The sequence below is a fragment of the Pygocentrus nattereri genome, chromosome 10 (assembly GCF_015220715.1).
Source record: "Pygocentrus nattereri isolate fPygNat1 chromosome 10, fPygNat1.pri, whole genome shotgun sequence".
NCBI classification, from domain to species: Eukaryota; Metazoa; Chordata; class Actinopteri; order Characiformes; family Serrasalmidae; genus Pygocentrus; species Pygocentrus nattereri.
Window position 1 is genome coordinate 31,351,981 of NC_051220.1, and position 144,179 is coordinate 31,496,159.

The 144,179-nt window shown below is 39.3% G+C and overlaps 1 protein-coding gene across 4 annotated transcripts; it reads right to left on the reverse strand.

Annotated features, from left to right (window-relative positions):
- Nucleotides 1-1,927: 1,927 nt before the first annotated feature.
- dph6 (diphthamine biosynthesis 6) lies at nt 1,928-70,074 on the reverse strand. 4 transcript variants are annotated; one of them, XM_017690909.2, is made up of 15 exons: nt 69,939-70,074; nt 69,254-69,345; nt 68,965-69,149; nt 51,257-51,330; nt 48,938-49,056; nt 40,798-40,859; nt 39,669-39,763; nt 39,405-39,498; nt 36,773-36,896; nt 34,815-34,940; nt 33,524-33,653; nt 33,192-33,366; nt 14,766-15,011; nt 7,233-7,629; nt 1,928-2,312 (listed from the first exon to the last, which is right to left on the reverse strand). In XM_017690909.2, the coding sequence occupies exons 1-15, from the start codon at nt 69,959-69,961 to the stop codon at nt 2,194-2,196; spliced, it is 2,061 nt and encodes a 686-aa protein (XP_017546398.1). In that variant the 5' UTR covers nt 69,962-70,074; the 3' UTR covers nt 1,928-2,193. The 4 variants fall into 4 exon arrangements, 1 of the variants encoding a protein (XP_017546398.1); XR_005130819.1 differs by lacking the exons at nt 1,928-2,312; nt 7,233-7,629; nt 14,766-15,011 and having other exon boundaries at nt 33,348-33,366; nt 33,524-34,346; XR_005130821.1 differs by lacking the exons at nt 1,928-2,312; nt 7,233-7,629; nt 14,766-15,011 and having other exon boundaries at nt 33,348-33,366; nt 33,524-34,699.
- Nucleotides 70,075-144,179: the final 74,105 nt, after the last annotated feature.

Here is a 144,179-nt window from a genome sequence, read left to right on the forward strand (position 1 = left end):
CAGGTGTACTAAATTCAGGAGCATGTGACAAAATCACTGCTTGTGGTAATAAACTGACTTGTTCACAGTGGTGGTAATAGGAACCAGACATCTGAAGCGTTAAATGTCTCTTAAAGCTACTTGACGGTTATTACATAGAATAGTTATGAAGAGGTTGGCTGATGCCTGAGACAAAATACTGTCCTAAAACATTATTCTGTATTCATGGTGGAGACGTACATGCAGTGTGTTCAAACCAGGCCCCAAAGATTTACTCACTATTCGCTATTCACCATTCTCAGCATTACATCTATGAACTCAAAAAACATGCATAGGATCACTGCATTGTAAATAAAATGGCATTGCGCACATTGCAACCTCTGGTTCCCATCACCTCCACTGTAAAGAAATCAATAAGAGTCAATAAGTATTTATACTGTGCTTCTTTTTCACCTCAAATAACTGTGAATGATTTGTTTACATCACTGTCAAACATGATAAAATGGGAACCTAAAAATGACTAAATCACCCAGTTTTATTCAACTCAGATAAATACTTTAAATAATATGTTGGTCCACTCAAATATTTGAGTTGAAGACAAGTTAATAAAAGTTAGTTTCAGTAGTTCATTTTTTACAGCGCAGAAAAAAAAATGATGGAATTCCCCTTTTATGTTTAATGGTAGGTTGTACCAATAATGGTAAGATGAATACATACGTGTGCATAGTAAGCACAGGCGATTTGGTCTCTGATGCACACTGCAATGAAGTCTACAGCCTGTGTTGTTAACACAGTAATTCTGCATCAGATTCCACCTGAGCTGTAAATAACAGTACAGCTCTAAATATCAGTGAAGGACTCTGTTAGTGCTCATGGACAATAGCTTGTTTTTCCTGCCCGATAAATCCACCTGTTCAGCTGTGATCTCCATTTTTATTTTTCACAACCAATAGATAAAAAACTGCAAACAGATCAATAGACACTAACACTCATTCATCTAGAACAAAATGCGAGTAGCGAGAGTAAAGATGAATGCCAGTCCAATTGAGGACATCAATATAGTTCATGATCTTTGAGAAAGAAATGTTCCAGGAGAAATGGATAATAGTTCTGTTTTCGCGGGCTCTCGACTGAAAAACACACGCACTCAGAGTTTACCCTGCAGCCCTCTCCTATTAATCGCTCCCTAAGAATCAATAGAGGGCAAAAAGAGATTTAATCTCTTCAGGCATTTGTCTCTGATTGCCTATTACGCAATAATAACAAATTTCTCACTTGTGAGGCTTAAGAAACAAACAAGCCTCTTATTCACAAACAGGCCAAATGGTATGATGTTGGTATTCTGTCTAGAGACAGAGGTGAGAGCGAGAAAGACAGATAGACATGGAAAGAGAGAGCGAGGGAGTGAAAGAGAGATGCAGTAGGACCTGTTCAGAACACACTGCACCGTGGTTTTCAGAGCCTTCTGCAGGCATGTAAACTGCAGCCTTCACAATGGACCCTCTCATGGCATTGACAGCTGCTGCTCCTGGGCCTCAGCACAGGACACAGAGGATTACAGCAATACACACACCACATACTGAACACACTCTGCTGTTACATATATATATATATATATATATTTGATATAGATATATGTATGAGAGAGAGAGAGAGAGAGAGAGAGCGAGCTTTGTTTTAAGTACTGGTGGTCTCTCAGGTCTTGTATGGTTGTTGCATGGAGTCCAAATTTGTCTGTATTTTTTTTTAAATAATCTTTTAACTTAAGCTTTAGAAACAGTTTTCCCCCTCAGTGGATTGATTATCTATGTGTTTCTAATCTCTTCAAAAATATCTGCTGAAAATGAGTAACTTGTGCTTAATGGCTGTTTTGACTGGAATAAATAAAAGGTGGTCTCTGAATTTTGTACCATACTGTATGCAAGCATGCAAACAAATGAGCAGAATATGTTTTTCTGGAAATAGAATATTTATTATTATACATACAATTAGAAAGACAGATACAAAGCAAATCGCTCTGTAACTTACATAGAATACATTGCTGTCTCTCATGCTCCAAGACAGTTATTTTGTTTGGCTTTCCAAGGATAAATGGGGTCTAGTGAAGTTCTCTGTGTACATATTCTTACATAGCCTTCGTCATCTCCTGTCACTGTGTGTGTGTCGGTTAGCGCAGCACAGCCTGAGGTCGGTGTGCATGGTCTTCTTTGTTCATTATGTGCTGAGCCAGCAGGAGAGGTGGAGGACAGCGTAGTCTGGCAACTCCAGCACGGGCACCAGAACCAGTGCTGGCCTGCTCTGACCCAGCACGCTCTCTAAGCAGCCCTCCAGCCCTGAAACACACAGACACCCCGATCACAGCACATGAATCCAAAGCACTCTTACTCAAAGTCAATTCTCTGCTCTCTGGAGCTGCTCGCACCTCCGAGGCAGGCAGGGCTAAAGGATGACCGTCCCGAAGGAGCTGCCCTGGAGAGAGAGGCTGCACTTAACCCTTCGACCAGAAAACGCATAACCATTCCAGAATTATTGATGTCCTAACATCCTGGCACAATGTAGCTAAGCTCCATGCAGGCATACATGTGGTCAGTCAGGGGCTTGGACACTAAGCTACAGAACAATTACACTTATAATTCCTTTTACAGACAAAACCAAACAGAATAGTTGACAATTATACCAATTACTGAAAAGACTGATGCATGAATATGGCTTTTTCTTAGATGCACTCTATAAATACTGTGTGATAATACGCAGTTGTGATAGACTGCATACTACAGGAAGTGTTGGGTGCAATATAGCTTTGACTGTTTCATTGCACCATTTAAAAAATCAACTGCAAGATGAACTGATAAAACTTTGAATGATGCTGGCACTGTAACTGTGGCAATGAGAGGTCTGATCGTTTGAATATTCCTTTATTCAAATAATAGGGACGAGTAAGAATGTTAAAATATTGGAATAGTCATAAACATTTAAAACTATTAAATAGCAAATAGAAAAATATTAAAAATAGTAAATTAAGATAGATTTCAAAATGCAAATAAGCTTGTCTCTAATGTTATACAGAATCATTAGATGCTAATCACTGATGATCCACCAGAGGGCAGTGAAGAGCCTGCCTATTAAATTTTGGTTAAAGCTCATCATCTGTTTAGTCTTTGGTGCTGGGTAACAGACAGTATAATGTGTAGCTATAGCACATAGTAATGCTCAAGTCTAGTCTTGGTTTCAAAAGCATAATTAACAGTCTTGGTCTTAACATCTTTTTGACTCTTGTCCCAGTCCCGGGTAAGATGGACTCCAGATACGGTAAAAGAGTCCTTTCCCTTTATGTTTAAATAAAATCTGTTTACTGCCAGTTGAGGATCTTTTGGGTATTTCCATGATGGCTTAACTAAGTATTATTTGTTTACTCATGGTCATGGTTCCAAATTCAAATATACCATGAAGGCAGATAAGAATGGGCCTCATTCATGAACCATTCTTAAGAAGAAATTTCTTCTTAAAACCCACTTACGCATTTTCACAGAGATTCTGACATTCACCAATGCCTTCTTATTTTGGATTTGTTCTTAGGTAAGAACAGAATTGACACACACTCAGGGGTTTAAAAAGTGTGAACAGTTCTGTGCATCAATAACATGTCATGAATCTGACAGACATTTTCTTGGGACTTTTCTCAAGAACAAACTTGAAAAAACTTGATTCTGAATAAGTATTTAATGCCTTAAAATCATCGGCTTTGACTGATGTCCATTCTTTTCACATACTGAATTCCATAAATAATCAGCTGTTGCAGCCCTATGCACAGGCAATATTGAGGGGGCTGCTGTGGCTTGTACAAGAACAGTAAATGAACAGTGGACATTGGAGATCTCATTGACCATGTCTGCTTGCCCCCACGACAGACGTCTGCTGGCTTTCTTAGGGGCCTACAACAAACTCCTGCAGCTACTATGCACCCACTAATTGGTGACTAGTGCTCTCATTGGTTGGTTGGATGTCACTGGTTGTTAGGCTTGTTTAGGAGTGTGGTGTCAGTGCGCTGTTCTGTCGGTGAGATCCTTCCCTTAAGATGCGATGCACCACATGCCCAGAGCCATACACTAAGACATGCAGTCACATCCACTGGATATTTTTAACTCCTAGTTGATTACATAAACTTCAGTGACCTCATAGTATGAAGGGATAAAAACTGTAAAGCATACTTATGAAGTAAGCTTGTGATAAAAAGCTGCTGGATGTGGGGTTATAATGACAAATGGGCACTAGTGAAAGGAAATTGGGACAAAAAGGTGAAAGCTCTTTTCAACAGCACTTGATAAGCATTGTGCTCTTTCATTAAGAACAGAAGCAATGTGTCAACTAAAGAGTCAAAAAGCCCATGCTGGGTAATTAGCTCACTGATTTAAAACACCACTGAGGAACAGAGGATTTTATTTTCCATTAATAAGCCGCTAAGCGCTTTCTTATCTAAGCATGAGGTACACCCCGGGAAGTCAAACGCTCCGGAGATCAACAGTGGATAGCACCCTGAACCACGAACTTCACACACAAATCTGATGTCCCAAACAGAGCTGTTTCATATTAGGGCTTTTTGTACTCATTGTCTTTGACTTTAAAAACACATATACAATTCAATAGAGCAGTGAAGGTGATATGCAAAGACTCAGAAAGAGAGTTTGCTGAATTTATCAGTTGGCATGCAAACATCAATGTTCATACTGTTCGATGCACTAGAATCACATAGCCTTCTACTTTCCTACCCTCTCCAAACACATTATACCAGAGTTATTCAACTCCAGACCAAAGTTGACACCCGTGCATTACACTGCATTGCAAAAGCCATCACATTAGCAGAAAAATAGAAATGAAACAGCAACCAAAGGCTGCATTAGGACTAAAATCATTCCACAGTTTTCACACCAGTGAGAGCGAATGCAATAACAATGTTATGCTCTTTGCATATTCTCAATTCTTCAGTAAAATTCTTAAAAAGCAAAACCCCCCAGAAAGGTGTAAGAATGAGAATGTGAGACTGCTGGCTCTAGTGGGCCTATAGGGCTTTCAGCAAGAGGAGACAGAGCTCTGGGCCAGTGGGTTTTTAGCCGTGCTACAGTGCACCTCAAACTGGTTCACATTAACTGGTAAACGGCTGTGTAATTAGCAGGCATCGGCTCATGAAAATTGTTTATTTATGCTGAGGTGAGTGAGCATTGTGGCTGGAAGGCCAAATGAGCAACAGAGACACTGTTAAGTGGAGCACAACACTGGCTTTACAGAGGACACACCAACAGATTACGTATGTTTGTGCTGTACCAGTAGTATTTCTGCACACTGCTGTAGAACTGCTGTATTAATCCTTTTAATAAAACAGATGTGAGAGTGTAATAGTGTTGTATTCAATACCATTTGAGGCAGGACCAAGTCAAGACTGAAGCCTGGGCACAGGTCTGAGTCAAGACCCAGACTGCAGTAGTTGAGTTCAAGTCAAAAAGAAGAGGGCACAACCAAGTCGAGATTATGACCAGATTAAGATTAAATTAGACTAAAATAGGATTCATTATAGCCAATCTGCATGCAGATTTACCGATATAAGGGCTGCTGCAGTAGCAAATGTTCAACACAGTGAAAAAAAAAGACATTTTTATACATTAGGCTAACAAACTTATTTTAAATATTTAACTGAATATTAAATGTTACCAGCACATTAGACTGTTGCAAGCTTGGTTTTCATTAGCATTAGCATGTTCCTGTTATCGTAGTGTGTGTCGCAAATAGGGCTGGTATTAATGGCCAGCCTTACTGAATACCACAAAAGTGCACTGTATATGCCATGGTAGCATAATTTGGTTTTAAATGCACTTCACTTATTCACTTCACTTATCTTTAATATTCCCTTCATTTATTTGTGGTCTCAGGATCAAGAATAAGCTTGAAAACTACCACACTATTGTGCAAAGTTTAAAGAATTTACACATAATGTAAAGGTTTTATACCAATTAAAGTTCTTTCTAAGATGTTTTTCCCCTTTATGTCCAAGCCTAGAACCACTTAGGAACCTTTATTTTCTTTCTAGTGCAGTTATTGCTCTAACACACTTGAAAAAAATCAAAATGCAGGCCAAGGCTATTCTAGGATCAGGACTGGTAACCACTAAACAAAACCAGAGGAAATCTGAATGAAGTTCCAGAACAACATGCAGAAGTGTGGACTATAGAAGTGGTGAATAAGTTCCTCACTATAGCTAAAGCACAGATGTGTTAGGTAGAACATGTGCTGCATTTTTCCAGCAGACAGTGTCTCATAGTTCCTGTCGTACAGTGATGGCTGAAAGCTAAATTTATTAACCCTGCTTTTTTTTTGGTGGCATCAGACACTGAGTGAGAGCTCTGACCCGCGAAGCTGGCCTGTGGCATCCTTGTAGGGCATGAGTGTCTACCACAGCAAGACATTGAATTCCACTTCAATAGCAAGTAGATTAAACAGATGGATATAAATATAGGCTGCAGAACAATATCATACTGCCCACAATGGATGCTTTTTGAATTGTGGCTTAAAATGATGTAATGTCAGTAGCAGTGGTGCTGGTGATGATGGTGGTGGTAGTGTGAAAACACAGCTCTCTTGCTATAATACTAGTTCAAGCAGTGTTTACATGCCATTTTTATACCTCGCCTGAAACTGACAAGTGTTCAGTTCTGTCCTTGTAGAACGTGACATGTCTTCCAACTGTATGCAGCGTGTTATATACTATCACCACCATCACATACTTCTGAAAAACAAATAATAATTGTGTGGTCTAGACACCAAGACAAGTCTGTCCTCATTTCTATTCATCATCTGTGACCATAATTTCATTTCCCACAATAACAAGTTACAGCGAGGCCTAAAAATGACAGTGAAATCTCAGCTCTGGCTTACATTCAAAACACTAATTGATTGTTTCAAAGAGGAGACAACAACTGTGTCAAGTTGATGAATGCCTCATCCTTTTCTAGGGACACAAGGGCTCTCTTGGGATGTGATAAAAGTTTTATTCTACGGAAACATCCTTGGTTTCTCTTGAAGTGGAGCATGAAAGGCTTGAATAAAGCATGGGCTCATTTAACAAGAAATCTTCGGTTTTTTTATGCCCATTCAAACAGATCATCACAGATAACGAGTTTAAGTCATTTGTACTCTAGTATATTATTATTATATTATATTATTATATTATTGTGGTCTTGCCGAAAACACTAAATAATGTTTACCTGTAGAGAACTCTCTGGCCAACTTGCTGCTGTTCTTGTAGAAGACCCTGGCACATAAAGAAGAGAGAGCCTTCTTCATTTGCGCTAGAGCTTGCTGGAAGGAGGTGCCCAGTGCCTGCAGAATGTCCTTGGAGTCCATGGACTCTGGACTTGTGTACGATCTAGTGAGGGACACAGTGAGAGACAGTGTGGCAAACTGCCCGCTGCTGGACTGTAGCAAGGCCCACTTGATTTCTCCTCCTTGGACCTCTGAAGTTTGGTGACAGAACGTCCTTTCCAAAGGATCGTCCTGCACAGCAATGACATGCAGTTCCACTGCTGCTCCTCTGGGTAAAGAGGGTACCACTGCAACCACCAGAGGAGTGTCCTCAGTCTCCTCTGCACCATAACAGGCCACCTGCAGGACAAGATTTCTGGGTAAAGGACGGTTCACACATAAACTAGTCACTGAACAACAGCTGTATAAATTAGGTACATGAAATAAATGAAAGCTGTTTTGTCTAAAGATCTTCATAATATAATTCTTCCAATCATATTTGTTTCAAATATGCATCACGTTTTTGGATTTAAGGTATAAGATATTGCACTTGTTTAGGAAGGGAAAAGTTATAGAAAAATTAGTGAAAAAACATGATTGACAGAGAATAAAGGATTAATAACCATGCAAGTCCCCCATACCTATAGACCACCAAACCTGTCACCATCAAATACTTTGTACTTTTATAGTATAAATAGCATTAAACAGCTTTCATCTTTGAGATAGAAGAGAAGATCAGGCTCCACTCTTGCTACACATCTGACAAAATCCAAAGGCGTTTCCATACATCCTACCACTGTAAGAACGCAACTCAACACTATGAGTCTAATAGCATATGTAACTATGAAAAAGCTGTTACTGAGAACAGAAAATCGACAAATAAGCTGCTGGTTTCCTTAAAACAATATACTGGCCACCCCAGTGTCCAGACCTCAACATCATTGAATGTGTTTGGGATTACATGGACTGTGAGAGACAGAAGATGAAACCAACTAGTAAGACAGAACACTGAATACTTGCAATTTATTTAAAGATGTTTAAACTGCTGTAAAAAATGCAAGAATTTCTTTAAAAACATCTTTTAAAAAGAATGGAAGCTGTAATAAAGCATGGACAACTAAATACTGAAAAACTGATATTTAATTGTTGATGCTTCTGTATAATTTTCTGTTCAGTGTGTTTTCTGTTCTTTTCCTGATGCAGAAAAATTAATACATAATAGCCTATTTAAATAAATGAATGGTGGTCTGTGACTTTCATACTGTACTGTATGTAGTGCATCACATCACAGAAAATAATTTTTCCAGAGAGGCCATCAACAGAACATTCTAGATGTGTAGGGCCATTTTACACCATTTCACCACACACCTCTATTAGAAACCTGCCATGATGGCTTTAAATGATGTAATCTGCAGAGTTAAAATCTCCTTTCTCTTGTCTGGGCGCGAGCCATTATCACCTCTGAAATGTCTTCTGCCTGCACACCGTACAATGTAGCCCCTCAAATAACACTGTGGAGGCCTCATCTACTAATGGGGGAGAAATGAGCATTTTATAAAACAGTCATTTTGTGTGAAGTCGATAGGGCAAAAACACTTAACCCCCTTTTCAATTTGCTGGATCAATTTTCATCCACTTACACCCCACTTCGTGAGTGCAGAATAATGACAGGTTACATACACTTTATTTTGAAATTCACTCAAAAACCTGCGAGAAAAAGTCATTGACAGGAAAAGGAGTGGCATTTTGAGCTCGTTTCTGGCGCACCCCAATATGACCCAATCCACCGTCTACATGAATACAGCACTTACCTTGAGATTAAACTTTAGCAAAGGCCTAATTGTGCATCGGTGGCAAATCAACAGCAAATATCTCTGAGTGCATGGCAACAAATAAACAATAGAAGTGTCTGGATGCGAGCAAGGGTGTGCATATGAGTGAGAGAGCCATGTTTGGGTTAATTCAGAAGATAGGTATACTTTTAGTGCTATGACGTGTACGTGTATTCTTTCTGCTTTGATAAATGTTAAGTTAGCACTTTATGTGACTTAAGTATTGTGCCAGAGGGGCCGAGCCAAGTCGCTTGTCAATAGTCATTGAGTGCTGAGAGCGGAGTGGGGTGGGTTGCGGGTGGACTGAGGCGGACTGCAGGGCTTTGTTCACCCAGGCTTAAAGGCCAGCCCTCAGGCCCTGACTGGTCAACCTCCTAGCGTGCAGCTGTGGAGCACCAGCTACACCCTCACAGGTCACTACCTTCAAAACACTCCAAACTTTTAGACTCTTTTCTCCTGATTTGTCTGAGGTTGTTAAATCAGCAGCCCCGTCCCTTTGCCTTCATTATTTTATTACTTTCCAGGATTATAAAAGCAACAGTGGCCCAAGTGCACACCTATCTCCCCTTTCTCTGTAGGACTGCAACATTAACTTCATTAGACTCCCCCTGCCAGATGTGAAAGCTCTTGGCCGACCAACACTGCACTTGACAAGAAATCATTTATTAGATTAATCTAATAAAATAAAAAGGTGACAAATGTTGATATATGGGTCGTGTGAGAGCTCAGGGACGGCGTGAGTCTGATGGCACTGGGGCCCCTTTAATGCAATCCATCTATTAGTTCATTACAGCCTGCCCTCTCACACTCATTTGCTGCACTCTCTCTCATGCTCTCTCTTTTCTAAAACTCCAACTGGTAGTTTTCCATCCTTCACCATCAGCTTGTTTCTTTGTGTTTGTTTTTCTAATCTCATTCTTTCCTTCTCTTCTGAACTCTGCCGACTGTAAGAAGCCTGTTCGGGGTGGGGGTGGGTGAGGCGTGAGAGTCGAACAGTAAACACCATAATAAGGAATTGGTGTAAAGCTGGTGAGCAGCAGGGAGCTGATGGGCCTGGATGCTTAGGCAGTTCCCCAACATTTCCTGCCCAGCGGGAGGCCCTTATCGAGTGGGCTCGATGGCCGCATGGTGGGCTTCCACTTCAACAACCCCTCCCCCCACACACTTCTAGCTCACATTCAGGGCTGGCCACTTTAACCTAGCATTGCTGCCTACAGAGAGCCTGTATTCACATTCAGAAGCTGGGTAGAAGATCCACCGAAAAAGTTTGGGATGTAGACAAACCAAACAGCTTTCATGTACAATAAGACAATAGTGTGGGTCTGGAGTATAAACTGCAGTACAGGAAAGGTCAAATCAGATCTGCAGATCTTAATCCTCTCATGTCTAGAGTTATTACTTTTCCTTTTCAATGCATTCAATTTACATCCTGATTATCTTTAAGTAATTACATATCTAATTAATGGAATACATTAATGTTTGATTTACTTTGTGCATTGACCGGTCCATACTTCTGACTTTTAAGACTGTTCATTTCCACATAAAAAAGACAAAAAAACAAATAAAAGGCTAAATGTTTTTTCCACAAAACAAGGCTGTGCACACAACACTTTTCAACAAATTCGACTTTTCATAGAATTTCTCTTCTTGTTTCTTGATCTAAACAATTACACAACATGTAAAAAGTGTCAAAACTTCAGTTACACTTTTCTAGACCTCTAGATCAATCAATAAGCTAGACTGCTTGTACTCCATGTCATTGAGCTGCAATAAACCCATGTTAAAGGTTAACTAAGAAATCTATATGATTAAATACATAACAAATATTGAGTACAACAAAGATGAAATATACTGATCTTCTATACAAATTTATATCACCTAAAAAAGATTAACTTCTATGTTACATTCACACATACACAAGCGCAGACATCCACACACAAATCTCTCTGCACTGCACTCCATAAATACTGTTTCTCACCCATAGCAATTGCACTTTGCTCCCAATTAACCCTGTGAGCTTTCTCATCCACCTGATTAGAGAAATTATGAACGCATAGCAGCTACATGCTAGGCTGTGGCGTATAGAGGAGACCCTCTAAAGACTCTTCCACTCGAATTGCTTGGTGCATGGTCAACAGCACTGGAGGTAAACGTGATAAATGTTTTGTCATTAATCCTTTAAAAAAAAAAAACAGAAAAGAAATAGACATGATGGTGTCACTTGAGTGCACCGAATTTTGTAGCAGAGAAAACAGCTCCTTTATGCTTACCCACCCAAACAAATACAACAGGACACATGGTATGTAAACAATCATTAGTGATCAAACCAAAACAGCTAGAGCAAAGTAATGAAATTGGCTGTCTGTTGTGCCTGAATGACGTTACTTAAGAAACCATTCAGCACGAGAGCTGCTTTAGTTTGATTTTAGTATTTTAAAATGCTATGACTGAAACACACCTTAAAAAAAAAGAGATGCATACAAAGCAAATAACCTTATTTTAAGGCTTGTATGATATATACACATATTTTGCCTCAGAATATGATGTGTGTTTTATTGGATGAAATATAAATTACTGATCATTACAAATATATATATGTAACTTGATTTTCTTTTCTGTGTAGTTATGACTGCTGAGATGATCTTGGTCAAGAGAACAGTGACAGCATAGTCAGAGAACAAGATTATGGGTGAAGTCTATGTCCATGCTTAACCTGTATATATTCACTCTTTCTGAACTAGAGCTTTGTGTAACCACTTAGTGTAAAGAGTTTCAGATGGACCTGAAATTTTGATTAGAATCTGAATAAAGCCAGATAATATTCTAGCCAAGTCAAACTCAACCCAACCCACAATACCAAGATTTAATTTGAACCCAACTGTTGTCTGATAAAATTCTGTCTGGTCCCAACTCTAAATTGATTTAAACCTGACCACCACAACCAGAGACAGAATAAAACTCCACATTCCACATAGATAAACAAAAAACAAAGAAAAAAATGAACTATCCATTCATATTTGAATTTATTAATCAATTAACGATTTCAAACAACATCCTAATGCAGTACAGAGACCAACCGATATAGGATTTGTAAGAGCGATAATGATTTCAATATTTGAGGATTAAAAAATCAGATGTAGCCGACATATCCAAAATATTCAATATAGCGGACGATTTTTTTTTTCTTCAGAAATACATGACACAAAGAAGCTTTTCCCTAAGGTTGTTATGTGCAGTTATTTATGAATCATCACCAAGATAACATGAAAATGGCATGTTACTTGTAACGTCACCAGATCTCCTTTTTGGGACGTGAATAACATCTCACAGCATATCAACGCACTTTGTGCTCTACATAATTGTGCCATCGCAACACACACACACTACACGTTTGAAAGAGAAACTAGATAAGATTGGCTATCAAGCCATGGCACATGCTTTTATTTATGCTTATTTACGTGTTCCCTCTGGTTTAATAATTTTCAATGCACTGACTGTAACTACAGTCATGTAAGTCACAGACACATTTGCCATTGCTTTATTTCGGCACAAGGCAAAACTTGTCTTCCTGTGCACCAGGACTGTTCAAATTTGCCTATTCCACCTTATACAGAACAGCAGTTACATTCTAGTGCCTGTGGCTAAGGTGCCAGAATGCAACTGCTGCACCGAAAATTCGAACAAAAACCTGGTGATTAAGAAAATTATTTCAGCTTCAGTATTTAGGCAAAATAAGTTAAACACTGTTTTCCACTGATAAACGTAGCATTAGCTAGCTTCGTGGATAACCTAATTTAGCAATGAACAACATTATAAGCTGATGTAAATTATGTTCCCAGAGAATTTTTAGAAGTGACAAGCTGGGGAGAAAAGCTAGGACCATTGTTTGTTTACTCACTAGAACTGCCACACTATTGTATAAATCAATCTTCAATCAAGTTTGTCAACAGCTTAGCCAATACCACTCAGCTACCGTAACATTAAACGTAGGGTAATCGTGAAGTTTGCTGTACAGTAAGCATCGGCTTTCACCTTACTGCAGCAAAGCAGACATGGCTGACACGAATGTTGCCAGGCTTATTTAGGCAAAGAGGAAATGTGAGGGAGATATTTCTATTATTATTTAAGTAATTACTTTAATGTGACAATTATCAACTTACGATTTGTGGCGTTCCAAACACACGTGTGTTGCCAATAGGGAAGGTACAGTGCCCTCTGACGGACAAACTACAAATCAACAACCCGATTGACAGTTGAAGGACCTGTTTTCCATCTCTCTGTTTCTTTTTCAATTTCATTAATCTGCCATTATAAACCCCAATATCGATTAATATGCAACTTGCTCATATCAGCTGATACTATCGGCGCACTGATTTGTCTGTCAGGCTGTAATGAGGTGCTTTCTTCTGAGCCTTGGGGAACTTAGTAGATGTCACTGCCAACACTACTTTAATCTGGCATTAACTCCACTCAACCAGTTCAATGTAATAAATGTAAGGAGGAAGGTAGCAGGAAGAGCAGGGACAAGGTAATGTATATAGAAAAACTAAAGCAGGGGTTTAAAGGTTTTAGACGTGTAAAAGTCCAAGGCCAACAAATATTAGAAAAATGATGCCTGAATCTAACCAAGCCCAACATAGTCAATATTCAATACCCAAGATAAAGAAGAGGTACTGTCACATTACCCCAACATACTCCACACACAACCTTTAACTGCTGGCAATGAGACAAACCTTCATTCTTTATAATTCAAAAGAAAGGCTCTGCAAACTGTCATATGGTAGAGTGTTTGTTTTATTATTTATTTATTTACTTATCTGGATAATTAAAGATAATTTCCAGCCCAAGAGGGTGTAACATAGAATTGCTAAACAGTGAACAGGTGGCTGATTCAACTCCTTGGATAGCTCAGTCCCTTCAACTCTAATTCAAGCTTGAACTGTTTACATTTGTCGCTAATTGACAAATATAAATGATGGTTGCTAAAGCAGAAGGCCACCTGTAGGGACAAGGCTTTTTTTCTCTCAGTCCTCAAACCTGTCATCATTTCAAACCTGTTTGTGGAGGCCAGAGTTGAGGCAAAAAGAGGCATCAGTAGATCCCTATTTAAAGCCCCCTATGCTTGAGGGGAGGGCACTGTCCCTGCTCCCTCAGCTCCACAGATTACTGGAGGAGGAGCAGCCGGGGTAGGGAACCCGCTGTCCTTATTAGCCATGTGGAGTTGGGGACCGCAGAGGGAGTAAGGGGGAGATAAGCTTCTCTGAGGTTTCAGCGAAGTTCCATAAGGGAGGGGGGTAGGGATTAAGGAGGCTTTAAGGAAGACATCTGCCTCTGTGCCAGGCTCCATATTATCAAAGACACCAGTGTTTCCCAGAACATCAACTTTTCATGAGCACTCATTCCAGTAAATATGAATGACTTCTGCCTTCATTTTCAGGGGGTGTCTGATAAGACAGTGAATTCCATCACTTAGATACTTTATATTGAAAAGAAAATCTGACTTGAATATGGAATACAGTATACCAAACAATATTGAATTTCTCCCAAGAATTTCAAGCAGCTTAGTGTGTTATACTCAAAATATAATCTGTGCTAATTCTTACTATAACCTATGAAAACCAAAGATCACATTTAGTACGTGAACACATCATACATAATGCTCACCTGTTCATACTTATCCTGTAGCTTGCTGCTCCAGACCTTTCTGACTGCTGGTATGTGTTTGTGGTGGGTAACATAGCAGTGGGCCTGCAGCACATGGCCTAGAGTAAGGTTTGGGCCCATGGCACCCAGCACTTTCTCCATGTGGCTGTAGCACAGCTGGGCCTGGGAGGTTGGACCCTGACACAGTATCTGCATGGTGCAGGGGACCAGAGCTATCTGCCCTGCACAGAACACAGCTTCATCCACCTGTAAGAAACAGAAGCATAACATTAGCAAAATGATTCATTATTTATCTATACAATCTGTGTGTCTTTCTAAAGCTATTGTAAAGTGTGAATTAGACCTACACAGCTTAGTAAACCACTACTTGAGCAAGGTTTAATTTGTTTACTTTAAGACGAAGAAGATGTCTGCATGGGAAAATCATATCTTTCAAAAGTAGTTTGGGGAACATGTGAGAGTAGACCAAAACAGGCCAGTATTTAAATGGGGGAATGGCAAGGGGCTTTGCTCTTAATAGTAAAGGTGTTAGAACAGGGCTAAGTGTTAAAAGTGTGGCTGAGATCATTTGATCTGGCCCACTAGAAAATTAATTAACCCCATCCCCTCATCCAGTCAGACAAGCTTATATTTCTGTTTCTATAATGGGGTCCAAACATCTGTGACCAACAGCGAAAATGTTTCTGTTTGGCATATCTTTTTAATGAATATTTATTATGAGTTTTTTCATTACAAATGATATTACAAGCTTATCAATTTGAGTGAAAAGTGTAATCTTTTAAATATATACATTAATTTCAGAATTGCTTAGTGTTTAACACATCCTTTTTTAATTTAATGACAACATGCACTGAAGCTGGCATGGATTGAACAGGTTTGCACAAAGGCCTCTAATAAGTACAACAAATCCACTTGATAGTCATCTGAACACAACAATGGAAGAAACAAGACTGCAGAAAACACTTCTTCATTTTTCTTTTCATTTTTTTCTAAAATTCTAAAAGTCTTTTGTTTGTTTTCAGGTTTGAATGAAACTAATCCTAAATTTTCAGTGAGGCCCTAGACTTTTCGACCATTCTGTAACTTATTATTGTTTTCATTTCAAACTTTCTTCTTTAAAGTATTTTAATAACAAAATGTGTGTTCATTTTTAAAAACTCAATTTGAAACATTTTTCTTATGGTGAATACGGCTTTGTGTTTTTGACACTCTGCCTTCCGCAAACATAGAACTTTGGCACCCCTGTGCTAGAAGCATCACTTTTGTTTCTCTAAACAATCTTCCAGCAGAAGTATTTTTGTAAATGAGATGTGTAGAATTTCTTTGATGTTGAAAAAACCTCCACATAATGTAAATTACATTTTTGTTCATAGAAATGTCTCCAAACCAATAACTATTTAAAACCTTAACTTTTTATAAGCATACACAGATATAATGCATGTTATAAAATTATTACCTTGTGGATGATAAAAAGGTACTGGTGTATCTCAAAGCATTAGAAAAAGATCTGTTTAAATAGCATACTAATTAACAAGTTACACCTTATATGTTAATTTATCACCAATGTTTCACACCATCTACGAAAATATGTGCTTAAATGTGTATGTACTTCGAAAACACAATTAGCAACATGATAATTAGCTGAGAAGCCACGAAAAACTTCTTCTGAGAAAGTTCCTTGGTCCACTAATCCTCAGCCTAAAAATCCATTCAATCAATGGTATCAGATATGCAAGAGCACAGGAGAGGTCAGGCCCTGAGAGATGTATAGGGTGACTGGTGCACTGAACACATGATAACTTAGGGCTGAGCACAGTGGCCAGGGTAAATAGCTGTAGGTGACATGGTGTTAATTGGAGCTCTGGGAAAGTATTTAGCAGACTGGGGGAGTATGGGGAGCATGGTGACCTCTGCGGGGATCATAGCAGACCAAATCAATTGATACATCTCGTGAAACAAGGTCTTTAGCCGATTAGCATACATACATGGGTATCACGTTTCCAAACCAGATTACCAGCTCCAGTGTTAGTGGAGGCTTAGCCACCACCCCCACCTCTGTCTACTGGCACTTTGTGTTAACAAATGACGTAAAAAGTCCTCTGCTACGGAACAGTTTAAGGAAAAGCACACAGTACAGTTCTGAAGCGAGTAAACTGAAACTAGGTTGTAAACTCCTCCATGTAATAAAATCAGAGGTTGAAATTTATTTGAAAACAACAGATCAACAAAAAAGTCCTATGCCGGAGGGGGGGAATAGTCACATCAATTTCCATAGTCATATGGGTTTCCTATGATTCCTAGCTCCTGGGTTCACTTGTCAACTTTGATGAATCTTCAGCATCTGCCTCTGCTGCTCCAAATTACCAAGGCTGTGCTGGAGATGGGGGGAGCGCTACCGCTTTCAAGCAGCCGGATCAATCATTGGATCATTTACCTGCAAGCATTATTTGGCAAAGCGCGAGAGCAATATATCCACGTCGGCATAACCTACATGCATGTCACACAGACGTCAACAACAAATTGTCATTGGCATTCCATTTATGAGCCATCAAGTAGAATCAGATCTTCACCACAGAATCTCAGAGATCAGGTCAGACATGCAGCGAGGATCTCTTGGTGAACTAACATTTAAAAGAATTCACCACTCCAGATTTTTAAAAGGGCCATTATTTGTTGATTTGAATATCAAAAGAGGCCACCGCAAGGCTCTTCCACTGTTGTCATAAAAAAACTCCCAAAGCTTCAGCAAGCAGGTGTGTAATGATCAATTATTAAGGACCTAGCTCAGGTTACTCCTGGCTGATGTGGCAGGGCATGGCTTTTCATGGTGAACCTGTGAGTAAGAGAGTGGGAGAACAAGGGGGAATACTATTTACATAAAATTAACAGTTCAAAAGAATGAGTTCACACACCAATCAAACTTGTTAATTGACTGTCAATGGTGTGTCCCTGAATATACAACACAACTACATTATTCATCTTCCCCGTTGACAAGAAAGACAGTCCAATTTGCATTGGCGTCCAAAACTTGATCAGCAGCCACAATGCACCATGCATTTTTAATAGAGCGCAGGGAGGCTATTAATATGCATAGGGGTCAAACATTTAACTTCCTATAACCACCAGTGGTTTTCAAAAGATCAACTTTTGACCACATCATACAGACAGAATGAAGAGGGTTTGATCTAAGCAGTTAGTTGCTACTGTTTAAGCACTAAACACTAAGGTATTACCCCTGACAATTCTGCATTATGATGTATAATTATTCCACTTCTGAAAGTTTGTACATCTCATTGACAGAGTCTATATTTGTGGTTAACAGTATGACACTCTGTTATCCAACTTTCTATTTTTAAATACAGGTTACTATCAAACAGTATGCTCCAGACTAATGCCCTATCCCGGCACGTGCTGCCTTCTTAGCATTAATCAGATGCGTGTTTTGGCTTCATGCTATATCGACCTTTATTTCATGGCTTAAACAGCATCACTTTTCATAACGCCAATTTCATGTCAAAAGGACAGCAGGCCCCAAGGTCTCTGTCGGGATGCAGGCAGCAACCCATATGTAAATGCTCCCTCCACAGCAGCACCCAGGCCTCACATGACATCTCACAACACTCCAACACATGGGGAGCATTTTAATTGTAGGCTACTGAAATCTCCAAGGCGCAAGCATCTTTACATATTTGTGTTTGCACTGTGTGTGAAGGTGCTGGAGGTGACCTTAAAGATTTTGCTGAGGGTGTTATTTTTGGCAGTGGAAGAGGTAGCTACCACAGTCTGGGCCATACTGGCTTAAGTGACCCGCTATTGATGAACAGTCAACTCGCTCTCTCTCTCAGGCCAAGGACATGGTGAGGAAAAACACATCAAGGCACCATAAGATATGCTAATGGTCTCATTTCCCCATTGAATCCTCATGCATAATTGAACCCAGGGAACAGAGGGACATATTCTGTGTGTACACTAACTGACCACACTAAGCTACAATATGATGCTACAGGGCAAGCACAGGCAAAGCTGTGGAAAAGAGGTTTTGAAAGCCTTTATACACGAACCAATTTACTGAATTAGTTTAAACTGCTGACCCACAGAAGAAAAAAATAAAACAAATTTAAACAAAATGCATCAACAGGGATAACCTTAATATATACAAAATCATTTATAGGGTACTTTCTATTGGGAATTTTCAACTTGTGAAAATAATACATTTCTTGCATTTTTAGATTTCTTTCAGAGTTGAAGATTTAGAGTTTATGAGTTTGGTTTTCAAATGAAAAACAAAAATAGCATCCCATGTTTTCATGTTACTACCGAAATACAAAGAGTTTTGGTCTATAGGTGGGGCCTTATTGTAACCACACCCCTGCATTTTAGAGCAGCAAGTGAGACTGCATCCCTGTCCCTTTTGGCCACATGGTGAGCAATTAGATTCCATTATTTTGAGGTAAATCTGTCTCAAATTCTGAAAATCAGTGTGTAAGATTAAGTATGGTCAGTCCTGAATACAATTAAAGTTTTTGTGTTTTAATGTGCATGTTATGATTTTCCATGTGTACAACTGTTCAAAGCTGTGTTTGCTAGTCATATACCGGCTAGTGTTTCTTAGTAATACTCAAAATTAGCTCAAATGTTTGCTACCAACACAGCCACTACTAAAACATTTGGTAAGCTTCAGAGGTGGTATGGCTGTTTTGGTAGTAACAAAATTTAATGTTCACCTTATCAATTCATTTGTTTTAATAAATTAAGCATAATTAAGGCATAAAGTCACCCAAAGTAAAGTCAGTTGAAAGTCTGAAATGAGTGTTGAACTCAGACTTTGAACCAGTTTGGTAGAATGATCCATATATAAATAAAGGAAACGTAAAACTGAGACTAAAATGGTAGACTCAATTGGGATACTACATCTACTGAAACAATCTTTTCTTCTGTATCTCCTATAAGTCACTTATTCACATCTCAGTCATCACAGAATTTGTGCATTATTTCAGTACAGAAATAAATAAGACGTGAGAATATAAATAAGGTATGACTGGTGATTTCATTTAATCCTTTTTTTGAAATGGAAGACAGTTTGTCAGTTTGTGTCTGATTCCATCTCGAACAGGCTTCAAGTCTTTGGGATCTTTCAGCATTAGTGCATTCAAAGCGAATCACGTCTGGTAGCGGGCGATGATGAGAGATGGGCTCACAGTGAGCTACGCCCTAAGGAAATACTCATCTCCAACACCTAATTTCAACAAATACAGAACGTTCAGGAGAGCCTCAAACTCTTCTTTTTCAAACGCTTCTCCATAGAACAGAACATTTTTAAAAAACGTCTTCCTTTCTTATTTCTCTTTATCTTTTTCTTTTTTTGTTGTTGTTGTTGTCTGTGCTCTCCTTCAAGCCTAACCCGTATATGCTCAACTGTCACACGACATCAGTGTTACTTAAACGGCGACATAAATAGCTGTATGAACTGCACAAAGGATGGCCAGCATCATTCTGCATTTCCTGCGTCTGTTACAGCCTACTGGGACGAAAGAATTACAGACACAGTGCACGGATAAAAATATCCTAAGTGAAATTTGGGAAGATGATATGAGGTATGATTGTAGTGGGGCTGGTAGCCAGATAGAGCAGGGTCATTTGTGATGACACTGGCCTCTTTTCTCTGCTCTCTTCATGCAGCTGTAAATACCCAGCTTCCCCGGCTGTCTGACCTCGACATACCCACTTCCAGAGACGCCTGCGTGGATAAGTAACACTGTCATGTCAGCTTTTGTCAACTTTATGCTGATTACTCTCCTCTTTCTATCGGCTGTTTGGAGCAGAAGCAAGGTCAGTCAAGAAGGCTTAAAAGACATATTTCACAAAGCCACAAAATAAAGTATACCTTGGCATATTTTGATTAAACCATCATCTTATTTTTTTTTTCAAATGTGAGATTTTTATAAGTTAGAAATATTAAATGCTGAATGAAGAAATAATTATATTTATGACATCATATTTTTCCAGTTAATAAATAAAAAAGTGGTGGAATTTGACAATAAAACATGATTAAACAGTAAGCTCTGCAGCACTGTGTCGAAGTGAGAATGGGGGCATGTTTCCTCTTTGTGTTAAGGCAAAATGCCCTGCTGCCATCAAACTGTCTCAACCTCTGCTTTTTTGACAAATTGGTTGTGAGGCTTTTACGACTGATGCACATATCGCAAAAATCATTTCTGCCAAGATTCCTCTATGACCTGCCCGTGGGACATGACAAGCTCCTCGATGCATCGCTCTATCAAACCGGATCTTTCCAGGACAATGCAAATTATGACAAATTCCATCATCCTGCATTATGCGTTTTGCCACTAATCTCCCTAATTCGAGAGAATGGGGAGGGTTCTGCAGTTTCAGCTGAGGGGCATGTTGTCTGACTGAATGATGCTGAAGCAGCAGCGCTCAGCCCCTGTTCAGCCTCCACTCCCAGCTGTGCCCACCTCGCTAGCTCGTCTCCACTGCTTCCTTTTTTTGAGAAAAAAAAAAAAAGTAAAAAAGAAATATATATGTAAACATACATCCACACACACATACACACACACACACACACAAACATGTATATATATATATATATATATATATATATATATATATATATATATATATATATATATAAAAATAAACATTGTGGTTACTGTAATATAATTTTTCCCACTGCCAATAAAAATGTGGTTACCCTCTGGTGTCCATGTGGATCTCTGATCTAAGGAGAAACTCCAAAGGACAGAAGCAAATAAAATAATGACAATAAAAAAGAGCAGGCTTTGTCAGGCTCTTTGCACAGACAGTGTTTCAAAGAGGCACGTCTGTGCAGGACATTTGCAGCGTGAGTGATGTCCACTTTGTCTTTCCCCTGCCTTCCAACGGCACATCGGCCTGACACACTGGGGAAGTGGCAGGGCCAGACAGGACAGTGGGCCTGGACAGCACTATGAAGAAATCACTTAGCACAGAGGACTCAGCCTCCTGGACACATCAAGGTTAGTCAGACCGCACTGTTCACAGCACGGGGACGACCTGCACAATACATCTATAAACGCAAGGCAAGAAAACTATCAAAACAGAGAGACGTCCTCTTGAAGTGCCTTGCAGTTCAAAATCATTTCAAAAGATGGCAGTATGACTGCATGAAAGAGAGCCAGCAGCAGCCATTCGACCATCTTGGCAGATTTCATATCTCTGGGACTTTTACAAAATGTTTTCGTCTACAGAAAATCATTACTGCCTGAATTAGTATTTATTTTAAATAAAAGCCATCTGGTCACTTGGGTGATGATCTAACTGCTATTGGTTTCAGATCAGGCAGCATCATTCTATTCATTTTTCGTTACTGCTGACTAGTGCAATGTTTTGTAAATCAGCAACTTTTTTTATGTTCAGTAATTCTGAATAGCATAACAACACTGTATTTGAAATTCGTGGACATGCATACAATTGTGGCTTGCTTATAGACTGTTTTCAGAAAAAAAAAAAAAACCTTCGCCTCATACATATATATTCATACGTAAATTCTCCCAAATTTTATTTCCATATGTAAGTATTAAACTAATATTTTTAGCAATTGGTATTAAAATAATAATTTCTACCTATTTTTATGGTTAAACAACCTATTAATTATTTTGTAAATACTGTATATGGCTCAAGTACATTTTAACTTTATTAACAAGACTGTCAACATTGATATGCATATGGCCAGGCACACTTATATAAATAATAAATCTGTGTAGAGCTGAACATGGTGCTCTGGCCAAGGCACAAGGCTGCTTAAAACAGGACATTGTCTATTATTCATCCACAACACTTTTATATCTGTAGAATGGGCTAAAATGACAATGGCTAATGAAAAATGAATGACCAAGGTTAAAAGTTACAACTCAAACGAAGCCCTCAATGAGAAATTAATGACAACACGAGTGGCCAAAAGTAAATGGAACATAAATGTTAATATCATTGAGCCATCAGTTTTAGCTACTGCCATTAAAAACTAACATCTCCTTAATAAATTAAGACAAAACTGCAATGCTCGGCCACTGTTGCATGAAGACCCAATAATCATGTTTCACAGAAGGCACTTACTGTCATCCACCACATAAAGGAATCGTGAGATTACAGTGTTTAAGAGAGCAGAAAAAAGGGGCTAAAAATAGACTACAAAAAAAGCAAGCTTTGAAAGATACATTTTCTAATGCAAAATACACTATTTAAGCCAACTACCTGTGTTCTGACCATTCACTGGAGTAACCTTTTAAGTCTAACCCTATTTGTCTAACACTGAACTCAAGCCTCGTTCTCTCTTCCTCTTTCTTTGCACTGTGTGGCGAGTCTTTCCCTGCCCGTGTGTGCGGTGCCCCCGCCTGCCTGTCCTGTCAGTTCTGGCCTCTCATCATTGAGCACACAAACAGTGGCATACAGGAATAGAAGCCCTCGTTACCATAGTAATAGGATGGTCATACAGCTCCTCGTTCAGACGGTGATCAAACCGGACAGTGCTTGCCGTTTTTCTTTTCATGTATGTATTTGATATTCGGTTACACATTTTGTTGCTAGAACATACTCACCTCACTTGAACATGGCTTTCCTGTGGTAAATAGATGACTTAAGAAAATACGCTAGCTGCTTCATACAAAATGCACGATTTCTCTGCCAAAACCTTGAAGACGAGTATTTGTCACTAGCCCATGATGGGTGGAACCTGTTTTGCAGACATATTGAGCAGTGGCATTGCTACACAGCTCTTTTCAGATGCGCATTGACAGTCCTCAGAGACGTTGTCGGCAAAGAGGAAGTGTAAACACACTCATCCACATTAAAGCATCCATTTACTGCTGTGGAATTTTAAATGCACAAATCAATCTGTCCTTTTATATTCAGACAATGCCTAATACATTCTCTGCCAAAAAATTCAATGCTTTCTACTGATGAAAACACTATTTAAAAACATACAACACAGGAGTGGGAGCTGGCTTTCTGGAAAGTGGGGGTTAGGTCGGTGAAAATGGAGCTGAGGCAAAAAAAAAAAAAAAAGTCCTCTTCGTAAGGTTCACTGGCTAGGTGGGTGATGGTCACTGTCCAGACACACTCCTGTGTGTGTGTGTATAGGGCAGGAAGAATGGGGCCGATCCTGTCCTCCTGCCTGTGGCTTGCTGACTCGAACCAAGGCAGTCAGGCACCAATAATACATGAAGAGCTGTTCAGAGGCAATTAGGATCAGTTGTCAAGGCAGGGCCATTAATGGAGGAGTGTGTCGCGGTAGCCGGGGAGCGCGGCGGCACTGGGGCCACAGGAAGGCGATCCGCTCTGACACATCCAGTCCTTCCTGTGTCCTCGCCTGGTACAAGCTAATACCAGCCCTAACGATGCTGCGTGGCAGCAGATAATGCGACTAACATGGGCTATGATTCCACAAAATGACTGCTGCCACAGTGGCTCAGCCTCCACTGGGTCACAGCAGGGGAGGGGGCAAAAATAATTATTCCTCTCTCACCCTGCAGCCCACCACCTCTCGCAAAAGTGCCCCCTCAACCCCCAAAAGCTTCACACCCTGTACTGCCTGCAACACCTGGAAGTCCATCAGAGACACACCAACCAGGGTGTCAACCATCAGTAAGCAAAGTCAATTAGTAGCCGACGATGCCAACTATGTAAAAAAACAAACACACTGTTTTGACTGAATTGATATTCTTTAGAGTTATTGTTAGACGAAAATAACATAAAAAAATAAGTAAATGATTCAGTAAATACTAGTATTTGGTAGAAAACTTGAGAAAAGCAATCCAAGACTGACTACAAATTACATCATTAAAAATTAATTTTTTAGATTAATTTAGGAGTAATCTAATTAATTTTTTAACTATACACTCTTCAAAAAAGGTGGTTCTTTGGTAAAGACAATGGTTCTATACAGAGCCAATGTGTTGTACATGCTTCCATACAGAAACTTCTTGAAGAAGGATCCATTCAGCACCAAAAAAGGCTCTATTAATGTTATGATGTCAAGCTTGTAACAAGAGAAGAATCTCTTCTGGTGCAAAAAAAAAAAAAAAAAAACCCTCAACAAATAAATAGCAAGTATTGAGTATTTTGCGTGTCCACACTTTGCCTTTATAAAAACTTCTTTTCAGGAGACTTGCTTTCAGTTTTTCAAAGAAATCTGCAGGGATATTTTTCCACACCTCCACTTAGAAGTTGGCTGCATTTACTGCTTTTCACCATCCCTCACACATTCAGTGATGTTGAGGTCTGGATTATTGGCTGGTTAGTCCATGACAGAACACCAGTCTTGAGAACACTTGCAGCTTCTCTGTTTGATTTGCAAAGTTTCTTCTTTTTACCCATTTCTTTTTTTTTGTAAAATCATCTTGACAGCTACACATAATTTCAAAACCAATAGCACTGGGCAGAAATGCCTGTCAAACTTTTTTAGGTCTAAAGTAAAAGTGCAGTCAAAGATTTTTTCATAATTTTTTGAACTCCAATTTTGGAAACTCCTCTTTTTTAACTTATTTTCCTTTGGCTTTCGCCTTTCTTATGCAGCTGGAATATCTTATATCTAATATCAGAAACATTTTTGGAAAAATGAAAAAATGAAAACTTGTAATAAACTTGGTAGTTCTCAAAGTGATGAATTTGCCTATGGGTCTTCATTCAGGACCTCAGGGTGAAATGATCTAAAAGCAAAATTCCCTATAAAGTTAATATGAAATGCTGTCTATCTGACAGACTGCAATACACAGCAGGAAATGCATAAAAGAAGAAATCACTGGCCACGCCAATGAGGGTGGTGATGTGGCAGAGGCAGAGGGAACTACAGAAAGCGTACCAGTGCAGTTAGTCAATTAACGCAAACATTAACAGACAGATAAACCTATTACAGATAATAGGAGTGGGCAATATGGCAAAAATATTATATCACAATACTATGACATTCTCCTGATACACGATACATATCACAATATTCTGACACAGAGACATTCCACTAGTAGTGCTATATTTAAACTGTGTGTGTTGATTTTCATATTTAAAAAAAATAATGTACTGTGCTGCAGTAAATCAAGTTAAACAGAATTACTTTTGCTCACTTGTAATGAAACACATGAGTGTTCTTTAAGTACTGACAATATCCATAAAACACTCACAAAAGCATTCTATCACGATAATGATAGAACATTGTTATTTTTATAGAGATCATTCTTAGGTGCAGTGTTATCACCAGCTGTGGCTGTGAGTCATCTGCATTGATCAGGCCTGTGTCTCTCAACAGCAGCACCTACTATAACACACATGCACTTTCTGTAAGGAGTCAGGAGTGCATCAGAGTCCCAGTCTGGTGCAGGTGAGTCAGTAAGTTCGACCCTGGTGGTCCAGGTAATAGAGCTGGGGACCAGGCACGGGGGCAGCGAGCAGGGGGAGAAAACAGGTGTGTGTTTCTACACCCTGAGGGAGCTCTCCCTCCGCATTCCACTCAGCCACAACTGGATCAGCTCTGAAAGCTGGGTGGCGTGTTTGTCAGATTCAAGTGAAGAGCTGACCCCAAACTTTGAGGGGGAAGCAGAGACAGGTATGAGTAAGGCCTGTGGATGTGATGCTTTCAGAAAAGACACTTTGAAACATTGCCTGCACAGGCTATGAGTAAGGGGATGTTTCTGAGTGAAGCCTTTTCTCGACTGTCAAAACACAGAGCTCTCCCTCAGTCTTAACAAAAGCAGAGGAGTTTAGGAGTAGCCGCATAATTGTAGGAAAACTCAAGAGAGGCAATCAGTCTTCACATCACTGTAGCTTATCAATGCAGCAGAGAGATGAAACCAAGTCCAGAAGCTGCAGCTTTTGTAGACACTGTAGTGAGGCCAAAAAAACAAACCACTCATTTTGCTTTAACCCAGTTGCACCGCAACACTCTTTTTCTCTCCCTCCTCCTCCTCCTCTTCGAGTGACGGTTTGTTCTTTTATTAGAGCTGATAGCATCCTTGCATTGTTTCGGCTCGATCGCTGAAGAGCCATCCCACTGTTCTTGCCTCCAGCAGTTCATATTATTGGTGTATTATTTCACGCATGCCTGCCTCTTTTATCAACTGCTTTTGAAGTAATGTTAATAGACTAGAAAATTGAGACATTTATGAAGTATAGGCAGTGTTTATGAAAAAATCCATAAAATATGACAGAGGCGAGGTGAGATAAAAGCACTGTTTTAATAGATTATGGCGAAGGGAGATCATCAGGGGCTGACGAGTACCTCCTCCGAGATTACTCACTTTTATGGGATTAATTTTGTTGTATTAAAAATGAAGTTTAACATCCTAATTAATCTGTACACACCACGTATCCTTCCCGCTTTTCCATGGTAGAACCCCCTGGCCCCAGTGAAGCTTTAGATGCCTTGTTGTTTGGCTAATTAGCTTCCTCTGATATTTGAGGTGGATGCAGACACATGCATGTGCAGAGACTGTTTGCTACAGCATTCACATTAGACCACTCATTTAATCAAGGAAGAAAACATGCTCTCCTAGCCCAAACCATGTTTTAAAGTTTTGGACATTGACATTAATCCAAAGCGATTCCCAAAAAAGTGATTAGCAATAGTGATGCAGCAAAATGAAGATTTTTGTCAAACACTGAAACCTAAATTCAGGACACACTTGACCAAAAACTGAAACAAACAAAACAAAACAAAAAAAAGCTATATATATATATAAAAACATAAATAAAAACAGTTCACATAGAGTATATACACACACACACATTTTCTAAGCCACTTATTCTTCTGGGTCATGGGGGAGCCAGAGCCCATCCCAGCAGCCATTAGGCAGAAGGCAGGACATACTCTGGACAAGTTTTACATAGAATAAATTCACTAAAATTATTACAATATGAAGTTTACAGTACTTGCCGCAAAATCCACCAATAAATTTAATTATTCTTAGTTATACTTTGCCACTGTCAATTATGAATTTCTTTGGTCATTTCAAAAACTGTGATAGCAGATGTTGTTGTGCTAGCAGAGACTTCCCTTTTTGCTTCTGTTGTTTTGTTGTATTCTGTATATTGAGTGGGATGTCATGTTTTCAGAATTAAAAACCTGTAGTGGAGACTTTCGTGGCCATTGTACACTTAAAATGAACAGTGATTACAATTCACTTGTCTAATGTCCAGGTTGGACGGCTGTCAAGGAACAAAATGCATTTTTAACCACTACTTCCATCCTGGAGGAGATACAAGAGCATCCGGGCCAGAACCAGTCGGCTCAGGTCCAGCTTCTTTCCCTCCACAATCACTCTGCTGAACTCCACACCTCACTGATAACACTACCACTCTACTGCCATGTAAATAACACATCGCAACAGTTATTCAATACAGTGTACATCTCCAACATGTTCATGTATATATCTACTATCTATTTTTGCATATCTATAATAGTAAATTATTCTATATACTGTAATTTGTTGCACTATGTCTATTTATTGCACACTTGTCTCTTTTTGCACTATTGCTACTATTTGCACTTCTGGTAGATGCTAACTGCATTTCGTTGCCATGTACTTGTACTGAGTAATGACAATAAAGTTGAATCAATCAATCAATCAATCAATCAATCAATCAATCAATCAATCTATCTATCTATCTATCTATCTATCTATCTATCTATCTATCTATCTATCTATCTATCTATCTATCTATCTATCTATCTATCTATCTATCTATCTACTTCATTATCATTCAAATGATTTAGAAAGTCCTCAATTTTGATGCTTTGTAGGCCTATTGCAGTAGTTTAGTTTTATTTTACTCCACTTTTCTTTACAGGCACACACAATACAGAATATGACATAACACAACGCTAAACACATTACAGAGCAGTACATTTTCACACTTCGTAGGCCTATTTCAGAAGTTTATTTTTATTTTACTCCACTTTTCTTTATACAAACTCTCTAACCTATGGTACTTTGCTTGGTAACTGAACTTGACCCCTGAACCTACTAACAAGAGTGTCAGCCAGTCTAGCTCATTGTTTTAATATGTTTAACCCCCGTAAGAAGATAATTAAAATTAAACCACTGCAGAGGCCAGCTCCTCCCTTTGACACTAATTGTGGGCGTCAGAACCACTTTTCCCAACTGTGCAGTGGTCCACTTTGACAATTTCCAAAATCCAATGCAAATCCAATTGCTGGCCCACATGAGGTTTCTGTAGAATAAGCTGTCACTCCCAATGGAGAAGGAGGACGAGTGTATTCCCCAAACTGGGACTACCACCGCTACATCTCCTTCTAGCCTTTAAATTGGATTAGTAAATAGAATTTCAAGGGTCCAGTCCCTTGGTAGGGCGTTCATCATGATTTCACTGGGGTATGTTTTTAGCAGCTGCACCTCCAACACAATTCTTCTTTGGTTTGTTTTTAAATTGACGGGATGAAACCAGAGTTCATAGCTGTTCTACTGATGGGATTTTGGTGAACAAGAACCAATACATTTCGAAGGTGTGCGACGATGGGCAATTTGGGACTCATGCTGTTAAGTAAGACTTTGGTTAATGAAGGGTCAACTCTAACCATCTGCCGACATGTAAGCCTAATCGTCTGTTATGAGAGAAAATTGATTTTTTTTCTTTCTACACAGAAATTGCTGCCCCCTTCAATATAACTACTGCACTGTTGAATCTATTTGTATTGCAGCTGAGTTCATTAATTTGACACCTTGAAAAATAAAAGTGGTTCTGATTAAACAACTAACATATAAATTAATTTAAATATTTATTACTATGTCTTAACAGCAGAGCTGCCTAACTCCGGTACTGGAAAGCTGGAGGTCCACATAGCTCAGCTGAACAGTTGATCAGATTCCTGAGTTAATTAACAGGTTCTGTAGGTGTGTTTTAACAGGGAAGACCAACACAGTTGGACATCCCTGCTTTTTTATGTCTTAAGTCACTCAAGGACCTGGGATCATTCTGTAAGATCAACAAATTATGTAGAGTATATTGCCTCAGCAATAAATGCCAAAAAAAAAAAAAAAAAAAGCGAACAAATTGGCTGGAAGAACAGACCCCTAACTCATATCTCAAGGCAGAGCAATGACCACAATAAAGTATGTCACGGACCCAAAATTTCTCATTAACAATATCAGATTATTATTATGCTAAACATGACCTAAAACAAGAACCTAATCAAGGGTATAACTGATAGAAAAAAGGCATAAACAAACAGCAAATTAAATTTTGCTTTTTTTTCCCCGCCTCCCGGGTGATGTCACCTAAATGATCACAAAACATATTGAGAGCCTAGAGCAACACAAAACAAAAATATAAAGGTTAACTAATTCTGTAAATCAAAGCTGATAAGAATCTGCCACATAGCCAAACATCATCATCACACTCCTGGCAATTAGACTAAAGGGTGAGCAGATGACACAGCTAGCTCATGGCATGTCGCATATCAAACTCTTCTCTCCCAGCCCAGAGATGACCACACACATCTCATGAAAGATGTCTGCTGTCCCAATTGGAACACAAGGCCTATCACTCAACTAAAAGCTCAAGCTAAACAATATCCACATAACAGAGGACAGTGTCTGCATGTATGTTCATATTACAGCCATTAAGTGGAAGCTCTTTTTCTAACCGCTTTCCCATTAAATTATGCAATTAAATACAAAGCAATTTCTCTCTTAGTTTTACAAAAGATCTTGAAATGCCAGAACAATGTAGGAAATATGACAGTTTCAGGGAAATAATTAAGATGCCGAAAAAGCACTCAAGCTAAGCTAAGCTATTCTCCTCTCCTTTAAATGGGATTTAACAATTAATCACTAATTATTTCTGGGAAAGAAGGGAGGGCTGGGAGTGCAATTCCCTCAGCGGCTCCATGGCATAAAGGCTGTCCGTAAAAATGTGCCTGCACCATCAGCACCAAAACACTCTTTCTCATTAAGACTTAGACGTGGGGGGCAACGCATCTGCATGGGCACAGCAAGGGGGTAATTGTATCAATATGAGAAGCTGTCTACTGCATTAGGCCATTGTTAATATACTTTTTCCAATTTAGCAAATGTAACACAGAGCATTGGGTGTTATGCACAATGGGGTGCAGAACACGCATTTATCCATGATTGAGCTGTTGAATTCATAAAATTATCCTAGCTGTCTGCAATTTTAACAGAAATTAATAGATAAGAGAGCCAGCCATTGTGTTTTACTCTGCAGTGCTCAGTTCCTTCTTATTTTTTATTTTTATTTTTTGGATGCAATGCAATAGTAAAATATAGTTGTGCTAGCTTTAAATCAAAAGCTTATGTGTGTTCTGGATAATAATGCATACTCATATGCAAACATATGAATATCTCTGTTTTAATTACTTGTTTTGTTAATTTTCTATGTAAAAAAACAAGTTAACAGGGAACAATGTAAATACGGCATTTTTTAAAATTTTGAATTCACAATTTCCATTTGCACAGAAAAAAATTGCATCCTAACTTTTGCACTGGCCACGTTTTAGTTTTTTTTCCCGGTATGTAAGCATTAGAAAAATTGCAGTAAAATGTGTAGAACTGAGTTCTCTGTACAGGATGTGTACTTTTTTCACTTATAAAAGCAACAAAACATTGTCATTTATCAACAATCTTGCATACAACTGTATGATAAGGCTTTACTATACTAACTTTATTGTAATATATGCTTGTATGATTTTCTACTGCACTAATACTGACCATGTAATCAGTGTGTGAGAAAACAGATCTGGCTAAGTGGAAGCAAGTACAGCACACATGTTCTCACTCATGGGGGGACGTGAAGGAAAGATGGAGGCTGCAGGGATGAGATGGACACTTGTGTTGTTGACAGTAACTTGACAAGTATAATCTCCTTCCTTGGCTGGGTAAACAGTAGTGCCAGCCATGCGTGGAACCACACTTGCACGTTCTGAGTCTGTCTTTGGAGTTCCATTAACTATTTGGGTTTCACAGCAGGGGCAAGGTCACATAAAACCTAGCAGGCTTTACGACAAAGCCCAGCATGTGCCCACAAAGCTAGCATATGTGCGTAAGACCTTCACAGACAGTGTCGATGGATGGCTATTTCTTGTATTCTCAGTGAGCACTGTGTCAACACCCAAGGCACAGTGTGCACACTCTGAGCATGCAAGTATGGAAACTGAGAAATGGCCCATCCATACTGCTCTACTGTGCAGTCTACTCACTTTACTATCTTTAGTAGTGTTAATGTTTTTCAGATTCTTTCATGAACACTTTTGTGATTCTGTCCCTTATTCATCAAAACTGTGTAGAAACAAGAGCAGACTAGATCGTCCAGACTGACATACAGTGTACTCAATGCGTGAATTTTGAAACTGACATATGACATCAAACTGAGCAGTGACTGAGTGCAAGAGCTGATTCAGCTTCTGTCATGTGGAAACAACCACCCACCCACGAGTCTATTGCATACATATAATTTGCAAATGACAACTCTTTTTACCCTTTTACACATTTAACTTACACTAATGATGCAGGCAGTGCAAGAATGAGCCGCTAAGGTAACCTGTACATCCTACACTATACATATAATTTATATGAAGCATGCCTTAATTCATATGTGTGAAGTAATAAAAGGAAAGGATTCAGCAGACTCAGATCCACTGTTTGTCATCCATGAAAAAATCCACCCAGCCATGGAATACTCTTACAGATGCAAGGGTATCATTTAGGTCTTGTAGGGCTGCTAAATGTGTCATGATTGAGCATCTGAGTTATTAAGTATCTATCTCATGCTATCTCAATGTCAAATTGTGGATTATGTCACTTTCCACTTAAATATTTTGCTTATGAGATTTTACACAGCTCAAGTAAGGTAAAGGGAATACTTAAGGTTAAAATTTCTTAAGGTGTTTCATACAAGCGCTTGCCGATTTTCAAGCATTTGTGTTTTTATATTTGCTGCTCAGCTGAAGGAGTGTTGGGCTAAAGTTCCAATTCTGCAAATTCCAGTTTACATCTACAAATTACATGCTGACAAAATTCTAACTGACTTGTATAGTTTAATTACAAGGATTCACATGTACACAATTTTTATTATCAGTGATATCTTCAGCTTTTAGTTACTGATGTTACTGATGGAACTTGTAGTGATTTTGATAATTTAATAAATAAAACATTTTCAGTTTGTTAAACGATTTCTCTGTTATTTAAACACACTCCGACCAAACCAGAGTGATTTAAATTTGTGTACAATTATTTTATGAACAGATATGACCATACGCAACTTTGATGAATAAGAGCCAATAAGTCCATTGCAAGCCATTGCCAACACAGTCAAACATTCCTCTCGGATTTCTGTCTCTGGAGTGAGGGATCATTATGAGTGTAATGCACTGAGACTGAGAATGAGCAGTCAGCAGGGACTCACCCTCACAGCCTGGCTGTAGGGTCCGATGTTGGCTGGAGCCCAGTGAGACATGCTCTGGACATGTAGGGTGTCCCTCTGGTGGAAGTAGCCATCTTCAGGAGGCAGAGTCCAGTCATGGAGCAAAACGTCCATCTGCAAGAGCTGACCCGCAGGCAGACAAGTCTGGACACATACCCTGAAGAAATGCATATACCAGCAATGTGCAGACATTAGCATAGCAACCAGCAGAACAGTTCAGGACAACAATTCAGCCAGAAGCGTATCTCCACTGGAAGATGTTTAGGTGTTCTGTGTTGCTGTAAACTGGATGGATCAGACACAGTAAGCTTTACCTGGCTGGTGGATTGAGGCTGAAGAAGGAGCGGTACACTGAGTTGACTTTAGCGAAGTCCTCCATGTTCCTCACATACAAGTGAACTAGCACAATGTGCTTTAACTGATAACCTCTTTCCTGCAATTCACCTACAAACAAATACATCTTCACAAATTCATATAGAACATTTTAGTCTTGGCTTTTGAAAAATAACCATTTCAAACATCACTGGAATCCAATTTGGTGTATATGAAAATAAAATGAGAGAAAAAAATATATATATTGAGATGTGAAATATTGATTTTTGTCATGCACACAATAGAACAGCAAGGAAGGCTGAAACTGGGTCTTGAGGCAAGGCCTAGGTCCCTATAATAATTTCATACATCATCCAGTTTGTTTTCCCTTTGCAGACACTGGCATTTCAGTGTACTTCACAGACTTAGCTCATACAAAGAAGTTGTTCATTAAATATTAACTTGTTTAATATTGTCTCAGTACTGTGAAGGCTGTTCGGCAATGTAAGACGATAAACATTAAATATGCTTTTCATCTTATGCCTCTCTTTCTTAGGAAAAAAAATGTTCTTTTTTCCCCCCTTTTTTCTTTCTTTTCTTTTTTTTCCAAGAAAGCCTGCACTTTAAAAGTTCTGCAGGCGAAAAAAAAAAGCCAAGTGCACGCATTTGTGCGTGTGTGTGTGCATGTGTGTATTTTGAAGTGGTGGTTTCATTCTCCCAGTTTAATTTGAAGTGTCTGTCCTCGTTTGGCGCGGCTCACGATCCCTGCACGGTGATGGACGGGGTCCCTGACACATGGCGCGCTCACACCCCCACTTAAAAGGCCTGAGTGAATAAAGAGCAGCCACTTACGGCCTTCCATACCTCTTAAAAGTGCATTTTGCCAGCACAAATGAAAAAAATGAAAGTGATTTTGGAACAAAGGACTATTTGCTCTCTGCACAAACAGAATGGGATGCTAGTGGAGCTAAGCTTTAAAAACGGACTACAACTCCACCAACTTGCCCAGCAGCGGAAACGGGCCTGTATCTTTTTGCCTCCGTACAACCTTCCTTCCACTTTGGGTAAGACAAGTCCCAAACCCTCTCCTCCAGATGTTTAAGAAATACTTAAAGCTACCATGATTCGTGCCAGTACGGATTTATTGTAGACAGAGCGCACGTGGCTGCGCCGAGCTTCTGCTGCGGCACATGAAAAAAACAGAGAGCGATCCAAAGTTACGTTTTTGCTTCCCAGCACAGAGCAATCTTTCATGTTTTTAGCCCTGTGATCCGCTGCTTTGTAGCCACTTACCTTGCAGCTGAGTGAAAGCATGCTGGGTTTGGCCCTGGACGTCTGTGTGTTCAGAAGGAAGGCCGCTGATGCCAGTGATCCACTGATAGCCCACAGAGCTTCTGGCTGAGCACCAGGGCCGGCATGCTTTAATGAAAAAACATGAAGATCAGTATCAGAAGGTTAACAAAACCTCACAGCAATATGTGTACGTCTTTGTATATGTGTGTGTGTGTGTGTCGTTGCTGCATCTCTGTGGTGATGCTATGTATAAACAAGAAACAATGCTGCAGTCAACACACTGAATGTGCTTATTTTATCTTATGTATAATGACAGTTCTGCACAAAGGAAGAAAAGAAAAGAAATAAGAATGCTAACAAAGGTTATATGATGCTCATAAACAGAAAACCCAGTGTTTGTAAACTGCATGCCCTCGGTTTCCCAACAGCCTTGTCATGTAAAGAATTTTGTAAGATCAATTGTAGGAGACACTGAAGTGACAGATTCAATGAGAATGTTGTAAGAACTACAATACATGCAAAGCATCCAATGTCAGCATACTCATCTAAAAAATCAACTGAAAAAGTCTTGCAGGAAAAATGGAGATCAAAATCTTCTGGATAAAAACTCATACTGTATTCTGTTGAGAACAAATTCTTTTGCTGTCATTATGTGGGAGAAATGTCACACATACACAAAAAGCTCAAAAAAGGTGGACGATACAGCAAGAATGTATCTTAATATATAAGGACATTTCTGTACCAGGATATCAGTCATTACTATATGATACAATCAGTCACATGTATGCAGTTACTATATGCTGGTTGATGTCCATATAACTGGTCTAAGTGTTTTTGGTATTGGTTTTTGGCGATGTTGGCAGATATTTTTTTTAAAGGACACACATCCCACACTTGTCTTATACTTTATCTTTCCCTGAGGCCCACCTACAACATTTGTGTGGGACAGAATTCATTTTCACATGACCATGTTCTAATCTCTCTTTATCTCTAAGAATGAAATGTTGTTACTGTGCCTTTAAGACTGACTTAAATGAGCTTTTTTGGATTGGCTGCCCTGTGTTGTGCATCTCATTCAAAAAGCAGTCCAGAGTGAAATATTCCTTTTAACTCCACCAAGAATAATCAATTGAACTGTTGCAGGCTGTATAAGTGGCTATGCATACATGCACTGGTTTCCATAACATCACAAAAACAAAAAAACTCAAAACAGATCTTTAAAGCTTAGTTTACATGGACTATATGCACTGGGAAGTGAATTTTAACCATTGTAACAATGGTTACATGCCAAATCAAACTGTTTTATTTAAAAAAGAAAGAAGATTTTTCCAAAGAAGTTTTCCAGAATATGGACCTTTTAAAAACTATGTTTAGATTCATTCAAAATTTCAAAATGACACATTAAACTCATATTTATTTATATATTTATGGTACTCCTGAAGAACAGAACATTTGAGTGGTGCTAAAATATGTGCAATAATTTACTGCATTTGTATCCCTATACAAACAAGACTTATATCTCTCTGTCATGGTATCAATGGTGGATTTAGTCTCAATTATGACATTTTATACGATATATGATATTTTTACGTGCATGTTGGCCGATACTGATACATACACATACAGCCGTCCATTTCCGTATCTATTCCTAGAACAGACCCATGAAGAGTGCAGTACTAGCTTTAAACTATGAACTGCAGACTATGATTTGTGCATACACAGGTCTGAAAAACTAGGACCAGCATAATAACAAGAAAATCCTTCAACAAACACTCTAGAGGTATGTGTAATTAAGCCCCAAGAAAACACTTTAATGGCTATAACTAACTTACAAATAAAAGGAATAACTATAAAGCCGATGGGCCAATGACACATCTCTGTACCCTGAAGCACACGACAGCATGCTCACACACAACATGCACACATCTCAGAATGGCCTCACTGACAACTAAGGTCACCATTTGATGTAAATTCTTCCTGGATGTCTTGGGTTTTATCAGCATATACCGCCTCTTCAGTCATCTTGTCAATGGCACTCTGGCAAGGACAACTACCAAGGGGCAGAGCACGCTCTGTGGAACCCTGCAATAGAGTCCAAACAGGAATAAATCAAGCAAAGAGGCTCAGAAAGCAGCCAAACACAGCCAACCTCAGTGTAATTAGTTTTTCAATAACCCTGCATGTGTGCCGTCTGCGTATGTGTCTCACTCTTTTTTGACATGCCCAGACACAAATAACTGCAAGGTGAATGAATATGAAAAACATGCTAACTTATTCATGAATTACATGCGGAGGGGGTGTTTTTTTTGGATACTGTAAATGTAATCATTTCAGCTGTCACTCAAAGTCCTTGACTTGGGCTTGACACAGTCTTAGGAGTGCTACTCTTTTTTTAACTATTTACTTTTAATCCTCAGCTTTTTATTTATTTATTTATTTTGGTCTGCAAACAAAAGAAGAAAAAAACATTTTGCCCTCCCAAAGGCTCACATGTATTACCTGACAAAAGTCCACTGAGCGTTGTGCATTTTAATAAATATTTCATATCTCTTTAATCCCCTGCTGTCAACTGCAGTTGGCCATATGATAATCAAATTAATTATACTCCAGCCGCTCTTAGGCTGCAGAGAGAGGAGCTTGACTAGCATTAACTGAGGGCAAACACTGCCTCCCCACCCCCACCACCATCACCACCACCCTCCTCCTCCTCCACTGCCCGGGCCGGTGCTCTTTCCTCCAGAGCTGGTGTCAGTGTGAATCTGTCAGGCTGATGGAGAGTGCTTTAGACTGCTGGATGAGTGAGGGAGCTTCTTCCCTGCACCAGGCCCAGAATCTCCCAGCTCTGTGCACCGACCTGCGGGCCGGGAGGGGGGTGTGCCACACTCATGTGCTCACGGCCCCAATGCTGCACCAGCCACGCTCACAGGCTAGATTTTTTTCTCTTTTTCTCTAGCCCCCAACATACCCCTTCTCTATCCCTGCACTACATAAGCCCACAAAACAAACTCTTCCCCAAACACACAAACTCCTCCCTGAAAGGCCAGAAGGGAAGCCCCCCATCACACTGTGACCCAGTATACTCTCTGTAGAAGCCAGTCAGCAACCTATGCTCCAATTACTAGGCTAGCATCTCTGTCATCCCACTCATATGCATTCAAATATCATTGCTGACATACGAAAAACTCATAACTTTACAGGAGAAGAAAAAAAATCTTATTTAAGCTTGTCCTTTACCTTCATAGGAGATGGCAAAAATAGTAGGAAAAGTAGAAAAAACATGACCTGGGTGCTTTACAAAGCTTGTAAAATGTCTACTGTTTGATTCTTCATGAAACGTTCAAACAATGCAAAGAGCAGCAGGTATAAATAATGTGAAAATAAATTAGGGTAAAAAAATCTGTTTAAAATTAGGTTAGGTTTTCTAATTACAGGGACGATACGGTACGAATACAACATCCAATATTCAAAAATTCTGTAACGAAGAAGCCAAAAAAATTTGAGCATCTGATTATGACATTTTGTACTGTTATTTAGTAAGATTAAATCTTAGATGCATGGCCTTTCAACAGGTCAGATCTCAAAAGAACTCTCCAACACACCTATGCATCATCTGCACTCCAACCTGTGTATGAACTGCATCGCAATCAGGTGAAGGACATGGGGGCAGCATATACAGGCTGATCGAATCAGAGCACCAGCAGGCTAAGCATTCAATAACCCCTTCAAATTCCAAAAACCAAACTGACACAAACCCTTCAGAGGAAAAAAAAAAAAAACTTGACCAGCAAAGTGTGGCCCCAAATCCACCCGGACAGCCCAGGGAGTCGCTGTAGAGTCTCTGGGGCTAGAATAACCTTTTCATGTTCTCTTTCTCCCTCTTCCTCTCCTCTTTTTGCATTCTATTTTTCCTCTCTCCCCCATATATCTCCCTAGCGACAGCAACCTGGATGCAGCCATTGTGCTTTCCCAGGCCTACCTGAATGCAAAGTGCCTTAATTTAAGCAGACATGTTTGTTAAGCCAGGCCTAGTTTCAGGCGTGAGTGAATATTGCAGACGTCAAAGTAGGCAGCATGGAGGCATGGAGGAGAGGGAAGGGGGTGGGGGGGAAGAAGAGGGTGCGCCTCTGGACCTCGTTCTCATTAATGCCTCAAAGTGCTTCCCTCTTTTCTATGTCAAAGCAGTGGAGGGCTTTTAACAAACTTCTCACGCACAGAGAAAGGCAACAGTTATGGGCTTTTTATGGTTTGCCAGCTGTTTCAAAATAAGCATGATCTGTAAACACAATTTCAATGATAATGTTTAGAAGGACATTATTTGAAATAAGGCTCTCTAATTTTATATGTTTTAGTAAATGATAGTTTTGGAGAAGGCTTGACAGGTAATTGTCAAAATTTTTAGTTAACTGAGATTTGATAACCAGGCAACAGAATAACAATTGAGCAAGACCACCAGCCACAGTGACTAAAGTAAAGCAATACAATCAGATCAATAGTTGTAATTACCTGACCTCTTGCAGTGGCAAGTGAAGTTGATAACAAGAATAAAACAAACATGAAGTTGCACAGATCCTCATTTAAGGCGGCACTCACGTTAGCTTTGTCTTCTGTGTGCATTTCTGTGAATCGCAGGTATCCAACGGGAGCGAATGCATCTGCTGAGTGGATAACCGTTTCCATCTTATCACTGCAACAAGACCGAAAATATTTAGAGCATGCCTTGAACACAGCTTCTATAAAAAGATTTTTAGAATACCATACATTTATGGGTGTGAAGCTGACTTAATACAGCCTATGTAAAATGCATAGATTAATTAAGACTGTTTAAAGTTGATGAACTGTGTCTGTGTTACTCACATGACTATCCTTTTCTTGAAGAGAGGGCAGTCTGTGGTAAAAGTCTCATACTCGCCCCCCTCACCACATATATGGACGCCATACTTCTTTGAAAGCTGTCAGAAAGAAACAATTGTAGTACATGCTGGTGTCTACAACTCTCACTACAACAGAGTTTACTTTGAATACATAACTAACTGCGCAACTAAACTTCACCTCTTCATTGTTATGTACATATTTTTACTTATTACATATGCCACTTTAAACTACCTACTGTTAGAGCTCTGCGTCAGCATGAAACTGAAGCTGAACCCAACCCGTGCCTCTAATTTTTAGACCATGCCAGACCAGGCTGACTGATACTGCTAAATCAGAAAGCCAAATGTGACTCTAACCCACTTCCATTTCTTTGGAAACAGTTGCATCAATGTTCATAATATTATCGCAAGCTCTACTGTGTATGTGACCAATGTGCTTCTGCTGTGATCACCTGTTTATATTGTTTCCACAGTGAAGACACCCCTGGCTAATTTGGAATTTAAAAAAAATGTTCGCCTGTTTGAAAGCTTTCTTTTTACTTTGTCCACAGTGAACAATTAGCATTACCTACAGCTAGGCTTTGCTGTACTTATAGACTACACTAGCAAGAGAAAACAGACAGGGGAGGGAATATTGTGAAAATGTGTGCGAGTGAAATTTATGTAGGCATATTCCTTCAAATAAAAACAAATCTACTACAGAAGAAAACACTCACTAAAAAAAGTCCTTAGTCAGATACTGTACATGAAAAATTGTCCCAAACCTGGTCTGAAAAACATATTTTGTGAGGTTTGGTTGTATTTTGTTGGTTGGTCTTCCATCTCCATTTACCAACTCTACTTAAACTTTTTAATTTGAAATATTCATATTGTAAATAAACTATTTTACTTACTGTTTAATATTGTTATTTTGTGAGCACTCAGAACAACAAATTCACTGTATGTGAAAACATATTTGGTTAATAAACGATTCTGATTCTGATCAGAAAAATGTGGTAATCACAAACAAATGGTAAACAAATGTGAGTTCACTCTGGGTAAAGCGAGAGAACAATGAACACAGTTTACGGACAGGTACAGGAATGTGTAAGTGTGTATTTGTAGGGCCTGACCTGCTGCAGACAGGGTTCCATCTCAGCCAGAGGTTTTCCTAAATGTGTTCCAGGATCCAGGCCTGCCAGACACACAACATAAGAAGGCCCTGATCATAGACACAGCACAGTGATTGAGAATGACAGCAAGAAAAGGCCCGAGCAGAGTGCGTCTGTCTCTCGCCCGCCCAACCTTTCTCTCTTTCTCTCACTCTCATACACACAACACCACACTCATACACAACTTGGCTCCAGCTCCTATTTATTTGACTTTGCAAATTGTGTACACAGATCTCTCCGGGTAAGGTTAACAGTTTTCAGTCTCGCTGAAAAGTGAACCCTTGCCTGGTTCCTTTGTGGATGTAAGTGGGAGAGATCCTGTTTATTTGTATTTCCCTCTTAAATACGGCACCGGGAAGTGAGTCAGGGATCGCACATGTGCTCAATGTACAACAGGATAGCAGAGAGGGAGAGAGGGAGAGAGGGAGAGTGAGAGAGGAAGGGGGAGAGGTAAAGATAGAGAGAGGGGGGGATGAAAAAGAGAGTCAGAGAGAAAAGAAAGAAAGAATGAAAAAAGAGAAAGAAAGGGAGAGAGAGAGAACGAGAAAAAGAGAGGGAGGAAAGGAAAAAGGAGGGGAAAACAGAGAGGGAGAGAGAAAAGGAGACAGAAAAGAAAAGAAAGAAAGAAAGAGGGACAGAGAGTGAGTGAAGAGAGAAAGGAGGGGAAGCGAGAGATACAGAAAGAATGAAGCAAACAAAGAGAAGAAAGAGAGACAGAAAAAAGTGTCAGAGAAAGATACAGAGGGACAGTGAGAAAGAAAAGAGAGAAAACAAGCAAGAAAGAAAATAGAGAGAGATTGGGTATGCGCATCATCAATATCACCACAAATTTGGATTCTGAAGAAAAATAAGATGATAAATCACAATATAGATGTTGCTCTAGGTTACTATAGATTCCACTTTAATCTGCAACTCAACCAGGCATGCCCATAAACCCAATGAGTGTTTAATGCTGTCGTGTTCAACTTGAGCTACTCACTGTCTCCTTTCCTTAAAGAATAATATAATTCATACATAATTTCCCCTACCTCTACTGTACTCAGTCAGCCAAGATATGTACAAGGTCCAGATAAAAATGAACAAAAATATGATGCATAGCTAAAAAAATCCTGATTCTGGCTTACTTTTGTACATGTTCATAGATAATACAGTACGTCATACGGTGCCAGAAATCACACAAGCAAGTCTATTTGAGATGACTTAACAACTCGACATGGTTTGAGGCAAATGTGTGACGATGGCATGTAAGCATGTAGCAGTGCTTATGGGACCTTTCATTCGTGCTATTGTGGAATTATCCTGGTACTTCTCGTCCAAAACTAAAGTGCAAACTTTGGAAACCAAACATGTCTTGGCTGATCGACTATATTTAGGTTAGGGGCAAAACCGCTTAAATCTGATTTGTCGCCAAATTATTCCTTTAACGCAGCAGCTCAGTATGGATCCTGTGCTGAGGTATGTGCAACACGTGTTCACTTCCCATTCCTCCCTCCAACCTGGTTCTGATCTCTCTCTTTTCGTAAACAAGTCTTTGTCCTCCTGTCTGATAAACAAACACATAAGGTCTTCATGCCAATATCTACTGCCCGAAAACCATGCAGCCGTGCTAAGCTCTGCCCTCAAAGCAGATGCAGCTACATAAGGCATCTCCACCCTGTAGAGTGCCATGTCCAAAAGAACTACATAGAACTTTGAGTCTGGATGACAGGCTTCCTCCTCAGACACTTACTTTGCTTTGTTAAAGCATCTGGCTACATGTGGCCACACTGACATCAATAAGCATGTGGGGTAAAAAATGCTTTTCCCACACTGGTTACATTTTCTGATAGGGTTTATTTGTTCTATAAAATATACAAGTTTCAGTTCCACCCTGTATTCCATAATGGCCTCTCAATCTCTGTTTCCTTAAAGGGGAAGACAGAACCCATTCAAGGATCCATACATTTGCTCAGAACTAATACAAGAAAATGTAACACTTAAAACTGATAAAAAAAAATGCACCTCTGTTTGAGTTTGTTACCTGAAACACTCTCCTTTTTGCTAAACACTATGTACATAATACCATATTTGGAACAACTCTCTAGTTTTTGTTATTATAGTAAGCTGGATATAACTAAACAAAAATGAGAGAAACCCTTGTAGGCTTCTTGACCCCTACACATCCTTTCAGATCCAGTGTTGAGCTGTCTTCTCACAGTAGAAGAATGGACAGAAACACTTGTGGATTTCCAGATGTGAAGCAAAAGTGGAGCTAGTTTTTCTCCTATTTCTGAAAGTTTTAATAATTGTTTATCTGATGAGAATAGTTTTGGTGGTCTATCAGGTCTCATACTGCTGTTAAGAGACCATTTTTTTTCTGTATCTTTTCAATTTTTTTTTACTTTCCCATTCTTCATCCAAGAGGATTATCTCATATCTAATGTCCTCAGAAATATCTTCTGAAAAATAATTGGTCTTTACTGGGCATTTTGGCAAGTTATTAACTTTTATATGTCTAGACAAATCCTGACAATAATTCTCCAAAGATCATATTCTATGGATGCTTCACAACAAACCACTAACTCTGAACCAACTGAAATTTCAATTACTGTCGCGCAGTGGTGGCCATTACAGCAGTCAACTGAAGTGTGTTAAGGAGATGATGATGACGATGCTTCTTTACTCTTTTTCCCTCACAACCTCAGAGGTCGGGGTGTTGACCGCAGGCCCTGGGGGAAAGGCATGCATTAGACTGAGTATTTCCAGTGTCACGCTGTAGCACTTTCAGACACTGCAGAGCTGCAGGAGAACAGTAGAGGCCAGACAGGGAAAAGGGAGTAGGTCCTCGAACCCACCCCTGGGGAACTCAGCTCATAATTAGTGTGAGAATATCTAATCTGCTTTTCCTCTCTCTTCTTAACCCTGCACAAAGGCAATGGGGAGAGTGCCATTAAAATTCAATATCCTTTTTTAATTAGACATGCCCTTTTAACAAATTTTGATGATTGGCTTCATTTTGCTATGTGTGTGTGGGGGGTGGGGGGGTGGGGGGTTGTTCATTAAGATCCTTCTCTTAAATAAAAAATGATGCATGATTCGATATTTACTACTAGTAAGGTGATTCAAACAGCACTGGATTTGGGGGTGGAGCAGTCGGTAGTAATACATGCTGAGCTGATAACCAGACACATAAGGCTGGTAGAAAAAGTCCAATGTTGTACAGTACTTTAAACTTCCATGAATTTACAATGGCTGCTATTCACACACAGACAGGCTAATGTCCTCTGTGATCTACAAATCTCCAGCCTCTTGATTCATTCACATGAGGTTCACATTGCTCGCGCTCCCTCTCCTCTGCACCCGTTATTACCTGACCTGAAGCCAATTACCTCACCCCATTATGCCACATTAAACGCAAATAAGCCCACTTCAATTCATCTGCCAGCACCACAGCCTCAGTGCACTTTAGACAGACAGGACTCCAGTGAAACCCAAAAGAAACGGCCTGACTCTAAAAGGCTTTCAGCCAGTACCCTATAAAACAGCAATTAAAGTCAGTGAACTTTCAAACCAGCATATTGAGCTGCACTGAAATGGATTCTAAAGCTTCACTGTTTGCCGAACTGCACTGAAAGATCTCCAAATTCACCTTCATGTTGCACATTTGCAGAGTGCAGACAATGGCGGGTTGTAGTCCATCTCACAAATGGAGCTTAGACCGCAATCAATACTACATAAGGCTTTATACAAAGTATACTGTGACTTAGCTATGAATAAAAATCAAATCATCAGTATTTTCAATTATTCACATGTATTCACATATATTCACAAGTGAAATGTCTGTAAAATGTGGAGAAGGAAAGAGAAATAAACTGAAATCTCTTGTATAACCTCAGGCCATATAACATTAGGCTATTCAGGTTCATAACAATTAGATTAATTTCATTAATATACAACCAGTCTCTCACTTAGATTTAATCACTGCAACAGTTTTTTTTCCCCACCAACAACTACACCAGGAGCTATAATTAACCATCCTTCAAAAGCACTGGCTTTTTGGCTACATTTTTAATTGAAACTAAATCTGGGAAGAATCTGCTCCACTGCTATTGAGCAGTGAGCTAAATGAAAGCCTGCGAGATTCCAGATAGTGTCGGCGCTGGGAGTATCAGCCTAGCGCAGGTTGTTGAAGATCTGGTGTGCAGACTGACAGCTTGGCTTTAATCCCTGCCTTCAGAGAGAAAAGCAGGGAAAATTGGATTCATGATGTGTAACATTTTAGCTTTTAAACGCGTGAAAAAAGCATCTCCTGCTGGAAGGTGAGCTGGTTCATCCTTTGAACAATTCTCTCAAAGACCTTACTGAAAACAATAACTCTTCATTATCACCCCCATCTCAGTGAGAGAGCAAGAGACAGGGAGAGAGAAGGAGAGAGAGAGAGAAAGTAAGAGGGGCGAGGGCACGTAGAGACAGGAGATGGTGAGATTAAGGTATATCTGAAAATTTGCTTGAACTCTTATCTGAAATTCAAAGGCAGTGTAAGGAATAATAGACATGCGGCAAATACAATTCAGGGAGATCAAGGATATAATCTTTTTATCCAATAAATGAAATAAAGAAAATGCATGCAATTATAACCTCATCTGATGTTTATCTTACAGAACTAAAAGGGCTTAATCTCCTCTGTGAAAATCAAATACAACCTACAATCTGATAACATAGCAAATAGGTATAATAAAAGCCATTACATTTAGAAATTATAGATCATAGCTTAAACTCCAAAATCTGACTCAATGCAGATTGGCTTAGCTCAAGAGGGAATACAATGACTTTTAAAAGATTACTGGCCATGTCTAGCCAGTGACTAATCTTGCCAGCAGTTTTGTCACAGGGAGCTCAGACTCTAAAGGACCTTAGGAGAAGTGATCCAGGTCAAGGTTATCCAGAGCAACCTGAGGGTACACTTCTCCATTTACTGTCATTTTGTTCAGCTAATACTACTTTAATTGTACCCATCACTGTGTTTTACTGCTGGTTGTGCCACAAAAGTCAACAGCAAATTATGATTCTGCTCTGCAGAGTAATTTGGCCAGGCCCACTAAGATACCCCTGAAAGCAAACCTCCTCTTGTTGATCTGATGGCAGCTTGCACTGCTTTTAAGCAATTCTAGCTACTACATAAATTCTGCTTTAGAGCTCCAGTAGAGGCTATTATTGTTCAACAGCTGATTAACTGAAAATGCACTTCATAATACTTTAAATGCTTATTCAAATGTTCAAGATGAGGCTTAATTAAGACAGAATATTATGTATTATTCAAAAACTAGTCTCTCTGGCACAGTCTGATTGGCTGAGAAGTGTTGTGTTTTTTCACAATAATTGTGCTGAGCACGTGTTGCTAAGAAATGACTCACTTTACATTGCAGCTAACCATCTGACCTGTTGTCCATTTGGTCAGATGCAAAAATCCTTGTGGAATTGGACTGTAACTAACTTACTAGCTCACTCGCTTACTTGGGTTTAGCAGGCTAAAAATTCTCAACAAGGGGGCACCACAGGAAGTCATAAGCAATTCTTCACACACATCACATTGTGTGCCCTTATTTCTTTATTTTTGCAGAACTGTTGTATAAAAGCAATAATATACTTGAGGTTGTGTGTTCTTGCGAATAGCACTGCTGTAATACGTGGATATAATGTACAGTACTTGATTTCGGCATGTGCCCTCGAGTGAATCATAGCTGTAATGTTATTTGTGATAAAATATTCCACTTTGTGTTGTATTGCTTAAAATGGTCAATGGAAATGAATCAGTTAAACTGCAGGAGCCTCTATATAGGGCTCCACTTCAATTCATCTACATAAATATTAGTTTCAAAATACAAAATAATTACCAACTGAATAATATGCACACAGTTTAAGGGTTAAGCAGGAAAAACTAAAAATATTCCAATCACAGCAAATGCAAGAACAAGAATTCAGCAAATACAAGAATGGATTTAATAAAGAAGATCATTTTGAAAGTCAGACAAAAAGAGGCAAACTGCAAAAGTAACACAACAGAGATGAGCAACCTCTCAACTTCACACATTACTGGAACTGAAGTTCAATTGACTACTGGAGACGTAACAGCATCTAGGCATCTTCACTTCCACAAAGTAAGCAATTAAATAATCACGTGAGGGCTTAATGCTCCATTTCGTCCAGCCAATTACCGCTGTTAGTCAGCATGGGGACTGTGAAAATATTCGAAGGAGCTGCAGAGACAGAAACATCAACAAGTTTGCATGTGTGTGGGCAACTGTCTGAGAACAACACGCTCTAAAAATGTACCACCTAGAGGGGCCAAGCGCGAGCTCTTTCTCTTCCTTTATGGGACTGAGCCTTCTTTATGAGTGTTATTACTCACACGTACTCCCCATCTAACTTCCACTCTCTAGAGAAGCTACAGCCAAGACCAGAGGAGTAAACCTCCATCAAAAACAATGTTAGAATTTGTTGTTTCACATCCCAGCCTGGCCCCTGATGTGGAGAGGTAGCACAGAGGTGGGAGAGGTAGAGCAGGTAAAGCTCTCTCTGTCACCCAATACCTCCACACAACACGCCCATAGGTTGGCTCCGATGAAAGCTGCAATTATAGCAGCAGGGCCTAATGGCCCCGCGGCACTTCAAGACCATTCCATTCTCTCATTTCTAATTACTGACGCCTGGGGCCGGGTGAGGAGTCAGTGCTGATAACATCTCACTCCTTTACCTGAAGCCAAAGAGAAAACACACAAAAACTCACCTATGCTAGTTTTCCTTTCTAATTTGGAGCTTCCAGAAATGCAGAGAATCTGCTTTCACAGACTTGTTTATCAGACACTGGGTGAGGTGAGGAGGGTGCGCATATGCGTTCAGGGGTGGCGAATGGCTTGCGGCTGAATTGGAAAGGCTTTCAGTCTTGGGTGATTTCAACATTCCTACAGCATGCACAAAGGGTCTTTGTGTTCAGGAGCGAACTACAAAAAATCTCATCAGCATAATTACCTCCCTTCTGCTTCTACTTCGAGTTCAAACCAGAAGGTTGAAATGCAGGACACTGCCATCTCTCATGTCAAAGCACAGAATTATCAGGTTTATAGACATAAGAAAACACTCTTTAAGCGGTAGAATAGAAAACCTGTGAGGCTAGGGATCCACCTATGACAACCTAGGATTATACAAGTGGAAAAATGTGCTAAATTAAATTTTGCCACTTGTAAAATCTGTGGCTCTTTATGATGTTCCATTCATCATACTTTTAATTAAGACATGTAGTGTATGTCATGTAATTTCAGGAAACAAGTCTAAAGCAAATACGGGATTGGAAGGAAGTAGACCGACAGTCTACATGCAAGGCCTCTCAACTAGTCACTAACAGATGACAATAAGCTCTTAAATGCATATAAACACTTTTCTGATTTTGATTTATTGCTACAAGTAGCTTGAAAGTAAAAATAGAACCATTTGCAACCTAATTATCATTTATCATTTCTCCTGTCAAGGACCTTGGATGTCAAGCAGAAACATGTAACAACCGTCACACAGAGAGAACTAGCCACAAAAAAAGTTTAGTCTCCTCAAATCTTAGTTAGAAACCTGATATGTATCTGGCCTCAGGCAGCGCATGGAGCAACACAGAACAGGTGACAAGACACTAACCTTTCCTCCGTCACACTGCCATTTAACGGCTTAAATGAGACATACAAGATTTTAACCTGAACAGTATGCCCTGTGTGTTCAGAGGTATGCATGAACCCAAAACACACCTCAGCTTCCAAACAATCAGGCAGCATGTGATTACTGAGGGCTTTAATTAACAAGAGAATGCATTCATCTCTGATCTTGCTTCAACTGTCAGTTTCCCCTTCTTATCTTCTCATATTGTCCTCACTTCACTGCTTTTGTCTCTGGCTAGCATGTCAACACTTCTGCAAAGCTATTATTGATGATTTAGGTTTTGGTCTGGGATTCTCTACTTTTTTTACCAGTTTCAGCACCCCCACCCCCCGGCAGGTCAAAGAAGCCCGTTCTAAGCCATGAATGGCAGGGCGTGGCAGCTGGACTGCTCTGCCGCTGCCTGCTGTTGCCTCTCACCCACCGAACGCAGCCACTTTGATGAGGAGGGCGTGGAGGCCACAGGATATCATCTCGTTCAGTAGAGCCGCCTGATCCCGCTGCCACAGGTACGCCAAAGACTGGAGCTGCAACCTGGTGCACCTGCAAAGAGAGAGAGACAGAGAGAGCAACAGAGAGACTTAGTTTAATATTCAAACAAATGTATTGCAATGAATCGTAATTCACAACCTTTGCTAATGCAAATAAGGCAATATATATATATAAGCATCTCTCTCTCTATATATATATATATATATATATATATATATATATATATATACACACACACACACACACACACACACACACACACACACACACACCTCTCTTCTTCTTCTTCCGGCTGCTCCCTTTAGGGGTCGCCACAGCGGACTGGGCATAAGTCAGCCATCTTCAATATGATAACTTAATTTCCAGTCAAAAGTACAAATTATACATATTATTTCAGTGTCAGAAAAAACAGAAAACTAGTATTTGACTGAACATTATATAGCCGACTCCAACATAACATACATAATCAAACCTATCAGTATTTAATTTGTCCATTCTTTATTTCTGTGCATAATACTGCTACTTTAATGCTTCCATACTTCTTAAAACCATGTTCCCCTTCAAAGAGACACTAACATTCACACAAGCACACATTAACACTACACAAACACACCGTAGCTGCCGCATTAATATCATTCTTATGTGCATTGAAATGGTTACCACAGATATTTCTAAAGAAATTATCCTCATTTCTGAGAGGTAATCTTCTTGCATAAGGAGGAGAAAATGTGTTTCCAAAACTGGGAAATTAACAATAGAAAAGAAAAGAAAAAAAGACCACCAAAACTGTCACCTCCAGATAAAGTGGCCTGAAAGCTTCCACCTCTGAGAGAGAGCAGAAAATCAAGCATCTCTCTTTTTCAGAGCTAAAAAAATCCACAGGTGTTTCTGTCTGATCACTGTGAGAAGACAACTCAACACTAAAAGTCTGAAAAAATGTGTGAAGAAGCAGTTACTGAGAAATGGACAAAAATTTGTGCTAGAACATGAAAATGGACATCTAAGATATTGAGTAAGGATTTATGCATTGATAAGTCTAAATTTTTCACTGGGGTTACTTGGATTATGAGAAAACACAACAACTTCTATGACTGAACTTCGGAGCTGTAAAACATTTCCCTGTAGACTTCTTTAAAAAAGAAAATAATCTCTGCTGAAAAGAATGAAAGCTATAATGAAGACAAAAGACGGACACATTAAATACTGATAATTTTGATTTATGTAGTTATTGAAGCCTCTGTGTAATTTTCTGTTAATCTTCTATTTTTTGGATGATAAAAAATAAAGAATTTGGAAGTTAATTAAACAAACAGTTGTGTATTTTTGCACAGTATGTTATGTGTGCACATGTTGTACATACAAACTTAAAATTACTGTTCCAAACGAATAAAAAAGAGATTAAAATGTATAGAGGGAGAAGCCAGACGAGACAGTTAGGTGGAAAGAGAGAGAAAAGAGGTACTCAGGGAGGCACCTATCATAAGTAAAACTACTTCAAAGGCGATTAGCACTTTCTCTGTGTTTGGGCAGTGTGCCACTACCATACTCATGTGGCACACGCGTGGACGCCCTTTCAATGGCAAAGGCTTAGGCCGAGGGCAGAGGTAGAGTTAAAAGTGCGATTAGCAAAAGATGGCTCCGCCTCCTGGCGTCCCTGTCTGAGGGATGGAGACAGGCCAGGTAACCCGACCTCAGAGCCATAGAATAGCCTGTTTACCCTCAGAAACCAAGCCCAGAAACAATGACTGACTGACAGCGGTATGAACTGACACAAAGGGAACTCTGCTGAGGGGTAAACTAGAGGGGAGAGAGAGAGGGACAGAGAGAGAGAGAGAGAGAGAGAGAGAGAGAGAGAGAGAGAGAAGGGCGAGACAGAGGGAAACAGAGAGAGAGAGAGAGAGAGAAGGGGGAGAGGGAGAGAGAGAGAGAGAGAGAGAGAAGGAAAGGGGGGATCATGCTGTTACATGACAGAAGTTGGCTAATTTTAACATGCTGACAGGTCTAGCTCCCAGCATATGAGAGTGTCAAAAGTAAAGCTATGGGAAATATATGTATTAGACATTCCATGTCTGGACACTGACCATTTGCAAGTAGATGTCAATCCTCAGATTTCACATGCATTGCTGTTATTGTTAATTATCACATACCTAAACTTTCTCATGGGTAAGATTCAGACACTCCAAGTTCAAGAGAGGAAAAAAGAGCTGCAGTAATAAAAAAGAAATAAAGAAATAACATGTGGTTTACTTACACATTCTCCACACGTACTCTCTGGTAGTCAGACAGAATGGCCCCAACTGATACAGCTTCAACACCTTCCTTCTCCTGCCCAACAGAAATTCACACGGAAAACCTTAGAAAATGTGCTAAATGTGCTTCAGTTGGCAGTTTCTGTAAATCCATGTCAATATGGCCTGGGTGTTATATAAGATATGATTGTCATAGGTTTTCATCAGGTTTTCCACAAACTGATCAACTGTACCTGTCATCATAAGGAGATTAAAAAGGAGTAACCAAGTGGCGTATCTTTGTAAAGTCTGCAGTGCTGCCAGGAAATTGTGAGTTTGACTCTGACAAATGCTTTTGGATGTAAAACACTGAAAAGCATTGTACTTGCAGTTTTTGGTATCATTTTAAATGTGGCACTACTGGTACAATGTGTCTGCTCTGATTGTGTCTCTCAATGTCTGACTCAAACCTCAGAAAAATGCAATATCGTGATTAATCTTGGACAATGATGTGAATTTAGACAAATATTTACCTGCAGAATTATCGCAATAATCAATATAACTGTGGTGCAGTTCTACATATATGCATTATACTATAGCTTGCATCTTCCCTAACGGTAAAATAATTACAATATAATTACCATCTGGGCTAGCTCCTAATATTACTCACTAATAAAGTAATTTAGTAATTAAGTAACACCATTACCATCCAAGGGTTCCCCACATTTGTTTAGTTGGAAACCAATATGATAGCGAACTGGCACACTGCCACCTGTCTTACAGAAAAGCTTGCCTATATTACTCTCAATCAAAGAGCAGATTTCATGTACCAGAGGTTATTTATTTCATTTGATAGACTAAAAATCTATGCTATAATCTTTCCAAGAAGTGTATTTTGTATGAATGTATGTAGTTAGTTAGATGGTAACTTTCTGTTTGTAAGGGCTATCACTGAGTGCAATCTCTTCTATTGTATTTATTTATCTAAACATAGATATCAATTATTGTAAAAACTGGAAGGTTAAATAAAACAACAAAAATCATGACGAATGAAAAACAGAACAAAAGAACGATAACCTGCATAATACTGGCACTTAAATGATCACAATACTTGACAATCTCAAATAATAGCCTAAGGTTATTCATGACACATCTTCTATAGAAATGTTTTCAAGATTTCCAGATTATACACCCTCACCTGTAGTGCGATATATCATCTATACCAGCATGCGTGCATTGTTTTAACACAACAATGCTGATTTTAGATTTAGCAATACTGACAGACAACAAAAGTTACTTTAGTTACCTGCAATGTGTCATTTGCTGCTAGCTTAATTTATTTGAAAGAACATTTCAAAATACACAAAAACTAAACAAATAGTAAGTTTCCTTTCTGGAAATCTGGATTCTGTCTTGTAAGTGTTTACAATGCAGTGCAAGATTCCCTTTGGTGTTATTTTTCAGAGAGGCAGAATGAGAACAGAACAGTCTTTATAAGTTTATAAGATTTTCTTTTAGCTAAGAGTACCAGAATTAAATATATAATGTAATTAATGTAAACTTCAGCATCACCAAATTCTGTGATACTGGGACATGTCAGCAAAATATGATACTGAATTTCATTAAACCAGCCAGCACTATTTAGCACCTCAGCACTCTTGAAGTTCCCATTTTTGTGATTCTCAATCACAAATACAAACAGATAATATTATATTTAAAAGAGACAGTAGCAGCAATTTTAATATCCACTATCATCATGCACTCACGTACAGTCATGCATAGTTTAAACAGAGCGAGCAGAGCTCAATAGCAGGTCTCTTCCTCAGACAGGCAGAGGGGATGTTTACACATGGAGGGCTAGTGGGGTTTTCCTGACTCTCTGCACATCCCTTGCAGGGTGGGGAGACTGGGGCTGCGTCCTGTCCTCACAAAGCCATAGCCTGATGTCTGCTGACCATTTTCTTATCAACAGCCACCCCGTCACTGACCCTCGGAGCACTGGCCTCTTTAACTGTCCCACCAAACAAAAGCACAGAGGCTCCAATCAGTGGCCATCTTACGTAAAAGACCATCACTATCGCACTAAATGCGAAAAGTCAATGTAGGGGCAGTTTGGCTTAATGCACCATCTTGGGTCTTGCACTGGTATGAATGCCTAAACTGAATGCATATGTATATGTGAGCATATGTGTGGACAATCGAATATATAATAATACAGAATATATAGAATATAACTGAAATAACTAATATTAGACAAAGGTATATTCAAATATATGTGTTTATATATTTATAACAAACATTTAAACTATACGTTGTGGTTTTTGTTACGTTTTCATCATTTACATTCCTCAAGTTCACATCTACTTTGTTTTAGAAAGCAGGCCTGTTTGTGATGAAACTTTCTGGGCTTATTATGGTATCCTATCCAGGGGCACAGGAATCAAGAGAGACACTATTTAAATTGACTCCCAGTGTCAAATTGACTCCTTTCAATAAAATAACCAATATCAAGAATTTGAATTAATGTCTCTATTACAGTAAAATACATTATTTAGATCCCAAATGCATGTTATGTCACAAACACATGTGGCAGTGATTAATCTGACAATGGGCACTGCGCCCCTTTGTCAAACAGGGGACAGAAAAAAAGAAGATATTTTGATATTTCTTGGAGAGAATAATTCCGTCCTTGCAGTTTGTTGGTAAGTCTAGCCTTATATTGGGGGCAGTCGTGGGCTGGAGGTTAGGGAGCTGGCCCTGTGACCGGAAGGTTGCCGGTTCGATCCCCAGGGCCGACAGTCCATGACTGAGGTGTCCTTGAGCAAGATACCTAACCCCCAACTGCTCCCCGGGCGCGTGGATAGGGCTGCCCACCGCTCCGGGCAAGTGTGCTCACTGCTCCCTAGTGTGTGTTTTCACTAGTGTGTATGTGGTGTTTCACTTCTCGGATGTGTTAAATGCGGAGGTGGAATTTGGAGGTGGAAAGGATGTTCAAACATACAGCATGAATGCATGTATACTTCATGTGTCAAAGGTGCTGCATACATTTGAAGCATATTTTTACTGTAATTAATCCAGTTTGACAGAGGTTGTCTGAACGCAATCACATGAAATAAAATTCAGTCTACAAACCCATTCGTTCTCACAAAACAGCCTGAAACCATGTTCATAAATATTTGAGTGGCAAAATCATCAACAGTATTCATATAATCTATTAGGTCAGTTGGAGCTCTGTATGGTACAGCCAAACATTCGATTATTCATTTTAATAATAATAATAATATATTATAGTTTTTGGTGTTTTTTCCCCTCAAGTTCTCATTACCATCAGTTTCTCATTTGTGATATTTACCTTTACTTTTTCCCTTTTTTAATGAGAAAAAAATTGCTTGGAATAATTTTACGTGTTTTAAGTTTTTATATACTTGAATGTTTCTTGTGGTAAAAGGAAGTGGACCAAAACAATAAAATGTTATACGGCACAGGTGAAAAGAAAACCTCTACAGTTGTTAATGTGGCACAGTAATGAGATAAAATTGCAGAATATATTTAGTAAAATATGTGTTTTTCTAATTAGCTTAACAATGTTAAGTTTGACAACAATATATAGACAAAAAAGCTATAAATATATATATATATATATATATATATATGCACAGATAAATCTGCAAATATTTAGAGTTTTATCTTCACAATCCCATTGTGTTGAAGTAATGAGAATAAGTATCACAAAGTCAAACAAATTTGCAGGTATCTGTCATGTTCAGAAGAAATGGAAGAAGCATCTCTCAACTGAGATGCTTCTTATTTTCAGTTATGCTTTGTGATGAATTGCTCCCTGATCCTAGCCACGATAAGGTAAAACCCATATTATGGTACAGGGTCAAACTGAATTAAATTTTATACCGCTATACATCTCACCTCTTTATGTGTGTGTGTGTGTGTGTGTGTGTGTGTGTGTGCAATTAACATTAACAAAATGATTAACTGTTTTATTGTAGCAGTACCATAAATACACAGACACCCACATGCTCCAGAGGGACAATGATATTTGCATTGAGTGCTGAGATGAGTTCATTCTCATCTGCAAAAAGAGGACAGTTTACAGGAACACTGGCACAGAGGCGCACACGCACACACACACACACACACACACACACACACACCACCCTGCAGCTTCATTAGGACATTACATGTGCTGTAATTAGAATGGGAGGCCAGCCCTACACGCAGGGATGCACAAGTTGGCAGTAAATTACCTTGTAGCCATTATCAATTTCCCAGGCTACTGGTGCTTAAGATAACCCCCCCTCTCCCTGTGGTCCTTCCTGCAATTTTTCTCTGCCTGATAAACATGCTGATTAAAAAGAGCAGCATGTAAACCTTTGATACTTTTTTAAATGAAATCCATGCCCTGCCTGGGGCTGACGCTGCTTTCCGCACAAACGTGTCAGCTAATCAGATAAAGAATATATATGCATGGGTGTGTGTCTGTGTGTATCAGGGACACAGAGACACCGCAGCCCCAGGCACGGCTGCAACAGGGGAAGAGGGAGCATGCACACAGGCTCAAAAATATCACACAGAGTCTTATATCAATAGAAGAAAACTAAGCAAGATTTACACAAGGTTCAGAAAATAAAACATAAAGCTAATACTAACATATGAAGCGCTAATGACCCATACAGCAGTGTACACATGGTTGTCAATGGAATTACCTGAATTTGCCCCTAAAAGGTCAGCTGATCTTGGTCACTCATAATAAAGGCAGCTTTAACAAACACCTACAATCTTATACAGTGCCTTTTCTTTAATAAACCAATTATTTAAACCAGGGCTGCCCAAAGTGTGTCCAGCAGGCCGAAGTTGGCCTGTCAAGATGATTGATTTGGCCTACTACAAAGTTACCCAAACTCCATTCCCAATGAGAGTTATCAACGTAAGAACAAACCTTTTTTACACATAACACATAACTTGTTCAATTCTTATTTTCCTTAACATAGCAGTTTTTGAAGCATACATTTTTTGTAGAAACAAAATTTGGTGTAACAAGAGCCAGTCGGCCCTATATGTTTAATACGCACACTGCGTAGAGCCCTGCGATTTACACAAGAGCTCCACCGCACCCACATGTCAAAGTTGCTTATTGTTTCTTCAATGAGGGGATAAAGCAGAACTATCCATTTGGAAAAAAAAAATCAATGTGTTCTCTCCGAGTTTGATGTCCGCAAATAAAAGTTCCATTTAACAAACGTGAAAGCTGGGCAGTGCATCTCTTGGTCTGTTGGTGTCTTGCTTGCCAGCCACTTCCAGGGCCATGTTACGTGACTTTGTGCCTGACAAAAGTTAGAGTAAAACATAACTATTTATTATGCTTGATGAATGGCAACAGGCAAGTGTTTACAAACTGCAGCTCAGAAAAGATAAAAGCATTGCAGATAAACATGTTCAAACGCACGTGCATGAAATGGAACTCGTGCTTTGCAGCAGCAACCTCTGTGGAGACCAGTCCAGACAAGATATGGACATAATGGCACACTCTTAATTGGCGCATATAAATTTAGAACAAGACAATGATTATCTAGTGAGGATTATAGAGGGAAAACTGAGGTGTCAGGAGTGACTGTGTGGCAACTACAAATAGTTTGGGTCAGGTAAGGCCCCTCTGTGGAATTCAGCACCGGGTCTGAGTGCAATATTACAAAATACTTTATATTTTATTACTCTATTTGAAACGCTATTTTCCATTTTTGCAACCTACTTACTTTGTATATTGTTTTGCCACTTTGGCCCTCAGCCCACCAAAAATATAGCATGTTGGCCCCCCAAAGACAAAAAGTTCAGGCATCCCTGGTTTATAGGCTTGAGGTTACTGATGGAAACTCTCATGTTTACTTGTTAAACCTCCTTTACAGGCAGTAACCTCAACTAAATGCTTTCTAAAGCTTTGATCAGCCAGGAGGGAATTTGGTCCATTCATGTATGATTTGGGGATGTCCTGCTTGAATGGCCTGCTTCAAATCACACCACAGTACTCTAGATTGACAGGTCAGTCTCAGTCAAAGGTTGCTCACTTTATGTAATGTTTACGTTAAATAAGCTTTTGCAGGCTTATGAGTCTCAAAACTTCACTTTTAAGATCTTTTGAATTTTTTTGATTGGCCATATTGCACTTGAACACAATTCTGAAAGGAGCAGGTGACCTGTGTTTGGCCGGGCAGATCAAATCTACAGATGAATTGTTTGGAACACCTGAATATAGTTACTTTCTTTTCAAGTCATTACTGAAAAGGTTTACTTATTCTTTCCATCAATGACAATGTGTTTAATGGAGACAGGGCAGCGTAAAAGTTGTACATTGGTTAAGACTTTTTTTAATATTATTATTGATGAAAATCAGATTATATTTTAGGAGCATGCAGAAATACAGATAATGACAAAGGGTTTAAAAATTGTTCTCACAGCTGCATTTTGAATATCTACAAATTAGTGGAGAATAAATCTAGAAGCCAGGAATGTATGACCTGAGCAACAGTATGACACATCACTTATGCTAAACAAATACTCATTATGTTAGCACACCACTGAGTTAGGCAGCAGATTTGAGCACAATCCCCAACGACTCCACAACACAGTAAGGGACTACAGCAACGTCTGAGTCACACTGATACTTGCAAAAGGGAAAGTAGCAATTATTAGTTTAAACGAGGCCTCAGGATGGACGCAAAGGGAACATTTTTCCCTAAAAACAACTCGGTAAACCAATCCAACAGAAACATGGTCGCTCTGTTTCTTTTAATGTTTGACACAATGATGATGAAACCATACTGTATACTGGCACAGAGACAAAAGGGTCGGTCTGACCGAACAGCAGAATATTAGGATTTTTTTCTTTGAGACAACAAGCGTTGAGCAAATTTTGAGGGCCAGCATCATCCAGTAACAAATGAACTTTGAGTTTTTGTTTTTTTTTTGCAGGGTCCCAGGCAAATTTTCCAAACAATTCTAGAAACCTTATATCTCTCTATAATAATAGCATTTCTCTGTCCATTACCAACATAGCAGAGAGAAACATTCTCACACCCATTTCTTTCCACTCTGCGTTTGGAGCCCTAGACCGTTTATAAACAAACCAGAGTACGATGGGGCTCGAGCAGGAGGTTATTTTTGGAGGACGCTTTGTTTTTGTCCCGTTCGAGTCATCGTCGGGAGACTGAAAGGAATGAGGGAGGCTAGCCTTACTCATTTACCAGCACAAACTCAGCCTCTTAAATTTCACAAATTCTACACATATTTTCTCATCCTTGGTGGACGAAGAGGGAAGAATAATCTTGCTCAAGCATAAATCAGGCTATATTCATATTGCAGAAGTGTTCCATGTATTCATGGCTCTGTAAAAACATAAACTTTGATTTCACGCTGTTTGAAATCTCTATCCACCTATTTTACAGCTTCATTTTTTACAGTTTAAGTAATACCAGGAAAAAAACAGCAGTGATGTCAAACATTTCACACTATTCATTTCAAAAACGGCACATAACCACAGAATCTCAGACAGTATTCAAAATCAGTTCTGGTCAATGAATCCTCTTTTTGGCATCTGTTTTCCACCATCTATGTGTTGCCATAGCACACAACTACAGTATGATCGAGAGGCACGCTCAAAAGCAAGCGACCTCATCCTTTAATCTCTCTCCTCTCTCGCTCATTTTTCAAGCTTTGGGCAGAAGAGGCAGAAATGAAGCACCGCAGCTGCGAGCAGCACAGCTCTGAGTCCCGCAGCCCTGTCAATGAAGCTACTTAGCCCCTAACACTCATTAACATGACTTGCTAATTGTCAAATTCATTAAATGAAAGCCCCCAATGTCTTTCATAAAAATGAATGCACTGAGCTGGATGATAAAGATGTTAAGTGATTAAAGTTTGCACGTGTTCCAGAAACAGAAATAATTACCCAATGCAATGAGGGAAAAGTGACAATTTAAACATAGGCCCACTTGTTGGTAAAGACGAATATCATATAGAGAACGACAGATTCCAAGAAACACTTTCAAACACATTCCTCCCAATAACGTCATCCAAGACTAAACTGAGTGTATCCACTGGTCCTTGGCTTTGATTCAGAGCAGATTCTAATGTGGACTCATGTCTGCAGTCAGGTTTGAGAGCCATGCTGTAAAGTGTTAATGCTGTTCTGCACATTGCCCCTTTCACAGAGCATGACTAGGCAGGAAGAAGCAAAAAATTAATTAAAGTGCTTTTGAATGACAGTTTGCTCAAGGGTATGCAAGACCATCACACTCGGCGGCATGCCCTCACTGTCTCTCTCACACATACACACATCTTTACCCCACCCTCTCCTGGATCCATCAAAGAATGAGTGGACGAGACATGGTTTTAATGGGTCCCTCCAATATATCAGCTCTCCCACTGTCTGTAATGGGATTGGTCCTACACTCAGGCCACTGGGTGAATGGAAGACTCTATTGTGACAACACATATAGGGTCAACCAATTTGTGTTTAATAAAATTTCCAAACACCTTCAGGGCCTGACACAAACACACACACGCATTTAGGCACCTCCACTCTTACAGAGACTGAAGATATGATGGCCATGCTGTTTTCCTCACCGCCCTTACTTAAGAGCACAGGACCCTCCCCAAGGTGACACACTACAGCACTTGGCAACAGAAGCTGTGTATTCTGGGTCACTGTTCAAGGTCAGACAGCAAGTATGATCCTTAACAAGCTACTTCAGAAGAAAACTAGGGCTGATTTTCTACTGGTCCACTTGTAGCAGTCACCATTAAACCTGTGAGTCACAGACAAGGTCAACAAACCAGGGTTTCCACAGTTTCTAGTATAAATAACTAAAAATAATGTATTACACCATGCCTGTGCTCTTGACGACGATTAACTTACACACACACACACGTATATATTTATTTATTTATATACACTCGCCACACAGTCTTTCTAACTAGATTAGATACAGTTTATTACAGGGCAAATTAAATACAACAATCAACTACACCCATATCTTTCAATGAAATGTGCTGTATATTTGGTTATTTGACAAACTTTAAACTTCAACTCATACATATCAGTTTGCGCCCATTCAGTGTTAGGGACAATCTCAAAACTGTCAGATGAAAATGACATGCAATTATTATGATTATTAGTAGTAGGAGTATCTTTGTAAGAACATCATCAATGATGCTCTTGAAAGCACCTCCAGATGTATTTACAGAGATAATAATAATGAATATTTTCTTTAATCTGACAAAGCAAGCAAATAAAGCAATAGCGTGAGTTTTAGCCTAATTTTTGTCAAATAAGAGGTAAAGGTAAAAACAATGGTCCATATAATCCTGTTTAATACCTTAATTTTTGATAGCTTAATTGGTACTGGTACTTTTCTCTACTACTAAGATATTCTGTCCTCTCTTCCATGTGTTCAGCACAAGCATCATTGCATTACCATTACAATACACAACCCACAAGTCGTCTTTGTATTATGGCAATGAGATAAATACCAGTAGCCGAGCTTACACTGACCATTGTCTTCTAGCCGTAACAGTTTACTTTGTGGTGACACAAGCCACAAAACAATGATGACTGTTCCAAGAAATTCAACGCACTGAGGTCTGCTGGGAGAAAAGGAGAACCTTTCAACACCTTACATAGTAGTTTTTTTTCTTTTTTGTATTCCAGAATGTAGGCATGTGGGCTGAGTGGTATGAAGTCTCCTAGCTTGCAGTGCGCACATAAGGCTAGCTGTGATTCATTTACACTGACAGAGCTGTTTTCACAGATAGGCTCATGCATAAATATGCCATGCAGCACAGCTGGGAAATGTAGAAATTCATCAAGGTTAGAAAGTGGAGAGATTAACGTTTCACAAGTTTCCTCTTAAATATATATGGTTACGTAAACACAAGGCCAGACATGAGCTGAGCTGAACCTGTGCTGAGCCAAAGCAAGCACAAAGCATAGGTTTCAGTGCACCCTAACAGCCCAAAAAAAGAGCTTTTCCATATCAACATGCATGGAAAACTGTGAGCTGGAATGGCATAGGGAATAGAGTTATATAGAACCAATCCATTCTCATAGCTTTGACAATTCAGAGCCAAGGTAGTTCTCCAGTCTCGTAGGATGAGGTTAAACTTCGGTCCTTCTGTCTCAAATGTTAATGGCTGTTAGACAGGCTACATCTCAGAAGGAACAAAATAATCACTCCATGTCCTGACATGACTTAAGCCAAAGACATAAACAAGTAAAAACTGGCACCTAGCCTTCTCTCACTTCAGAGCCCGCCTGACACATTCGTGCTACCACTAGTAAGTGTAAGAAAATGAATTTATGCCACATATGCTTCTCAAGGCTTACCACAATACTACTTGCATTCTGTGCAAGCAAATGCTTTCCTGCTTAAGACTCATCACAGTGGAAGTTATTACACCAAAAAAAGAGAGACCCACACAAAGCAGAGATCCATCTTTAGAATCACTGTCAACAACTTTGTAGGCTTCTCCTCTCAGGCAGACAAAAAAAAGCAAGGCTGTAGGTTTGACACACTGTCCAGACTCCAGACTCTGTTTTTGTAAGGCTGCTTATGGCTTCAGCGGCAGGAGGTGCAGGAGGGCCTGCCACAAATATTTCTCCCAGGGAATGTTCTCCAAAACAAAACATTAAAAGCCATCAGAGTTTTTTTTCCTTTGGCAGTGGGAACTGATTGAGAGCTATCCTTCAGCCTTGTCTTCGTCTGAGGAGAGGAGAAGGGCAGACGCGATCGAGCCACTCTGACGACAAGCGCCCATAAAAGAATTGAATGGCTCCTGCTCGGTGGGGAGCACAGCTCAGGGAACTCCAGTACGAAGAGCAGCACAGCCACTTTATTTCTGCCTTAGTAAAACTGTGCTGTTGTTGGATGGGCTCCAGTTCAAAGCCCTTTATTGGCAGCCCGCATTCCCTTGGTCCGCACTGACCGCCGTTAGTCTGAGCATGATTGCGCAGAGCCTTGTTTATCTATGCATGATAATTACATATGGAGGCAGAATTCTAGATGTCAATGAGGTCTCCAAGGGCGACTTCTATTAACTCGTATTCCAACTAAAAGTCCAACAGCCGCACTTTCTAACATCTCTCAGGTTCCTTATCCTGACTTACACATTTTTCCTCTTATCGATTGTTGGATATTTTACACACAGACTATATTAGACTGAGGCCTTCAGTTGGTCAATCACAATCTCTGAGTGTCCCTTCAATGATAGGGGAAAAAGTGGTGTCTGAACCTGGTTTACAGGGATTTGATGCAAATCACTCCAAGCTATGTCTACAAATCATCTTAATGGTCAGGCTCCATGGATAAAAAAAAAAAAAAAAGAGCAAAAAAAAAAAAGCAACAATGTTCAACAGGCGTTAGTTGCTCATGCCCTTGGCAAACCAAGATAAGGCCTATCTTTCTCCATCATCACTAAACAAGATTGAGCAAAGTACATTAGGCAAAAAAATACAAACAAATTACAAAGGCTTTAGGCAAAGCTCTTTATCTACTGTTTGGGGGAGTTTTAGCATGACTGGGGAAATGGCTCTGTGTGCCTAATAGATCCTGTCCCACCACTTTCACACAGCCATGAAACAATGTGAACAGCCTTTATCTGAGCTGCTCCAATCTATCCTTCTTTGTGTGGAAAACAGGCATAAACCTCACCCATTCCTAACAGCAAAGACAAAGGTCTGTCTATATAAATACATCATATTTAGATAAAACGAAAACAAGAACACAGAAAGGAGTTGATGGGTATAAAAGCATGTAACAGTGTTTGGAAAATAAGGGGCTGCAGGCTTTACTACACTTCAGAAACTGTGGGATGGAGTGTCTCTCTAGGAACAGCACTATGAAGCTTTTTTAGTGGTAACAGATATGAAGCATTTTCTCTGGTAAATAGTAAAAAAAAAAAAGTCCATGCAAGTGTCTGCACTTTCCTGCACCTATAGCAGGTGAAGTTCTCTCTCTTTTTTTTTATTGATCCAGAACATCCTGGGAGGGACCTGAGAGGTCATCATTTATGTATTAAGCAGGTTTAAAGGTATCCATTTCTTTTTAAGTTCTGTTTCTTTTTAGCAGTAATATGGCAGTAATCAGAGAGGGGTTTGATTTTTTTTTTTTCTTGTGCAGTGCTCCTGACACCTCGGTGCTGGAGAGCGATCGATCAGCGTGGCTGGGCAGCTCCCGGGTCTATGGCCCCACTCACGCCGCCTCACACTCCTCACAGCAGGAGAGCTCCACCAGGGCACCCGCAGCGCCGCCGCCCCGCTCTTCTGAAGGCTCCGGATAAAAGTTAGCCCCTTGCACCGAGGCCTGGAGACGAACAGAGGAGGAAAAAGAGAAAACAAACGTGTGTTTGGACTGGCCTGATGGACCCTGCTCTCAGGAGGCCCGTGGGCTCGTCTGATGATGTCGATAATGGAGCCCACTCTGGCCCAGGAGTGCACTTAAACACCAGGATTAGCTCAGCCCAAACTCCTGTGTTTTTAATACACGCCAGCGGAAGGAAGTGTTCATCTACAAAGGCGACGGAGCACTGCTCTTCTGTGGATTTCCATGACATGTCAGATAGGAGAGGAAAAGAGGGAAAAAAAAGACACCGGTATACCATACCTCTGGAAATCACTTACCAAAATAATGATTCCCTTTCACTGGGTTCTGAAAAATGTCAGGTAAAACTAATGTGAGGGGAAAGGGCTCTGAATTTCTAACTAATTTCTGGGTCTATTAGTCAGGTAACAAAATATTTTGTTGCTTTCACAAAATCTAAAAATGCTTCCAGTATATAAAAAACAAAAACTACAGAGCATAAAAGCAGACAGCCATATATTAGTTCCATTAGGCTAACTGTACACCATATCCGTCCTCAGACAGAGTTCAGATGCTCATTACACTAGAAATATGAACTATATTTAAAAACCAGGATCAATTTTTCCTTTTATTTTTTTCAATTACGAAACTTGCAATAACAAATTATTGGCACTGATGCGTGGAGTTTAAACTTTTATTCCCTCACTAAACCAACACAGTCTATGGTATTGAGATTACATTGGTTAAACCAAAATAGTCCCTTTTGTAAAGCATTTTCATCTGAATCGTACTATTTCCCTTCATAGCAAAACCACAATGGTTGATAAAGGATTATCAGAACACATGGACATCTTCAGTTTTAACACTGTAGTTGCTCCCAACACAGCTAAAGAATATTTTAATGCTATTTAAGTGCTTTGATGCACCCAAGATGTTCCTGCACTAATAAAGGCTACACAAAGGCTTGGGTTCTTTAAACAATATTTGGTGATACATTTCAGGAAGGGCAGACATTTAGGTGTATTTTATTAATTTCACTGCATTTGTAATGCTATAGAAATGAATGTTATATCTCTCTGTAATTCAATGCAAGTAGATGCAGTCCTAATTTCTTTTTGGATTTGGCAGGCAGGTATATGAAAAATACCAGATACTGGCTTTGATCCCTGATTCCCACATCAGTGTACTACTTACAATACTTCATACTTTACTTACATTTTGTGGTGCTGCAAGCAATATACAATTCTGTGCTAATTTTAGGCTACATTTGTCAAAGAATCGGATTTTCCTGCTGATATCAGACCGATACCGATACCAAGTATAGGATCAGTGCCATCTCTAATAACTTCACATGACAGAGCGCCTGTGACCTGACCTTTAAGGTACAGACATACAGACAGGCACGCACGCATGCACACACACACACACACACACACACACACCCACACACAAAATCCTCTCATATGCTGGTTATAAAGAAAAGATGAGGAGCAGGGAAGATTTGAGATGACTAATAGTAACCTTTTGAGGATCCTGCAGGGGGACTAGTGCTGCAGCCAGAGGTGACTGACACAGCTGATTTTAATCACTGGCAGCATACGGCTGCAACCGAAGAAGAGGAGAGGCCAACAGTTCAATGAATATGAAAAACAAAATCAACTTCATTTGATACGACATTATTGGTATTACTCCATTTCCTCAAAACCACTGGTAAACATGATGGAATTAAAGAACTGAAAGAGGTACTGCACAACTCGCAACATGCCAAATATGCCCTTTTCTTCCCTTTCTCTTATTTCCTATTCTGGAAAATGCTTAATCCTTTTACATCGTGAGGCAAAGCCGACATTCAATCTGGCCACTGATTTATGAGACATGTGCTTGAAGAAAAGAGCACATCAATCACTGGCATATCCCTGCAATCAGCACACACGTAAAGAAATGAAAGATCTCTCCGCTCCTAACAAAACTGTTATTTCTCCTTCTGAAAGCCAGGTTCAAAGATCAGCCTCATCACTGCATGGCCAGGCTGTGCCATGTCTTCTGCCTCTCAGATTACACACATCAAAGGCTGAGAGTCAAAGACAGTGACCAGGAGGAGGGAGGACCAATGCAAGGCCACATTGACACGGCACGATTAGCACCACTGCTGAAAAAAGATGTATAATTGGATGATTTTTTCCCCCACTGACAATGCTGCCAAAGAAAATGATACCTTCTTTTGATTTCTGAAAAACTCGACAGATTCTTCAGAAGGATGAAAAGCAGAGTGAGAGAAACTGAGCTCTAAGTAAAAAAGAGCGATAGGTGGCACTGTTGTACCGCAGTACACGCAAGTGCTCCCCACATACTTCACTGATTACAAAGAGCAGAGGGGCGTTTCAGCACGGCACCTAAAAATATTCTTTCATCTATGTTCAAGTGTCATTTCCCAAAAAGATTTTAATAACATCTAATTAATTCAAACTGCTAGGATGAATCTTTCAAAATATCGCACTTCTCAAACAGAACACATTTTTGATGCTAAAACTGCTCTTTTCCTGTGAGGGTGATTCAACAGCTAATTATCGTGTTTTTTTTTTTTTTTCTTTTTTCATTCCCTCCACCAAAAATCAGACTCAAACGAACACTGAGTGGAATACATCAAAAGTCTGTATGAAACACACACTCTGCAGAGGAAAACAGAGCTGGTAGTGTACTCATTCTGTTGGCCAAGCATATAAAAAACTAAACCAAACATATAAAATGGCTAATTTGTGTGCTAAATAAGAACATCTAAAAGGGAACGAGGTGAAATAACAGGTTATTTTAACTTCACTCCTGAAGTTTACTTAAATGCCACACACATGGAGAAATTAAATAACAGAATCTGTCTATGAAAAAACATAAGTCAACACCAACCCTCAAAAACAATACAGCAAAAATGAAGATTCACATTCTATATTTTATGTTTGAGGGAAGGTATAAAATTGCTGTGAATTTACATTTCATCTCTGAACTGATGTAACTACAACAATAACTCTAAGAAGTTTCAAAAGTTAAATTTGAATGAATGAATTCCAAATACTTGCTCTTAATCCCTATAACTGGGTTTCTTTTACGTAAGTGTGTCTGGAGAGAATGGCTGAATGAAGGCAGTAAAGCAGAGCTATCTGTTGCTCCTCTGAATGCAGAGAGGAAGTGAGTGTTTATCGTGAACCAGCACGAGTCCACAGATCATTCTAAGTGTGGTAAACAATACGAGGACAGCGTATCTGATGGCCCCCAGTGGCCACAACAGAGCACCCCTTGGGATGCCCCACAGTGAGCATGTTTAGGAGGAGGGAGGCACATTACTGCTCTTCTGGAACAATAAAATTAGGAGAAGTCAGTCTTTATAGTTCTTAAATGGTTCTTGGGTTGGTGATACAATTCTAGAATAGACTTTTAATTGGTACAGAACTTTTACTTTATTTGGAGGTTCATAAAACTCATAAAAAAACCTTACAAATGCAGTTCTTTAATGAACCATTCCTGGAAAGGCTGCTTAAAGAACTAAGTGGTTCCTCTGTGGCGTTACTCCAAAGAACCCTCACCAGCACCTTTATTTGTTAAGAGTGTGGGCCAGCGCTGATGTGGGAGAGGATGAGCTTTTTGGAGCTTGTTGAAGTTAAAAAGGCAGAGAGAAGGAAAGAGAGAACAGGAGGATGTGAAAGAAAGAGAGGCCCTGAGGCAGGTTCACGGGCCCTCCCCATCAGCCCCAGCCTGTCTCATTCTGGCCATGTCCAGAGAGGACCCAGCGCTGAATGAACATGTTTGCACACAGACCTACAGGGAGAGCACTTTCCCCCTTCCTGTTTACAGCATGTCAGGCCAGCTATCCCCTCACCCACAAACCCTGCACTCCAAAATAACAAGCCTTAAAAATTTGATGCTACGCAGGTTGAAAATAAAGGTGAAGGATACTCAATGGCATCAAATGCAGGTGGGGGATGCTGTTCGCTCTGTCAGGGAGAGAGCACTTTCTCTTGAAGCAAGAGCTGGTTAGCACTCTCTTGGCAGCAGGAAGTACAGTGAGCGGTGTCAAGTGCGTTAAACATGGGCAAACTACGGAAAAGAGTCCTGACAGATACCTCCTGAACCACAACACCATCATTTATTCTGCCCCACAATTAATATTTTCTAGCCAAACTTGGAAAAACAGATTTAATAATATATTTATGTCAGACTGCTTTATCACTCTACATCAGAGAGACAAGACATATTCTCCTACCTCCTGACAGCATCCGGACCACTGCCTGCGAGCTAGAGACCAACTCTAAAGTGAAGTGGTCACCACTTCTACAAGGCCTAACTCTTATTAAAGTAAAAATTATTCTTACATTTCAAAGAAACAAACAACTAATATAATATGATTTTCCTTCTTTTTGGAAGCTGCTGGTAGGCAGAATGTCATGTACCTCATGATCTGGAAGTCTTCAGTAACAGTCAACCAGTATAAACTGCCCAAGTAAAATGATACCATATCTTATTGCGGTATAGAATCCTGTTGATCCTATGACACTACATTAAATGTCTGGACTTTAGAATGGATAATATTTTATACAGTACTGTGCAAGACCACCTTTCATTTGTTTAATTTTTGAAAGTTGGTCATTTTCAAGAAACAAAACAGCAAAAAAGCAGAAAACATAAATTTGCCAAATAATTACAAAAAGTAATTTATTTGCTTCAACAACTAAATATAATATTAAATATTTGTGTCTACCCTTTTCTTTTTACCTAGTACAGCTTCCACTCTTTTTGAGAGACTTGTTTTTGGCTTTTCAAAGAAATCTGCAGGGGTATTTTTGCACGTTTCCAAAGTTCAGTCTTAGAAGTTGGTTGCATTTTTGATTCTCACGATCAAAATAATCCCAAACACATTCGATGATGTTGAGGTCTGGATTCTGAAGCGGTCAGTCTATTGCTTTGAGAACAGTACCAGCTTTGTTTGATGTGCACTTTTTTCTGTTTCCTTTTCTCATTAGTGATTAGCAATTAGCTAAAATGTGTTTAGATCCATAGTGTTAAGTTCTCTTCTCACAGTGGAATGATGGACAAAAACAACTGTAGATTTTTTCAGATTTTTAAGAGTGGATCTTGATTTTCTCTTATCTATACACACATACACACGCACACACACACACATTTCCTTTCCTGATGTAAGTGGATTATGTAATCTCTGGGCTAAATGAATAATTTGTACTTAATGCCCATTTTGACTGGATATTAGATAAACGAAGGGTGGTCTCCGACTTTTGCAAAACAACAGTGCAATGCAAACAGATGTCTACACACTCAAAACTCTAAGAAAAATCCTACTCTTCCCTGATCTGAACAAAAGATACCTTAACAAGCTTGAGTAAATGGTACAGATCTTCAACTTCATCCCCTTCTTTCTGGTTGTACTCTCTTCCAGTTTCCAGACTAGAGCCCTCTATGGTCCTCCTGTACAGTGGGAGATCCATGGCCTCTGCGTACAGGTCAATGGCCTGATGACCCACTGTTTGGTACATGTAACTGTCAATTTCATCTGAGAAACACACAGAAAGGAAAAAAATGGTTATTTCTGTAGCATCTATTCCAGGACTGGAATAAAACCATAACTGGGTGCGAATTTTAGGATTATGTACTTACCAGCTTTAGCTGGTCGAAGGTTGGCAAGTGCTACTATTTTGTGTCCTGCAGCAACACACTGCATCATGTTGTAACAGCTGTCTTTGCCACCACTGCATCACAAGAGAAGGAAATGGGAAAGGCAGTCATTGTACTGGATGGTAAAATGCATAATGGAAATAAGTCTATTTATCTTATATATATATATATATATATATATATATATATATATATATATATATATATATATATATATATGTGTGTGTGTGTGTGTGTGTGTGTGTGCAGTAACTTTCTCTTAAGTCAGGCTGTATACGTGTGTGACTCTAGTGCTGAAGACAGGGGGGAGATACATGTGAGGTCTGTTATTTTAACCCTCAGTAAATGATGCAGCAGTGCAGTAGCTATTGCATGCAACATTTACAAAAACCCTGCATTGTGGATAAGCAGTTTAAATCTTTTAGCGCTGCTAAAGACCGACGGAAATGAACTGGTAAATGACAGAGAGACGAAGCTGAAGCTTTTTATTCAGACTTTCCTTTTCACCTTAAATGGTGCAACAGTTACATTCTGGCGCCTGTAAATGTGTCCGCTGCACAAATAAGGTAGAAGTGAAAGGTCGAAAAAGAAGCTGTCGAATATAAAGCACAATCCAGCCTCACAACAGAAAGCAAGGCTTTAAGCAAAAAAACTAGCACGTCGTTACCTTATCAACGCAACAACTTTCATTTTCTTTATTCAAAAGTCAGAACAGAGCGAAATAAGATGTAAATCAGCGGCTGGAGGAAACGCCGCGGCCGGTCTCCTCACACTGTAAACACGAGCACACACGCGCGGGAGCGCTCTTCCGCGAGAGCTAAGGACCCCTGACAGGGCTGACTGCAGAACTGCCTGTGCACAAAGCGGTCGAACAAAAGTCTTTTGTCCGTTTGCTGTAAACGCAGCAGGACTGTCCGCAAACTACCAGACTTCTCTGATCTCTTCCAGTCACTTAAAACATTTTTGCAAGTTATTTTGTTAATAAAAAATATCTGACGTCCTTTTAAATGACCGTACTAAACAGTACAGATGAACGTCTTAACAGACCAGCTGTTAAAGCAGGGCAGTGTGCAACAACAACAACAACAACAATAATAATAATAATAATAATAATAATAATAATGAGAAGAAGAAATATATCTGTGATAGAAATACTTAGATTAAAAAAGTTTAAAATGACCCCAGGATTAGACTTTCACTTTTATGTGCATTTATAACATTAAAGTTATGCCAACATGCAAATGATTTTTTTAAAATGTTGTATTTTGTACTCTTGTACAATGTACAATATTTAATGTAAATATTAGAAATTATACTATTACATAATTCAATTATTTTTATTTATTATTTACATTTATTACACACACATAATATATATATATATATATATATATATATATATATATATATATATATATATATATATACACACACACACACAGAAAAAGAGAGAGAAATTGTGTATATACACATTCAATCATGTTTAGCACATATTATACAGTGCAAAAGTTTGAAAAGCTATTTAAGTGCTTCTCAGAAAAATGCTACTATTACAACAAATACATACACTATTACAATAAGTAGTGATTTTATGTCATGTCATATCATTGTGTTTATTTGTAGTTATCATCTAACACCTGGTTTGGCTAAATCAATACTTCATTATATTAAATCAGGCATGCTAGTGATGGAATTCAACAAATCTGTGTAATGGCTGGAAGCACCAGGTGACATCTGGAACCAAACTTCTTCTTCTAACCAGCTAAGGTATTAGGTTTTTTTGTTTGTTTTGTTTTTGTTTGTTTGTTCTAAATAATAAATTCCTCTTGCTTTTTACTGTATGCATGTTTATTTCCAACTATGCTAATAATATTTAATGTTTTTTACAAGTGTAAAACACACTCACTGTTGAGATAAATTGTTAAACAATGCGCTTAGGTACCATACTGAGTTTTTACATTACATATATTGCCAAAATATTTTAATTTGAGCAAATGTATCTATGTTTTTTTATGAGGCTACATTATGAATTTTTAAAATAAACATGTTAAATGATTATTACTGTTGTCTAATTATATAATGATGCAACAACAGTAATAATAGTACTGAATATTATTGTTCTTCTTGTTATGATTGTGTAGTGTACCAATAAATCTTCATAGAAATAGATGGAATGTGTTGCATAATGCAGTGTAATGTAAACTCCACGCGTTATGCACAATGCAGCCTCTAATAGTCTGCTCTGGAGGAAGATCAGCACGTCAGTGCGATCAGAGTGTGAAATGTCATTCAGGTCTGGCATGTGCAGTCTGTGAGCAGCAGCAGCCACAGCCTATCCAGTGGTATTCACACAGGTAGTGTTTTCCTCGGAGGGAGTGCTGTGGCTGAGAGGAAAGCCTTTGATGCTCCTTTTGCTCTCAGTTGTTGTGCCAGAGCTGAATAATTGCATCGCCTTCGTGTGCTTTCCTCACCTCATGCCCCTAAGCAGGCCAAAGGCAACTGATTTTGTCTGAATGTACAAAATTGAGAAAGACATCTTCTCAGCCCTCTGCTTTTTCAAATGTTCTCTGCTCTTGGTAGTTTATGTACTTATTTATTTATTGGGTGCCCTTTGAAAATCCACCAGCACCCTGCAATGAGGATAAGTAGAGTTTATCAATAAAGAGAATTCATACAACTGCAAGAATATTCTATTCTTTGTCTATTTGTCCACATCTTATACTGAAGCATTACATATAACCCTTCGATCCAAAATAACAATACTTTTTAATTTATTTATATTCTAACAATGAAATTGTAAAAAGTATTGTTTTCATTTCTTCATATTACTCAACTACCCCATGTTAATGAGGCTGCTCTCCTATTTTCTTTCTTTCCTGTGACTCTTCACATTAATTCTCATCACTGAAACATTGACTCCTACTCTACTCCAAATCACTACATTTAACATTATTATTTTATAAATCATGTTGCTGACGCACTAATAAAGAATTCTGTTGTTTGTTTTTTATTTGCGGCAGTATGCTGGCGATTTAAAAGAGAGGGTTACATCCTTTTATGGACGCGCCACGAATAAAAAGTCTTGATGGATAGTGCATCTGAGGCACAGGCAATGAAGTGAATATGAGAGGCATAAATATGGAAGCAAGGCAGAGGAAATCAAACGGCACCCTTGGCCTTTCCTTAAAGGAGCATGTGCATAGGACAGTTGATTTACACAGATACACAAACTAATTTTTGTCACACAAGGACACGAAAACTTTGGGTTTAATGATGAAGTAAAGCCTGAAATCATGGTGCAGACATATTGAGCAGCAGGACAGGCCAGTCAAGGCTGAACATGGAGGCAGGAAAGAGTCGTCACACACTGGCCTTCTATCTATCTTCCTTTTAGGGGACAACTGATACAGATTCTATTAAAAGTGATGCTGAGTGACAAAGTGTGCTATTTTGGTTCAGAGAGGTTGTACAGGTTTCTGTGCTTTTCATATTAATTGATAGTGGACCTTGTCATGTAAACAAACATGCTTGTTTATGTATCTAAAAGGCTTTCAAATTTAAGCCCTGAAAGGTCTTACAGTAAGCCTCTTTTCTGGCTTCTATGGCTTGCTGTGACTGTTCAGTATTACTTCCATATTAGGAATCATGTGAAATATTAATGGATTAACATTCGAGTCGCAACAGAGCGCTGAATGCTGAACTTGCTTCGTTCAACTAAACTCTCACAGGAATGCACTTTCCCCCTTGAAATTACAATATGATTTAGTCATAACTCCTGGAAGAGTATTTACATCACTTGACAACTATTTCCCCTCCAGTAAGAGGGCATTTGTAGTGCTGCTTAAACCTGAGCTCTGCTGGACCTCAGAACTTCTACACAATCCAGCTTCTGACTTTCTGCAGCACGCAATTAACTTTCTAATTTTTCATGTGGCCGCAAACACAGAGCAGACGTGTATGGTCATTTGCGGCCTGTGTATTGCAGTATTACCGGGCCTGATGGTGACCTGGTGACCTCAGCTCCTGCGCTGCAACTTTTTGAGCAAACACCAGCGCAGCAGGCAGTGATGGATTTAACTGTACATTATCCTCAACAGTCCATGCACACTAAATACCAGATCTCTCCCCAGTCCACTTAATGACAGCAAGTACTGCAGAGGAAGTTTGGGAATTAGTTGGGGATAATTGCTTGTGTTTGATGGGGCATTTACTGAACATTACCAAAGACGCAAAAGGGTCTAAATTTACTCCCATTATGAAAATGACTGTAACTCTTGATGCAGGTTTTTGTATTGTCTTTGAAATGGTATATGGCCTACAAGTCGTGAAACTTCTCCGTAAGCTGAGATGTAGCAATATTTCCAGCCAAGCTGTGTAACTCTGAAACCTTTGACACCCTCATATTTCTTCTAATATGCAGCGTTGTTGTTGATGGTGTTGCTTGGAGACAATGTTTGGCTGTCAAACGGCAAATGGGATGTAGCCTGCACAAGCTGGCAATGTCCACCGAGGTGATTGATTTATACTGCCTCACACATATCTACTGCTCGTGTTTACTCTGCGCTCAGGGATAGTGCTTTATTTTGGATGTCAACTTTTATTTCAGGACTTTTGAGTGAAAGCCTACTGCCTACTCTAGTTCTGGCGTGTTGTGGACCTGGCTTGGATTGGCTACACTCTTAAAAAGGCCAAACACAACAGAGCAAAAATGAATTTCAAGATTTATTAAAATGTAGCAGTGGGAAACTCTCAGGGCCTTCTATGCCTTTGCAGAGGGTCTAATCATGAAATCTAAAGTGACAAAGAATATATGTCTGTATTTTTTTTTATTATTTCTTTTCAATTTAATATAATCATCCTCCTTAAAACTCTGCATGTAGTACTATTTTCATTTCATTGTTAAATTTTGGGTTGAAACAAAAGGGCTACAGTTTTGAACTGCCCAACGAAAAATGATCCAATCAGAATTTTTTTTTTTAGATTGATGTCAGATGTCAGATTAACCACACATTGTTAAGAAGAGCCATTTTGCCTCTTCAACAATATCAAGCCACCTTGAGAGTCACAACATTTTGTCCATTGTAGCATCTTCGTCTGGAACGAAAATCCAGATTTACTTTGCTTGGCTTTACGTTTTATCTCAGCTACAGCCATTATTCTGTCATCTCCTGCAGAAAAAAATATGCAAAAGTAAAAGAGCTTCTTGTAAAATGTCTTTCGACGTTTTACTTCTTTACAAGACTGAAGTCAGCTTCTCATTCGTCAGCTTCAGTTTCCTGTTCCACCTCAAATGGTGCCTGCGGTGCCAGAATGTAGCTGCTGCACCTTTTAAGGTGGAACGGGACAATTCGAACAAAAATCTGATTTCAGCTTCGCATTTTTTTGTGTGTGACAGTTTCTTGTTGCAGAAAACTTGAAAGTGAACTTGAAGTTACAGCCTGAGTGTGTATGTTATATATGTATATGTTATATATCCTACAGCGCGACGGAAAATTTGTAGAATCGTGTTTCAGGAGTTCTAATTCAAGGGCGCATAGTAGCGATGGACAGAGCAGTGGCGATTTCTCTAAGACTGCAAGGGAAGCTCAACTTCCCCTAAAATGTCAAACATTAAATGGTCAAATATGTACAGCTGTGTTAACATTTCATTGACTATAAATGCGTTAAAACACATTAATCTCGAAGACGAGTTCGTTCAGGATCAGCTACTTATCTCATAGCGTCAGTGCATCCGCCCGTAGAAGCTGAGCGTCTATTCACTTCAGCGGGACTGCATGGAGCGGGTTTTTTTTATTGCTTCGAAACTCGCCGGTCATTGGATAAATGCCACGATTTTGTCCCGCCCCTCTGGGGGTGAATGGAGCTGTGGGTGGGCGGGTCTGGACGCGGAGCTTCTGCAAGATGATTGGTGGATCAGTCGAAAGGCTGAATCCTGTTTTGATTGACAGCTATTTTGACCTATTTCAGATTTACGTCGAAAGACAAACTGCAACTCATTTCTTGGTGTTTGCTTGGTGAAATTACTTTGTTCATTGTGTAAATAAAACGCACTCATAGTATTTCCTTGTTTTAGTTTAACAAAATTTCAACATTTTCTTGTTGGAGTTTAATTTCGTTTCATTAGTTCGTTCAGTCAGTCGTTCACACTGTTGGCTAGGTTGGAGTGAACTAGCCAGCTAGCAAGGTTCACACAATGGCAGATAATACTAATATTGTCCACCTGATTTTGGCAAATTTAGTAGTACTGTATACTGTATACAAATACATGCAGTGCAAAACATTTTTATTTTTCATTTAGTGTAGAAAATCAAATATACTGATGATCATGATATGGAGATATTACACTAACAACAACAATCAGTATATTATATATTTATATATTTACAGACATAGGGAGAGAAAGATGGATGTTACTAGTAGGCTTTCTGGATGCACCACAGAGCTGAGCTGCTGCCTCAGTGCTTCTCTGTGAATTAACATAATAAAAGTTGACTTATGGTCATACTAATTGCTGGCAAGAAGGAGGGGTGATGTCCTGAGGATCCTGAAATCTCAGTCATGCTAGTGTTAAACATATCAGGAAATTCTAAGCACAAATAAGTCCATTTGTCTCTAAATTATCAATGTTCATCAAGTGAGACGTGTCTGCGTTGCTATGGTGACCAACTGCCCACACAGCAATCTTCAGGGTTAAAGGTTGCTGAATTAGCAGTTATAGGCTACTTTAACTCTGGTGTTTAAGACCATTTATGCTAAAACTGTGTTATAGTGGTGTATCAGAACGAGCAACAGAGTTTATTTTACTGCAAAGTGGGACTATTATTTTTAGCTAACAGTCAAATTCTGAGAGCTACAACAGGGCAGTAAAAGAATTGCAAGCTCCTAAATAATTAGGAACTGACAGTGGAATCAGCCAATCACATTTTGAGTTACAATGGGACCAATTTTGTTGTTTCTTTACTGAAAGAGTCACTGTAAAACTGCTACATTCAATGTAAAACACATGTTTATCTTTGTTGCAAACTTGAAATTCAAAGGAATCTTTTGCACAATGTAAATGTCCATGATATTCTAAAAAAATATTCATGTAAATTGCAATCAGCTTAGTGTTAATGTCCCAGTAGAATATATAAATGGGTGCAACTTGACCACCTCCCCCTAGAGGCAAACGTTTTTCACAATCCCTGTAATGATGCCTTTCTGAGGCTTAACCACATCAAAAGTCCTTTGTGAACAACTCAAGCAGGAATCTTTGCACACATTTTACAGACAATTAACTACTATGGTGACTAGCCTAAATGGATTAGTGGGGACATTAATGTCTAAAGCTAACAGAACCTTGATTAGAAATTTAAGGAAACATGTAAACAATGAAACTACATGTGATTCAAATTGGGCTTCGTCCCAATAGATGCCTGCAACTGCTGCTGCTAATGACTAAGAAGACTGTGAGCTTTGCACGAAGCCTGAATCTTGATCTTCAGTTCAAATGGCAGAAACAGCACAAGTAAGCAGGGTTGCACATGAAATTATTCCTCTTTGAAAAGTTCTTCCTTCTGGCATTTATCATACATTTGTTCTACACGTTTTCTCCAGAATTGATCTCAGCACTTGCATGAATTTTTATTACCAGACCCTAATACAAAGTATTTATAATTAACAAGTAGACAGATGATAAGCTGCAAGATAAAAGAGTCCGCAGTGCTTTCATCATTTAAAAAAGTGGGCAGCATCTCAAATTACTATTCTTCTCAGCAAATGTGATTTTCCAGATATTGTCTTGATTTGAACGTGTTTTGTTTTCCTCTCAAAATCCCAGAATCAAATTACGACTACTTTTCCTCCTCTGTGAAGTCACAGCCAAAGGGTTGTGGTCCATTAACGTACAAGATCTCTTAATTCTCAAAGCAGCTTGAGAAAAGCACACACACTCTTTGCCTACCATCACCTGACCCGGCTGCCAAACACAATTCCATATGCAGCGCTTGAATGTTTCACAGAGACGCACTCCTCCATTTAATCCAAGCTTTATCTTAATCACTGGTGGGAGCCTGGAAAGCAAAACACGCTGCCCTGATTTCTTACTGCACTTATGTTTTTGCCCACTGGCAGAGAAGCTAGAATAATGAAATCTGATGCATTTAAGCACTGCACACTCTATTCCTTCAAAGCCCCACTGCAATGTGTGACCAAAGATTTTAAATTGAATTAAACTTAGCACTTGGAAAAGTTACATTTTGTCATGATGCATGATTGTTATGTTAAGATTAACTTCTTAGTTGAAACTTAGAAAGTAAGATTTATCAATAGAACAGAATACACAGTAAAATAGGACTTTTTAAACAGTTACATAATGTTTAAAAGGTTGCCTTGTCCATGTTATGCCTGTAAATATGTTCTTTAGAAGCAACTGCAGTGAGGTTGGACAGAACATCCCATAGTTCTCACAACTCATTTATGATAAAGTACATTATTCACATCACTTCCACTGTGGCGACCCCTAATGGGAGCAGCCGAAAGAAGAAGAAGACATTCACATCACACCACTTCAATATTTTTGGAACTGTTTTGCCTCTGAGCTGTACTATGTAATTATAATTAATAGTCCTTAGGCAGGCTTGAAATTGAGAAATTTTACTTAAAAAAAAACTTGCATCTATCACAAAAGTACGACCAACACACACACACACACACACACACACACACACACACACACACACACACACAACACACACACACACACACACACACACACATATATACATATATGTGTTCCGTATCATTGCCTTCTAGTCGATTGTTGCTGAAACTGTCTCTAACTGCTTACTTATGCCAAACATAAAACTTGACCTAAATATAATCAAGCATCTCTCCTTTTCTGATTTTTCATATCTCACAATGTTTCCTGTCTGCATGACATAGAGGCCACGCTTTCCTGCAGTCAGTGGATCATAAAGCTCCTTTTCATTTGTCTCCTTTGTCTACAAAGTAAAATAGGGCAGTGTAATTAGGATGTCTGCTGTGTGATATACAAAGTGCGGACGGTTTAACTCTCGCACGACAAACACAATTTTAATCTGGGAAATGGCTCACAATCAGAATATTGGATCTGACGTCGGAGGTAGCCACAGAGGCTATCCCCACACACCCTCTCCGAGCTTCAAAGCTCTTCCCCGGCCTGTTATGGGTTTCCCCCGTGATGAAGTGTGACACTCTGCAAACACAAAAGCCCCAGCCCTCTCATGGGCCGCTCTGCTTTTCTTGGAGCACCCCAACCAGCCCAATGCCAAGTAAGCTTGTCTGTTGTCAGAATGGGCTCCCCCCATCCAAGAGGTCTGTGTGAGTGTGTGTCAGTGTTTGTGTGTGTCTGGGTTGCCTGGGATGATGTAATCAGGCCTTCTAATCACCGGCACCACCTGTTCTGCATTGGTTGGGGGGGATTCAGGAGCTAATGCCCACTTTCACCCACCGCCGTCTCCATCTGCGGCCCGCTGGAAGGGGCTCTAATGCACTCCAGCTCTGACCAGACAAGCACCCCCGCAAGAAGTCTAACCTATGATCCACCTAAAAATCACAATGAAATGGGGTTTGATTGGGGATTGAGAAAGATCATGGTGATGTAATGTAATTTTGTACTGATCCCAACATACATAAAGCCCTCTGATGAATAGCTGTCAACACTCAATACCTCAGTATTACAGCGATCTACTGACACCCATGATAAAAAGAGGCTTTCTGCTTAATGTGACCGGCTGCTCGAGTGCTCTCGCCTCCAGTCAGGCAGCAGCAAGACGTCACCTGCGCCCTGCGCCAGGCCAGCCCCACTCGTCAGCACAATACAGCTAGGCAGCACCGCCATTTGTCTTGTGGTTTTGAGCCGCAGCTATTTCTCCGCACGCCGTCCAATGTCAACACAGGCTCTATAAATATCTCGCACACTGCAGAAGTGGGCCTCCACTGGGACAAGCACAAGAGAATCTGTAGAAGACACTGAAGGAGAGAAAAAGTGAGAAAGAGAGAGAGATTTAGCTCTTGATCTGTCTGGTAACTGACGTCTTCCACACATCTGGGCTCTGTCGAAGAAATGAGGACCAGCACACTTCAACTAGCTTGGAAACCACCAAAATCACATGGGAAACATTATTTCCTCCAATCAAAGTTATTATCCATCTGAATCACCACCACAGAAACTTTAAAGAAATGTCCTAGAAAGCTCATCCTAGCTCAGATACACTTTCAAAAAAACCAAAAAAACAACAAAGTCAGGGTGCAGGGGGTTGGTTCAACCTGACCCTATAGAATTACAACTTTCATAAAGAGATTGCATCATCATGGAAAGTTTTTACTTTCTGTCAGTCTGGATCTTTCTAAAAACACTTACCTGAAGCCTGAACCTAACTAGAAACCTAAGCTTAAAGAGCCCATTCAATAGAAAATGAAATAGTTCTTGTTTTAAATATAAGAGGTTGATGTACATATAAAGTGCATAAAATGATTGTAACATGTTATTCCTGTGCAGTTTCACAGATTTTAAATCATTATTTGAACATTAGAAAGCTGGAAGTAAAGACATTTTAGATGTGTCCAGTAATGTGAACAGAGCTATTAAGTATTGTAATATAAGTCAGAAAGCTGCATAATATTGAGGATTGTGTTGCAATACAATTAATATCTAGAATTCATCAGATTCCAAAAATGGAGATCTTAAATCTTAAGTTGACAAGTTGGAAAGTTGACAAAACAATAAATAAATAAATAACTACAGTACAATGTGTATTGTTAAATTTTTAAATCTTTTTCAGAAAATTCTTTGAATACTAAATAAAACAACAAAAATACCTTTCGGTGAATCATCCATCCATCCATCCATCCATTTTCTAAGCCGCTTCTCCGTCAGGGTCACGGGGGGTCGGTGAATCATTGTGTAACTTATTCTTATATATATATATATATATATATATATATATATACACATACATAAAATAACATGCAAGTGATTCCAAACTTCAGCTTAAAAGATGCATCACTTTCATCAACTTGTAATAAATGTGTTATACAAGCAAACAATGGCAGTAAAATATAATGGCAGAGATATAATAGCCTGCATCTTTGCAAAAGTTCATTTACCCATACAAGAAATAGAAGGTTTTAAAAAAACAAGCAGTAAACACAAAATATCTCCTTTGTGGTGGCACCCGGAACTTTTGCTTGCAGTACAAATCTTCTAAGATTCTTCTATTTTCTATTTTCTTCTATTGGCTGCAGAGCTGCTTTCCATATAAAATGGTGTAATATCATTTAATATGTGCTATTTGGCATTGCAAGTATTTGCTAAGTTACCTTTTGATGTTCTTGAAAGCAAACATTACAGCACTGGCCTTGGAAACTTTAGCAGGCCCATATGTGAGAGTTAAAACAGACGTTTTATTTCCCCATCACAATTGTCTTCATGCCTATAGTCTCGGTCCCATTCAGAATGGCAATTTAAGGCTGTGTGCTTCCCACAGCTGTCTCCTTTCTATGTCCTCTTTTATTCATATAAGGACTCACACATGCTCCTCTTTTTCAACAGAGTCAGTTTCATTTCAAATGGATCCCAAACACATTCGCATTAGCACTGAGGTATGTCTTAACAATCCAAGAATAAAGTACTTCGCTCAATGCATAAAGGCTCCACAAACCCTATCTTATGGAAATATGGGCAATGATTAAAATTCTAATAAAAGGTATAAACAAAATAAACTGAACAGGAAAACAATCACAACCCACTCTATAATTCTATAATTATCTTTGTTGAAATGACTACATTTTCTAGACACAATAAGAGGGCTGATGCTCTCTGTCCTGCTCGCTTTAGCTTTGCAACAGTGCTGAAAGGGTTAGCATTTTTAAAGCGGCAGTGATTGTTTGGTGAAAGATGGCCTCCGATCATTTCAAACAGCACTGAACCTGTGACTAACCGTTAATAAAAAACAAAAGCCAAGGTCTTGTCTGCGAATCCTCTTGACGCGTTCATCTTCCCACTCCAGATGAGAAACTGTATACGATTCAGGATATGACCTCAAGTTTACAGCCTGGACCTGTTGCTCCTGAGCGATTGATTGTCAGTGAGCAAAAACAGCCTGGGCCCCGGCTCAGCACTGTCTCAGCAAGAAGCTAACGAGTTTCTATCAGTCGCTCTGCCATGAACAGCACATCAGCGCCTTCTCGTTCCCTCTGCGTTTTTTTTTTATTGGTGAATTCCATACACAGGCCCAATCTTCCTTGTGGCAGGAGTTCTGTGATTAAAGTGTATAAAAAAGCAGGCAGCTCCACTAAAGTGGCGTGATTTACTGAGCTGTCACTCCAGTTCAGGCGGAGCAAGAAGTTCAGGCCCCAGCAGAAGAGGCCTAATGAAAATGAAACGAGGAGCAAGACAGCAACCGGTGGGGAAGTTCAGGGTCCAGTGAGGTGGTGGTAGAGGTAGGGATTTTTTTGCTGTGTTTGTGTGTGTAACATTTGGGGTGGCTCTGGCCAGTGAGTCACCTCTCCATGACCTCCTGAAACCCTGACCCTGTCATTTCCTGTCAAGCAGGATTCATCTGGCTGCTAAAAGCAGGTCTGATATCTTAAGTATAGGATGGCTATAAACGACATATCCTGGTAGACTTTCCTTTGCCTTGTGTTTATTAATGCCCCTGCCGACACCCTTCATTCTCTCTCTCTTTCCCTCACCCACCCACACGCACAAATTCACATACTCACACCGTCACCAACACACCCTGTCCTATCCTTGCCATTAGCCTTTGGCTGCCCTCTCTTTCTCAGGGTTCACGGTCAGGCCAAGTGGATGTGTGCCCGAAGAGAGCGTTCAGGACAAGCACATGAGACCAAGGCCCTCTGATGTTCTCAAGAGCGTCCAAGAGGGGAGGATCCAGACTTTTGTTTATGCAAACTTACGAGGGAATGGGGGGGAGGGGACCATCAGACATAGATACAGATGTCCCATGTATGATCTGCACTGTTATTTCTGACATTGAGGTCAAAGGTTATGCTGTGAGGGAGTGCAGCTGGAGAAAGGAGAAAAGAAAGGAAAAAAAAGAAGACGGAGAGGAAAAGTGGAAAAGTGAAGAGTGAGGAGGTGGGACGAGCATGCCCCAGCGCATAAAAGAGGTCTCCGTCCCACATCCATAATAGGAATGGCTTCTATTGGAGCTAAAGTACTTCTTCCTCCTGGCTCTAGCTGGGAATGTGGAGGTTTACAGAAAGTCCCTGCTGTAGCGGCAGGGAGAGGGGGGGGTGTGTGCTGCTTGGCCAGGCCAGATGCGCTCCAGACAGGCCGCCATGCTCCATGCCGGCCTCTCCAGGGAAGAGCTGCTGGCCTGGACATAGCTGATTCAAAAGCTCAGTATCCGCCACATCCTGCAGCAGGACGGAGTCGGCACGCACAGGCAACCTTCTCACTCATGCTCTTCATACCAACCAGACCACTGAGGAGCTTTCACCACACACATGAGCATGCCAAACCCTCACCCTGCCATGCCACTTTTCGTGTTTGTCCAAGCTTTCTGATGCTCTGTTTCCCATCAGCACTTCTCACCCCTTCCCTTTCCACTCTTCTCTAGAGGCCTAGCATGCTACACTGCCAAACTCTGTAACGATAACAGTTCCCAACACTAGATTATGACAACTTTAAACATACAAAGAACATGAAGATGAAGGAATGCATTACAAGAACGTATGATGGAGCCCTACAGCAAGTCCTGCACACTAATGCAGCCTGCTTAACCCTATGTGGCTCTCATTTGTCACCCTAAATAACCGTCTAATTTTTACTACTTAACGTCCTCCACCCGCGCTAGGCTGCTATTTCATATTCATGTTTGCTGCGGCCTTGATATATGAGCTAAGACTATGATGTCAGCGAAAACACTTTCAATAATTGCTATGAGAAATATCCTCAACCTTCTAACACCTTTTCACGTCCAGCTCCCACCCCCACCCACCATCCCCTGAAACTTCACCTATCAGCTCAGCCACAACAGTTTAAGTGATCCGAGTGATGTATGGCTCCCTGCCATGCTTGTGTTCCACAGCTAACTATTTACATTCTATCAAGTGAGCGAGCCAACTCAAAGAGTTGAAATGATAGGGCTGAAGGTTTTAATTTAAAATGAATAGAAAAAAATGCCACAAATATAATTGTCAAAATTCTTGTACACTGACTTTTTAATATAGGCTTTGGGTATGGGGATGCTTTTAACTGTCTAATAGAAGTAATCAGTGAAGAACCAAAACTAGGCATTCATGCTGCTTTAGGGACATCATGTCACATCCTGCAAGACATCAAAAAAGTGAGAGGACAATCTTAAAATATAATGGTTTATTAATGTCTTAACGACTTCAATCCCTTAAACTGCAGAGTCATTATGAATTTGTGAAAGACTCATTGTTTAGAAACTAGTATGAGTTGTTCATTATCTACTCTGATTTAGTCAGTAATAACCTTGAATTTTTCACTATCTGCTGTGAATTATTCAGTCACTAATATAGGCTATTGATATCTACTTTAAATAATTCAGTAACCACTATGAGATATTCAGTTACAGCCATGAGTCATTAATATCCACTTTCAATTATTCAGTAACTACTATGAATTATTCAGTAACTACTGTGAATTATACTATTATGAAGAATACTATGAATGCTCTAAATTTATAGTAACTACAATAAATTACTCAGTAATTACTATGAAGTATTCAGGAATGAATATGAATAATTACTCAGTGATTACTCCACTTTTTACAGTAAATTAAATTATTTAGTATATTGCAATTATTCACTAACTACTATGAATTATTCAATAACTACTATGAAATTTACTTAAATATTGAAATTACTGTATGAAATTACTGTAAATATTATGAATTATTCAGTAACTACTGTGAAACTGATGTGTAAATTGTGTATGACAGTAAAGAACTGAAATGTGGACACCCATCCATTAGAATCAAAAGTTGTTCTTATGGCTTAGCTCTGAAGAACCCTATGTGGTACCTTTGTGAATCACTGAGTGAATGTTATAACCACAGAAACAGTGGAGTTTAGGTATGTAGATGTTTTGAAAGTGCTCGTCTTCATTTCAGTATGTTGGGGTATAGATTGCAGTTATCAGTGTCGTAGTCCTGCTTGTACTCATCTTTCTACAGAGCTTGCCTCTCAGAAGGGGAAGTGCTCCTTCCTGGCCTGGAATTGTTCTGGTTCAGGTGAAACGGATGTGTGCTGTAAATAGGAGGGGAGCCGGCCACTGACCAGGCCGGGACAGTAGCTTACTCGTCCTACTCAGCATAGAAGGGGGGCCAGATTGTGGCGTCAGACAAAATAAACTCTTACTTCCAGGCCACTGATAGACAAATGCTAGTGACAAAGGGAAATGAGTGTCACGCACACAGCAAGGCAGCCAGAGGAACCCTCTCTTGCTCTTGACCAGTCCATCCATGCTTTACACCACAGGGACTCAGCCATGGCACTTCTGTTTACTTTATGTAATTTGATATCCGACATCTTTATTTCATTTTTCTCTTTTGGCAGGCCTGTTCTGTAACTGGCAGAAATCCATGGAAGTCCTGAGCCCGAGCCCCAGTGTGAGAGCTTAAAGCAGCACACAAGAGCAGGGCCAGGCTGTGATGCTCTGGGTGTAACAAATTGATAGAAGTCAATTAAATGTCTATTATTAACCTCCTATGGCTCACTGTCAATTATCTGTCCCATTAACTCGGTAATACAGTACTGTGTATGTGCTTAACACTGAGAGGAAGCAGCATGGATACCGTCTTATCACTGCTCATTAAAAAAAAGGAACAGAAATGATGACTTTAAAATAAATTCAATTCAGTTATATTTAATTAAGCAGTTAAGGTCATTTGCACCTCTGGTCCCAGCGTTTAGATGATTCATGCTCATAATAAGGTACATTACTGCTGCTTTTATATAGATTAGTCATAAATTCACCATACTTATATTACTCTTTAAAACCCAATGTGCAAAGAAGCTCTTTACATCATAATTATCATATTAATGATGTTATCATTCTTCACTTTCGTACTGGACTGAAAATATTTGATGAGACTTTGAGCAACTGGAGAGCAATACTAGCAATACTAGTCTGTGCGCCATGTATAGCATAAAGTGTAACAGCTAATATAATCTCATCGCAACTTAGTCATAGATGATTAAAGTTAACCTTCTATCTTGCACACTGGTCTTCCAAGACAGGAATTCTATTCTGTGGCAATTTTTATTCATTTATACATTTCTTTCTACCCAGTTTTTCTCCCCAGTATAGTTGTGGCTAATTCCAAGGATGGGAGGGTAACTAAGTAGTGCGCTAATTTTTGTAGTTACCTGCAAATATTCATAGCTAGTAGCTGTAGCCGCTACAGTTGTATTATATGTAGCTAGTAGCTGTAGCGCCTACACATTTTTGTGTAGCTAAAGTGAAAATTTTCGCTCCAATTTCTCTACAGGCTTCAGTCAATTTGCGCAAAATGAACCACAGAACACGGTCGTTAACCAGGCTGGTGCCGATTGTGCAGTCCTGACTGAGCAGTTGGGTCAAATGGGCATGTGTGCTGATCAATCCTAACTAGTAGGCTTAGCTCAGGGGTCGCAACTGTAATGTTAAGAAGAGCTGTTTTGTCCTTCCAACAAAAATCAAACCACCTTGGGAGCCACAACATTTTATGACTGTTTTACCATCTTGGCTGTAACTATATCTCAGTATACGCTGAGAGTAAAGGCTAAAAATGTAAACGCAAACTCAGACTTACTGCTCTGCTTTAACCTTTAGCTCAGCCTTAGCCGCTTTTCTCGCATCGCAGGAAACCTCTCCGGGAGTTTCTTGTAAAATGTCTCTCAATGTTTGACTTTTTACGAGGTTGAAGTCACTTCTCATCCTCCAGCTTCTCTTTTGGATTGTCCCGTTCTACCTTAAATGGTGCCTGAGGTTCCAGATTTTTCTGCTGTGCCAATTAAGGTGGAACAGGAGAATCTGAGCAAGAAGCAAAAGAAAGAGAGGCTGATTTCAGATTTGCAAGTTGCTACAGATTAAACGTATCAGCAAACCAGAGTAATTTATAAATCTAAATAAGTCCACTCATCCACCCATCCATCCATCCATTTTCTAAGCCGCTTCTCCGTCAGGGTCGCAGGGGGATGCTGGAGCCTATCCATAAGTCCACTCATCTCTAAATTATTTATGTTCATTTTTTCTCTCTTTTCTGTTTCGTTATCTGTGTTGCTGTGTGTCCAGGAGTCCGCGTGTCAGTATTCAGCGTTAAAGGTTGTAGCAGTTATACATTCCAGCATTTAAGGCCATTTATTGTGAAAACTGTGTTAGAATTGTGTTTTATAATGATTTTACAGTAAAGGAGGATTATTATGTTATTTTACCTAGAAATCTAGCTAGTTCTGCTATGGAGCTGAAGCAGCTCTGCAGCAGTGGAGAGGTTATTCAGGCCTGATTCTCATCCCAAACAGAGCCAGAGTCACTGATGAGGATTTTGAGGCTAAAGTGTTGCTGAAGTTTGATAAAGACTCTGAATGTGAATGTCTGTACATACACTGATCAGGATTAACATTATGACTACGCCTTGTTTCTATGCTCATTGTCCATTTTATCAGCTCCACTTACTATATAGGTGCACTTTGTAGTTCTACAGTTACAGACTGTAGTCCATCTGTTTCTCTGCATACTTTGTTAGCCCCGTTTTACCCTGTTCTTAAGTGATCAGGACCCCATGGGCCCTCACAGAGCAGGTATTATTTGGGTGGTAGTGTGTTAGTGTGTGTTGTGCTTGTATGAGTGGATTAGACACAGCAGTGCTGCTGGAGTTTTTAAACACTGTGTCCACTCACTGTCTGATCCCCTCAGACCAGCGCAACACTCACTAACACACCACCACCACCACGTCAGTGTCACTGCAGTGCTGAGAATGATCCACCACCAAAATAATATGTGCTCTCTATGGGGGTTCTGACCACTGAAGAACAGGGTAAAAGGGGGCTAACAAAGTATGCAGAGAAACAGGTGGACTACAGTCTGTAATGGTTGAAAACACAAAGCAGACAATGAGCCTTGAAACAAGGTCATAATGTTATGCCTGATCAGTCTATCTTGCTGAAATTTTTTAATTGGAGCGGTGTTATTTTAATAGTTGACAAAGTTTTGCACAAAATTATCTGGTTTCTGTTCGATTATTTTTGTTAGGAAAAATCTGGAATGATTGACTTTGCCCATCCATCCATCCATCCATCCATCCATCCATCCATCCATCCATCCATCCATCCATCCATCCATTTTCTAAGCCGCTTCTCCATCAGGGTCGCGGGGGGGTGCTGGAGCCTATCCCAGCAGTCTTCGGGCGGAAAGCAGGATACACCCTGGACAGGTCGCCAGTCCATCGCAGGGTTGATTGACTTTGCCTTTAGTCTTAATTTTTGTTGGATATCACGCCTTTAGGTGTGAAAGTTTGATTGTTGGTTACACTTTTTGTACATTTGCAGCTTTTCGATTGTGTGTTTCTTTCTGGCACAGGATTAAATGCAGTGTCTTGTTCACATTATCAATTGGGCCTGTTTGGTGTAGATTCACAAACATTCTGACAATCATGCTTTGAAAATAGCCAAAAAGTAGTGCACTACTTTTCAAAAAGTAGCTAAAAAGTAGCCACTACTCTTTCTGGAAAAGTAGCTAAGTTGCAACTAGCTACAATTTTTTGGAAAGTAGCTACAAAGCAGCTAAGTACTCATTTTTCAGTAGCTATCCCAACCTTGGCTAAATCCTATGCAATAGCTATTACTGCCCCTATCACACAGTGCAACCAAGCTGTGAGGGCTAACGCATGCTTCCTCTGAGACATCTTTCTTTTTAAATGCCAATAATGCAATGTTATTAGGTAGCTCAACATGCTTGAGGGGGAAACTTGGCTACTAATTCTGCACCATCAACTAACAGATATCTGCATTTTCCTGGAAGATGGGCAAAAGCTATCCTAACTATCCAGAGAAAGTGAGGGCAAGTACGATTCCTTTGCCTCGCAGCCACGGATAGCTGTGGCAAAAACTTGTGGTTTCCTAAGTATAAGGCCACTTAGACACCTATGTAGAGTAGGGAAAACGTAATAAGTTTTAGGCTTTTTTAAGTTTCCTTTTCTTTACATAAAAAAACCTTGCAGAAATGTGCCTTATGTGCCACATCTGAAATACACACTGTCACGATTGGCCCCTCCCAGTCCTGTCCATGTGCTTGTGTTGTGTTTACTTCCCAGTCCTGTCCATATGCTTTGTTTTGGTTTTCTGTCCTGCCCTCTTGTTTCGTGACTCCACCCCTGATTGTCTCCACCTGTGTTTCCGCCTGTCTCTCGTTTACCCTCATGTATTTAAGCCCTGTGTTTTCCCCTGTCTGGTTGCTGGTTTTTGTTTGATTTGTTAGATATGTTTGATGTGTTGGATGTTTTGCTTGTTCTGTTTGAAGTGTTTTGTTAAGTATTTGGATTTCTGTGTTCTTTGTCATGTCTGCCCCTCCTGCTCTTCGTATTGACTACCTGAGCCTGGACTGTATAGACCATGACCCTGGATTTGCCCTGAATAAATCTTGCTTTTCTCCGCATATGCGTCCATCTCCTCATTGCTCCACGTTACACACAAACAAAAAATGAAAGGTATTTAACGTGTTTTCACTATGAGTCTTACTGGAAGTGCTTAGTTCTCTCATATTTATGATAATCAGTCTAAATAGACTTTTTACATACAGCCTTCACATCCTTCACATCCTTCACATCTTTCCACATTTGGGGTTTTCTTTTATCGGAAAATCACATACAGACAGAGAACGAGACCTCACCGATAATGTTTACACCATAACTCAGTGCAACACAAACATCAAGCACACACATTTACAACTTTCTTTGAATCTCCAAACATGCATAAATGGCATGTTTCCTGCACTAACAAGAATTTTTCTCTTCCTCTTGTCCAGAGTGGACAAATACCCATAAGCTATTGGAGAAGTAGAGGTATGGACAAAATCCCATGCAGTCTTTGCTTGCCTTCCATTAACGTGTTCTGAAACCATTCAACCTGATTTGGCTTTAGTTTTAAGATGATTTGGCATACATCTCAGAACATACTTACCATGGCTCATTAACATCAAGTGTTTTTTTTCATCTCCCAGTGATAATTCACCTTGCCAAGTCTTCTATTATTTAGTTGAGGATCCAAGTAAATAACTACGAGTTGATGACAAAGAAATCCCGTAAATGTGTATTTTGGGTAAACTATCCCTTTAAAACCAGACATCCATAAACATGAACCAGATGTAAATAGCTTTTTCTTATGGCTTTATTTTCTTTAAAGCAGTTAAACCTTTCCTGTGTCAAATAAAATGAGCATTGTGCTCTTACAATCTTGCTTGTTTACACAAGAAACCTCTTAAATGCTTGAAATGGGATGTTCAATTGAGAGAAGCCTTTTTTCCCTACACAGGCTTTCTAGAGCTGCCTATCAGAGTCAGTTACAGGCCTGCCAGCTGACACAAACAACTCTGAGCTTTGTTGTACAATGAGGAAATGAGGGGCTGTTTGTCATTAGGGGCTTGTGGCACTGTATGTTTTTGCCTGGCCACATCATCATCATTTAGATCCATCCCTGCAGTTACTACAGAATTAGACCCCTGATTCTGGAGAGCTGTGTGGTTCCTCTCAGTATATGTCTATACTAAGGATGATAGCTAAGTTTAATGATAAGTGCAATTATTTTGTGATAAATGTACAAAAAATCAAATGAATATTCATCTCTGACCATACAGACAGCATTAGCATGTTATAATTCAGCTACAGTTTCCTAGCTTTGCACACTCATGCTCATATCTCAGCCTGCGTCACAGTCTCAGCCGGTCATTTCAGCTAATGGCTCCTTTCCCAGAGATTTATGGTCCACAGACAAAGAACAATTAGTGAGAGGGACATACTAAAGCCAAGAGTGCAAGAGGCAGATTTATGGTCACGTCTGAGATGTTATTCTATATCTGGAAATCTGATTTAATGCTTCCCAAATATAAGAGAGGTTCGGTCAGGGGTTAGGTCAGCCCAGGTTTCACAGTCTGATTTTTGTTCATTTACTAGTAGGCAATCTGTACTTTTTCTGGACCAATGAGACAAGTATACATTGTTATATGTAAGTATAATGGACATAATTCATTATAAAAGACCAGGCTAACTTCATAACTGTATGGAAAGGGTCAATGGGAAAACTTGAATCTCAGGCAACTCTCAGGCACTAAGTGCTTAAAAGTTTTTAAATGGCTCATATCATGGAAAAACTAAATTTTCTTGCTTTTTTGAAATATAAGATATAGTATGTAAACATGAAACACAAGTTTCAATATGTACCATTCACTTCCCAGGACATATAGTCCATATATAAAAAAGAAACCTGTAAAAACTGCCCATTTTGAATTAATTGTGTTTATGATAAAATGAAAAATCAAACCACTCAAATATATCTGCCTATTTTGCCTTCATTTGTTTAGCTCCACAAGTCTAAAGTTTTAACAAGTGTTTCAGCCCCAACTGCTTTTTGAGTGTGGCACGGTACAAGCCAGCCAGTCACAGGAGAGGTTGTTTACATATATTATGCTTAAAGACACAGTAACAAAACAGGTTTATTATGCCTAGAAATAAAGAGAGGTTGGAAAAAACATAATATAAAAAAATGAAGGCTGTTTTGGTACATGAAACCACACTAACATCATAAATGAACCTCAGGGAAGAAAATAAAGTGCAAGAAAAGTGCAGCATATGTGCTCTTAAAAATGTACATTTATATGAGTAAGATACATTGATTTTGTCTAGACAACGCAGTGCTCGCTTTTTACACTTAACAGTGTAGTACAGGGTTCATCCAATTGTCAGGCATTTGAAGAGGCAGTGAGAAATGTGCAGACCATTAAAAGAGATGTGGGTCTGTCCTCTTTGGCCTCACTTCTTTGGCCAGGAAGACAGGGAGGAAGCATTTGTACACTCATCATACAGGAGATGAGGGGCCTGTGGGAAAGAAAAGACTATTCTATGAAAAACGGATATGAAACTTTTCACAAAACAGCACTTATTAAAAATGATTATCACTTTTAAAGAGGAATGTTGTAGATTCACTGTCATATTTTAATCCCTTCCAAACCTTTTTTTTACACTATTTGAAAATGGCAGCTGTTTTTGTGTGAACATTTCATGATTTTATGAATAGTTCAATAGACGTGACCTGCAATGGTATAAAATTGAAATAAAACCTCTGTTCATAAACATACTTTCAATTTTTTTGCTCCCACTTCATAGTGAGTGTCTTTAGTAACTGTGCGGTTATACATGTAACAACATGTAACAATATGTGTAACTACTGGTGATGTATTCACTATAATATATTATAGTATGTACAGTACATATTAACTGTATATGCACACATATATGCGTCAGCATCAGTTTTTACTCATGTAATTACATGTTTCCTATTACAATCAGAAAAACGTTGCTGGAAAAATAGTGATTGTGTAATTACATGAGTAAAAACTGTAAATCTGTCTGTCACAGGGAACATACCACCAGTAGTTACATTGTTGTTGCACGTTTATTAATATGTAACTACACAGTTATTAGAGCTATAATAGAGCTCTAATATAAAGTTTTATCTTCTCCCATAAAATTACCACATAAGACTTTGTTATCAGAGTGACAACTTATTACTTGTTCCACAGTCAGCAGAAAACTGTAGGAAGACTTTGAATTCCTGCTTCTTCTACCTTTCCCAGACAAGTTCAATGATGTTTTGGTCAGATAATGATAATGATAATAATGCATTTGATATTTTTACCAATTCGAACATGTAAACATGCTACCATTATGTTTTCTCAGCCAGTTTGTGAAAAACAATTGCATAGACGTTGAGACTGCTTAGCTGTTTAACTATAGTACAAAGAAAATTCACTTAAGGTAACCCGTAAATCAAGGCAATTGTTTCCTATAAATCATTTGCATAACCTCAATTATTGGGTTTTACAGTGAGCAAATTTGGGACCACTATTGTCTCCCAGCATTAGTAACTCTGGCATTTGCATTCTTTTAAGAGAGTTTTCAGCTGATGCTTAAAACAGCAGTGGTGGTGCAATCAATCAGAGATTGCAATCTTGTTTGCAAGTTTTCCATACCTTCTCATTAGTGTATGGCATTTGTGCAGTAATTTGGAGCAGTGCAGTAATCCTGGAAGCGCATTCTGCTGGAGCTCTGTTTCCTGCGCCCAGTGAGCTAAGCCATGGTCGGCCGCTGAACATGGCAGACGCCCATCTGCTGGGCCCAGTCTGCAGCCTAGCGGCCCATGGAGGCCCACATTAGTGGCTGTTGGCCACGGCCCCAAGTCCATTCCGCCTCGGAAACTGTGATTATGGAGCGTGATTGCGGTGTCTGCAATGATGATAAGAGGCCAGTCCAGTGTGCCAAGCAATTTCATCGTTAAAGAAGAGGAGAAAAAAGAGAACACAAGGAAAATTAATGGTGCTTCAAATGCCTGAGCTTTTTTTTATATCGATAATATCCATCCGGAGCAATTTGCCACAATTGGTGGCATATGGCCTTGTCCTACACTCCATGTTGTGCCAGAAAGGATCAAATCTGTCACTGTACAAACGAAGGTCAGCAAATTAAATGTACACATAAATGAATAATGCACATGGGTAATGAGGTGCATAAGTAAACATATATAATGAGGTGTGTAAATGAAAATAAAGCAAGGCCAGAGAGGTGCAGCTCTGGTCCATGGCCTGCAACAGATGGGAGCACTGAGGAAAGGTGGTTACAAGATGACGTTTTTGAGTTGTGAAGTGAGAGGAGAGTGCGCGTATGTCTGGCACACACAGTATGAAAGAGGCTGCTGGGGAGAGTCCTGCAGGGAGACGTGCCTGCGGTGGTCTCTTCTGCACTGCTGTTTTGAGGAATGCTTTTTTTTTGCCTCAGCCCTTGCTTTAGGCAAATCCCCTCTTCTCTGTCTCAGGCCTCTCAGCACTCTCCCTTTACGCCTTCACTCTCTACCTCATTCTATCTTCCTCCAGCTCTAGATCTCCTTTGGTTCTCAGGGCCAGCAGGTTAGAACTATCGCTGCAATAAGAGCAGATAAGCTTTTCGCTGGACAGAGGCACCACATGGGGCTGCACCTTGCCTGAGGATAAGGGCAGTGTAGCCCAGGGCCGAGAGACACATGGCTGAGGCCAGCGATCTCCAGATGAGGCTTTAGTGACCCCGGCCAGAGTGGAGCTGACAGGTGAGAGGCCACTGCTGCGTCTAATGATGGCCGCCGCAGGGCAGGGTGGGGGATGGATCAGACCAGATGAGACCAGAGGAGACGAACTCAGGGAGAGCGAGAGAGAGAGAGGAGTGACGCAAAGAATGATAGAATCTATAAACCATGGCAATGTGCCAAGAGGCCGGGCGTCCAGCAAGCGCGGAAGCCGGCCTTCATCTTTGCTGTCTCAGATCATGCATGAACATGTGGCTGTGGACAGAGGTAGAAAACACATGCTCCGCTGGAGGGGTTATCAAAATGCTAGACATAGCTTGGCACAAAAAATCATTTTGTGCTCAGAGATTCAGCTGTTTGATATTCCTGCCCTGACTGTATTCATCAGTGGCAAGTCTGAATAGAGCTTTGAGTATAGATGTGTATCGGTTTCATTATAATGTGCTGCAATCTGCAAATTCTAGATCTATCAGCCTCACTTAGCATGACTGACTGAGTTTCTCACCACAGAAAAATGCACACAGAGTAAAGAGTTTGGAATCACTTTTCTAAAGTTTGGGATCAATGTTTTCAACAAAATAAGAACAGTTTGCTTGATATATTAATTTAGAAAGTTATTCTAATATGCCAGTCCTGTGCAACAGCCTAAGTTTCAAATATTTTGTAGGAAGATAGGAAGCTGTAAAAGAAAGAAATGCTGAATAAAACATGTCCTTTTGTGTCTAGTTTACATTATTTAAAGGTACAATATAATTATGACAAAGTTATGAACACATGTACAACCACAGCCATGCAAGACCCGGTAGACCACCAAAACTGTCAGTATCAGATAAACAGGACTTAAATCTTTCATCTTTGAGAGATGAAAATTTCACTGACCTTTGTTAGGAGTATCTGGACTGTGACAAGCAGAAAATGTAACCAACTTCTGAGACTGAACTTTGGAGGCATGAAACTTCTATGTAATGTTCTGTTACATATATGTGTTTTCCCCCATTGACACTAAAATAAACTATTTGTACCTAATGGTCACTTTGACAGGACATGAAGGATTGTCTCAGACTTTTGCACAGTGCTGTTTGCAAAGATTATATACATATTGTCGGCGTCCAAAACACCAAAACAAGTATCTCCAAAATAGTAGCTTTACAGAAGAAGGCAAAGCATTCTTTAATTTCAATGTAAATTAATGCAAAAAGCTTTTATTCCAAGCTATTTTACAACATTTCTATATTTCACATAATGTAAAGGACATCTGCCATGTTTGAATTATGTACAAAAGTAAGAATAGGAAAAAACTGAGATATAAGTTTTTCACTGGACAGCGATGATATGTAAATGTATGCAAATATATACGAAATCCAAATTTGAATGGCAGATAACACATCAACTATAATATGTATGGACCTTCCAATCTCAGTAGGGTACTTTACACATGGGCCTTGAGCTTCTGGCAAACCTTGCTTTCTTACAGCAGCTCATCAAGTATAGCCGTGCAGGCAAGTCCATGTGGCCAGTCATGCCCCAGCATCAACCCTGTCTGCGCCGGCCCCATTCCGTCCTCCAACCAGGGACATGGGAGTGTACACAAACAGTCACCCTGCATCTGCCAGCTGATTAATCAAGGGCAATCCGGCGGCAAGTGCAGCCTACCCGCTCCTTCCTGGCTAGTCCCTGTGTATTTATTTAGAGTAACCCGTAGCCAGTCACGCTTGACCCAAAACTATCAGGAGCGACTATGGCTGCGCCCAAGCATAAACAAAAAAAATGCGTAATGAAGGTAACAGGGAGGAGGAGAACGGGGAGCACAGGGAGGGGGGGATTCTCAGAGATAGGGATCTGCAGCTCACCACAGAGCTCCTCAGTGCATACACAGAGCAGAATACAGCCCCTCATGTCCTGCTGTTTACTTCTCCTCTGACATGGGAAGGGAAATCATTGACCTCTGAAGGATGGAGGGGGGGCTCCATTCATCTTCCTCGCTGAAGTCTTTTAGCTCGAGGGCATCAAGTCACTGTTTGTCCTGGAAACCCTTCCTTCGATACATATTCCACTAATTAGAACTTTGGGATAAATCACTGAAGCAGTTTAATGAGTGATGTCATATCGACAAAAGAAGATTAAGAAATTGTTCTTGGACATTGGACTAATAAATATTTGACGGAACAAGTGAAGCAGATGTTAATTTAAAGAATTTTTATCTATGTCATCCTCTCTGTCTCATAAACGAGATGTATATCATATCATTTGGCATCTTTTTTAACTCCTAAAACTCCTTAAAGTGAACACCAGTAAGTATTATTCAGTGAATGGTAAACAAAGCAAAATGATGGAGTTGTTTTTAAGTTATAGAGAGAGAAACTGATGTAGAACCACAAGTGAGTCTGTAAACATTTAAAGCTAAAAAGCAATTCATTTCTAGGGAATTCAGCTAGGCACTAGCACTAAGCATTAAATTTAAAGATGACCTTACCTGCAATTTAAAGTACTTTGTGAGTTGTAACTGGGTATTCAGTTTTCTATCATGTAAAATATTTGTATTCTATTCTCTGAGTTCTTTTAACTAGCCCTGTTCTGTTTGGTTGACTGCATCAGCCCTGATCAAATGTGGGATTTGAACAACGCTGTAAGTGGTCCTGCAAGAGTGAAAAACATAAAGCGAAAAGATGAGGTCTCTGAAAAGGCTTATTGATCGCACATGAAGGTTAGGCAGCGGGCTGAGTGCTCAGGCTCTTAGGAGTGTGAGTCAGGCACTCCCACATGGCAAAGGCCAGGCCTATCATTATAAACTAAAAAAGAAGAGAACAACACACAGACTCAGACCAGACAAAGAACCCCGATCTGAACCAGCCAACCAACACAAGGATGACTTAGCCTCTAGAATATTCATTAGTACAGTTTCATCTTTTCAAAATCATCCCTGTTTTTTTTAAGTATTTATATTTGTCTATCTAAATAACCATTAAGTGAAAGTAATACATTTTTCTGAGGATAATATTAGGCAATACATTTGCATAAGGGGAAAGTCAAAGGATAGTAAGCGAGAAAAAATTTCAATTTCCAAAACCAGAGATGAAAAAAATGATTAAAAGGAATGGGAGCGCCACAACTGTCACCCTCAGATAAACAACACTTAAAGCTTTTGTCTTTGAGAGATAAGACAAAATAAAAAAAAATCATGCTCCAGAAAAAAAATCCACTGGTTTGTCTGTCCATCCTTCCACTGTGAGAAGACCACTCAACACTATGGGTCTGAAAGAATGTGACCACACATATTGCTATATGCTTACAATTTACTGCTGAAAGCCAAAAATCTTTGACACACTTTGCATTATTTTATAAAAACTATTTTTACACAGTAGATCACTGAAGAGATGTCATCTGTTTGTAGTTTATAGCTCAGATTCAGTAGAAAAAAGTGTTTAAAATTACATTACCCATCTATTTGACTGCAAAGAAGACAGTTACAGCTCTCATATGACACCCACTTTTTGAATGTAGCTTATGAAATATGAAAGTTATAAAGAATATGACGAAGTGTATTTTGGAACCTCCGGTGGATTTTAAGAGGCTACTAAAGGTGACATTCATGTTAATACAGCACTGATATTTCTTATTTGTAAAGCTCCCACTCCTCTCCCAACTATGAATATCATGAAAAGAAAATCTTGAAAGTGGTCTATTATGCTTTTTGAATTGAAACAGTTAATATATTTTCTGCTTTTTTTTCCCTAATGACCAGCTTCAGTGTAAATTAAAGAACTGCAGGGTGGTCTCTGAGATGTGCACTGTACTGCAGCAGGCCAAGAATGTACTTTAAGATTGGATCATAGTTCGGGATGAGAGATGTGAGAGAGAAAGAGAGGGAAGGAGGGAGGGAGAAAGATGTGCTATTTGAACATCACAGCTGGCTGCTTGGCTGTTTATTCATAAACCTGCAGGACCATGTCAGAACTATTCAAAGGCATTTTAAAGGCACGTCCTGAGTGAAGTTTATTTGCCTGTGTATGCGTTTGTGTGTGTGTGTGTGTGTGTGTGTGTGTGTGTGTGTGTGTAACTCATCTACATGAGTCAGTGAGCAGGGTGGCAGGCATACCACCTGGGCTGAATGTGCGTCCTGCTCAGCAGGCGTGAGGCACTCTCTGGGCACAGCTTGTTGGGTTCTGACCTGCTCTCGGCCCCCCAGCTCCCCTGCACCCCCACCTGGATCACTGGCATTGCTGACTGAGGAGGTGGGGAGGAGGGGTGGGCTGGCTCAGCAGGAGCAGAACAGCCTTGGACAGAGGAGGAGAGTTAACGCAATGGTAAACAACAGCACCTTTGGTTGGGCTGCTGTCTGGCCTGGGAGTCCTGCGGTGTGACAGACAGGCTGCTGTAAAGTCATGGCATCCCTGAACGAGGACGTCTCAACGTCCCTGTTGCCCTCATATGTGCAAGGACAGCTGTTTCCAAACTGATGCCAAAACTTTTAAACACATCGCTTTCAGTTAGCCTAAAACAGCTCTACCCTCAAATGTGTTCTTTCATAACTGCTGTGACAAGGTTGGAGAATATACAGAACCCTGGCAAAGATCCCTTACAACCTAATGAATTTAGATTTGCCACATAATGTTGAGTGTACAGTTTAAATGCTATGCTACCAAGCTGGAATGTGTTGCAGCTAATTGAAATTAGTCTGTGTGAATACAAAAATAACTCGCTTCCATGCTAACATCATCTATCTTATCTATTCTAGCAGTGTGCCAGTTTAATATATTTATACATAGCCAGCACCTGTTGTATTAGGTCTTTCCCCTACTCCATATTAGGAGTACACAAGTCAGAGTGGTTTGATGTGAAATGTGCCATTGTAGAGAATATCAGCTTGGTGATAGGAACCAGATATCCGAAAAATTTAATGCCTCTAAAAGCTCCCTCACATGAATTAATTACATGAAACAGTAATGAATATGTTGCCTGATGTTTGAGATATTATTTAAAGTTCATTCATGGTGGAGAAAAACAATAGAGTAAAAGAGAAAATTATTAAATTAAAAATCAAATTATGAATGAAATTCAGATAGTTAAATACTATAAACTATATACGATACTATATACTACAAGAAATCAAAGTCTGTAGGTTTCTTTACAATGCACCATTTTACATCAAGCCACTCTGAATGACTTTGTCTACAACAATGATTGAATTATGGAGGTATTCTGAAAAATCAGTGGAGTCGCCATTTGCACCCTTAAGTCAAGGGTTATTATTTTGGATTACTACACAATCTACAGGCCATTGTGATACACAATGTATCACATTGAATTCGCTTTACATCTGTACCAGCAGTTTTGATTCTGCATGTTTGACTTTTTTCTATTTGTTTTATGTTATTTTTAAAAAAATGACAAAAATGTAACTATAAAATTGTAGACTATATGAACACTCTACAAATTCAAATCATGAACTCAATACTTATGAACACAAATACCATATCACTTTAAAATCTGCATTTTGGTCTGAACATCCCTGTTTATTTCAATGAGCTACAATTAAGAATCAGGTCCTAATTAAAGAGTATCATGCTTATTTTTCAGTGGATTTATAATGATTAAACTCTCTCATAGTCCTATTGGAAATTATGGGCATAAAAACTGGGCTAATGGTCTCTTTATGAAGACAATGTATCCTCAGACATCCTGAATCATAGATGGCACATGACATAGGTGTGACTCAAACCTGAGACCCAGTTATAGAGTTTAAATACATAATGCTTAGCAGGGCTTTTATCAGGAACTGTAATGTTACCAGTGGAGCAATGAGTACACAAAGAACTGAGCTTCACAAAAACCACAGGACATACCAAACAAGACTATACAGTATGTCATCAGTGAGTGTAATAACGTCTCTTCCTACAGAAAAATGTCCTGTTTTCCCAGAGAAACTGTATGTCCTCGATGTATTTGAATATATATGTATATACATATTTTTTGTTGCTCATAGTAATCTAGGGAAATCCACATCACCAAAGATTACACTCAAGACGGAACTTAAAACCAGATTAACCCTTCTTTTTAAAAGCGCAGAGGATATTAAGGCTACAGAAAATGCACTCAGATATTTCCTGTCAATGTTAATGCTAGCAGACAGCTCACACTGGCAAAAATAAAATGAATGCACGTCCTTTGACACTACGGTTTCCATGGATTTAAAGGTCGATGTGGCAGATGTATCCGGATGTTCTAAAATTTTACTTGGCAAAAATAGGCAAATGCATTATTAATTTCGCCACGTCTAGCATTCTTTATAAGGGAGCTACAGTTATGTTAACCTTGAGCCATCTCTACTATAACTTGACAAGTAAAAAAAATCCAAACTTTTTTTTTTTGTGAAGTGTGGATTGTCAGCAGCACTGTCAGAGAAGAGGCGAGGAGAGGCGACATTAAGGAAGGACACGTGGCTTTGGGAAGACAGAGGGAGGAGGGAGGACTTCATAAAGTCACTCAATGATCTCCTGTCACTGTTAAGTAGACAGGTGCTTACAGTTAACACCAGCCTAATATCTCTATGCATATTTATGACTTTCCTCCATCTAATACATTTCTTGTTAATGTCAGAACTGCCATATGCGGCAAGTCTATGACTTTCTTTAAAAACTGGAATAAATAAAACAGTTTTCAAAAGTGCTAACCTACCAAACTGCACCACACTTCTGCTGTCACTTTGATCAGAAGTATTTTTCTCAGTTTAATCTTCTTCCCCTCCCTATTCACCCACTTTTTGGAGATTAAATTTGGGTTTTAGCTTTATTTACCTCCTGCATCCGTCTGTATTTCTCAACTTAGCTGATGTACAAAGTGTGGTCAGAAGCTGCTCTGTGCTTTCATAAGGAGAGCGCTGTGGGAATGGGATTGGGAGTGGAGAAAGCTGCTGCATCTCATCATTGAGAAAAGGGAAATGACTTTATGGTCTCTACAGACTTGAACACTGATTACTCCCTAAGTCTGCCTCTCGCTTGGCGGCAAGCCCTTCACTTCCCATGAAATCTTGGCCCAGGGTCGCGAGTCAGTGTGGAGTGAAAAAATGTGGAAAAAAAGATGGAGGGAAGGAGGAGGGTATTGAGACATGAAACGGACAAACGAAGAGAAGTTTCTTTTACATAGCAGAGTCTCAAAAAATTAATGCAGGCCAAAATGAGACCTGGGAGTGACATATGAAGTTAAGCCCTGGTTGAGTCAATCATGATTTGTTCAAATCAAACAGATCTAAAATATATGGGCTGGAAATTTATGTCTGTTCATTTGTCAGCACCATTCAGACAACATAGCATGGGCTTATTTTAGGATTTATAAGATTTAAAATGGACATAGGAGATGAAACTTGGCACTGTAATAGTAGCAGAAGAAGAAGAAGAAGAAGAAGAAGAAGGAAGAAGAAGAAGAATGACCATTACAACAATTCCAGGCTCATTAAGGACTTTAGAAAACAAATACTGGAAATGAGAACAACACAGTACAAGAAGAAGACAAAGAGCAACAATAACAGCAGCAAGAAGAAGAAGAAGAAGAAGAAGAAGAAGAAGAAGAAGAGTAGCAATAGCAACAACAAAAACAACAACAAGCTCACCTAAGATTTCAGAAAATAGACAATGAATATTAAGCACAACACAGTACAAAAAGACGAAGAAGAAGAATACAAAGAACAACAACAACAACGGCAGCAGCAGCAACAACAGCAACAATAAAAACAACAACAACAAAATGAACAACAAAGGCAACAGGCTAGTTTAAGATTTTATAAAATGGACATTGTAAATTTAGAAACAATAACAGCAAACTCATTTAACAGTTACAAAGTTGACATAGGAAATTAAGCACAACACAATACAAGAAGAAGAAGAAGGTGAAGGAGAAGAAAACAGGCAGGGCACACATTAGACATGAAGATTCCCCAGATGATCCATAGACTTTTGGAATGATCAGAATAAAATGTGTCTTCATAGCACTTTATTCCCTGCCTCTTCTGGCTTTTAGTGAGGCTTTCAAAATGTGAAAGTTGTTTTTGATCGCCTTCCAAATGTAAAGTGTCTACTGTCTCCTATCTATGTAAAACAGAAGAGACTTCAGACGCTTAACTAGAATGGCTTTTCCATGTTGAGCCCCCTTGATTGTCTCTTAATACTGAAAGTTTCAGGTGTGCAATACTTTCCAAGACTTCATGCATTCTTCATTATAGCGTCATATTGTTCTTTTGGTGTGCTGTCCAGTTTTATATGTTTTGTATTTTACTGGGAAAACTTTTGATCCCGTGTATTTTGCAAAAATCGATAGTGTCTCATATAAAGAGCCGTCAGTCATGGAGGCATCAGCTGGACTGAGAGTTATGGAAGTGATATGACATGAATAAACCAAAGGATTCAAAAAGCATAACGTGCATGTGAGCTATGGTATGTTAGAGAGCCGCTACTGCATGCTGCATTTCCTAATCCAGTTGTTTTAAAAGCTTTCTTTTATCTACAGATAATGACTTATTAATAGAGCATAATGACTTCAGTCTTAAAAGAAAAATTAGTCTCAAAAGAAATATTGTTCCCATAAGACAACATAACTTGTAAAGCTGTTTTTAATATGAAGTTAAAGTAATAGTTTGGAGCAAAAAAAAAATACTTTACACAATTATCCACATACCTCACATTTAATTGTTGTTTAAATTTTGCTTCTTTAGTTTTGCACTGGAGCTGTCAAGCTAATGTACCTTAAAAGTAATAGAAGCCAATTTCAAACATCATCCAAATTGCAAAAATAAAGAATCAAAATTTGGACACCAAACATGTCTTGGCTGATTAACTACATTTGAGGTAAGTGGAAAATTGTGAAACCTTATTTTTTGCACTGATGCAAGATCATGCTGTTGAAGCCAAACATGTACAGCAGTCTTTTAAGTTAAAGCTAAGGAGATCCACAAACTTATGTCCTTCATTTATGCTTCCCATCTTAATTACATTCTGGCAGTGTTTCGATTTACCTCCTGCTTCTTTCCCTTTCCTCCCTGAGCAGAGCCATTAGCAGTGGGAGCGGATGGGGAGGTGAAAGGTGGACATAGAAAGGAGAGGCTGTGTGTGACAGGCCCAGGCCTTTTGGACTCATGGCTCAGGGAACAGATGTTTGCTGGAGACGGCGTGATTATGGCGGGAGCTGTGGCGGAACAGGGCCAGTGGCGGTGCGGAGCGTCTCTGAGCACTGGCTCAGCCGATGGATGCTGGTAATTACACGTCTTCCCCCGGGAGGAAGAAGACATGAGCCCGCCACTCTGTGCCATCACAGGGGTATAATTAAAGCACCAGTAACAGTTGTTAATAGGCCAGAAGATAAAGGTACTGGCTTGGGGGGTGGGGGGGTGGGGGACTTGAAGGAGGAGGGGGACTATTCGTCCCTCTCTACTGTCTGTCTCTCTCTGTCTCTCTTCTGTGCCAGGACCTTCCCGAAAGGCATGGAGAACATTCAAAGAAGATTTTAATGGGCTGGACCAGGGGAAGGACAACACATTTGAGTGGTTAAGGTGGGAGCACTGGGGATGGCACTGGGATAGGTCCAGTATGGCTCTTACTTTTAGAATGACCTTGAGTATACAACAATGTTCAGCCAGCTACTGACATAGCTATTTAAACTGTGTATTGGAAAAACAAATGAAACTTGACTGCTGCCTCTGCTGAAAGAATTGTTAGATACTTAAAAAGAGTTTGTCTTCAGCAAAGGTAATAGTTATAGAACCAATCAGCGTTATGTCACAACAGCAAAGAACTGCTGGAAAACACTAGCAATGCTGCATTGGTGCAACAGGATTTTGAAGTAATTCTGATAGTTCTTTGAAAAACAGAATTAGTTATTGTTAATTATATTACTAACAGTTATTGTTAATTATATTACTAAGCTACATGCTTCTAAAGTTGACATATTCCAAGTTGGCCGTTATTTCAAAATCTTTCAGAACAATAACTTCACAACATTTTGGGGTTCTTTGTCAAATATATATGAACATGCACTAGCGCCAAATTTCATTGCAGTGCTTAATGAAGAACTTTTACTTTACTATAATAGTGTTTTTTTTCACTGCACATTCAAAAACAAGAACTGACCTAAATGGGAATCAACACTGCTAGTTAATTTTACATCTTCTCAAAAAAACAGCTGGAATCATATAATAACAGGGAATACAGTGAATAATGTGTTGTTATTTTGTTTATTTTATGGCCCTCTAAAGTGTGTAATTTAGCTAAATAGCTACCTTGATTGCCAGATAGTTTAATATATATGCTGAAATGAATTGCTCACACAAATGTCTTCATCTGTAGAATCAAATAAAGCATATATTTTTCTCTTTCTGATGAGTGTGAAAATATGAGCCAAAAGCTCATATTGTTTCTATACTAGTTTGACACTTTACAGCAAACTTTCTTTTGTAAAAATTCTCAAAATAACTGACGTATTTTGTTGACATAAAAATATACCATTCTAGTTGACATTGTGCTGCCCTTATTCTTCACCTGAAAAAATAAATTATTGGCTAAATTACAAGGATCCCTTAATGGGATTAATACTATTAGCAGCTCTACCTGCTTTTGAAAGCTGGAAAATGGGAAAACTGAAATAAAATTTATTTTGCATTTGAATACATTTGACAATTTTTATGATTATAACCAATGTTATGTCTGTTCAGCTTGTGTTTACTGTTACTTAGCTGCTTCCATGCTGACCAGAGGTGAGTTATCCATCTTGGAAGCATAGCCAGTTTTTATTTTTACTCTTTGAATACTTAAATGGTTTAATGGAGAACCTGCTGTATATGGTTCTTTAAAAACAGACAGAGGTTCTACGTGGCATCAAGAAGGGTTTCATGATCAAAGGTGAACCATGGACCATGTAGAACCCTTTTGCTAAGAGTTTAGGTAAGAAATATATTTTAGAGCCATTTTTAGTCACAGACACAACAATCACACAATATAATTCACCCTGGGGCAGATGTGAAGCACTAAGAGCAGCGATGCAGCCAGGTGACAGGCATTCTCTACTGATGGTGAGTGTCCATGATCATTGTTTAAAAGCTCTACATGCAGCCTCACATGTCAGCACACATCACAGCTCTTTGTACTCCAAGTATTACCAGCAAACCCACTTCATCTGACCCACAGTCTCCTCAGTCAATCTCATACATTTTTCAGTGTGAAAATACAAGGCAGTGGGTGAAATAGTCTCACAACCACAAAAGAAACAGTTCACAAGCTCTCTAAGAGTTAGAAACACCACAGAGTGTGTTCTGTTCCACTCATTAACACTTATGTCTACCTGACTGATGGCCAAAACTAACGGTGTAGAAGAGCCGGAGTACGGGCAAAGTGCAGGCTCTGCAGTCTTCTGACTTTAATGGAAAGTACAAGTGAGCATGATGAGGTGCACGGGTCGCGCACATAAAATGTCATTAGGATTGCCGACAAACAGGAGGGAAAGGCCTGACGAGGGGGGAAAAGCAGATCCCGGCTGGCTGTAAGTGTGGGGTATGTCACATTGGCCTTCTAATTACTGCTGGAGTCGTTACAGTGTGCAGTGAGACGGAGAGACAGAGGGCTATCACAGCAGAGATAATGTCTAACTTTGCCAGTCAGTCCTGTCTTCCACCACGGAGGGGAGTCCCACTGAGAATTACCCACGCTGAGCGTGACACAGAATACCCACCCAGATAAATGGTGGGGTTTTGGCAGGACATATTTTTAGCATTAACTCGCTGACCCAAAAAAAATGATGTCCACAGAATGAGATCCCTCGGGATATTTAAGGAGAAGTGACTATTTCCTTGTATCTTTTTGCTGTGCATATCACAGAATGAACCTCAATCTGTCAATGGCTGTCTTTCAGCTTTTTTAAAGACGAGGATGCTGTTGCCCGCCTGGGCTAAATTGCCTATCCAGCTCCCACTATCTATGCACGAGAGCAGTCAGAAGATTGAGATTTACTGTTTGAACCACAAGTATTCAGTGAAATCACCATCTATTACTTTCAGCGCAGCTCAAGCAATTCATTGCAGGTCATAAGAGCTTTATTCCAATGGCCATCATAATGTTTAGGTTGAAGCCTCTCCAAGCTTGCCATTAATTTCTGGAAAAGCCCTGTCCTGTCCATATATGAGATCACTGCCAGGGTAAAGAGCACAGCGCTGCTACATATTCATTTCTTCCTAATTTCAACATGTTTTTGTTTCTGAGAGAAGAGTATTTAACTTTGAAAAGATCTCCTCTCCTCTCTGCTTTTCTGCCTTCTAGTTTGTTGTCTTTATGTTGTCTTTTTATGACTTATTTACTCATCTATCTTGAGCAGGCAATTTATATCTGATAGAGGAGAAACAGAGTTTTCCCAGGTGCTAATCAGCGGTTGCAGTGGTGGGAAGAGCAGGACCTGTAGGACCACTGATGTAATACTATTTTATTGGCATGAGGGAATGCAGGCCCACAGTGCACTGTACTCAAGAGATGTAGCAGTCAAAAAGCCAGCAGTGGAGCACAATCAAAAAACAGCTTTTGTTCCCAGGGATAGAGAGAAAAAGCAGCTGTTATGTTGGAATCTTGCAAGACCATGACCAATTAGCACTGTGGACACTGTACTATAATGTAATCATCACACACTTAGAAGACGAAGTGAAGTGTTACTTAAATGTGTTTATGTGGTTTCTGACACTGTATAATATACTGCTGTCTATAATGTGTCTTGAAATGTGTGTATTTTATAGAGTGCAATGATAAAATAATAAGTTTGAAGATCAATGTACAACCCCATTTCCAAAAAAGCTAGAACATTAGGCAAAATAATGGAAATATGTAAATAATATATAATATAACGACATGCAAATCATGTAAAGTACAAAGAGAACATATCCAGTGTTGAAACTGAGAAATTTTGAATAATTGAAAAATATAGGATTTCAGTTGGTCAGTAGTTTGGAGTCTCCTATTTTTGATTTCATAATGTGCCAAGTGTTTTCAGTAGGTGACAGGTTTGGACTGCAGGCAGGCCAGTTTAGCACCTGGACTCTTTTACTATACAGCCATGTTGTTGTAAAACTTGTAGATTGTGGTTTGAAATTGTCTTGCTGAAATGAGCAAGGCCTTCTGTGAAAAAACAATACAATTTCTCAATTTCAACATTTGATATGTTGTGCTATTTTTCAATTAAATATAGGGCTTAAATGATTTGCATGTCATTGCATTCTGTTATATACACTTTACACAGCATCTCAACTTTTTTGGAAATGGGGTCATAAAAGCGCAAGAAGCAGTACAAAGACAAATTATGTAAGAAAGAACCATAAAACAGCACAGACTAGGATAAATTCTGTACTGGTCCAAGCTGGTCTGTGCTAGTTTATGCTTGCCTGGTGCAGGTTTAGCTGGTCACTCAGCATTGTTGTACTTTGCATCAACAGGTAAAAGAAAATCTGATCTTTGCCATGCTATATTTTTAACAATTGTTTCACCCATATTTGTGACTTTTTGTGAGAGGAGGTAGGGAGGAAGTATGTGTGAGCTATGAAATATTAAGTTTGTTTGCTATATTTTGTGCTATATTTTTTAGATTATATTTTTCTTTATACAGGATAGCCAAATCTCATGTTTTCGTGTGTTTTCTCAAGGTTTCATGCTGTGCAAAGCTGCATCATAGCAGTGAATGGACAATCAGCCTATGCATTTACCATTTTTACTCTTTCTGTGTACAATTGAGTGATGCAACCTCTTGAGAAGACATTGACTGTATCTTCTAGTCCTACCTTTTTATGTCTCCAGCACTGACAGAGTGAGCTGTGTGGAGGAAGCAGAGTGTGTGATTTTTTATTTTTTGCTTAAAGCGAGGAGTTGCTGTAGAAATCTCCAAAATCCAAGATTGACCTGACACTGCTCCATCCAGGAACGTAACATATACTACATTCATTACACCTCAAGTTCAAGTTTCTGTTTAGTTTAACTTTGGTTTCTTGTTATCTGCTGCCAGTGCTACAATACTGTACTCTATTTTTAACATACATGTACTTCTCCTTATATCAGAGACTCCTTATATCATCTCCTTATATCAGAGATGATAGCTGTGCATATTCATTGTGATCTGAAAGTCAAACAAATAGGTTCACACTGGTTTAATCCATAAGCTCTGCTGAAAGAGAAGATTATTGTGGAAACTCTGATCTTATGAAAGAAGAATATGAAGAGGACACTGAGTGAGTTTTCGGTTGTGTGTGAGTGGAGAGTGAGCTGGCTTGAGAACCACTGGTCTACATGCTAATAATGATGAGCTATGGTTATTAATGTTTTAAGTAGTGAACAATGGTAATGCACTAATGAATGCAAATCTGACAATTTACGCCAGTCTCACACCAGCCACCTACAAATATCACTAAAGTCACTGGAATAAAGTTAGGAACCTGAAAAAGAAGTCATATTTTTTTTCCAACACAGTAGAAGCCCTGTGCAGAATGGTGATCTCCAGAAAGGGGAGAAGTGAAAAAGTAGATACAGCCTCAGAAACCATATAACAGTGTATTTAAGATTATCTTATTATATCAGCAACAATTACGATAAGTTGAAAATGAGTTCATCAGATTTTTCACCAATTATTGATTTAAGCCTAATATAGGAGAAAGGCATGTTGTTGTTGCGCAGTTACCTGATTATGACCTTATTAGCTTACTAGTACTGGTATATAAATTCTTGAACAGATGTCTAATGAATGTAATCTGAGGGAGAGGCCTATTGAAATGTGCAGTCATATTCCTTTTGACATGATGTGCATAAACTAATTTGCTCTCCTTCTGTTCACACTAATTTGGGCAAATCAATATCAGCTAACCCCTTTGAGCTGACATAGGTTGCTTAATCAATATGAATAATGGTCGATAAGTGTTCTCTGATCCGTCAATTTTAGCCTGAAGATCCATGCTGAATGAGGCTAATCAGTTTAGGTAGCAGGGGTGAGGTGTGTAGGGCCTGAGGATTTCCCCGCTATGGAATGAATATGGAGGGCTATTTAGAGACCCAAATCCCAAAGAGACTGGACCACTCACACAGTCATGCTAGGGAAAATAGAGCCTGGTCAGCGCTGCTGATTGTACATTCAAGGACAACACTACTATTCAGGGTTATTTACACTATGTTCCAGGCTTGTTCTGACCCTCTGATCCACTGTAATACGTCCGATTGTCTAGTTGCTGTGCACAGCATGCTGGTTAACAACAGATTCGCCTGTGTTGTATTCCATATGGTGGCCTATTGTAAAACACTGCCCGGAATTTCATAGTTGTTTATGAGTAGCATTAGATGTGTAAATAAATTATTTAAAGCCATATTTGAGCTTTTAAAGAGCCACCACCACTCCATATGCAGAGAAAATATTACGTGTCTGCTCATTTTTAATGCATAGAAAGTTTTAACCAAAAATAATGACAGTAATCATGTATGACACACACAAAAAAGATACTTGTTTTAAGTTAAAAATGTAAGCAAAAATGCAGCATGCTTACTTACTTTTGAGTAAGCACTAAATCAGTGTTTAGTATCCTCTCTATTTATTTGCTCAGTGCTGTGGTTTATAACCAGGGCAGGGAAGTAATGGAATACACGTTTTCAGCATATGTATGTAGAATACATAATCATTTTAGCATACATACCCACTGAAAACAATAAACATGCAACATTTATAACAACCACTATCAGCGCTTGTTTATTAACCATTTTATCAGCAGACAGCATGAAATAAACATGCTTGATAGACAGACTTCAAAGAGAAACTCAAACTTCTTTACAAACACTGGGGTTTTTGCTAAAGTCTGAGTATACTGATAAACCATTGTGAGCCAGCATTACTGAGCTCTTTTAAGGGATGATGGAACTAAAAGCTCCTCAGTAGTGGACTTGTTAATAAGCTCAGCAACAGTGCTGTACTGGGCTTGTGCATGATGTTACTATCCCGCCATCAATTTTAAAAAAATATTTTTGTGTATTTATTTAAGATAGGTGGTAGCCCTGTTTGGAGAATTGCGAGAACAACAGTACATGAAGAAAACCAGTAATAGTGAGAAATAGTGTGAATAAAGTAAAACAAAAAATACAACAGCAGACTTTTGCCCACGTGCTGTATTAATAGTTATAATAATGTTGCAGTATTATAATTAATGAAATAAACATGCAACATGGATGTAAAAATGAGAACATTTAACCCTTTAGGGAAGTAATTAACACTGTGTAGAGTTGCCCTCTCACCCTCAACAGTGCCCAACACCTCCAATTAAGTGAAGCAGCATCACCCCAACCACCCACTCTGAATGCCACACGTATGGGTACCTTCACCCAGCATGACCTGGACTGGAAAGGTGGATGCCATGCAAATAAACAAGAAGCAGCCATGTGGTTAGGTGAGGGTGGGATAAACCCTCAAATAAACACGTGAGAGTGATGATGGAGGAAGACAGTGAGGGAGGTGGATGAGAGGGCCAGTGATGACCTTTTCAGAAAGCCCCATGTAGGCCTGTCCAAGGTAGACTTTATTTATAGAAGGTATTTATAGAAGCGATTTTCCTGAGGTTAGGCTGAACGAGATGCCACTTCTCATTACCAGCAGGTTCCTGCCTGCACCTCATTTTACAGCTGGCTGAGCCTGGGCAGGCGGGGCAGAGCAGCTGGGCCAGGGTCACCCGGCAAATCCTCTAGTCTTGCAGGCCGACCCACAACACACCGCGGAGCAAGCACGGCTGGAGGTATAAAACTGCGGGTTATAGGTCTTCCTCAGTGAAGAGCTTCTTGGCTGCTAGTTGTTAATACGAGGAGATTACGCCTCTGACCGCAGCTTCTGGCTGAGCCTGGCCATGTAGAGTGACCCCAGGACAATCTGCATTGTCCTTCATGTGGTCTGCCAGACCTGTGCCAGCAACCACTACAACTGACCGTGAAGGTGTGCGCTACTACAACACACACACACACACACACACACACACACACACACACACACACACACACACACACACACACAAAACCCCCCTCCGCACCTCCCAGGCCCTGTGTGTACTTCATCACTGCAGCAATAAGTCACCCTGGCAAAGCACCTCAGGCCCTTGTGCAGGCCTCGCAGCCTCAGCATGGGGTCATCACAGCCCAGGGACAACGGGAGGGAATGTCAAATCAAAGACAAAGTCAGACAAACCTGCAGCTAAGCGCTAACAGCTTGCTCATAAAAAAAAAAAAAAAAAAAAAAAAAACTATCCAGAGCACTGAGTGTGTATAATGGAAAAGACTGGAGAAGGATGAGTAAGTGCAGGAGTGCTCAGAAGGTTCCTAAATGGTTCTTGGCTTGGATGTATGGTTCACTTTAATTGATATAGAACTTTTAATTAATTAATTCATTTTATTTTTAAAGAAAAATCTTTTAAAAATCTTCATAAGATTTTTTACATTTGCACATTACTTTTCAAAAAATGAAAAAAATGATTCTTCAAAGAATTTTCCATAGAAAAGTTCTTCAGAATCCAAAGTGGTTCCTCTGCAGAACCTTTTGCCACCTTTATTTTAAACAGTGTGAGTACAAACAGTGGAAACAATGTAAACACCCTGGTTAATTTTAAAGATGTCTGCTGCACAGAACTTAAATATGGCATTTTTGGCTAATTTTAGTGCATAATTTCTGTTTATTTTTCTGAGTTTTACATAAAACAAACAAAAAAAGTACAAAATCTGGTCTAAATTTTTGCACAGACCACATTTTTTCCCCCAGTTTGTTAAATTCAGCCCGTGCTGGACTGCATACTCCAAGTGGGTTGATAGCATTTTGGGCTGAATACTGTGAGCTAATCTGTCTGACAATCATGTTTACTACATTAACATAGCTAATAAACAAGCTTTGATAGTGTGCATACTTTTCAATTTAGTGGGCAAGTGTTCTAAAAGTATATTGCTAAAAATATAAAAAGCAATAAAAATGTAAAATGTAATGTATGATAAAATGTAATGTGGGCTTAGTTCAGATACTCTATAGAGTATATAGATCTATATTTTATATATATATATATAATAGATCTGTATTCTGAATACATCTTTCCAGCACTTGTATTACATCCTCACCCCATATATTCATACAGTATTATGTAGTGATGTGTAATGTCCAATTTGATGTTTTATAGAAAATACATTTCAATATGAATGTTACTTAATTATTCATTTTTACCTTTTCTTTTGCACTGTTACTTAAAGTCTGTATATAGTGTAGATCCTATAGTTAGCTTTACAGACATTTTTTTCAACCATCAGATGCTGAGAGAGCTGTCATCTATCATCCTTCCACTGCAGATGAACGTGACCATTTTGCCGCTGCTTCATTTTCATGCAGTCATCAGCAAAGCAAACAAAGTGGCAGGAATAGAGATCAAAACTTCAAATCTGGAAGGCACCGTGGACATCACTCATGTCAGGCATGGAGAGGTAATCCGATCTGCGTCCGATCCCACTGGAACCTTTGTCTTCCGAAGGGATTTAGAGGGATTGATGCTGCCATCTCTGCTAAGGCTGAGGAACAAATCACTCTTAGGCAGGTGTCAGATGCATATGTCTTCCGCTGGATATAGATTATATACATTTGAGGGGGCTCTGTCTGCATAACATTGGCTATTGCCTGAACGTAGGACACAGGCATCTGAACAATTTTAACCCCTTAACCCCTAGACTCAGTTTTCACCAGCAATAACAAAAGAATACTGTAACTTGATGTTCATTATTGCTCACTTGTAGCTCATCTAAGTGGGAGAAACATTTCTGTCAGAAGTGCAGATGGGAAACTTTCAACTGATGTGAAGTTTGGTTTCATAAGAAGACAGGGAGATATTTTATTATCACTTGAATTTGATGAAGATTTATAGTCTTGCTTTGAAACAAAAACAAAGCTTTTGTTTTACATTTCTGCCATGTATTTGTCATTTCTTGACATCAAAAATGAGTTTTCGATACTACATGTATTACACTGAAAATTCACTATATAATTAAAATGTAATTAAACAATTGAATTTGAATATTATTACAAAACAGAAGTCCAGTACCAACTCTCAGCTTATTAGGGTTAAACTGACTGACCCAAATATGGGTATTTCCTTGCTTCCTTGCTATATCATTTACATTTTACCTCCATAATAGTTATTGAACAGCTTATGGCAAATAGTTTGTAGTAGTTACTAAATAATACATCTTATGATGTATATCTGAATAATAATGCTGCACCTTTAAGAGTCTACTTGTTACATGGCTGGGTTGGATGTAAGAGATAACCTTTATGTTCAATATCTTTCTTCCTTAAACCAGTCATTTGCAAATAATTTGGAAGCTTTGTCACCTCAACTGAAAACAGTAAGATGAGTTTGGTATCGATTGCATTTTTCACCAGCTCTTCATTTTCTGTCTGTGCCTGCTCATCTCAGCAGTGTGTGTGTGTGTGAGCCTGTCAGGTGAGACGTCATTAGACGAGCAGTCTGACAGCCCACGATAATGACTAGAGATCTAGGGAGGGCCACAAATGGTTCAGAGGCGCTCAGGAAGAAACATGTGACCTTTACCAGGATAGGGAGGGGTCTAGACACCCAACCTGCACAAACCACCCTGGGTTCACTCCAGGTCCAAGAGAAAAGAGTGAGCTGTGTGTTCTACCCACATCCCATGGGAACTGAATCAAAAGGCAATATTGGCCAAAACGAAACATTTAACCATTGCTACATCTTGCATTCTATGATGGACAGAACAGATTACTCAAATGATAGAAGTGAACTGTCAAACATACATGGTCATACAACAAGGTAAAATATACGGTGAGAAAAGTATTTGGCTATCTAGATATCATACTCTATACCATATACAGTGCTGTATGTATATTTTTGGATTATTTAATGCTCAGGCTAAGTTGCAAGTGTTATAGCATTTTTTTAATAGATAAAATGTCACAAATTAATTACAAAAAGTATTAATCAAGTATTCCTCTGTAACACATTGTCATATTAACAGTGGAAAAACAGAGAAAGCTTATAAAAGGTTTGTATTTTAATATTCATGTAAAATATAGATGTCACTTTGTCCTTAATGATTCAGGTTTACCACAAGGGGGTGCTATTAGCACTCAAGAAGTCTTTTTTTTGCATCTTTAAGAGGGAGGAAACCCACACCATGCTGCATGTATGACTGGATCCATAAATTTAGTGAATTTGTATGAATTTGTATAATTTGAATGAATTTAGTATAATTTATAATTTACTACCCAAAGGTGAAGCTCATGTTATTTAATATGTTTTTAATATAATCAGGTCATTCTAAATAAGACGTTAAAATAGTACAAGCCAATGAGTTAAAGCTAAAGAGGAAGGACACCCACACCAGCAGTACTGCATATATGACTGGAGTCATACATTTATGAATGTTGGTATAATTTATACTTTACTACCTAATGGTGAAGCTCATGTTATATAGTATGTTTTAATATAATCAGGTCATTCTAAATAATACGTTAAAATAGTGCAAGCTAAAGAGCTAAAGCTAAAGAGCGAGGACACCCACACCAGCAGTACTGCATGTAAGATTGGAGTCATACATTTATGAATATAAGCAGCATTTCATTCATTTCTATGTTTGAGATTTTGTGAGCTGGTTTGCAGTTTAGCTATCATGCTAACTGCACTTCAGTGACACACTTCCAGCCCAGCCTTTCTGCACGGCAATGCAAACTACAATTTTCTAGTACATCTGTGGCTTTATGCAGCGCTTCAAACCTCCAGCGGAAGTGGTTTTATAAAACATGTAAGACTCACAGCAAGACACGAGGGAGCCACATTAGTAAAAATTTGTTTCACTACAATCCTCAGGCTGACTGCTCTACTCTGTTTTGGGATGCGTATGTTTGGCTCTGAGCCCGTATCCATCTCCAAGGTTTTGAAAGATTATAGTGCAGTATGGTTTGACTGTCTGTAACAATTTCCCCCTAGTGTAGAAAGATGTTCTATGGGAGAACATGTCGGAGAACCATAAGCACTGAAGTTATCTTTATCTTCTGCAAAGGCCCCATCATCTCCTCAGCATGAGCAGAACAGCAGTTGCTCCCTCAATCCCATCATTAACTACTTGCTGTCTCTCTGATTGGCTCCTTTGTTCGCCTGTAAGGTTTTAATTCTTTCCAGTCTGGAAGGCTTAATGGCATTATAGACAAAATTGCTCCTTTTGACAGAAGCCTGAGTGAAACACATTCAAATTTACTTGTATTATCAGCATCTGAAACTCAAGGAATATATTTGAAAATGCAGCATTCATGAACGTACACACAGTGCTAATGATTGTCATAATACTAATAGCCCAACCGAGGCTGTGCCTTAGCACTAACCTGAAAGAGCAATCCATAAAAATGCACCCACAGCGGTCACACCAGCACGCAGTCCATAGGTAAGTGTGATCCCTGGCAGGCCACCAGCACTGGCAGCTCCCTGTGGCGTTGTTTCAGCCTGCCTGTCTGTCTGCCTGCCTGTCTGTCTGTCTGACATCATGCATGCTCTGATCTCCATGCACAGTGAAAGGATATGACAGTTTTAATTTACAGTGTCAGGCCTCTGAAAAGCATTTCCTCCCTCACGCTGACAGCAATCTAGCATTTCCAAATTAGCAGAAACATTAACCTTTAGACTGAGTCTAATGTGTTGTGAATGGAGTGTATTAACTTTCATTTGATAATGTCATTTTTTTCTGTTGTTGTTGTTACGAAAATGTTGTTTTTTTTTCTTGGAATTTAATTCATATCTTCTATGCCATTCACCATTTCTATGATATCAGTCAGTAATTTATTTACTGACTTTGCATTGAAACACTACCCTTGATTTTTTGCATGAGCTAGTACAGATGATAGATTTTACCCCACCATTTGTTGCCACACTTGTAATGGCTGTAAATGGCTAAAATATGGAATGCAATCACTGTAAACACGGAGAGAAATGTAAAAAATTTACCTCACAGTCTCATTCAACAAAAAAGAGTGAGTTTGGAGTCATGAAGTCAGCCCCTGTGAGAGATGAGTACAACACTGAAAAAGCACAGTTACTGAGATTATAACAGCCTTGACACATATGTGCAAAACAGCTTGTCATGTGAAACAGTTGCCTTAATATTTGTGGCCATTACACTAATTAGGCAAAAGCACACAGATGGTGCTGTTTCACTAACTCTCAGACTGAGAATCAAAATGTCATCACTGCCAACATTAGACATGAAAAAAAATCCTGACAAATCTTTCCTTGCTCCCATCAGTTTCAGAACTTACTATTTTTTTCTCTCTCTTTCTTTTAATGCATAACTGACATGAAAAGGCGGCAGTCCGGTGATGAAAACGAGGGGTATTTAGCAGCGAAACAATGGTACTTGGGTACCATATGCCGCTTTTTAAACGCTGTAAGACAGCTGCAAAAGACGAGCGCTCCTGGAGATTGGCCAGGCACCAGAAGAAGATTTCCACTCAGTTGAAAATGTTTCCAGCTATCAGGAAGAAGCCACTTTTCATGGACTTGCTTCCAGATGCAGGCCAGCGCTCAGCTTTAAAAAGGAGCCATATTTTCTATAGTGACTGTGACAGAGATGGACAAAAATGAGCACTGTTTATTTGGATTCTTATGAAAAAGTGCTATAAATACACACTCATAAATGTGAGAATATGAGAAATGTGAGAACATGGTGCCCAGAGACACTGTGTGTAGAATGGGCTAACAGAGGTCCGGATGAGGCCTCAGTGAGCAGAGGGGTTAAATAGTGCTCTTCTCTGATCAGGGGTCCGTGCACTCTGCTTGGCCTCTCGCTGGGCCTTCCCTTCTAGCATTTTATTCTTTTCAGCTGGAAGACCCCTCTCCATTTCTGCACAGTTCAGCAGGCTATTAGGAGAGGTAGAACGGCCTTATTCCAGCCTGCTTTCATGTAAAGATGAAACAAAGATGTTTCTGTGTCTATGTCATCATTATAGAAATAGCACAGCTTTAAGTGAATGGGTGAAATGAGCACTGTGATATATTGTAGAAAGTAAAAGTTTGCACTAAAATGCTGCAAAAAATGATATCTTCGCAAGTTCATTTTAAATCTAGTTTTTTTTAGTGCCGAGGTCCCAAAAGGGGTTCTTTGGAGTGATGCTGTAGAAGATTTACTTAAAGATCACTAAAGAACCTCTCTCCTCTCAATCAAAATCACTCAAATGAAAGGTTCTGTATGGAAAAAAAGCATTCCAAAGACACCTTTACTCTCCCAAAACAATTTAATGATAAGAAATATTATAAGAGCAATGTTATAGAAGTTGTTCTTCTTTGGCATCGCTTCAAAGAACCCTTCTTGACACCTTTATTTTAAGTAAGTTTCTACCAAAGACACAAAGTTCTATATTATTTGCTTCAGGGTTTACTTCTGTTAAGCCCTTCAACAAATGGTACACTGTGCACAGCTCATATTGCGGCTGTACTGAAATATGTGAGATTCAATAACAGCAAAAAGAGAGAGAGAGAGAGAGAGAGAGAGAGAGAGAGAGAGAAAGAGAAATATTACACAGGCTGAGCTCTGAGGGAAGCTTATTTTAAAGGCTGAAAAGAAGCAGAAGGTTTTTTGTAACACTAATATGAGCTTATGCGTGTTGCCGGAGCTGGGATATGGAAGAGTGAGACATTTTCAATAACAGTGTGTAGCCCATGGCAGGGATTAGCATTAAGCTGGGGCCTATTTGTGGATGTTAGACAGCAGACCTGGCCATGGCTGCAGGGCGTCAACTCACCTGAGTGTCTGTGTATGTGTGCCTGTAATCCTTCTGTGAAACGGCCACTTCTTCATGCACGCAAATTCCGAGTTTACTGTGACACACGCTAATAAGATGATATGTTAATGGATGTGCACTCATTGCCACAAATTGCGGGACAAATACCTGGCAATAAGAACTGATGAAATAATGCCAGCGAAGTAATGGCAGGTTAATGCACCCTAATAAAATAAAGCACCACCTGGATTATCAGAGGAATAATCCTATTTTTGGATTCTAGGAAGATGTGAGAGCATGCCTTTACCCGCAGCGCCGGAGGGGTTTGACGGCAGAGGGGAAACACACATCTATTTTATTTATTACAGGAATTATATAAGTGAGAAATCTGAAAGCAAATTTGTTCAGTAAAAATAGCAAAAGAGTGTTAGAAATGCCAATCAGAGATTCTAAAGCTTCATAAAGACAATATTGGCTACATTGAAAAAATGGTGCTTTGAATGTACATAGTTCAAAAAAAGCTTGTGATCACATTACAGAAGAATTCACTTGTGTTCCTCCTATATCTGTAGGAAAACAATAATAATGACATGCAATGCATTTGACTTGTGAACTTCATCTACAAACTTCATGGACACACTCTGCGTGTTACCTGCAACAGCTGACTGCACAACTTTTTGAATATTAAGCGCAGCTTGAACATGGAAACCTGTCAACACATCTACTCACACTAGTACAAAACTGATGGATAAAGATCTCAGTGCTAAGCTCTGTAACCTTTACATTTATTCATAAATATTTTGGTCACACTTCATTTGGATAGTCTCCTATAGATGCTGTACATATACTAACATCATTAAAAAGCCTTGTAGTGATGTTCAGTTGATTATCAACAACATAATAGTTAGGGTTAAGAGTAGATGTAAGCTTTGCCTTGAGTTTAGGATTAGGGTTAGGGATAGATTTAAACTCCTAGACACTGAACTTGAAGTTCAATGGCATTTAATAAAGATTTAGTTGAATGTTATTAAAGATATACTGAGCATTTTCAAAACTACAAATCTACAGTGGACCATCCAAATAAAGTGTTACCAAGACTTTATTCCAAGGGGACTGTTTTTGGTCTGTTTCAACTGAATATATTTCTGGTTTTCAAATAGCCATTCATATTTTTATTTGTTGCAAGGCATGAATAGCAGCATACATTTTAAATGATCTTTACTATGATTGGCTGTTCTTTCTAAACAAATTACTGAAAGCACTACTGGCATTCCCCTTGGACTTTTGAGTTGGTACAAATTTTCTGGGGGTTTAGAGCGTTACATAGATTTAAAGTAAAGAAGTAATGAGAGAACTTTTTCCAGAAAGTAACAGGTAAAATAATCCCACTAAACTTTGAGATAAGTAATGGAGTACTTTTTAACATAACTGTCTCAACACTGCTTTTAATGCTTTCAACTGTATGTTCAAAATAAGCAACATAAAGTTGACATTGAATATATATACATACACACACACACACACACACACACACACACACACACACACACACACACACACACACACACACACACACACATCGGCTACTTTATTAGGTACAGTTGTTCAATTGCTTGTTAACACAAATAGCTAATCACCCAATCACATGGCCACAACTCAATGCATTTAGGCATGTAGAGGTGGCCAAGACAACTTGCTGAAGTGCAAACCGAGCATCAGAATGGGGAAGAAAGGGGATTTAAGTAACTTTGAACGTGGCGTGGTTGTTGGTGCCAGATGGGCTGGTATTTCAGAAACTGCAGATCTACTGGGATTTTCACGCACAACCATCTGTAGGGTTTACAGAGAATGGTCAGAAAAAGAGAAAATATCCAGTGAGCGGCAGTTGTGTGGACGAAAATGCCTTGTTGATGTGAGAGGTCAGAGGAGAATGGACAGACTGGTTCAAGATAAGGCAACAGTAACTCAAATAAATAAACAAAATCTCACTAGAGATGATGTTTACAATGCTATAGCACTGTGGTATGACACTACATGTCTTTAATCAAGTCCAACTTTGTGTAATTTGTTTTTGTTTGTGCAGTACTATGAAGTTCTATAGGCTGTGACTGAATACAACTTCAGCACAGTTGAAGTTTTATTTCGTTTTTATTTTCTTTTGTCACACATATCTGAACTGAGACACAGTAGTACGTGACTACATGTCTTATATTGAGACTACAGCTCCCTAATCTGTCACAAATCCAATTTTGTGCTTTGTAGGTTCAGTATTACTGCCTAGTATGTGAGTGAATAAAACTCCCTTACAGTTTTCTCTTGTCCCAGCAGTTTTTAACATAAGTACATTTAACATAAAATGTGTTCACCATTTTAATTGTAACATTTCACTTAAAAATCCTTATTTTCTATAACATTTACCGATTTTTTAAAAATGCGATTAATTGCGATTAACTATATGAAAATCTGACATTAATCGTGCTAAAATTTTAAAATTTTGACAGGCCTAATATATATATATATATTTAATTAAGCTGTACAAAAATCTTTACTTCCTCACCAACTACTGGACTGAACAATAACCAAATTCAGAATCAAAATCTAAATTCTAGTATCATGACAACTGTAAGTTTAAATACATCAGGTGGTTGCAAATGACTGCAATGTATCAACACAATCATTACCTAAATAAGTTAATAAAATGACAGCAATTATGTTGATGAGCATATTTTATTTACACACAACTGACACAAAAAGTTCCATTTTCGTTCTTCAGTGTGTCAAGGAACAGTGCAGTTTGCTTCGCAAACTTTAGTTACTGAACTTTTTGAAAGCACACACGTCTGAACTCAGTCCTGCTGGTATGTACCTGTGCTAGATGTTGCCTGGGTTGTACGTTTGATTTGTTATTGTTGTTTGTTTGGAAACAAACCGGAGAGGATGCGATGGAGAGCGGGGTTGAAGTGGTGCTGCTGGCCATTTTGAGCCCTGCTCTGTTTTTGGGGCGAGAGAACAAGATCCTTTCAAAGGGAAGCAGGGCAGCATCAGATTTGTTCCTCTGAGCTTTAATAAAAGGGCTCAGTTAGCCTCCGCTCATTATTATCCTATGAGTATTGACTTTGGCCTACAGTCATGAACAGATAAAATGGTGTAAGGGCTTGTCCTAAGTGATTACTCAGAATTACAAATCACTCTGCATGTAACCTTACCCAGCCAGTCTCGCTGGCACCCCGACACACACACAGCTCAGCTGCCAAACGCCTGCTGCACACACCGCTGCACTCAGGCCACTGATACAAAACCTCCAGAAGAGCTAGCTGAGACCTCACATGACAAGCCACAAATAACACACACATGCATTCATAGACACATGCACACTGGCACACACACACACACACACACACACACACACACACACACACACACACACACACACACACACACACACACACATACCGTGAAAATAGAATTCATGCATTAAAAATATTCGTAATCTCAAATGATGGGCTGCATGTATTCATGACACACAAATACACCCACACACACGCAGACGCGGTCTGATATAATATCCTTCTCTGACAGCTGAGTTTTAATTGGGCAGACGGGTGTAGCGCGGGCCGCTGTCACACGCCTGGCGGTTTGAGGCTTTCTGGGACAGGCCCCACCGTGGGGGCTGTCAAGTGGCCCTGGCTCTCTGCGGGGACCCCCTCCGTGGGTGTCCCAACTCATTTAGGAGTGTACAGACAAAGCGCCAATTAAAAAAGGGCTTTAAACAATCGAACCGAGCCCCCTGGGGCCCAGCAGACAGCCTGCAGGCCAGGAAACAGGGCAAAAAGACACCGACTATGAATTCCACATCTATAAATATATCTCTAATTCTTACAGCCATATATCAGTGTCTATTTAAATGAGAGCAGAAAGAGATTTTCTGTCCGCTACAAACATTTGTAATCGATAGTCGCATTTTTTAAAGAACAATGTGCAGGACAGGTTTGAGCATTGACACAGATGAAATTATTTAATTTATAGATAATGTTACTGTTTCAACTCCACCTTAGTGATTATTATTTTTCTTTTAACTAAAACGTGTGGTATGTGATGTGTAATGTGATAAATATAAGCATGTAAAAATTGTATTTATTTATTTGAGTGTATGTATTTATTCTATGTAGAGAGTACTCCATGTTATTTTACTGCTGCTAACCTATCTATCTATCTATCTATCTATCTATCTATCTATCTATCTATCTATCTATCTATCTATCTATCTATCTATCTATCTATCTATCTATCTGTATGTCTGTCTGTCTGTCTGTCTGTCTTATTATTGTGCTCTGTCTTAATAAATGTTTTCTCTAATATTCTGTGCAAAACATGATTAAGCAGAAAACTGTAGCAGAAACAAAACCAAAACTGCAATCATTTAACTGGACTGCCTTTACAGCTTGTTCTGTCCAATTAGAGCAAGTGGGAAAGTGCTGGGATGTATGAGAGGAAAAAAAGCTCCAAGTGTCACAGCAGAAGGCCCAAAGTGTGCATCTGCTCCTGTCTGTGTGCCTGGTGTGGCGTGGAGGAATTGTTGAGTGATACTCTGTGCCAAACTGATGAACCTTGCATTTTTAAGAGCAGGAAATGTCTTTAATGTATATTTCTGTCACTCCCCTTCACTAGTCCTATCATATACATGAGGTCCATATGCCAGTCCCATATGGGCTGCCACCCTCTCCTGCCAGTCTGATGGAGAGCTCCCATCCATCACGGAGAGAGCAGAGCGCTCACTTGTTATCAGCCCAGACTAGAGAGAGAAAGCCTGATCTCTCACACACATACTCACACACACGCTCCTCACGTAGCTCAACAGAGTGGAGCTGAGACACAGAACCATATGCAAGTTGTCCTGGAGGGGGAGATACAGGCATGTGATTCCAGCTCTGTTCTGTTCTGTTCTCTCAGGACCTTTTAAATACACAGTTTCTCTGCATGCAGCAAAGAAACACACACACACACACACGCACACACACACACAATTTCTAAAATTGCACTGAGCATTAATCATGAAGTTTGTCATTTTTGAAGAATGCAACTGACTGAAGTGCAGCTATAATTATGCGCTAAAAACTGGTTGAAGACGGAATTGTTTATTTTTCTTCAAAAAGCACCAGCTAGTTTTTTTAATGATGTGTTTTTAAAAGATAAACTACTTATCTTAAAGTGGAGTGCAACATTATAAAATCATGAAGATACAAAGCTCACTTTGCTTTTTTATATTTTCCCAAATATTCAGCCTCTTTTCTTATTACATCCATAAACATTTCAAGTATATTCAAATTACAAAAACATCCTTAACTTTTAGTGTAAGTTAACGTATAGAGAGTAATTTAGGAGTATGCTTATTTGTAACTATATCATGACAGCTGCTGTGTTAAAATTAATAATAATAAAATAAATTAAGGTTTTTTTTGTTATGCTTTTTAAATATTAAGCTCTGTATGGTCATTTAGATAGTAGAACATTTTTGCATAAATGTGGCTGAATTCTTTATACAGTAAATTGATGCTAAATTTCTTGTGCAGTGAACATTCTTCGGTTTTCCCCAGTGACAGAATAAGCACACAGACAAAATCTATTCTCAGACAGATAAGAGACAAACTCATCCACAGCGGAGAGAGAGAGTGCACTGCAGGTGTAATAATATGTAAACACTGATAGAAATCTGTAAACACTGCCTGGCCAACACGAACCCCTAGAACAGCGTAAGGGACAGTGAGAAATTATGTTTTTAGAAAAGGAAAGAAAAGAAACTCTTATCATTTTCACAACTTCCTTAGAAAAAAAATACACTGCAAAAATATATATCTCAGCGAAATCTTAGTGGAACCTTATATCTAACCAATATATTGGATTTTCCTTTTTTGATTGGCAGATAATTGTGCTCATAAAACAGGCCTAGTTGATTTAGATTTAAGAACTTAAAACAAGTAAAATGTCTATAAATTAGGTCAGATAATCATATAATAGTCTTACAGTCTCATCATAAAAAATAGCTATACTGACAATAACATTGATTTAATTTGCCAAGATTTGTTTTTTTGCTCTGTATAAAGGAAAAAGTAAAATATGAGCATAAAAATAATCTTCAGGAGATAAAAGGTCTAATGATTACTGGCCTAGAATCAGTATCAGTGGTGCTAGATTTACCCTCTGAGGGACACTAGGGCTTCTGTGCTCTTGTATGTCATGATGGCCACTGAAGAAGGTGGCTGGGGAATATGAGGATGAGTAACCTTAAACCCCATTAAGAATAATCATATTTATTTCTCCGGCTGGGTGGGAAGGTATTGCTGCGCACACGTCCTGACTTAAATTGAATCAGGGGGACAGATGATCCTGTCTGTGGCAGCCAGAGACACAGTCCCCACTTCCTTGTAGACTCTCTGATAGCATGAATTATTAAGTACGTGTAAGGAGAGCAGGCAACTTAAATGTAATATGTGGCCTTGTTATTTGCTGCTACCTTTTGTAACCTTTCAGGTTTAATTAAGGCTGTGGGATGGGGAGAGGGAGAGAGAGATGGAGAGAGGAAAAGGGAGCGAGCGAGAGAACAAGGTTGATGGCGACACTGAGTACCAGCTGAACTTCCTGCACCACCACTGATGACCTTATGTGTCATTTTACATATTTAACTGCTGCTGTTGAAACACAAGTCTGGTTTTGTATTTCGGTAAACTCATATGATTAATATCATAACAAAACCTCATATCTCCAAAATTGAATTTCATATGAGAAGAGTAACATTGACCATTAATACTATTATTAACTTTGACCATTAATACTACTATTAATTTTGACCATTGATACTACTAATTAACTTTGACCATTAATGTTCATATCAGTGCCTTTGCTCTATATGTTCTCTGAGCATGCCTAAGCAAGGTTTTCAAATCAATCAAGCTTTTTCCAGATTCAAATGGAGCCATATTGCTAAAATTGAGTTTTTATTGTTTAATTTATCATATTAACTGTAGTAATTTGATCACATGGCCTAATATTTTTAACCAAACCATGTAAAATCCAAATTTGATTATAAAAATAAGTATGGAAATATGGATGTAATACAATAAATTCAGTACTGTTAAATATTAATTCAAGGCTCATCCAACTCTACAACATTTCATCGCTTTAGACCAATCACAAGAAGTTGTATTTGTTCCTTATCTTACTAAATTTAGATACTGGGTCATGCATGTCAATTTAAAAGATTTCATTTCCAAGTAATTTTGGTCCATTAACCATTCACAGAGTGCAAAGGGCAGTAGGTGTTTTCAAATATAATAAAATGAATAAAAATAGGGATATAAGGTTTTGATTTGGTAGCAACAGTATGCTGTTGACTAATCTTTGAATTATTAAAGTAATACATCTAAAATGAATTCCTTTTAAAGCTAAAGGTAATGCTAAATAAAAAGATAAAGCTAATACATTAAGACAAATGTAGGCCTATTTAAAAAGGTAGAGCTCTGAACAATATTTAAATTAAATCTTTAAGTTCTGTAAGTATTTACGTTATTACATACTGAATATACTGAAAATGCAATGTCAGTTATTAATGAACTATGTATAATTTATTCAGTGTTTAGCAACACAGATAACCCCCTAAATGGCCAGAAGCTACTTGCAATTCCAAATTGTAATTACACTTCTCTAACTTAAAAATATTTCTAATAATTAGGAATAATAGCCAGTTTCAATTGTAGTCCATGTAGTTAATAATAAACCTTAGGATGTAATAAGCCTGGGATTTTAAAAAAGTTAAGTCTTAGAGATACTTACTACTAGTGAACCTCACATCAACCAATGAGCTGACAACAGCTTGGTTGAGATCTATGCCAAAAAACGTGGCTGCCTCTCAGAGTGATGTAATCCATTAGTGTGGCTCTACAATGCCACAATGCCATCAAAGTGAACGTGTTCCACAAATGAAAGACAGGCCCATGTAAACATACACTCCAGAACTGGTTCATCAAAGGGAGGGAGCCATTACTGTGGTCAGTGTTGTCCAACAAGTGTCAGGAGAGATGAGGGCGAATAGCTGGCTAGGTGATTTGATTCATAGAGAGTCTTTATATGACCTCTTAAGCGGTGATGGCCAACGGGTGTCAGTTCGACCACAAAACGTTGGCTCTATTGATCAAAGAGCAATGTCAAAACAACCCACTGGATAATGGCAGATCATAATGGCTTGGTTTAAATAATAAGAGAGGCTCCACTGATGTGATGGCCTGAGGACCAACTCATCCACATGGGAGAGGATCGTGACAAGTTAAAACATACAAACTGGGAGAACACTCCTGAAAATAAAGGGTCCTAAATAGTTAAGTCTCATGGATTGGATGGGCAGTTCTAGGAATAACGTCAGAATAATGTTAGATATAATGTCACGATTCTTTATACATTGAAAGGGTTATTCACACTCATACATCTCATTTACAGAAAAGACCAAGCATCAAACATTGGATCAAGGAACCAAAGTAGGTTCTAATACGGTATTAGTTTTAATCATTCTTAATAATTATACTTAATCATCATATTTCAATATTTTATGTCTTGAAATAATCAATAAAATGTTCTAACATATTGAATGAAAGCATTTTTTGCTGTAAGCACTTTCTTTGTGGTTGGCTGGTGGTTCAGTCTGCTGATACTGGCTACCAGCCTTTTAACACATATTGCTGTGATGCTTTTTCTCTTTATACCACCTCTTTCCATTTTTCATATTTCCATCATTTTTGCAAGGGTAAGCTGGACCTGCAGCTAAGTTAGCATACTGTCCAGCTGTTTCACCCAGGGGGCAGGTGTGTATGTGATACAGAAAGATAGAGGGCGTATATTTCTCCTTTTCAGCCAATGTGTTTTAAGAGAAAGTAGTCTTAAAAACAGAGAGACACAGAGATAAAGAGACAGAGAAAAAAGGAGAGAGAGAGGGTGAGGGAGAGAGAGAGGAATTGCCATAGCAGGTGGTCTGCCTCACAAACCATCTGGATGCAGTGATGGCCAGATAACCTCCGCTATTTACAAACCCCAAACTTTGTTTAGACAAAGCCTCTAAAAGCCATTCAGCTTCCAAAAGCAACTTCTCTTTCCCTCTCATTCCTCAACTTCCAGGACCTGGGAAACTGGAGAGCTATGCTGAAACTTCCCCAAATTAAGCATGAGAACACCCCACTCTTATCGAGCACTGTAAATAAACACCACATTTGAATAAAATTATATGATCACATTCAGAATCGGTGCATTCCAGCGTAAAAAGGCACAGAATTTCATGGGGCTGCCTTTTAGAGTAGCCCCATGCTCGCTGTCTAAAGATTATAAACAAACTATTATTCATGCAATTTGCGGCTGTATTGGCAGGGCAATTTCTGTCCTAAGAATATCTTCTGCTATGTGTCAAAGAAAGACCAGCCATCCATACCACCAAGTATTTGCATGCCTTTTTCCCATATTGTACTCAGTCAGATGTATGCTTCACTACTGCTTCCTATAATATAAGATCCATTTTACAGAGAAAATTCCTATGTTTAGTCACCATGAGTGAAATCTATATGAAAAAAGTCCATGTAAAGCAAGAGGAAAAGCAAGTGTTCTTCCTACAGAGCATTATTTTTTCAGGAGAAAAAGCATGCTAAAATATGATGTGTGCGCTGCTGCCCTGATGCCTTGTAAAGCCTGAAACAGTCATTTAAAAGTCAGAAATGTTAGGACAGAGCAAAGCTTTTGGTCATACATATTACATATTAATCTTACATGCACAAGCTCAAAAAAAGTTTAAATGACCTTTTTTTAAGTATTAAATTATACAGGTAAAAATACACAACAGAATAGTAGACCATTCTTACATAGTGCAGCTTTAAAGTGAAAAATGGACAGTATTGGAAATAATGCAATAAACAAGTCATGTATTAGAGTAATGTGAGTACTTTCCCTATAACAACAGTGTAACACAATTCTCATAATCACATCTACTGCACAGCTTCTGACTTAATAAGAATTATTTTACTTGTGTTATTTCTGATTTTTGTATAGACTTGACATTCATTCAGAAATGACTAGCTTTGCAATTTATTTATAAAGACTGTATTTTGAGGCAGCTGTTTTTTTGACTGAATCTAGTGGCTAGTTTCTAGGTTTTCACCATCCTAATATATTCCCATCCCATTACAGTTTGAGAGAAATAATCAGTCATTTGGAGTGGATTACTTTTATGATCATCTACCCCAACGCTGACAATGAACTATACAGAGAGGAAGTAAACATGGGTTCGGTTTATTTTGGACATGTTTGAAGTGTAATCCACCAAGGGTACATTAAAACCCCTTCCGCTTGTAGCCAACAAACATGTGTCCCATCACAGAGGCCTCATTAATTATTCATCCATTTAGACATCTTCTCACACATACACACCTGTGAACAGCGTGCAGGTTTGAGTGGAGCTGATGTAATTCTGGATGTATGTGGTGCTGATTAATTCTGAAAGTTATTAACCTTTCCCACTGAGAGGTGGCATCTTGCAGTCAGCACCCCAATAAAAGTTGAGTGAGCAACTCTGAGTGCGATTTCGGCTCATAGTGCTGGCCAGTATATCAACTATACTGAAACTGTCATTAGCAAAAGTTTGGGCACCACTGTTGATTGAATGACATGTTGATTTTCTAAGTAAAAATAATTAATCTATATCTCCATAAAGAACACACTCCTGCACATTTAATGCACCATTACTGTTTATTTCATGAATTTAATGTGGCCTGTGCAAAAGTTGCAGCATATTTTATATAGTGTACATAAATTGTGCAGTAAAAATTGCAGAATATGTCATATTCAAGTGCATTGACTGAGATGTAACTTTAGATGTAGAATATAAATTATGTCATTTAACCACATGCACACAACCTTTGCATATGACTGCATACCAGTATGAGTGTCACGAAACATTGCCTTTTAGTTTTAACATTCTTGTTAAATGAGGAAAACTTACTGAGTCCTTTGGGTTGATTTGAAAGAACAAGTTCAAAATACATAAAAACTATCGATAAGTGTTCTTTCTGGAAATCTGCTTTTGGTCTAGGTAATTTTTACACTTTGTATCTTTCCCTTAGGAGGACTTTTATTGCTGCAAACATTTAGTCAAACCTTTTTGTTTTCGTTAATAAACATTGTACTTCCCACAAAAAAAATATGAGTTATGTCTTGGTTGAGATTATAGTGATGGAGAAGTACGATGGCACAATCTGACAAAAAAAAGAAGTAGTGCTGTATCATCTACTTGTACTGATATCACAAAACAGTACATATTATTAGTTTCAGCAGTGCTGATGGATGGAAACTTAGTTACCTTCAGCGTATGTTATTTGTTGGGTGTTCCAGTAAAAACAGCTAAAATTCACAACACTGAATAAATAGTAAGTATCTCTTCTGAAAACAGGGCTTCTGTCTAGTTAGCATTTACAACACTGCGTGTGGTTTCCTTTAGCATAATTTTAAGATAATTTAACATTTAAAAACAGTACAAACAAAACAAGCCAGTAAGGTTTATAGGATATTCTTTTAGCAGGGAATCATGGGCTCAGGTGCTTTATATGCAATCTTAAATATCTTTTATATTTGTGATATTTATCGAATATTTACTGTGATGCTGTTATATAGTTGTGCCATCTAGTGATGTTGAATTTTATTAATACCACTCAGCACTAGCTTGTACAGTCTCTAAATCATACTTTCCCTACTTCAAAGCAGGAACTGTGTGGTTTTTGTATGTCCTGTGAGTAATTATGAATGGTAAAATCCAATAGCTCTGATATTGCCATAAAGCTTTAAGCTCAGGCAGGATGACTTCCAGATGTTCTTGATGCACTAATGCATTTGTTACAGAAATAAAAATGACTTGCAATAGCATTTTCATCAGAGAGAGGAATTCAGGAAAAAAGGCTTCAGCTATCACTGAGACCAGAACAAAAGATTATGAAAAGGGAAAGGATATTTGTGATCAGAGAGAGAGAGAGAGAGGGAGGGAGGGAGGGATGGAGAGAGAGAGAGAAAGAGAGAGGGTCTCCAGATGTGATCCAAGACAAATGGTATTATTGATAGATACTATAAGGATGGAGGGAGAGCAAGTGCTCTGAAATTTATCAGCTCACTGCAGCAGCGAGTAGGGAAATTAAGTGATAAGAAAATCAATTGCTTACTCCTGCATCCATATAAATGTAGCTAATGTTTAAAATTCCCTGCAAATCTGCAGAGAATGCAGAGAGGGGAGGCGTGCGTGGGGGGGGCGGTGGGGGTTTGAGGACGGCGAGAAGGCGGGGAAGAGGGGGTCATCAATCATGGCTGGGTGACACACAATGAAACCTGACCGGGGCCCAAGATGTTTTAATACGGCATCCATTAAAGCCCTCAAATAAATTGCAATTTGGAAAACAGAACATAATACCGGCCAAGTTTTCCTCATCCATCTTGCGGCGTGTCATGTAATGTAATTGCGTTGTTAATTTATCCAAGAATTTCCTTGGTACACCATTTCATCCGCATTGGTTAATTTCCCTGTAGAGTATATTTTTCTCCCTAACCCCCCCTCCAGCCCCCCCTTCCTTTCCCCATCGCTAGCGGGGGCAGAGTAATGTTTCTGCTTAGCATGGCATTAGTGGAAGGGCTAATCAAACAGCTGAAGTCTCTGACACTTTATCAATGACTGGCTCTGCTGGCTGCGTGCCGTCCGGCTACGAGCGGGCCTGATTCAATCACCCCCCACAACCCGCTGTCATTAGTCCCCCTGACAGCCGGATCACTCAAAAATGCCCACGCATTACATCAATATTATCGACAGAAGGGTTTGGAGGCGTTTAAGGTTGGCCAGCAGCACCAAGCAGAGAGCGGGACACTTCCTCCTGTAGACTTGGGGCAACGAGCATGCTGGGTACAGTGGGGAGAAAAGGGGAGGGGGGGGGGGTGGGCTGGCAGAGCTGTGGATCAATAGAAAAGAAGGAGGAAAAATAAGTGAATAAAGGTAAAACGTGGGCCTGAGATAAAGCGAAGGCTCTTTAATTGGAGGTGCAGTGTTTACTCAGAGCGAGACGACATTGAAAAATAAAGGTTTTCAAACACAATTATAGTGGGACCTGAATTCAATTAGAGGCACCGGGAGCCGCAAAGGCAGGTAAGCTTAGAAGGGGACAATTGGAGCCCCATGGTGAGGAGTGAGCCTCAGAGTGGGTCTTTTTTTACCAGCCGGCAGGGCATAAAGTGCTTTTCCAAAGGCACTTTCACACATCCAGAAAACAAACAATATGGCTGTGATTATATTTTCCCACGTTTCGCTCATTCATCTAAATCGAGCAGGGGCAGCATGGCAGGGCTGAAGGGAGGGCAGCACGCCCTCAGTTTTTGACATCTCTTTGAGGTGCTGCACTTTTCAGCGTGTGAGCTGACCCTTAGCTCACTTATCAGCTGAGCATCACTAACCCATACAGGACGAATATGGGGGCCCATTGTAGGCAGGTCTCATCCAGCCTCGCGTCTGAAACAGCTATTTTCTCACCTGCTGTCACCTGGCCGGGGCAGGAAGGATTCCACGCTGGGGTGGGAGAGGTGTTGTCGTCCGCCTGAGCGCCGAAACACAGGGCCTCGCCATGATCAAAGGCTGACAGCAGTGCCGGAGGAGAGAGACCTCTGCCAAAACAAAGGCTTATTGTGATGAAATATCTGGAGAAGAGCAGCACACACTTCTTCACCCCACCCCCCCACAGCAACCCCAACCCAGCCCAGCAAATGCCTGATTACAGAACGCTACATCTCTATAATCACATCCAACTACATCAGTGTTTGATAGTTGGGTAACAAATACAAGCAACCTGAGAAATTGAAAGAAAAGCAACATAAAGAGTATGACTGTGGGCTGAAAGAATGTGAAACGGGGCAAGCCAGATTGCTATACACCAAATGAATGTAGTTACCACAGGAAATCCCTTCTCACACCACTTATGGAAAATAAGATCAACCACTTTTTTTCAGCTTTTGCTGTAAGACATCTGCAGATGGTAGACAGCTCCAAATTGTTAGTATGATGTTTTCAGTTCAAACACCTTTTGGGTGCAATTTAGTGCACAGTTTTCTGACATTGAAAAGCAATGGGTGTTTGTCTGCTTTAATCATTAAGCTTGCTTTGGATTTAAAACAGTAAAACAGGAAACTGTGAAAGTTCTTTTTGGCAGGCATTTTGGAAGTTATTCAGTACATGTTGCATGCAAATGCTTGAGCACCCCTGGTCAAATGACATGTTTTGTTAATTCTTTTAAGTGAAATAAGTGCACATCCTCTACAGAGAACTGTACATTTTAATGCATACCTTCTGTTCATTTGCTGAATTTAACAAATAAAATAAACAATAATAATAATAATAATAATAATAATTATTATTATTATTATATTTTGGATTGCCATACTAAGCGGGACAGTGCTCATGGGAGAAATGTGGATAAATCAACAAGACATAGTCATATGAGAATGAGAGGGCTACAATCGCAAGGTTGGAACATGCAGCCACTGTTGCTCTCACTAGATGTTGGAGACGAATATTGAACATCTCATCCTCTTTTCATGTTTGGTTTCATATTAAATTATTGAAAGTATTACACTCTGATGGAGCTTGTTTTGTCCAACAAAATGGACAATGCACTGGTTTTTAAATGAAAAAAAAATCTTTCTTTAGGCTCAAATTTGAGCAAACAAGGCAAATACAATGAGTGCCATTTACTTCATAAAACATCTTATATCATCTTGCAAATGTTGACATAAGCTGTCAATTAAATAGTCAAGTATTGCATTTAAATGTTATTCAATGTTTATACGTGTGTCATCAAGTCCTTATATAGGTTCTGTTTATATAAAGCGTTATCTAATGCTTTTTAATAAAGAAAAGATAATAACTCCATCCATCCATCCATCCATCCATTTTCTAAGCCGCTTCTCTGTCAGGGTCGCGGGGAAGATAATAACTCATTTATGATATTTGAGAAACTGTATAATTTGACTCCTCAGTAGCAGCAACTCATGATGGGCAAATATCATAGCTTTCCTTCCTTTCCTTCTTTTGTCTATCTATTGGTTTTGTTTCATAGAAGTAAATGATGCCTCTCGAGGTGTGTGTGTGTGTGTGTGTGTGTGTGTGTGTGTGTATGGAATAGAGATCTACTGTAGCAGGAGGCGAAGTGTGCTGCTCCAGAGCCCTCCGCCTGTCAGGACACGCAGGAGAAGACCACAGGAAGGGCAAACAAGCGCTTGTACGTCAGTCACCACGCTGACAGGTGAAATGAAGGGTTGACAGCACTGACATCCAGGCTGCTCTCCCAGCCGCCGCTTCTTCCTCTCTTAGCCAGCACTAAGAGGAGGGAAATAAATTAGTAATAGCACTTTACCTGTCAACACAGGCATTGCGCTTCATCTTTGTGCGTTGCTGGACTCATCTCCTCCAAATCTACCATTCCAGTTCAAAGCAAGCAGTGAGATGATTTTAAGCAGGGCCAAGACCATAAAACTTAAGACAAAGAGGGCTTTCATGTGTGATGTGCTATGTGGATTGATAAGATAATTGTGCATAATGAAGAAGGGTGGACTAGATGAGTGCATGTGTGCATAAAAGATTCTGCTTTGAAAATTCAAGAGGATTCACACAATAACATGGCAAAAAATGTAATGTACAATGTAATGTTTCCCCTTTATCTTAATTACAATCAATCAGTAATTATAACTTTGTTGTCCAACATTTGCTTTTTTCCTTTTGTTGCATCGGCACTACAAGTCTACTGTAGCTACTAAATAATGAGCTTATGATCACCAGGTAGCATTCTACAAAACTACCTACATCAAAAATGCCTACATCATTAAACATTTTCCTTATTATAGTTGTTTGTGAGTTGATAAAGGGTCCATATCCAACATTGTTCTCGAATTTGATCTTGTTCCTTGAGGTATACTCATAATGTTTACATGGTTATGTACCAAAAACAATTGTAATTTATTCACTGATCTTACAACCTCTCTTTGGCCCTTTGAATTAATCAAGCTGTTTTTGTTATTGTACCTTTAAGACTGGTAAATGTAAATGAGCTTTGTTCTGATTGCCTGTCTTGTTATGCATATTGTGGCTTATTCAAAAAGCTGGGCTGAAACACTCCTCACACCAGCATGAATGAGCAAACTGGTATAGGCTGAAAAGATGGATATATGTAAATGTTTTCCATGACATTACAAAAACAGTAAATTCAAAACAGGCCGGTTTTGAAGTTTCTGTATATGGACTGCATTCAGCTGGGAGTGAAAAGTCTATCGCTGCTGTTGGAACAAAACCTCATATGTCCAAAATGGTAGCTTTACAGGAGAAGAAAAAAACATTAATTTCAATGTAAGTCAATGGAGCTAGACTTTTTAGCAAGTAATTGTGGCCCATTTCCTTTGGTCCATTCATGAAAGTTACATTCAATGTAAAGGGCAACAGGCATTTTCAAATGATGTAAAAAACTGAAAAACGATATCTTAAAACTTTAACTTAAACTCTTCATCCAGATATCTATATATACATACTTCCATGCACTGGGATTAATCTGATTGCGAACAAACAAGCGAATAAACAAGCAGTTGTGTTCTCTGATGAGTATTTCAGAGGGTTGCTCAGTTCAAATAAAGGGAATTTCATAGCATGTTTAAGACTAATTCAAGAATTTTCTTTGAAGAATTCGCTAGCTAGTGACTTAGCTTGTATTCAATCCATACAACTTTGTGCATATCACACAAAAACAAAAGTCTGTAGATCACAGTCCAACAGCCCTTTCCTGTCAAAGTAAGAGGCTCTAGGCCATGTTAAACAACAAAATGCACCAGCTCTTCTGAAGAGCATAAGTACAGCTTGTGAGACTAAAGTACAAAAGACTTGCTTATGTGGTTTCTGACATTGCATGAAATCTGACGTTATATAAAACTTTTATGTATTAAAATAGACAAAACGTACATTATGGCAGCGCATATCTCAAAGCTTAAATTTGGTCTGTCTGTTTGTATTTCGCACACTTGGCTCCTCCCACTCCTCCATGTGCTCCTGTACTTCCCAGTCCTGTCCATGTGCTTTTGTTTTGGTTTTTAGTCCTGCCCTCTTGTTTTGTGACTCCACCCCTGATTTGTTTCACCTGTTTCCCACCTGTCCCTTGTCATCCCTGTTTTTAGGCCCTGTGTTTGCCCCTAGTTTTGGTTGGTCTTTGTATGATGTTTGATGTTTCATGTTTGAATAGTTTGTAAGCCTGTTCTGACGTGCTGTTTGTATAGATTGGATTTGTTTGTATTTCGTCATGTCTGTCCCTCATTCGCTCCGTGTTGGATCTTTGAAACTGGACTGTCATGAACACGACCCTGCATTTGCCCTCAATAAAAGTCGCTTATCTCAGCATATGCGTCCCCCTCCTCGCTCCCCCGTGTTACAGTATTGACTAATGAATTACATTTGGGATTAGAGGAAAATCTGATTTTTCACTAACATTGTGGGAAGCATTACACATTCCTTATGTGTGTCTGCATGTGTGCAGGTGTACTTATGTTGTATATGCAAATGAACTAAAAATCTATTTTGGAATTTATCTCTAAGGCAATCATGCATTTGCAATATGTGCTTTAATTTCTTCAAGCCTGTGTTTCATCAGGACTGAGCTCAGTCTTAGCACAAACTCAGGCCCTATAATCCAGAGTCCATATCTAAAGGAAAAATCTCTGAGGTTGAAAGTGTATCAGATATCCGCCTACGTCTCAAATGAATTCAGAGACACAGTAATTGAATTTGTAATCAGTTTGCTTTGCTGTGCTGTCTTGTTTCATTTACTGCTTCACAGAGTGGAGTAGTGCACATTGCTACACAAAAATAGGGGAGAGAACTTTTAGTACATTATAAGCTAAAAGGTGTTTATTTCTAGAAAGCATTTTTGTTATTGAAACACGAATTAAGAGGATTTCAATGTAAATATGTAATTAATATTCAGGACCAGGATGATCATGGGGCAAATACAATAATCAGCACTTCAAGTATATTTTATTCAGGAATATGTATAGGAAAAAATACTTATAAAAAACATTGTGTCTGTATGTGCCTTCTGCCCAGTGACCGTTGGGATAGGCTCCAGCAACCCCCTGTGATAATTTAATGGTTCCTCAAGAGTTTTTTAGTAAAGGGAATAGTTCTATAGAGAACCAGAACCATTTCATGCTTATATAGTTTTTTGCATAGGGTGAAATTGTTCTTCAGATTTATGGAGAATGTGTTGTAAATGGTTCTATGTAGAAACTGTTTGCAAATGGTTCTATATAGCACCAAAAAAGAATGTAACAAGCTTGGAACAATAGTAGAACACTTTTTTAAAAGAGTGTAGTTCTCTGATTAAGACAACATCTTAATACACCCCATCTCCAATCACAGTAGCAAAATAAGGGTAGACGGTGGACATGTCATTCCTTCATTTGGAAAATTTGTGAGATATATGCGGAGAGATTCAAGATGTTGCAAAAGATCCACAGCTTATATTACTGATTAAACATTTTCTGAGAGTGACTTTCCCACAAAGTCTCCCATGCCTGTCTTACTGCATTGATAATGTAACCTAAAACAGAGTGGCTGCATGAGAGAAGACTGTGGTGAAAAACTGCCAACCGGTCAGTGTGCAGCAGTGCTCAGCCAGCTGCTCAGCTACTCACAATAGTTTTTACTTCTATTAATATTACGTGGTGGTGGTCTGTCTATGGTACAAAACATACATACATGGAGCATTGGTTTGTTAGAAAAGGTCTGCCACTTCAAGCCGGAGCTGGATAATCCAGGTCCAAAAAGTGAAAACCCTTTCCAGGATTTTGTTCCAACTGCTTGACTTCTCTAATTTGCTCAAACCAGCAGCAAAGGTGTTCAGGCAGTTGGAACAAAATCCTGGGGAGGGTTTTTACTTTTTGAACCTGGATTACCCACCACTACTTAAAGCATACCATTCAGTGACTTCATATAAGAACATATTTTCTTATCAATATTGCCAATATTTACCTTTGCATTTGGATTTTATAGTCAGAGTTACCATTTCGGTCATAAATAATGAAAAAACAAACGGAAAGAAATGATAATACTTGACATTATTTCTGTTAATAATATTGTTTTTCTGCTTAAATTTTAATGTTCAATTCATTAATATACAGGAACTCTAACTGCAGGAGTACTATTCCACCTATTTTTACATTTAAAAATAATTAGTGTATGTAGACTTTAGCCTCCCAATATTGGTCTCAGAATCACCTCTGCTTCCAAGTTATGCAGAAAAACTGCATTAACACACTTCAAGGAGAACGCTAAGCATGTACACATGTGACTGGAGGTTTGAAAGTGACCCTTGAACATAAGCTAAGTAAATTGCTCACTCACTCAGAGGCCTTTACTGCCCTATAACTTTTACCCTTCTGCTCATTTGAAAACATGGTTTGAAATGTCATAATTGTAATGCAGCTACAATATCAAAACATACGAATGAAATTCCAACTTTCCCCTGAATGAACTAATGAATGCGGTCTTTATTTCTCAGTCCAGTCTGTGTAGAGGGGCTGCAGAGGGCTGGTCATTACTGAGCTATGCTCACACTCTGCTTAACCTCTCTATGGGGCCTCCCAGGCTGATAAAATGTTTATATACACTTCAACTGGTTTATGGACTCCTCAGCTGCACAGAATCAGAGGCTTTTGTTCAGTAGGACTGCAGTGGCATTTCTTGGCCCTTCTGTAATTTTTGCAGGTAAAAACCACGTAACCTCCAACCATCTATTTAACCTTTTTTTTGTAATCTATGCTACTAAACCCCTACTGAGAAACAAATTGGAAACAGTAAAGTCACACATTAACGCTCTTATATTTGCCTTCATAAAATGAAAACCTGCACATGGTCACCATTGTATTTAGCGGGAAAGATCCTCTCTATGTGCAAGATTACTGTGAGCCTATCAAAATGAATAGAAAGGCATTTTTTCCACAAATACAAAGCCAACGCTGATCATTTTTAATGAAAGCATCATCATCCTAATCTCTCTCTTCTTCTGGTAAGTTCTGCTCTGTCTAATCATGCACATATTGACACCCCCAGCCCACGCCCCCACCCCACCCTCCTTCAGCCCATCTGTGTGAAATATTCCACAGGATGACAATGTAGCTTGTTTCCTTAGATGTGCCTCCCAGCCTGGGAGAATAAAGGATTAATGAGATAGATTTATCTTTCATCGTATTACATCGGCCATTGTTTTTCTCGCATGTCTTCAATGTGTTCCAGAGAGCCTTGGGAGAAGCTTGCCTGCTGCAGTCCCATACATCACAACAGTCTACTGTAGGTGCTGATCCATGGCTCACGTTGCTACATTTTCACTGTGAAAAAAAAACCTTTTTGCTATTTCAGTCACATTAGAAATACACAATACTTATAATTTCAAACTGTTTCTCCTAATAAACTGTTTCACCGCTGACTGAAAGTGTGATTTCTTATATAATTGGTTTGCTCCTGGTCTACTGTTAACGACTGCATGGCTTTCCAGCTTACTGCTGCACTAAAGGAGTCTATGTTTAGGGAGTAAGGAGAACACCAGAACTGGGGCTCAGAACTGGTTTGGGGAATTAAATCAAAACTGGAAATGAAAAGTGTTTTGCTAGGAGCTGGACAAAAAAAATGTTAATTTGAAATCTCTATTGGCCTTTAACAGGCGACACGGTGGCGTGGTGGGTAGCGCTGTTGCCTCACAGCAAAAAAGGCCTGGGTTCGATTCCACTGGGGTCCTATCTGTGTGGAGTTTGCATGTTCTCCCCGTGTCTGCATGGGTTTCCTCCCACAGTCCAAAAACAGTGCAGTTAGGCTGACTGGGCATGCTAAATTGCCTGTAGGTGTGAATGTGCATGTCTCTCTGCCCTGCAATGGACTAGCGATCTGTCCAGGGTGTATCCTGCCTTCTGCCCGATGACTGCTGGGATAGGCTCCAGTGACCCTGAGGGAGAAGCGTGTGTGTGTGTGTGTGTGTGTGTGTATTGGCCATTAACATTGTTATTACTTCATTCCATGTAGCCTATAAGCTTTTCATTTATTACCCCAAACTCCCAAATGTTTTATAGATTAATTTTGTAATCACAGCATAAAAGCAGACAACAGCTCTGAATGTCCTCTGTGTTTTCCCACACACTTTCACACAGTTTTGTTGGTTAGTTATGATGCAAGAAACCATTTAGCCAGCTAGCATATCTATGCATTTTATTGGGGAATATGCAAACTCTATGAGCATAGATTGATTATAGCAATCTCTGAAAGATTATTATTAGCTGTTTTGTAGCTTTAGGGAGGAGCAATTCATTTGTTCACAATCATAAATAAAAGAAATCTGCGTAAAATACAACTGCCAGGTCTAATAGCATTGCAGATCTACTATTTAATTACATTAGGTCTATATACAGGATGTTAAAGGGAAAGAAGTAACTGATTTTTTCATTTGAATCTATCTGGATTAAGAACGTTACGTTAGGAATAGAAGGCAATAATGAAAACATGAAAACACAGGTCCTGCTCCGAGTGAACCAACTGATTTACTATTCAGTTTCTGAGCCCTGGTCAGAGCATAAAGATACAGAAGCATACAGCGAACGCCAAAAATAATCAGCTAATTTTATTTATTTACTTATTGGCTTAATGATTAAAATGCTTTGTCTGTTGTGTTGTGATGAGTACTGCAGTAAATGGTAAGCTGTGTCTTTACTTGCCATTGATAATGGACAATTTATTTAAAATTGCAGAAAAATCTAGCTGTATAACATTCCATATTTTCAAGTCTGTACCGTGCAGAAGGTCACAAATAAGAAAAAAATGTATATAAATGAAACATCTGTTATGAAAATGCTGGAGGCTAGCTCTTTTACTCCCAAATTGTAGAAATTGTGTAAATGTCTCCATTTTAGCAGTAGCCAGCAAAATCCCTCTATCTGTCTTAATGAAATACTTTGCATATGCATGAGACGCTTTGTGCCAGAAAGAGGACAACCAATTAAGAGGAGGCATCCTCAACAACTCCAGGTTACATTGTCCAGGGATCAGACAATTTCAGCATTCTGACACTAATGATTAAAAATGTCAAGAGTCAATTATGACTAGCGTGTTCTTATTTGGCTTTCTTAAATGGCTTTCCTGTCTTTGCAATGTTATTTAACTGCATAGCCTCAAGCTTCACATGAATTAGCAAAGCACTTTTGCATCAAAGCTCCACTGATGCAAAGATCCCATGCAGTCTAAACAGGAACACATTATTAGGAATAAGGAACACATTTTCTCAGATAACATAGTGTTAAAACTATTTTATTATATTTGCAGTGGATACGAAGATTGCCATTATGTTAGCAGACACATTCATCATCATCATAGCCACAAATACCATCATGAGAGCCTAAGGTTTGCCGTAAGTACAGTATAAAGTCCTCTGTCTGGTACAGTCCATCATCACCCAGGCCCTAGTCCTTAAACCACAGAAAGCCACACGCCCGGTGTGGGTGGCAAGCTAGAGAAAATAAAGACTGACCCGCAGACCAACAAATGAGGTCCCTGCTTTCAGCGTGGCAGAGATCGAGTTACTAGCAGCGTATGAGAGGCCTGAGCGGCCATTGATGACTGTTAATGGCGTACTTTGTGAGTGTGCTGTGATCGTTTTGGCTCGGGAGTGAATCAGCCACATCAACCCCCACAGTCCCTGACCTCCCAGCAGGAGAGCCAGGCGTCAGGGAAATTTACAGCGGGGATGATTAGCTCATATTTAAATGTTGCTTAACAGCCAGCTTCTGGAGAATTTCACAGCTTAATTCTGCTAGAGCTATTTAGGCATTTAAAAAGTCTCATCTCCATAAGTGTGTTGCCAGTGGGTTTTTTATTATAATAACGATCTTCAAGGAGTATTCTGATGTTTTTCAGCTTAGATTTTTTTAACTGTGTCTAACTTGTTATTTCTATACAGATTTACCTCTGTTAGGCTTCTAAAGGGAAAAGAACAAGACAGAAAATTGTGGATCACAGGTAAATGAAGCTAGTGCAGGCAGAATACTAGCTATCAAGGTAATAAGTAAATAATGATTTTATGGTAAAATTTCTTGGTGAATACACTAAAATACTCATTCACAATTCATACAATAATGCAAGGACATGATGCTTTTTTGTCCTTGTGGTTGCATAACATAATTTTGTAGCTGGAATTGCAGTGGGTTTTATTTCATACAGGACTGTGCATATTTTAGAGAACACTCTTCATTTTTTAAATTTCTATTAAAAACAGCAAATAAATATATTATTTCAGGAAAAAAGGAAAGAACAGTAATAACAAACCTTTTAGTTATTCATTGTGTCCACACTTTGCCTTTATTACGGCTTTTATTCTTTTTAAAATACTTGCTTTCAAGCTTTCAAAGAAGTCTACAGGGATATTATTTCACACCTCAAAAGTTCAGTCTTAGTATTAGTTGGTTACACTTTCTGTTTCTCACAATCCAAGTAATCCCAAACACTTTCAGTGACATTGAGGTCTGGACTCTGGGGTGGTCAGTCCATTATTCTGAGAACACCACCAGCTTCTTTGTTTGATCTGGAAATTTAATTCTTTTTTGTCCATTTCCTTTTCCCTGTAACAGCTTCCTGGCAGCTACAAATCCTTTCAGACCCGTAGTGTTGCAGTATCTCCTGACAGACTCTGTTTTTAAGAATGTACCTTATGCAAGTGCATAAGGTACATTCTTATATCTAATATATCTAATATATCTAATATTCATAGAATTATGTCCTGAAAAATGAATCACTTGTACTTGATGGTTGTTTTGACTGGAAATGAATGGTCTCTGACTTTTGCTCAGGTTCACAAAACACATCTCTAAAACTCTAAAAACAATTATTTTAACATGAAAACAATCTGACACCAGTGCTACAGGCCGACTGCTCACTTCTTACTGCATGCTCCAACCCGTGGTTGTGCAGCACTGAATTTTAATGGTGTGCTACACTGAGTCATTTGTCCAGAGGGGCCTGATCTGTTTCAGCAGAAGGCCCTTATTTTGGAGGAAATCTTATCCGTGGATCGTCAGGCTCAGGGTGCAATGCTGATACACTTGCGTGCAAAAGATATCCAGGTCCTTCACTGAATTTTTCCTCATCCTTAAAGGTAAAGAGAAAGGAGAGCTGAAGGACACCACAGTACAGGCCCAAGAACACATCCTATGTACCTCCAGACTGTGATGTCACACCCACGGTGCTGCTGTCTGGACTAGCAGGACTGATGTAACTTGGCCTGTTTGCCTGTGATCTGGCAGACACTTCCCCTGCTCATAAGAACACCCATCAGCAGCTTAATTAGCTGTGAAAGCTCCTCACTTGAAACCTGAAATCATTCATTCAGCACTTTGTCAAGGGTGGCAGGCTGGGGCGTGCTGATGAGGCATTCTAGCCTTGTTTCCTAAACATTTGAAAGAAGATGGCTGAGGGGTGGTCAGATGGTCGTGTGGAGGTGTAGTCCCACCTGGAGTTACATACCTGATCTGCCTCAGTCAAGATGGAAAGGCTTTTACTGTTTAACCACACCAATAACAACACAGAACAGCATACTGTTCATACTAAAGGCCAAGTGTTCTCAGCATTGACTAAAATTTCTGCTTCATAGACTCTTGTTCTTTGCATTTTTCCTTTGTAGATATGATTGGAGTGTGTTGAGAGACTGTTCCCTCAATGCTCCTCAGTCTCTCAGTCTACCATCACCATCCCTACCTGCATTCGTCTATGTTGTTATTTCCTCTTGTCTGTCAGGTAGCCCAGGCTGAAGCTGGGAAGAGGGCATTCCCCTCATTCCTCAATGGAAATAGCATGGCGTCGGTATGTAAAACTGGGCGTCAGGCAACACCAGCTGAGATTCATAAGGACCCGCAGGGCTTGTATTATTTCTTCCCGCACAGGTCATCCATAATGGCCCAAAGCGTGTTTGCATAGGGACAGGCCTGACTTTTGCATGGCTTTGCCCATTTGTCAAAACCTCACACGGGATAAGCCTCTCTTTTAGTGCGCAGGCAACAGAGGCCCTGTTCATTACTTCTCTCACCAGGTTGGACATCTCAGAGAGAGACTTTCATTTCCTTCTCACTCTGCGTGTATTCAGCAGTAATGATACCCTGGAGAATGCCATGTTTAAGTGTTTAAATAATAATAATAATAATAATAATAATAATAATAATAATAATAATAAGGCCTAAATATAATCATGAATGTGAAAGGGAAACAGTGCTGAACTAATCTGATGGAATTGTAAAGCAGAAGAAGGCATGTGTTTCTTCAGAGTTACATGAAGAGCCACTGTATCTTTTCTAACTAGAACCAATGCAATATCATTGCAAGGCTCAATATGCTCGGAGGAGTATGCTAACTGTCATTTCTGTTACATTAGCTAACAGGTGCCCATGTTGGCCAGCATCATGCTGATTGATGTGGGGGAGGGAGGGCAATCCTGCACTCTCAGAAAAAGAAAAAAAAAATGAAATTGTCACTGGGGCAGTACCCCTCTTGTTACTGGGGCGGTACTCTCAGGGGTACACCTCAGTACCTTTAGTCAGGGAACATAATTGTACCATAATCCACACACACCGTCTCGTCTCCAGGCTTTTTATTTTAATGTTTTGTTTTAAAACATTAGGTTATGATCAGTTCATTTTGCTAGTTTAAAAGCTATAGTTTCTGCTTTTTTCAAAATTAATCGAATAAATCTTAAATAAGAAATCATAACTACGATGCCAAAACTGGCAAAGAAATAATATTAAAACACTGAAGTAAATAAAGCCATTAAGACAATAACAGGCTATTCATTTTAATCATGTTTTCATGACTCATATCAGAGAGACCTCATTGTAATACCACACAGCCTATATCAGACAATAGTAAATGGTATAATTAGGGCATTGCCACCTCTGAAATCTTAACAAATACAAACTACAGTACAATATAAACTTAACATTTGTATTTAAAATTAAAGTAATAGTCATTGATTGCATACATACTGCCATTTTCATTTCCATCTCTACCACTCAAAATACTTTTGAGTTCTGTTCTTTATTTCTGCTTTCAGGAGGAGATGATGACTACATATTGTGTCGATAAGTCAGTGAAAACACTCGTTCTGGGTTCTCTCGTAAACTTTTATGGCATTATTCACACTCTTCATCATGACTCTTTGTTTAACATTTATGTTTATTGATAAATGAAGATGCATTTAAATAATTCAGCGCAAACATTAGCTGTGAGCTGCGATATTAATAATTGATGGCCTGTGCAAAAGGCCAGGGCACTCTGGGAATAGATAATATTAGCTTAATGCAGGGCTGCAGGAGCAGAAAACATGTAATGGATCTGCCGGCTTTAACTGATGATGGTTATTGTGGCCTCAAAGTTGCTACAAAAGGGAAAAAAAGGCTGCACGCTGAGGGCTTTGAGGGGCTGCTGCAGATTCGGCTCATAGGAGCTGACAGTGCAAATTGTGGTTTTAATAGCAGGGGTTTACACATTCTGTAGAGGGTCCTTAATGGGCCCTGCCACGGTTAGTGCAAGAGGAGAAAAATCGGACGGAGCTATTAAAATGAAACCAGAGAACACTCTGCCACTTGCTTGGCATGTTTTCCTCACTTCCACCCTGACATGTCCATGTCCATTCTT

Excerpts from the sequence above, each read along its gene's own strand:
- dph6 (XM_017690909.2), bottom strand. The coding sequence starts at position 69,961 with ATGAAAGTTGTTGCGTTGATAAG. Across the intron at positions 69,150-69,253 it reads CCTTCGACCAGCTAAAGCTG|ATGAAATTGACAGTTACATG; the intron begins GTAAGTACATAA and ends TGTGTTTCTCAG. Across the intron at positions 51,331-68,964 it reads ATTTACTCAAGCTTGTTAAG|GAGAAGGAAGGTGTTGAAGC; the intron begins GTATCTTTTGTT and ends TCTGTTGGGCAG.